The following is a 144,179-nucleotide window of genomic DNA, read 5'->3' as shown; positions in this document are numbered from 1 at the left end:
CCCAAACACTGTGAATTCGATGCTGTGACGAGCAAGTGCACTGCGTGATGCTGGGTAGCATTTGATCCCGCCTGACTCCTGCCTCTCAGACCATCAGCAGAGGTCTTGATAGCTGCCCCACACCAGCGTACTCTTTCAAGTTAGGTAATGCCGACTTAAGATGCTGACATCTGAGCTCTGAGGCTGGTCGCCATGGATGCGCCACTGCTGTCCCCTTGTTCCCTTTGTTTTTTTCCTAAGCCATCTATTCATTGAACAAACATTTTTTTTTTGGAGAAAGCTTTGTGCTAGACAATTCATGGGTCTGGAGATACAGGGGCAAATAGGAGGATTTAATCCACGTTTTTACATCTAGTCCCCAAACCAGACACTGATAATTGTGAGTGTAATAAACGGAGGATTTGCAAAGTAAGGGAGAGTGAGCTAAGCCGTTGATGGATGGATAGAAACTAGGGAGAGAGGCCGAAGAGGTGTTTGAAGGGGTGGGGGCAGTTTCAGCAAGTAAGTTCATGCTGATTGTATACAGCAAACATATGTCTGATCCCTTCAGGGGCTTTGGTATCTGTGTGTCCTTAAAATGTGAGAACAACTCAGCAGATATAAGAGGATGTGAGGCTCGAGAGACCAGCTGGTGTCTTGTCCCGTGGGTTCTGGCGTGCTGTGTTTTCTAGTTTTGACTATATCTGTAGGTAAAACTCTGAGTTGTTTAAACAGGTAAGCCAGATGGTCCTATTGTCTTTGACAGTGATCATGTGGAAAATGGAGTTGAGGGAATGGAGAAGAGACAGGACTTTGAGATGAAGTGTCTGTCACCTGCTCCATGGACGTGATCACACACGATCCTCCCGGATGGAAGGTCTGTCTGCCCGGGGGCCTCCTCCCATCTGTGCTGGTTGATACCCCATCACACTTCCGTCCAGTCCAAATTCCACTCCTTTTGTGGATCCTACATTATTCCCTCTCTCAGGAATTGCCTCTCCCTTTGAATTCTGTCCTTCTTTGTCTGCTCTTTCACTGCACACAGACTACAACCAGCCCGGAGTGTTATTTGTTGTGTTTCTCTATGAACCTCATCTCTTCCACAAAGCTCTTGAAGAACAGGGACGTGTCTATATTTCTTTAAGTCTTAGGCATCTAGAAGGTGCTGAAAGAACCTCAGAGATCATCTAATCCTTCTCATCTGATGGATGAAGAGCTTGAAGCCCAGAAAGATCAGTGCTTTTCCTAGACCTCTTCTTGGCGGTCAGTGTTTTATCTTTTCAGTTATCCAACAAGATGATTCATTTTCTGGTTGATGATGATGGCTTAGGTATTCATAATTTTATTTATAAAACATGATTCTTTGAGGATTAAAAGATGAGTCTTTTTTTTTTTTTCTGATACAGAGTGTCCCTCTGTCACCCTGGGTAGAATGCCGTGGTGTCATAGCTCACAGCCACCTCTAAATCCTGGGCTCAAGTGATCCTCTTGCCACAGCCTCCAGAGTAGCTGGAACTACAGGTGCTCACCACTACGCTACTTTTTCTATTTTTAGAGATGGCGTTTCACTCTTGCTAAAGCTGGTCTCGAACTTCTGAGCTCAAGCCATCCACCTACCTTGGCCTCCCACAGCACAAGGATTACAGGTGTGAGCCACTGTGCCCAGCCTTTGAAGGATAAGTCTTATTTATTCGTACATTTTTCATTAATAACAAAAGGCCAAGTTAATGTACTTTATTTTCCTGCCATAGGGAAGCCCAGCAAATGCTGTAGAATATGTGAACTGGAAGAGCAGGGCGTGGATTAGGCATTCCCTCCCTCCCTCCCTGCCTGCCGTCCTTCCTTCCTTGTCCCCCACCCTTCCTCTTTCCCTCCCTCCCTTTTTTTTTCTTTCTTTCTTTTTCTCTCTTCCTCCTCCTCCATCTTTAATTCATTTTCTTTCTGTGAACATAACATTGGCAGACTAGTTCTCCGTTGGAGCATAAAATAAGAACCATTCTTTCCCTCCAAGCATGGGCACTCTCTGTGAACACCCCACGTCACCCCTCCTGTTCTCTGCTCTCCCATAAACAATAATTAAGGCCAGGACGGAGCCTTCAAGAGTGGGGTAGAGAATGGAGGCCCCGCAGAACGTGCATTATCAGCCCAACCAGGGGCACCTAGGAATTTGGATATGACAAATGCTTTATAGAGATCTCAAGGCTGAAAATACATCTCCAGCTCAGGGCATGCAGAGGCCATGTACATAATACAGTTGAGAAAAGCTGGCTTGGTGGACACTGGTGACCTGGACCGTGAATGTCCTAATATGACGATTGCTTCTTAAATTCAGTCATTTGCTGCTGTGACAGAATTTGGATAAATTCTACCAGGTTTTATGATTTTCCAAGGCAGTATGGAAATTCGGATTTTTATGTCAAAGATTAAATCTGAAATAATGGCCGTGGCTTTAATATTTTAAGGCTCTTTGCACACAAATACATAAACATTTTTGCAGATGGGCCTGAAGACGTGTTAGTTTGCAATTTTCTCCTTTCAAATGTCCTAGAAACTTTCTTCTCGTTACTATCTATATGAACCAATCAATATACTATTAATAGTTTTGAGGCATTTTGCGTATGTCCAATATTATTCAGGATACTTAAGGGAACATATAAAAGTTAAAGGCATGTTTTGGCCCACAATCAACTTTCAGTCTTGTTGGGTAATGTGAAAACACATATGAAAAACATAATAAGTATCTTAAATTCAAACATAAAGTGAGGCAGCCCATAAATTAGAGTCCCTAGATCCCACCTTTTGAGGCCAATTTAGCACCAGCTATGAGTTACATTATATGCTCTGCAAACATACATATCTCTTTATAAATTCATTAAAGCTCATTATAGTACAATTAAGAATCTGCCCGAACCTCTTAAAATTCAAAACCTTGAGGTCACGATTGTCTTAATTTATATTTGTCCCTCCCACCTTTAGCATATTGGTTACACATGATGGTAAATGTTTGTGGAGTGAGCCAATAGCAAGTCAGAGTCTATGGGAGTAATTTGATCATTACGAGTGTTTCATTAAATGGGAGAGAAATGGTGCCAGAAAGACTGTGTAGAAAATGATGTTCTCAGTTGGACTGTGACATGAGTGGGTAGGATTTCCATAGGGAGAGCCCTGTGTTCCCTCATTGGAGGTGAGTAACATTGACCATGAGGTTACCGTGAGAGTAAACAGATCCATCAGTATGAGACTCCATTTTTAGAGCATGATTTTATTTGAATATGGTTTTGACGTGGCTCAAATACGGCAGCTCGATGTTACGTGTCCACACTTTTCAGGCTATTCCCCATCCTAGTTCACTAGCATGTTTGGTAATAAACCTGTAATCCTCTGAGGAGATAAGGCTGAAGCGGGGGGCGGGGGGAGGTCATGCTCCACTGTAATGATAAATCTTTCCTGCATCTACTTGGTTGAGTGGGAAATGAATACTGAGCCAGAGGAAATGTTTTCTCCGTTAGGAATGGTTTGGAATTACTTATATCCCTCCCTGTAGTGCTGGTAAGGGATAATTTTTAGAGCTACCTATTGTGGTGGGAGACCAAAAACTTTGGGGAATTGGGCTTTATTCTTTCAAGCCTTCCTCTATTTTCTGGTTAATTGGATGTGCTCCAGAGGCCCCAGTGGGGAAATCTTCCCCTCCATGCGGTTGACACCTCTCCCACAGAGCACGCCCAAGAAGAGACTGGCTTGGGAGAGCTTCCTGGTGTTTTCCAGATGCCTTGGTGATGTGTGAATCTTGCCCACAAAATTCTCTCTCCTTGAAATTCTTTTTGCCTCCTTTCTGATACCCCAGCCTTATTCTAGCAGTTCCTTGAAGTTCTTTATAATACAAACAGATAGTTACATGGCAGAGGCCAGATCACTTTTTTTGTTCTTGTGGGCCTTCTCTTAGAGGCTATGACAAAAATATTCTAAGAACCTCAAAGGTAAATTTATCAGCCAGTCTACAGCCTTACTTTTTTTAATGATAATTTTATTTATTCATGTGTATTGCAAGTGATCAATCATTCTGCCAAATGTCCTGTACTAAATGTGCTAATGAACCAGTGAATCCAATGTTTTCAAAGTATGGAAACACATAACATTGATTTTCAATATTTGAATCACATCAACAATCTGCTCAAGGAAAACAACTTTATAAGGGTGGATTTCCATATAGTGTATTAATAGTTGGCAGCAGAACACTTGTTAGATTCATCGCTGATTTTTTTTTCCCTTTAACTGTTTCCATCCTCAATCCACTGAGTCCTTAGTGATGGTTGTAGCAATAACAGAATTGTTTTATCCATTGTCTTCTGAGCCCTAGTGAAGCCTGGTTTCAGACTTCTCTGGATTTTTCCTTTAAGGAATGCAGATAATTCTCAGGTTATTTGAGGAGACAGATTGTTGGTACCAGTTGAATGTTGGGAGGTAAGTGGGAGTGGGAGCCGGAAATGGGGAAAGGAGACCGAGGGAGGAGGGATGAGTTCTGTTACGCTCCAGCTCTGAACTGGGCCAGCCACTCAAGCTCTCTGAGGCTCAGTTTCTTCATCTCTAAACCAGGGATAACAACACCTATCTGCTTGGAATGTGAACGGTTAAGTGGGTGCAGACATCTGGGAAGCCCCAGTGTGTGGTAATTTGTATCTTTACATCTTCCTGCTTCTTCTCACCCTCTGATTCCTTCCCCTTCTCTGCTTCTTTTCACCGCCCATGTTTTTTCTCAAAAAACAAAAGGTAGCTCTTGAGTTTTATATGTGGACATGGATGTATTCGTTGTGTCAAATAACATATGGTTTCAAAAGAATGAGGATGGTAACTCCATATACGAACAAGAAGGGGAGTCAGTTTTCTCTGCCGCCCCAGCTTTCTCAATTTCTGTGATAGGCAGAGGGAGGAATTCCCCGTCTGGAATGCTTACTGTGCACGTCTGATTTAAATCTCATGACAATTCTGCGGGGTTGGCAGGGTCCCCATTTTGCAGATGAAGAAGTGAGGCACCGAGATCACACAGGTGACAAGTGGTATCAATTGTCCTTCAGACCATGATGGCCTTTGATCACTAAATCAGGCTGTCTGCTTCCGTGGCTCTTAGCCGGTGACAGGAGTGCAGCTCGACCATCTGGGGGAGATGCGGGTGGTTTGAAATCTTTCCTCTAGGAATTCCCTTCTCTGGAGGGGAATCTTCACCTGGGGCCCCTGAGAGTCTCCCCTGGTGTTGCTTCTCGGCCTGGGAAGAGGAAGACGCCAATTCCACTCAGTCCCGAGAACAGCGTACAATGTTATTTCCTTCTTAATGGGTTTTAAGTCTTTTATGGCTGCTTTCTGCATAATGTTGAACAAAGAAAATGCATTAAAAATCAAAACGTGAATATGGGCTCTTTAGGGTTTATTTTAAACCAACAACAAAAAAATTAAAAATAGAGAACAATGTTTGCAATTTTAAAAAAACTGAGGACATTTCTTTCTTGCAGGTTGGCAAAAGAGACGAGGTGGTAAGCCTGGGGGCTGGTGCTGTCGCTTAGGAGCTGAGGCACCCAGGACGCCTGTCTGTCAAGACAATGTGTAAGATGTTGATCAAGTCTGGAACCTCTGACCCAGAACAACCCGCTGGGGACTGGAGATGCCACTCCGATAAGCACGCGCCTGCCTGATGGCACGTTGCGTCTGCGGGGAGGAATTTCCGTCCATCTTTCCACTGAAAAGGGGGCTCTTATTAGACCCGATAAAAGGGCTGGGGAAAATTGCCTTGGTATTCACAAGAAGATACACAATCTGAGTGTTCTATGCATCACAAACTCTTTTTGAAAGATTGTTTCATTTTGGACATTGGACACTAAAGCAGGTGTCCTCAACCTGCGGCCCACGGGCTACATGAAGTGGTGTAAATTGTATTTGTTCCCATTTTGTTTTTTACTTTAAAATAAGATATGTGCAGTGTGCATAGGAATTTGTTCATAGTTTTTTGTTTTAAACTATAGTCCGCCCCTCCAGTGGTCTGAGGGACAGTGAATTGGCCCCCTGTTTAAAAAGTTTGAGGACACCTGCACTAAAGCAACTGGTATTTTAATACAATGAAAATAACAACCCTTCACCCCAGCCACCGTTGAGGTTAGGCCTAAAAAGGAGGGTGATTGTAAATTGGTTTCATAAGATGAAGGAGGGAGGAGGGGGAGGGGGGGGGAGGGGGGAGGTCAGATGGAGGGAGAGTGAGTGGTGGGATCACACCTATGGTGCATTAATACAAGGGTCCATGTTGGATCTATTAGTATAGAAAAATAGAAATGTCATAACACGATAATTAAGTAAATGAGTATATATTTAAAAAATAAATAAAAAGGAGGGTGTTTAAATGGAGCAGAAATAGGGCTCCAGCCTTCCATGACTCACAGCATTTTTTTCTTCTTTTTCTCCCGATAGATGCTGTAAGTTCTCTCTAATATTCTATATATAGAGAGAGCAACCAGGGGACTCATAGATAAGAGATAATTTCCATTATTTTGTTGATTGATACTAGACATTGGGAAAAACACTTGGACATTAAAAAGGACACCAGCTTCCCGGGAGCTCCTGGGTCTTCCTGAGACACTTGTGCTGCTCCTGGGTATGTGTCCTACCAGGCCCAGAAACGATGACAGGAACATCACCAGCAGATAAGATCCTCTGTGTGGGTGAAGGTACGGTTTTCTTAGACACATTCTTTGTCTTTATCCTGTGTTAAAATAAAAAAAAACACTTTTCACCATTTGTTTTGGATGTGTTGTCATGGTGACAGAGATGGAAGTGCGGCATGGGCAGAGTTTGAGAAAATACGGCAAAGCGTTTCATTTCTCTGCAGCGTTCTCTGAAAGCCCTGTTTCTCTGCTAACTTTTGCCCATGATGCTGGCAGGCTTCTTAGGGACAGCAGGGAATCCTAGTCATTGGCAAACTGTATAGGTGGCCTCTGATTCCTGAATGGGTAATGCCTCCAAGGACAGGTATCGGAGCCACTGTGTCGCCAGGGCCACACATAGGAAACAGCTAGTATGTGCATTGAAAGTACAAGCTTGCAGGAGGCGAGGCTCACCAGAGGTGCAGGAGAGAGGCAAGCTTGGTGTCTCACTCACCTGGGTGCTGCAGAGCCTCGAGCAACCTCTGCAGTGGCTATTTATTGAGACAATACATAACAGGTGTGGGGAGTGCCCAGTAATCACGTACAAGGGCTATGTGCTTAAGGATTTAAGGATCGTTGAGTGCTCTTTCTCCTCATAGGCTTGACCCTGACCCTGAAGCACCACAAATGCTCAAGGGCACCTGCTTACTAACGAGCAACCCATCTCATCTCATTAGAGTGCTAAGTTACTTGAGGGCTTGTCCAGGCTGCAGAACATCTCTAGGCTAAGCCAGGAGACTGTCCTGCTCCCAGTCTTTCCCTCAAGAGCCGGGGACTGTTCTTATCAGCAGGGTGTTCATTCTCCTACAGACAGGAGCTGGGGTAGCGTCCTGAGTGTGAGAACACAAGTAAGACGGCTACTTGGTGTGTTGCACAGACCACTTTGCAATAAATTTAACGATTTACTTCCCAGCTAATTTCTTTGATATTATGGAGTTGTATCATCATTCCCGTTTTCCTGCCCCAACCTTCTCTCTCGCTTCCTCTTGACTTTCTTTGGGAGGCCCTGTGATGATCATTTGAAAGACATGCTTTAGCTTTCATCACGGGTTTGTACAAACCATTTCCTCCGTCTGCTCACTCCCTCTCCCTTTCCACCTGGTTAACGCTCATTCATACTTGACAGTCTTTCGAGCACCCTTGTTCAGGGTGGCCGTCTTTGACATTCCTCTACGTGATGTTGTATTCTTCCTTCTGAGTGCTTCTAATTGGTCACTTTCATTTATTTAAAAAACGCAGTCTTTCCTTCAATAATGTGGCTTCCACAAGGGCAAAGACTGCTGCAGTTTTGTGGCCACTGTTTAAGCAGACGACCCAGTATCTGTGTCACTGTCCGCTAGGTGGTGTCTAGGCACATTTATGGAAGGAGTCCATCAGATGCCACCGTGTACCTGCTGACCAGCGTTCACGGAGTGCTTCACAGCAAGCCCTGTACTGAGTCCTGGGCAATGCAGGGGCTGGAAAACGAACAGCAGCAGAGATCTGACTCCCAAAGAGCTCAGAACTGGTTTAAAGGTGGTTCTCCAGAAGAGCGATCTTGTGGTTTTTACAATTACATGGAGTTTTTTAAGTGCAGAGCTTCAAATATCCTAAGTTTTAATAGAATAATATTAATATTATAGAAGTACAAAAATTAAGAACAAAATTTACATTGGGTACGTAGGCAAATTTCTGAAGTTCGTGGTTTTTTATTTTGTCATATTCTGTTTCCTTCTTTGGAATTATTATGAGCACAACTGTTCGATCGTCTTCATCCCTTGGTCTCACCACCACCCCTTCCTTGAGTTTATTCTGGTTGCATTGTACACTGCTGGGACTGATGCTTTGAAAAGTTGCTAACAATTGGGAGGATATCCATGGGGTGCTTATATTTAAGATATACAAAGATAAATCCAGAGAGTGTAGAAAGACAAGTATTTAAAACAGAGGTTACACACATACGTACAACTTAAAAAAGTTGATGTCATAAAAGTAGAGTGTAGAACAGTGGTTAACAAGAGTGGGGAGGGGCTGGTTAATGAGTGCACAGTTACACGGAGGGGGATGGAGAAAGTTCTGGCTTTCCATTGTAAAGTAGGGTGACTGTAGTCAGCGATAAAATATCACATACTTCAAAAGAGCCAGAACAGAGGATTTAGATGTTCTGACCATTAGAAATGACAAATGTTTGAGGTGATGGATGTGTTAATTATCCTGATTGATCATGCATTACACATATATATCATAACATCACACTCGACCCCACAAATACGTAAAATCATATGTATTGTTACAAATAAAACTTTAAAAAGCAAAAGGAAACTAATTTAATATTTGTTAAAACTCTGAAAAAGAGATTGACTTTCCTCTGCTTTAAAGTGAGAGCAGGAGTTATAAGGAATGGACCCATAGGTTTTGCTTGATAAAATCTTCAGTACCTTTATTAGTAAAATATTAAGGATGGCTGGCATAGAGTTAACACCTCAAAATATTATTTATTATTACTGTCATTTTATTATTGTGTTGTTGTAACGAGAAAAGGACATAATATAAAAAAAATAAAAAGAGCAACTCAGAGGAAACAGAAAAACATGGAAAAATACATAAAGTTAGAGTTTTTTCTTAATTAAAAATATTTTCCTCAGTGGCTCTGTTAATACTTGTATTCAAGAAGTTAATGCTTGTATTCAATAGTCCGTACTCGTATAATAATAAATGGGCAAAAGTCTCTACATACATAATGTTCAGAGGAAAAAAATTCTAGAAAACATACACATAGAAAAATGTTCAGCTTTCTTAGGTTTATCTATTAAGTTCGGTGAAGAGGGCAATATGAGAATAACATTATAGTAAGGTTGGAAAGGAATCCAACTGTATGCACGAATGGTAAATCACTCTAGGGAATCATCTAAAATACTGAGAGTCCATATGCCCAGAAAATTCAACACAGCACTTTTTATTTATAGTGGTGAAAATGTAGCATCCGCTTAAAATCTAACAACAGAGGAATGATTACATTATTTTTATCTCTGGGTCCAATGTAATACAACTATGAAAAAAGGTAGGAGGCATGATTCTATTTTTTTAATTTTTTTTACTTATCTTTAAAATTTTTTTTTAAACTTTATTCAAGTCAATATGAGGGTGCAATATTTAGGTTACACTGCTCTCATTTTCCAGGGTAAAGTTCCATTTGTAGAAGAGCCCCTCACCCCGGGGGTGTGTTATACACCCTCACAATGTGCACGTTAGCTGAGATCCCGCCCCATGCCCTCCCTCCCCCTGCCAAACATCCTCCCTCTTCCCTGTCCCGCTTCCCTCTACCCCTGAAGGGGACTATAATAGTGTTTTTATTGTTCTTAGGAACATGTAATTGTTTACATATTGATTTCATATTAGTATGGAGTACATTGGATATCTATTTTTCCATTCTTGTGATACTTTACTAAGAAAGATGTATTTCAACTCCATCCAGGTAAATGTAAAAGGTGTAAAGTCTCCATCTTTTTTAATAACATATACCCCCATATGTTGATCCATTTATGGGTTGATGGGAACTTAGGTTGCTTCCACGACTTGGCAATTATGAATTGAGCTGCAATAAACATTTGAGAGCAAATGCCTTTGTGGTAAAATGATTTTTGTTCTTCTGAGTAGATACCTAGTAATGGGATTGCAGGGTCAAATAGTAGTTCTACATTTAGATCTTTGAGGATGCTCCATACTTCTCTCCAAAAGGGCTGTATTAGTGTGCAATCCCACCAGCAGTGCAGATGTGTGCCCTTCTCTCCACATCCACACCAGCATCTGGTGTCCTGGGACTTTGAGATGTGGGCCAATCTTCTTGGGGTTAGGTGATATCTGAGAGTGGTTTTGATTTCCATTTCTCTGAGGATTAAAGATGATGAACATTTTTTCATGTGTTTGTTGGCCATTCAGCTGTCATCTTTGGAGAAGTTTCTGTTCAAATCTCTTGCCCACTTATAGAGAAAGCTGTTCAACTTTTCATATAATGACATACATACATGTCACCTTTGGAAGGTAATGTGGCAGTATTTATCGTAACTTAAAATATCCCCATATCCACTGCTTTCACTTCTAGGCATGTGTACATAGATGTGTGTGTGATAGACACACTGCTTGTAGGAATATTGATTTTAGAGCAAAAAGTGGAAACGAACCTAAATAACAATATGGGTGTGCTTGAATTAATTTTTGATTTTTACTGTAACGGAATGTTATGTGGGCAATCCAAGGAATGATGGATCATTTTGGGAAATTTTTCAAATAATATTATGAAGTTAAAAAAATCAGGTTGCTGAATAATGTGTACAATATGACCTCATGTTATTAAGAAAAACAAGCTAGCTGTGTGTTCAAGCATATGCTTCTATATACATTCACAGAATAAGCCTTAAAGAGGCTACCAGCTCTGACCTCTGGGAAGGGAGGTGGTTTGGGAATGGGGATGGGAAGTTATGGGAAGTTTTACTTATTACTCTCTAGGCATTTCTGTATTTTTTTTTTTTAAGAAAAAGAGCTTAAAATAATGTATTCCTTGCATACTGTTAAACAGATATAAGAACAAAAGCTAAAACACAAAGAAGTAAAATAACAAAATGATAAAAACCAGTACCAGTTGTTTTAGGTCATCAGATTAAGAGTGATTTTTTTTCCCCCTCTGTTTTTTTTTTTTCTCCTCACAAATACTATAATACAATTCGACTCCTTCTGTATTTAAAATTCAGAAAGAAAGCTTGAATTAGATACAACTTTTCCCCTAGGACAACGGCTTGCAACCTCCGTTTTATAATGTGCAGTCGGAAGAAGGGAGAGAAAAGTCCTTTGTTATCCCAGCTGGAATTGTAACATTCCTCCAAACCAGAGTAGTTTCATTTTCCATAAAATGAAAGTTCACATAATTTCAAGCTTTCTGATCTCTTCCCTACTTTTTCTGGTCTGGGGAGAGAGGTTGAGGAAGGGCAGTTGTCACAGAACAGAGATTTTCAATTCTCTGATCTCTGTTGGGGTCACTGCTTTAAGGACTGAGATGACATGTGACACAGACGGTTATGAAAAAAAAAAGACAGGCAACAACTGTACACGCATTGAGAAAATGAAGTATTTACATGATGCATGAATAATATAGCTCCGTGCACATCTCCTGGGTGAACTTGTCATCTTTCTGCTATCTGCTTTGGCGTTTATTTTCAAACCATTTCTATCCGGGAAAATCTTTTTGTGCTTCTTCGGGCACTCTTAAAAGGAGGGGCTGTGACATATGCTCTCCTCCTGTCCACGCTGTGTGGGGGCTTCCCTTCTCCATAATGTTCACTTTCGGATTTGTTAGTTTAATTTCAACGAGATGCTGACTGAATACGGACGATTTCATCCACCTTCATGTTCTTTGTGTTTTCTCCTCCACATCCTGGCACCTAATAATGGCTAAATCATTTACCACCAATGCAGGAAATATTTCCTGAGACTTCATGCATCAACTGGCTTGCAGCCCCTCCTCAGTCAAATCCAAATGGTTGCATTCCCTTCAAACTCATCAAAACAAGCAAAAGAAGTAAAAAAGCAAAATACTCAAAACCAGTAAGGATTATTTTAGGTCATGAAATTAAGGGTGACTTTCCTCTCTCTTTTCCCTCACCATTCATACCAGATGGTCAGACTCCTTTTCTATTTAAAATTCAAAAAGAAAGATCCAGAAATAAAACAATCAGCAGTTATTTACTTTAAAAATTACAGTTGCCCACTGGATCAACTCCCGGAGTCTTTCCTGGTGCTGCTGGTGATTTTGTAGAAAGTGCCTGAGATTTGCGAGCTGCCTTTGTTTCCTCAGGTTACTATTTCTCTCACTGTGTGGAAATGCTAGCAAGGGTTTTCACAACGTGACACAAAGGAAGAACACTATTACAGATGAAAATTAGCCCGAGAAAGGAGAATAGAACCTTTTTTGTACAAGAGAAATAGGAAGGGCAAGAAGAAGCCAAATTAGCTGGATTTGGAGCTGCGTAATGACCTGGAGCACAAATGGGGATGTCATATAAATTGGGAACCAGCGTGTCCACCAAGAGAGCCCTGGAAGCAACAGCTTCCAAGTGCAAAATCAGGAGAGTTAAGGCAAGAAACGAGATCCTACCAGCAAGACATTCAAAAGAAATAATGTTTTGGAGGCTTCCTCTCTTTATATCTCTTTTAGGCCCAGGTAATAGGAACAGCCCCCGGCCCCTACCCCGGGCGTCTGGGCACAGTGTTCACAGCCGTTTTTCTTCATGGTTTGCAGAGGATCCCGTGTGCTGGAGACCCCTGTGTGTTCTGATTCTGGGGCCTGCTGCAGCTAACTGTGGGTATTCACAGCAGTCCCAGCCATCGAGGCCCGGCCCCTGGCCCCTGGCCCAGATCCTGGGCAGTGATGCTCCTTCCAGATCCCATCCCTGGCTCCTGTGGGAGTAAAAGCCCCATGTGCTCCTCAAGGCTGACCTCCATGCAGAACTCACCCATGTGCTCCTCAAGGCCGACCTCCACGCAGAACTCACCTCTTCCCTTTCTCCTGGTTGTCCCTGGGGCTGGCGTGCGTGATGGCTGTGGCGGGTGAGTTTCATGGCTGGAATTTCAGGCTCTGCCCTCCTTTAGAGTGTCTCTCGGCAGACGTTTCCCCACAGAACTCCAGTTTCATCTTTTCTCTCCCTTCTTAGTATTGAGGAAGTGCGTCCACAGGAAGGGATCAGGTATACTCACTACCTCTGAGGGAAATTGCTGATAAGATTCGAATTGTGACCCAACTTTGTTTGCCACTGGTTTGAAAGGAATGCAAGCCAGGGGGGTCTCACAGTGGCATTTTAGCAGCTGTTAATACAGTGATTACAAAACTGCTCACTCGAATCACTGTGTTGATGGAGATGTCCCCGTTTATAAGCCATCTGCTCTTAAAGACTGAATTTATCAAGCTGTTTCCCCACTAATGATCTCAAGGCTTGGTATAATTCTATTAATCAAAAAGCAAAAAATAAAAATAAAAATAAAACTCCATCTTTGTAGAATATGTATCTTTTATACTGGAGAAAAGGGTGATTTCTATGACAATTTTGTTATATTAATATGAGCTCTTACTTTTTCTGTACTAACTTAATGGTTTCTTTGAGATGTGCCAGGAGGTGTCTTATTCAACACACTCAGAACCCAGGTGAGTAAATGTTTGGCGGGAGATGGGTGTGTGGCAAGAGAAGTAAGCGGCAGCGATAATTTTGGTTCATTGAAATTTGACCTTTTTGCTTTCTAAGAACCAGCTTGGTTACGTGAAAGGAAATGTCTCTAAAAAATAAATGCCTCAATGGAAGATGCTTTCCTGCTAATTTCCCTTGCAAATTACACCCTATTGATCACGAAATCCTCTATAGTTGTTATCCATCAGTTGTTCGTGTGGGCCTATAGTTGTTATCCACCAGTTGTTCCTGTGGGCCTATAGTTGTTATCCACCAGTTGTTCCTGTGGGCCTATAGTTGTTATCCACCAGTTGTTCGTGTGGGCCTATAGTTGTTATCCACCAGTTGTTCGTGTGGGCCTATAGTTGTTATCCACCAGTTGTTCGTGTGGGCCTATAGTTGTTATTCCACCAGTTGTTCGTGTGGGCCTATAGTTGTTATTCCAGCAGTTGTTCGTGTGGGCCTATAGTTGTTATCCACCAGTTGTTCGTGTGGGCCTATAGTTGTTATCCACCAGTTGTTCGTGTGGGCCTATAGTTGTTATTCCACCAGTTGTTCGTGTGGGCCTATAGTTGTTATTCCACCAGTTGTTCGTGTGGGCCTATAGTTGTTATCCACCAGTTGTTCGTGTGGGCCTATAGTTGTTATCCACCAGTTGTTCGTGTGGGCCTATAGTTGTTATCCACCAGTTGTTCGTGTGGGCCTATAGTTGTTATCCACCAGTTGTTCGTGTGGGCCTATAGTTGTTATCCACCAGTTCTTCGTGTGGTCCTATAGTTGTCATTCCATCAGTTGTTCGTGTGGTCCTATAGTTGTCATTCCACCAGTTGTTCGTGTGGCCCTATAGTTGTTATTCCACCAGTTGTTCGTGTGGGCCTATAGTTGTTATCCACCAGTTGTTCGTGTGGGCCTATAGTTGTTATCCACCAGTTGTTCCTGTGGGCCTATAGTTGTTATCTGCCAGTTGTTCGTGTGGGCCTATAGTTGTTATCCACCAGTTGTTCGTGTGGGCCTAGAGTTGTTATCCGCCAGTTGTTCGTGTGGGCCTATAGTTGTTATCCACCAGTTGTTCCTGTGGGCCTATAGTTGTTATCCACCAGTTGTTCGTGTGGGCCTATAGTTGTTATCCACCAGTTGTTCGTGTGGGCCTAGAGTTGTTATCCGCCAGTTGTTCGTGAGGGCCTATAGTTGTTATTCCGCCAGTTGTTCGTGTGGGCCTATAGTTGTTATTCCATCAGTTGTTCGTGTGGGCCTATAGTTGTTATCCACCAGTTGTTCGTGTGGGCCTATAGTTGTTATTTCATCAGTTGTTCGTGTGGGCCTATAGTTGTTATCCACCAGTTGTTCGTGTGGGCCTATAGTTGTTATCCATCAGTTGTTCGTGTGGGCCTATAGTTGTTATTCCACCAGTTGTTCGTGTGGGCCTATAGTTGTTATCCACCAGTTGTTCGTGTGGGCCTATAGTTGTTATCCACCAGTTGTTCGTGTGGGCCTATAGTTGTTATCCACCAGTTGTTCGTGTGGGCCTATAGTTGTTATCCACCAGTTGTTCGTGTGGGCCTATAGTTGTTATCCACCAGTTGTTCGTGTGGGCCTATAGTTGTTATCCATCAGTTGTTCGTGTGGGCCTATAGTTGTTATCCACCAGTTGTTCGTGTGCGGCCATAGTTGTTATTCCACCAGTTGTTCGTGTGGGCCTATAGTTGTTATCCACCAGTTGTTCGTGTGCGGCCATAGTTGTTATTCCACCAGTTGTTCGTGTGGGCCTATAGTTGTTATCCACCAGTTGTTCGTGTGGGCCTCTAGTTGTTATCCGCCAGTTGTTCGTGTGGGCCTATAGTTGTTATTCCATCAGTTGTTCGTGTGGGCCTATAGTTGTTATCCGCCTGTTGTTCGTGTGGGCCTATAGTTGTTATCCGCCAGTTGTTCATGTGCGGCCATAGTTGTTATTCCGCCAGTTGTTTGTGTGGCCCTATAGTTGTTATTCCGCCAGTTGTTCGTGTGGACCTATAATTGTTATCCGCCAGTTGTTCGTGTGGGCCTATAGTTGTTATTCCACCAATTGCAACTTAGTATAAGCAGAAAGAACATTCTCCAATGGCTTTTTGATCCATTTCAGATACAATTCAAGCATCTATCAGGACACATGGAACTCCGAGCCTGCAGACTTCCTCCCTGGGCTGGCCTTCCGTTACTTCCTCCAGGTCTCCCTGGATTTCAGCTACCATGCTTGGTTTTCCTTTTCCCGGTCTCTGAAATGGGATCAGTTTATTTCTACCGCAGAGCTTTCAGTTTTGCTGTCCACTGTGCTGGGATGATGGTTCCCTGCGGTCTGCATGTGACAGCCTCCTTGGAAGTTTCAGCGTGAAGGTCCCTTCTCCAGAGAGGTCTTCTCTGACCCCCCTTCCCCATGTCTGCTACTCACTTTGTCTCATTGCTCATTTTATTTTTCAGAGCATTATTTCTATCTGGAATAGTCTGCTATTCACTTGCTTGTTTGCTTATTATTTGTCTCTTCCCATCAAAGATATACTTTATGAGAGGGGGGACCTTGTCGTTTTTGGTTATTCCTATAATCCCAGGGCCAAGAGCAGAGCCTGCCACTTAGTTGGTACCCAGTAAATATTGGTTAAATATTTGAAGAAAAATACCAGAAAACGATTCAGCTGAGTTTGCATACATATAAGTGTTAGGATAGGTCATCAGATACCATTTGCAAGCAACTAACAAAACATGTAGTTGCATCTGAAAGCAAGATGCTGAAAGCAAGGCTTAATTGGGCGGCGCCTGTGGCTCAGTGAGTAGGGTACTGGCCCCATTCAAACCTGTGGCAGGTTTGAATCTGGCCCTGGCCAAACTGCAACAAAAAGTAGCTGAGTGTTGTGGCGGGTGCCTGTAGTCCCAGTTACTTGGGAGGCTGAGGCAAGAGAATTGCATAAGCCCAGGAGTTGGAGGTTGCTGTGAACTGTGACATCACAGCACTCTACCGTGGGTGACAAAGTGAGACAGAATCTCACTAAAAAAAAAATAATAATAATAACATAACATAAAATAAAAGGATTAATCCAGATCTGATAAGGGGGATTTATTTTGGACAATCCAATCATGGCTGGTTGGGACTGGGTTGGCCATCGAGCAGCAAAATAAGCATGGTTCAAATGGGAAGTGTTAGCATGCTGTAGTCCTCTTTTATTAAAACAGTACTATTTTCAAATGACTTGAAGCTTGGCATTTTGTTACAATGAGTCTTCAACTTAAAAAATGTGTTCCTTCAGGGTGGGAGGAGAGTTTTAAATTCATAATTCATTTGCCGCAACATTCATTTATTAAAGCAAAGACGTACCTTTTTGCACTCTTTTCTTTCCAGGGCATTCTGCTTTATGTGTGTACACGCACACATATAAATAAGAAATCATGAAGCGCTGGGTGTGTTAGTAGAGAGAGCACTCTTGTGTGTTCGTGTGTAGAGTGGAGCCCATTCTCCTGTATTTCATGATAGCGTGGCGTGTGATCTTAAAGCACAGAGAATATGAACACAAAAAGCATGCACTTTTTTGCCTCCCTATTTATGCTTCTAAGCGAGACTTTTACCAAATTCGCATTTGGAAATATGACTAAACAGGGCAGGGAATAAAGCTCACAGAGATCTCTGAATTAATTGAATTATACCATTTCATACTAAACCAGACCCTGGTGGGGAAGAGGGTATAATCTCTCCATCTCTCTCCGCACACTGCCCTCCTCACCAAGGTTCTATTACACCACTGTGTCCATGAAACCCGTGTGTCAAACACCAAATTCAACAAAAAGGCTATTTTTACAGGAGGGGATGAGAGGCAAGGCAAAACATTTTTTAAAATAAAAAATGACTTTTCCTCAAAGCTCACAACAGTGGCAGAAGGCTTTAAGAACATAAACATAACCAATCTGTCTATTCCAGGGGATAAAGGCTATGTTTCTTAAACATAAAAGAACAAAATTTCCAAGTTGCAAGCAAGTTGGAAGCATTTGCATAATGGATTCTATTTACATACATTACGTTGCTTATGGCACTCGTCTGATAAGACTTGGCCACAGTGGAAGCACACGTTCAAGTGCAGTGGAGAGGAGGAGCTGAAAATGTAGTTCCAGAGGTCCTTTCTCTCCTTACTGGCTTTTCTGTGTTCTTTGAAACCTGTGTTTCTTTCAAACCATGTGTGCATTTGCCCCAAACTTTATCATCACACACATAAAGAAGTATCACGTTTGGTTGTTCCGGCACTCTCTGTGTCCCCTACCTTGTTCGGTTCTCTTCTATGGGGTAAAAATGAGGGCATCTGTCAACTATTGGAGCGTGTTAACGCTTGTATGTTGGGATTTGACAGCCACTGGCTGTGAACGTTCTCACCATAACAACCAAATGAAAATGTCAGCCGTGAATCTTTCTGCTAAGCGCCAGATCTTATCTTTCTTATACGTACCGTTTCCTTTTCATGGAATACAGAATGTTCGTGTTTTGCATAACTCCAGCAAGGGTCTTATTTCTCCTGGTATAACGTGATAGCTCACGATGAGCAGTTCCTTCAAGCATGGGCAAGGGTTGGGTGTGTTAGAGGTAGACCCGCAGGCCATCTTTACCAGAAAGACGTTCTGTTGTCTTACGTACCTGGATGTTGACAACCCACCAGTCTAAGGAGTCCATGCAGGAAGAATTTTTGACTTTTTACCCCAGTTCTTCGGGATGAGTGAAGCTTCATCTGAGGGAAGTCAGTGAGTGATGGAAGGAGATTGCTGTTCGCATTCTGTCTTTCAACTTGAGTTCCTTGATCTGATGAGAAGCAGGCTGAACAGGACTAATTTATTCCTCCCCTTCACCTTCTAGATTTTGGACTTTCTATAAGCATTGACTTACACTCATTCATCCATAGAGAAACTGGTCTTTGCATATGTGAAAACCTTTGCCCATGAATTTCATTGGGAATGTATTTGCCCGCAGCTAACGGCATACACAGCTAAGGGTGTCTTTAGCAAATAATCATTTAATTTTATACATAACAAAAAGCCTAGAACTACACAGTCTGGTATTAGTTCAACTGCTAAATGGTGCTCAGAGAAACCCAGGTTTTGCCTTTCTGTCTTTCCTCTCTATCATCTTTGATGTGTTTGCTCAATGTCCGACCTCTCTGCCTGGTGCCTGCAAGACGGCTCCCACGGCATCACACCTGGAGACATCTTTTGATGCAGGCAGAAGGGGACATGGGAGAAAGAGTCAAAACCAGGAGCCTTTGCTCTCTTTTATCATAAAACAAACCATTCTCTCACTCCCTGTCTCCCAACTGACTCTCCACCAGCGACTTTCATCTCAAGGTTATTTTGGTTTGGTTATTTGCCTGTCTTTGTTGATTGGAGCTGTGTCAAAGCACCAGTGAAGCTGAAGAAGTGAGTCTTTAGCCTTTACAGGCCTTCAATGAAGAGGCAGACAGGGAAAACGTACCCAGTGAGCCAAGGTACAAGGTCATCAGTCACCACGACCCGGGAATGAGAATACTCAGGATAGGTCATGTCCTGCACCCAAGTCAGGCACTGGTGCTATTTTGAGGGTTTCGGGGCTGGTGCTGACCTGTCCCTAATTTCCACTTGCCTCTCAGGAACACAGTGGATTGTGGATTCATCCTGTTCCCTTCTCAGAGGATAGCCCAAATTTCTCCAGAAAGTTGCAACGTGATTCTAAATACATTCCAACTAAAGGCACAAGGGGCGCAATTTTAAGTAGAAAAAGGGAAATGTTGCTTTCTGTATTAAAGAAGTTTTGGTGTCAGAATTTGGGAGTCAGTTAAGAACTGGGAGAAGAGAAATGTTCGCCCATCTGTAAATGGCCTTAAGTCATCATCTTGCCAACACAATTTGCTGTCGTTCCTCCTTCCACCTGCAGAACATCTATGCAAAATGTAGGGCAGGTTCCCTTGGACACAGTTATTTTGCTGCCCCAAAGAGTGCCTGGGAGGAAGGCCCGTACCCCAAGTTTCACCCCATGGGGTACTGCATCACACCTAGGGAAAAAGTCTTCTTGACTCACGCCTCAAAGGCACAGCAGTGCATCTTGGAGTGAAATGACAAATACTTTGTGTTCCTCCATGGTGTGAAGCAGGCAGCTGCTGAGAAAAGGTGGCTGGCAGGGTTCCCAGAGACAGGGCTTGAACCAGGGCCTGAGCTGAAGAGGGGCTGCCACCTTATTATTTCATTGTCTTATGGTTGCCGGTACACTAGCTGACATGCAGAATCAAGGTAAAAATTACTACTGTCAGGGAAGTGACTCTAATGGTGGTGACTCCGTTTAGTCCTTCAATGTTTTCTAGGGACAATCACCCGTGTCCAGCTGCCTAACCCCTTAAGGAGGCATCTGGAATTTGTTTCCCAAACTGGTGATGTGGGATGATTTGTTGCAATAATGGTTTGAGGGCCAGATAAATTATTTACTGTCATTCGAGGGGGGAGGAAGAAAGTGTGTTCAAAAGCCTCACCGTGATATGCTAGCAGGGAGAAAAAAAAAAAGTAAAGCTTAAAAGCCAGGAAAACAAAATACTCTCTTAGCGCTTTTAAAAGAGAAATATACACCTTAGGGGACCCTAATGGGAAGACATCAGAGGAGTGAAAAATTCACTCATCATGACATTTGTCAATAGGAAGCCAATTTTTCGGCTCTTGTGTTTATTAGTCCAAGCGTCCCCTCTCTAATTCTCGCTCCTTGATTTCCCTTTCATTAGGACTAATGATAATCTGAGGACATCTGAAGTCGCTGAAGTTCATAGAGACCAAATGAACAGGGATAAGCCAACAGCAGACAGCAACCTGTATCCTGCAGACCAGATTTGTGGGCCGTTGAGAGGTTTACTACATCATCCCACTTCTCCCCAGAATAACGCCATGAAAGCAGATAGTGACAGGAGGCACACCTTCCTGTCTTGGTGTGGGAATCTGCTTGCTTGAATATTATCGTATCATAAAGGGACATTGCAAAAAGAGTTTCATTATACTCTGATAAACCTTTTTTACTATATATTCACATGCCTGTACATTGTGCTTCTGTGTGCTTAACTCACCTTATTAACAACAACAACAAAAACCCTTCAAATGTGTGAGTGTCATAGGACAGAAGATAAAGTATATAAAAATGAAATCAGAAGGAAGGGAAAATAAAAGGTAGCCAAATCAATAAAGCCTCAGAAAAAGTTAGTATTCATAATAAATGATCCGGAATGCAGAATCATTCCCATGTGGTGAGTGGAAAATTTTGTTCTGAGCTTTCCAGCAGCCAAAGAAAAGGGAGAAATTCAAAGTGATTCTCGATTTTATATAATGGAAACACAGCCATTGCTGAAAAGGAGCAGAAAGCTCTGTGCTATTGTGAAATGTGAAATAGTTTCTTTCCATTCCTGTAAGTATCACATCATAACTATTCTATGTCGACAAGTATATTTCTGGTATATAAGGTCCTGAGGGATGGTGCTAACTAGGCTACCAAAAAACCCCACAACAAATAATAAAAACCAACCAACCCAGGTTTAGCCTTCTCCTCGAACTGTTGAATTGTTGTCAAGTGGATGGCTTTTTGGAGCCCTGAAGAGTGAAGTTAGCATCATTACAAGGGGAGATTTTCCCTGATCAATATGTTTTTATTTGTTATCTTTTTTTCACAGCAGATGGGTAATTTACCAATGTTGTAACAAGGTTGGCAGGAGATGTAACTCACACGTGAGTATAAAAGGATCTTCCCACCACTACTCTTTTTAGAAAAATTAGATGGCATAAAAACTGATAGGATGTTTTTATTTCAAGGAATCAGGAGGATTCAGGGAGCTGAACTGAGTCATTGAAAAATGTTAAAATGGAGAGCAATCTCTGAAAGCCAAAGAGAGTCGAACAATCGGAAGATTCCCCACTCCCCATCAGCCCAGGAATGGATCAACAAGCTGTGGGCTGTGTATACCACGGAGTACCATTCATCCAAAAAAAAAAAAAAATGATACTTTGCATCTTTTATATTTACTTGGATGGATTTGGAGAACATTTCCTAAGCAAAGTGTTTCAAGAATGGAAAAGCCAGCATCCCAGGTACTCAGAACTAATCTGAAAGGAATAGTTCAACTACTACAGGCCCTGGCAGGAGAAAAACACAATTATATTCCAGTATGGCGGGAGGGGGTCTGTGTGTTTCCACCTTTTACATTGTAGGGGCATATGGCACACTTCCTGGGTGATGGGCTCGACTACAAATTAGACTTTGGACTTTACCCTGCAAATGCAAATAATGTAACCTAATTATATGTACTCTCGTATTATCCACCCCCACCCAAGCCCACACACTCTGTAAGATGTTCAGATGACCCGAGAGTTGCTCCTGGTTGTGCTGTGGTCAGAGCCTGGGGCCAGAGTGCCCTGCCTGCTGCGGGGTGGAGGCGTGGTTATGGGCAGGAGGTCGGCTGATCGCTGTGCTGCAGTATGGCCCTCTGCTCTTATAGTCCAGCCATTCTAGAGCAATTTCTTTGTTGGAGAAATGGTGTGACATTTTCAAATGGGAAACTTTTAGCTGAGTGGTTCTCCTCCCACGTTTAGCCACAACCGAAAAGGCCTTTAACAAACAACAACCTTTGACTTTAATTATGTGGAATAATGTGACACAGAAAGAGCTAGAAAGTGAGCAAAGTTGAAAGGACAGGATGATGGGTCAGATGGGTAGAATTATATACACACATGTGTGTGTCTGGGGTGTACCTTGGTACATATATGCAGATAATACAGAGAGCAGATACTATATGGGGGTCCCACTGTCAGTACCTTTATACATATATGCAGATACTATACGGGGGTCCCCAAGTCAGTACCTTTATACATATATGCAGATACTATACGGGGGTCCCCAAGTCAGTACCTTTATACGTATATGCAGATACTATACGGGGGTCCCCAAGTCAGTACCTTTATACATATATGCAGATACTATACGGGGGTCCCCAAGTCAGTACCTTTATACATATATGCAGATACTATACGGGGGTCCCACTGTCAGTACCTTTATACATATATGCAGATACTATATGGGGGTCCCACTGTCAGTACCTTTATACATATATGCAGATACTATACGGGGTCCCCAAGTCAGTACCTTTATACATATATGCAGGTACTATACGGGGGTCCGGTCCCACTGTCAGTACCTTTATACATATATGCAGGTACTATACGGGGGTCCGGTCCCACTGTCAGTACCTTTATACATATATGCAGATACTATACGGGGGTCCCCAAGTCAGTACCTTTATACATATATGCAGGTACTATACGGGGGTCCGGTCCCACTGTCAGTACCTTTATACATATATGCAGGTACTATACGGGGGTCCGGTCCCACTGTCAGTACCTTTATACATATATGCAGATACTATACGGGGGTCCCCAAGTCAGTACCTTTATACATATATGCAGGTACTATACGGGGGTCCGGTCCCACTGTCAGTACCTTTATACATATATGCAGGTACTATACGGGGGTCCGGTCCCACTGTCAGTACCTTTATACATATATGCAGATACTATACGGGGGTCCCACTGTCAGTACCTTTATACATATATGCAGATACTATATGGGGGTCCCACTGTCAGTACCTTTATACATATATGCAGATACTATACGGGGTCCCCAAGTCAGTACCTTTATACATATATGCAGATACTATACGGGGGTCCGGTCCCACTGTCAGTACCTTTATACATATATGCAGATACTATACGGGGGTCCCCAAGTCAGTACCTTTATACATATATGCAGGTACTATACGGGGGTCCGGTCCCACTGTCAGTACCTTTATACATATATGCAGGTACTATACGGGGGTCCGGTCCCACTGTCAGTACCTTTATACATATATGCAGGTACTATACGGGGGTCCGGTCCCACTGTCAGTACCTTTATACATATATGCAGGTACTATACGGGGGTCCGGTCCCACTGTCAGTACCTTTATACATATATGCAGATACTATACGGGGGTCCCCAAGTCAGTACCTTTATACATATATGCAGGTACTATACGGGGGTCCGGTCCCACTGTCAGTACCTTTATACATATATGCAGGTACTATACGGGGGTCCGGTCCCACTGTCAGTACCTTTATACATATATGCAGGTACTATATGGGGGTCTGGTCCCACTGTCAGTACCTTTATACATATATGCAGGTACTATACGGGGGTCCCCAAGTCAGTACCTTTATACATATATGCAGATACTATACGGGGGTCCCCAAGTCAGTACCTTTATACATATATGCAGATACTATACGGGGGTCCCCAAGTCAGTACCTTTATACATATACACAGGTACTATACGGGGGTCCCACTGTCAGTACCTTTATACATATATGCAGATACTATACGGGGGTCCCCAAGTCAGTACCTTTATACATATATGCAGATACTATACGGGGGTCCCCAAGTCAGTACCTTTATACATATACACAGGTACTATACGGGGGTCCCCAAGTCAGTACCTTTATACATATATGCAGATACTATACGGGGGTCCCACTGTCAGTACCTTTATACATATATGCAGATACTATACGGGGGTCCCCAAGTCAGTACCTTTATACATATATGCAGGTACTATACGGGGGTCCGGTCCCACTGTCAGTACCTTTATACATATATGCAGGTACTATACGGGGGTCCGGTCCCACTGTCAGTACCTTTATACATATATGCAGGTACTATACGGGGGTCCGGTCCCACTGTCAGTACCTTTATACATATATGCAGGTACTATACGGGGGTCCGGTCCCACTGTCAGTACCTTTATACATATATGCAGATACTATACGGGGGTCCCCAAGTCAGTACCTTTATACATATATGCAGGTACTATACGGGGGTCCGGTCCCACTGTCAGTACCTTTATACATATATGCAGGTACTATACGGGGGTCCGGTCCCACTGTCAGTACCTTTATACATATATGCAGGTACTATACGGGGGTCCGGTCCCACTGTCAGTACCTTTATACATATATGCAGGTACTATACGGGGGTCCGGTCCCACTGTCAGTACCTTTATACATATATGCAGGTACTATACGGGGGTCCGGTCCCACTGTCAGTACCTTTATACATATATGCAGGTACTATACGGGGGTCCCCAAGTCAGTACCTTTATACATATATGCAGGTACTATACGGGGGTCCGGTCCCACTGTCAGTACCTTTATACATATATGCAGGTACTATACGGGGGTCCGGTCCCACTGTCAGTACCTTTATACATATATGCAGGTACTATACGGGGGTCCGGTCCCACTGTCAGTACCTTTATACATATATGCAGATACTATACGGGGGTCCGGTCCCACTGTCAGTACCTTTATACATATATGCAGGTACTATATGGGGGTCTGGTCCCACTGTCAGTACCTTTATACATATATGCAGGTACTATACGGGGGTCCGGTCCCACTGTCAGTACCTTTATACATATATGCAGGTACTATATGGGGGTCTGGTCCCACTGTCAGTACCTTTATACATATATGCAGGTACTATACGGGGGTCCCCAAGTCAGTACCTTTATACATATATGCAGATACTATACGGGGGTCCCCAAGTCAGTACCTTTATACATATATGCAGATACTATACGGGGGTCCCCAAGTCAGTACCTTTATACATATACACAGGTACTATACGGGGGTCCCACTGTCAGTACCTTTATACATATATGCAGATACTATACGGGGGTCCCCAAGTCAGTACCTTTATACATATATGCAGATACTATACGGGGGTCCCCAAGTCAGTACCTTTATACATATACACAGGTACTATACGGGGGTCCCCAAGTCAGTACCTTTATACATATATGCAGATACTATACGGGGGTCCCACTGTCAGTACCTTTATACATATATGCAGATACTATAAGGGGGTCCCCAAGTCAGTACCTTTATACATATATGCAGATACTATATGGGGTCCCCAAGTCAGTACCTTTATACATATACACAGGTACTATACGGGGGTCCCCAAGTCAGTACCTTTATACATATATGCAGGTACTATACGGGGGTCCCACTGTCAGTACCTTTATACATATATGCAGGTACTATACGGGGGTCCCCAAGTCAGTACCTTTATACATATATGCAGGTACTATACGTGGGTCCCACTGTCAGTACCTTTATACATATATGCAGATACTCCAGGGAGTCCCAAAAGTCATCCGTATGGGCTCTACACGCAGGGAAAATGAAAAATTGTAGCTAAATGCATCTTTATTTACTTTGGGACACCCCGTAGATTTTAAGTGATCAATCAGGAAATAAAATACTTATATGAAACATCTATTAGAGAAGGTGCATGCTTTAACTCTACCTCCGAGTCGTGGTAAAGGCAAATATTTCAGGCATAAATGAAGGAAGAAAAAAAGAGAGAAGTGCTGGGGGATTCATGGACAGCAGCATTCTCTTTTACTACTGAAAGAATAAGCACAAACAAACTGTGTGGGCCTTTGGGAACAAGCTGGCCACCCTTACAGAGATAATATTTTTTGAATGGAGGTGAAGGTGACCATGCATCTGCTGTAAAAACTGTAAGAAAATGTGTAAAGTCTGGTATTGAAGAGAGATAAAATGATGAAATGATGAAATGGAACCAGCATTAAAAAATGTCCCTTTCTGGGTCAGATGCACTTTTCTCTCCATTTCCTTCCTCCAATTGTCCCCTTTTCTCCCACTTTCCTCTTGATTTCCTGCAGCAGAGTTAGCGATCCCTAGTTACTACTGTACCGAACATTCCTTTGCTGTGTGAGTCTAAAGCAAAGGGACAGGGGACTGGACCAACTGCAGGTTAAGGTGGGTGGTGGCAGGGCAGGGTCATTTGGCTCATTAAAACATGCTTTCTGGGGAACATTTGCAAAGCTAATTACTGGGACATTATAGCAAGCAGATCATTTTTGGGAGAGGATTTAACTATATTAGGTGCATTAGACAATATTCCAAAAAATCCCATCAGTAGTAGTTGTTTGTTCCTTGGTGAATTTTGAAGTTTAGGAATCAAATATGTTTAGCTGATGATGTTCATCAAAATAACTTTGAACTGTATTAATATAAAGGAATAAAGTGTACTGATGATTCATTTACATGTATAAAACAACATCTTATTTTGGGGGGGATGTTAGAATTAAAAAATATAAAGTCTTCTCTCTGTATGTTGGTCATAAACTTTGAGTTTCAAGGAAAGGGTCTCTCAGGTAATGTGTGAGGAGGGGAGGAGTGGTCATTATCTTATAGGGTACAGGGAAAATAGACCTGGCAGGAATCTTTGTCATGCTGCAAGGGTTCACAGGGGCACAGGGAAATTTTCATAGGCCTCACACCATAGAACGAGAACACACAGAGAAGGGAAGAGGCGAAGAGTTCCCTTGGAAGTTGAACTACTTCCTGAGATTGTTACAAAGCAAAACAAAACGAAAGACAAATTACCAGCTCTAAAACCATCCTATCAACTTCTGATTGGTTTGAATCTACATTTGCGTTCTGCCCTATGACATTTCATAATCAAGGTAAGGTTGGCAGCCTTTTGTATTTCTGAGGGCTGCAATTTGTCCATCACCTAAGCTAACTGACAAGTACAAGCTTAGGGACCTAAGAACAGGCACCTCTATTCAACAACAAACCTTACCTGGACTGGCCACTACGTGTCAGCCACTGTCCTGCCTCCTGGGATGCAGAGCGCAGACTTGGGAAGGTCCTGAGTGCAACTAAGCAAATCACAGAAAGGAACCTCAAGTAAGACATGGCTTACTCTCTTGCTATGGCAATTTTCAGGGTCTCGCATTTTTACTGGTCTGTTTTGAAGGTCAAGCTACACATAGGCAGTTCTTTTTAGAGACTTTGCTTTTCTTCCCCTCCCAATGTATTATCGTTTGTTAAGTATTGTCGTTGAATGTCCTTCCAGCAGGCACCATGGATGGCTTTTCAGCTTCCAGGTATTATATTGGGTCTTTTAATTATTCACTGGTTTTGCTTTAAATTGTGGGCATCCTGTAATGAGTTTTCTTCTTCTGACCTGTAAAGAAAATTCTGATATAATTTGCTGAACTCTGATCCCATTAACTTAAAACTTTTAGTTATGAAAGGACAGGTGTTATAGTTGTCACTTTTTCAATCTTGGAAATAGGTAAGGTCAGTTGTACTCCTTGCCCTGGAAGGCATATATTAATCAAAACAGTACAAAGTTTGATTTTCAAACCACTTCCAAGGGACAAGTGGCTCAACTCTAGCATTTATTAGATTGATGTGTACGTGCCTGATCAGAGGTATTTCCGTGCAGAGTTCAGGGCTGGGTAAGGTGAAAGCCAAGAGATGAAAACCTTCTCAATCTCAGACTCCATGCGAGGCACTTGGGGGGTAATAAAGATGATTGTAACAAAATTCTTAAAAACGTTAGGTTTCCACAAAGAGCTTGGGATATATTTTTGATATCAAATACATTGAAGTAGTAGTAAGTGGCCAAGAGTTTGACTTTTGCAACTTGATACCTTATTATTATTATTATTATTATTATTATTTGCAGTTTTTGGCCGGGGCTGGGTTTGAACCTGCCACCTCAGACATATGGGGCCGGCGCCCTACTCCTTTGAGCCACAGGCACCACCCCCTTATTTATTTATTTATTTTTTGAGACAGAGTCTCACTATGCTGTGCTCAGTAGAGTGTCGTGGCGTCACAGCTGACAGCAACCACAAACACTTGGGCTTAAGTGATTCTCTTGCCTCAGCCTCCCAAGTAGCTGGGACTACAGGCGCCCAACACAATGCCCGGCTATTTTTTGGTTGTAGTTGTCATTGTTGTTTAGCTGGCCGGAGCCGGGTTTGAACCTGCCAATCCCAGTATATGTGGCCAGTGCCCTAACCACTGAGCGACAGGTGTCTAGCCTTGATACCTTATTAAAGTTTCTTTGTAGTGAGTTATGAGAGTTTGTAGGATATGGACTGTGGAATAACTATAAGGGCCCAAAGAAGAAAAAGAACTGGATAGGTGGGTCAAACAAGGAAGGGTGTATGTGAGAATTATTCCCTTCTACCAGTCTCTGGTATTAAAAAAAAAACACCTCAACCCAACAAACAATTGAAACAAACATTCACAGGTCCTATAATTTGTAGAAAACCCACATTTACATAATGCTCAATTGGAAACAAACAAGAACAAAATGGTAGGCGACTGAATTATCTTTACAGGTTAATGAGACTGCCTGACGGCAAGTACAAAAGTGCTTTCAAGAGGGCAATTATTTAACATAATGACATTTCTTTTCATGCAGACCAAATTAATTTTTGGAAGTAAGTTAGAATATACTCCCCCTTCCTCCCTTTACAAGTTTTTAAGCTAAGTTGTATTTGATCTGGAAACACCTTTAGCCCCATAGCCTATGTTCAGAAGTCTTTCAAATTAAAACGTGGATCAAAGGAGTAATAAGAGTGATGACAGCAATCAAGATCGCTAGAAAGTCTTTCTCTATCAACGACCAGGCATAAGGCTGCACTGTCAGTAATTAGCATTCATCCTGGGGGAGAAATTGCATATTAATATACTGTGTGTTCTTTTATTAGGTGGCTCATTTTTTAACAGTGACACGCCTGTGGACAGAAATGTAATTCTTTAGAGAGATTCAAAAGGTTGGGACTATATGTGATTCGCCATATTAATCATGAGCTGGATCAAATAAATGTCCATAGTGAGTTTTTTGTTTTCATCAGGAGTTTCACAGCTGCAACACATTCTGTTCTAGAACCATGAAAGAATAAAATCTGAATTAAAATCTAGGAGGAAAAATGAAGATGCTAAGAGAAACAGGGTTTTGTTTTTCTCTTATTTTATCTCCCAAATTTATCTCCTATTTCTAGAATTGAGATAAAACTTCAGACTAATCTTAGAGTCATCCATCTGGCTATTATGAGTAATTTGTTGTTATTAATTAGAGGAGAAGAGAGGATAAACCCAAACGTGTAACAGCATTGGGAAATCATTTTAAGGATTTACTGCTTTTTAATGGGTGTTGAAAGACATTTTTAGGCTGCTTCAACTCTTCTGCCCCTCTGTATTGTGTAACGCCAGGCAGGAGGAGAAACTTTTTGTTTCAGATTATATAACACATCCTAAGAGAAGCTGATGGTGCTCTAAGAGTGTGTAAAGCTAATCATCTTTAAATGCTCAAATGCATTTTCAGAGAATCAGAATGCAGAAGGGCATAGGACTCCTTTCAGTTTATCCTTTCAAAGATACCAACATTGGAAATAGATTTGAAAGCACTATTCACAAACCTACATTGCGGTATTGTTTAAAATAACATAATGTGAAGCATGAATTGCATTCATCATGGAATTGAAATCTGAATGCATTCTGTTAATGGAAGGCAAAAGTCAATTGTCATTTAGGTCACTGTGTGACTGCAGGAAATCATTTTAATAACGCTGGGCCTGCTCAGAACAGTTTGGATCTCAGTGTGTAAAAAAAGAACGTGAGTTCCCAAACAGGATTTCACTGGAGGCAAATACTATCAAGCGAGCAACTCAAGGGTACGGTAAAAGCTCCCACTAGCAAGAGGTTGAATAAGCCTGAATCAACAAAATAGATGGTTTTAAGTATTTTATTCTACACATTTTTGATGACTTTAAAAGTAGTACCCAGCTGCTTGTACCATGTGACCTTTTGGAGGCCGAATTATGCTCACCGTAACCCTGACAGCAGTGAAAGGCTGCGCATCAGTTACTTAAACCCATATTCAGAGGGGAACAAAGGAGGACCTAGAATCTTCACTGAAGGAAACACGGGCTGAGATGTGCTCACTACGCCATGATCCAGCGAATTTCTCCTTTTCTTTGCCTTCTTTCCCCTGATCAGACTTTCTCCATCCGTCTTCCATTCTGCCTTTCCTATCCCCTTCTTCCAAATTGGCTACCAGACCATAAGGAAGTAAAATCCTTGGCAAGCCTTCCCGTGAAAGGTGCTCTTTGTGGAAGATTTAATGATAATTGGGCCTGCAGGTTCCTACATTTCCAGACCTCTTCAAAAAGCAGCACATTTTGGCAAGGAGCTAGGCAAGAACAGCCCTTAGTTCAATCTGCATTTATTTGAGGCCCTGCTGTATGCCCTTGGGCAATCAAAGAGTGCAGGAATGTTTGCCAAGTGTCAAGTCACTGAGCTTGCGGCTGCCACCGTCTCTCACCCAGGAAGGCTGTGGGGGGAGCTGCTGGCCCCAGGGAAATCAAGTCAAGTTTATTCAGCGTTCAGTCTCAGGCTATTGGTTAAGGAGACAGTGGGAATTCTGGATACAGAGAGGGTTCATTTCTCATTTCTCCCTTTCTCCTCCGTAGAGGAGGCAATTGCATGGGTGTGGAGATCCTTACGGTTTCTCTTATTTTATTTCCCAAACATTTTAATTCCCAAACATAAGATGGAATAGTACGTGAAATAAAAGAGGAAAAAAGAAATTCTACCTTGTGTCTGTGTATCAAAACTTTGTAATTCTTTGTTATTACATAAATTTTGTAGATATGTGTGTGTGTGTGTTTTTTTTTGTTTTTTTTTTTTTTGGTGTAGGAATAGGGAAGAAAAATTTATCCAAATGATAGAACAAGGTAATGTGCAAAATATTCCAAATATTTAAGTATTGCTAAGAACCCCGCCCCCCCAGTTCTTCTTCTGATTTTTTTTTTGAGACAGTCTCCCTCTGTTGCCTTCTGTTGTATGTTAGAGTTAAAAACATCTAAGTGAGAAGATGTCAAGTAAAACAAAGATTAGAAAAAGAGGCAAATGAACGGTGATAGGAATGTTCTAAACGTCATCTCAGGGATGTGGTGTAAGGAGGAGATGTCTGACGTTGGCAAATCACCTTAACTCAGGTGAGTCTCAGTTTCTCCATATGTCAAATGGGCACAGTAAAATGAATCACTTTTAATTGGATGGAAAGAAACGGTGTATCTGAAGAGCTTTGCGTATTTCCTGGGTCAAATTAAATGTTGGTCATTCATGTTAAAGCTAAGAATCCACATGATTTTTAAAATCATGTTTAAAATTCCACATGACTAAATTCCTAACTTTCCCCCCCTAGGTATTTTATTGGAATTATTCACTATTTTTGCAAACAAAGAAACAAACAAACAAACAAAACTTCCAAAAAAATCTTTATTTCCTGCTGCCCAGACATTTGCATTAAGGCCTGTAACTAAAAGTAACAACTATTAAGTATTCCAATTGTTTTTAAAAATAGCAAATTTGAGGCCAGAATTAAATCTACAGAGCTTCGTAAGGGGTGCAGGAGTCCCTTATCCGATTACACCTTTCCCAGCCCATATAAAAATATTGGAGTGGAGAGAAAGAGCCTTGAGGGTCAGCCTTGGGGCAGTATTTGCACTGTGGGAAGAGCATGGGGTGCTCACCTCTGCTCAACGCAAAGTGAGGGGCGCCTTCTAGAGAAGCACTTGTGGGGTTTCAGGCTGTGGTACCTACTTAAGGGGGCTCGGCAGGGTGGCAGGGTTCCTTCAGGTCCCTTGACTGCACTTCAAATCAGGTGGTGCAATGATAATCTAGTTTCTTGGGGATCAAGTCAATCACATGGGAGACATCTGAACTTGAACCACTTGAACCACATGGAAGGGAGCTCATTAGGGTTCCTGCAGGTCCCTTGACTGCATTTCAAATTGGGTGGTGCCATGATAATCTAGTTTCTTGGGGATCAAGTCAACCACATGGGAGACATCTGAACTTGAACCACTTGAACCACATGGAAGGGAGCTCGACAGCACGTGCAGGTGGAATGGACCATACACAGAGCAGGTGAGGTCAGCTGGAGAGGGCAAGGTGGGCCCGTCTCTCCCATCGGGGAGTGTGCAGCGAGGTGGCCCTGCACACCTCAGTGACGAAGGCAGAGGTGTCCCCCAAGTGAGCCAGCACTGGGATGCATACCACATGAAGGTCTTGACTCCAGGGAACAGTGACTCCAAGGAAAGAACTAAAGAACCAGAACTGTAGGGAATTAGGTAAAGGGGGATTTGCTTTGTTCAGCAAAGTGGTTAAGGTCTCAGGTTCTGTGCCACATTTTTGGTTTAATCATTTCCTGGCTGTGGGATCTTGGGAAACTTAAGTTCTCTGAGCCTAAGATTCTTCATTGTAAAGTGAGAATGATAACAGTTAAACCGACCTCATAGGACCATCGTGTCGTTTAAAGTAAGATAATACTTGGGAAGTACTTTCACTGGAACATAATAAGCGTTCACTAAAAGTATCTAGTATTATTGCCATTGTTATTACTATCATTTTTCTCTATTACTACTAATAAAACAGTTTTCAAAATAAAAAAAGGGGGGGATTTGCTTTTAATATTCACCCTTTCTTGCTGTCCCCTACCTCCAGGAGAGATTAGACCTACAGAAAAGGAAAGAAGAATTTAGAACGTGTCGTGTCTCTGTCCTTTGAGGTATCTAGAGTTACAGAAGTGGAAGAGCAGAGAGCATTCCTTTTGAAAATTTTTGTTTAAAGTTAAGATTAACATGAGGGTCCCCTGATTAAGTGGCCTTGTTCACATTACAAGGTAGAGTTTGAGTTGTACTTGTTCCCTTCACACCTGTGCGTTGTGCCCTTTGGGTAGAGTACCAGATCCTCTCTCCTCATCTCCGCTTCCTTCCTGAATTTAATTGAGCTTTTCTCTTAAGTGAGCGAGTATTGGTTTTTTTTTTTTTTTATTGTTGGAGATTCATTGAGGGTACAATGAGCCAGGTTACACTGATTGCAATTGTTAGGTAAAGTCCCTCAGTGAGCAACTATTGTTAATCTACTAGTTTCAACTTAGTATTGAAAACAAGCCATTCTTGTTTTTTCTTTACTTTTCTTTTTTTTTTGTAGTTTTTGGCCAGGGCCAGGTTTGAATCTGCCAGCTCCTGTATATGGGGCCGGCGCCCTACTCCTTCAGCCACAGGCGCTGCCCCAATTCTTGTTTTTTCATTTCCGTGATACTTCACTTACGAGAGTGTCCTCCAGATCCATCCAGGTTGTTACAAAAGATGCAGAATCTCTATCTTTTTTAATGGTTGAATAATATTCCGTGGTGTACATACACCACAGTTTATTAATCCAGCCACATGTTGAAGGGCACTTGTTTCCACATTTTTGCAATTGTGAATTGGGCTGCTATAAACTTTCAAGTGCAAATGTCCTTGTTGTGAAATGACTTTCTTTGGGGTAGATACTTAGTAATGGGATTGCAGGATCACGAGGAATGTCTACTTTTAGTTGTTTCACGAATCTTCATACTTCTTTCCATGGAGACTGTACTAGTTTGCAGTCCCACCAACAGTGTACCAGTGTTCCATTCTTTCCGCACCCTTGCCAGATCCGTTGCTTTTGAACCTTGTAATATGAGCCCAACTCTCATTGGGTTTACATGATGTCACAAAGTGGTTTTGATTAGCATTTCTCTGCTACTTAGAGAAGATGAGCACTTTTTCATGTCTTGGCCATTCATCTGTCCTCATGAGAAAATATTCTGTTCATGTCTCCTGTCCAGTTTTTAATGGAGCCATTGCTCTTTTTTTTTTTGTTGTTGTTGTTGTTAATCTGCTTGAGTTCTTTCGAGATGTTGGTTATCAGTCCTTTGTTCGATTTGTAGCATGCAAATCTCTCCTTCCATGCTGAAGATTGTCTTCTTGCTTTGATTGTGTCCTTAGCTGTGCAGAACTTTTAACTTAATCAGGTCCTATTTATTTATTTTTACTGTAGCTGCTATTGCCTTGGGGTTCTTCATAATTCTTTACCAAAGCTGATATCATTAAGAGTTTTTCCCATCCTGTCTTCCAGAGGTTTTATCATTTTGTGTGTTAGATTTAAATCTTTTATCCATCGTGAGTTAATTTTCATAAGTGGTGAGAGGCACGGGTCCGGATTCAGTCTTCTGCCTACGACTGTACAGTTCTCCCAGCTCTTTCCTCACTTTAAGGGCCTTACATCAGGCATCTGTTCTCTCATCTGTATGAGAGGATCGTGATGGCCAGAATTTTTCACTAGGCTGTTTTCTCTGTTTCAATATATAGCTAATACCCACAAGAGGTTTGCTCTCACCTAGGAAAGTTATATCAACTAGCTGGCTCTGTGCCACAGTTTCCTTTTCAGGGACTGTCATTTTCTCAGCGTTCTGCAGAAAACCATGTTGGTGTACTGTATGGACAGTGGGTGATGGTAGGGCCTGTATAGCGGATGTCTAGATGCATTGGAAGATACATAAAAGCTAGAGGGCAGGAGATAAAGCTTTCAAAATACAGAATTATACAACTTTGATGAGATTTCTGAAGCTTTATTGGTCTGAGAATTTTCTAAAAATGTCTCCAAATTTGAAAGACAAGTTGCTAGACTTTTTCCTCTCTGGCAATAAGAGGCAATTGAAGGGCTCCTTTGCATGTTGGAATCAATATATGCCACAAAGGACTCATTTACAAAAGCTACCAGCTTTGTTGGTGGTGTTTAGAGCAAAAGAAGCTTCCCCAGCTGGTCTAAGGTACTGTACAAACAATTCTTTCAACTCTTACTAAATGGTAGACGTGATCAGTAGTGGTCGAAGTGTCTGAAACAAATTGAGATGTTCATGGTCGCTGGGAGCAGATAGGAGAATCAGAGTGGAAATAGCCAGGGTTTTGGAGTGATGTGGTGCTCTTTTTAGTAGGTTATTATTCCCTCTTTGAAAAACAGACCTTGCCTTGTTAATACACCACGATAGAGGTTGAAGTCTGACCAAAGACATGAGGTAGCCCGGCCACCCAAGCTGCTCATGATGGACTATATATTATCTACATCACAAGCCATAAATTTGGGATATCCAGGAATACTCTTGCATCATTTGAAGTGGGATATCTGAGTCTGGGCCCGAGTAGGCAGTGAAAACAAACCGAGATGCATGATCTTGTTGACCACACTTTCAGTATGTTTATTAAGCCCATCCATCTATATAGTATCGTTATGGGTTTCTTATGCTCATTGGTTGAGACAGGAAATATTTGACCTTAGTCATTGCTACACAATATGCTTCTTATGTGCACAGCTGTGATGTTCTCATGTAGTGTTGGCTTTGAAATGCGAGGAAGAAGGTAAATTCTTTAGGAAACAGAGTTTGAATAATGCAAAAGGGAAGATGCTCTGAAATAAATATGTATTTAGCTTTACCTATTTATAGGTAGTAGTCAGTGATCCAGATAGATGGTCATAGATTTGGAAGGAATGAGAGCAGAGGACTGGTGACCGGGAGGTTTGATGAAGAAGTAGGTGGATGAAACTCTGGGAATTGGTTCATACTATGTAATAGTTTTACCTATACCTGTCTGTAGCTGTATTTTTATTTATATCTATCTATATCTACTTCCATACCTATACCTATACCTAATCTATCTATATGCTTCCCATGTTAATGTCCATCAAAAAATCCTCACTGCAGAGAAAGTTCTTAATGATAAGGATGAGATGATTTAACCTGTGCCTATCTGCAGCCTTCTTTCCTAGCCACTTTGAGGTACTTTCTTAATGAGATCTTGAAAAATGTTGTGAATGATGAGGACAGTAGCTATGTTTGAAATCAACAAAATTGATTGCCCTCCACCAAATCTGACTTGACTACTATATCACCGTTAGTGTCAGAGTTCAACTCTGAGTCCCTGCTATCATGACCCAGGTGGCCCTTCTGTCATGAAGAAGACATTATCTGTCTCTCTGGAATAGACACATATTGTAGATTCATATTTTCCTTCTTATTCTGACAGATGCTTCCAACACCGATAGACTTACTCACTGCATCACACAGAATTATCACAATGAAAATCACTTCTCATGAGAAACTCTGAGTAAAGAGAAAACTCCATGCTCTTTTCAGTAATTTTTCACAGTGAATTAATTAAGACAATAGGCTGATGCTGGTGGTACTCCCCAGTCTTACTATGTTTCCCCTCTATCAAGAATGATTAAGGAGATAGTAGAGACTCAGTTACAGTACAATCTAGGAGACAACATTTTATATGTTTAAGGTACTGTTATATGGATTGTGTTTTGTTTACCAAATCAGTGGTCAATACATGTAGTCATTTCGTTAGTAGCCAGAACACCCAGGTCTAGATATAAAGAGTAAAAAAAAAGGGTATGTTTCCCTATTGTGCTTATTGATCAATGTATACACATTTTATGCCTATCCCTGTGACTCTAGGTTTTGTGAGTTTAGACATTTTCTGCCCACGCAGGGAATCTTACTACTGTCATTCAAATAATTTGGAAGCTAAGACATTTTGAGCTTTTTTTGGTAGTGTGACTAGATTTCAAAAGGGGCAGACACTGGCCATAATGATTGATCCTGATGGCCATGGTTGAAACTTGGTAGGTTCTACACAATGGGGCTAAAGGGAAGAATGGAGATGCCATGTTCTAAACATGTTCCCCAAAATGCAGGTGTTGGAAACTGAATTCCCAATGAAACAGTGTTGGAATGTGGGGCCTTTGGGGAGGTGTTTATGTCATGAATGGTTTAATGTTGTTCTAAAAGGGGTTGGCAGACAGAGTTCGTCCCTTTTTGTCCTTCATCCTTCTGCCATGTGAAGACTTAGTATTCCTCCCCTTCAAAGGACATGGCATTCAAGGCAGCATCTTGGAAGCTGAGATTAGCCCTCAACAGACAATGAACATGCCAGCACCTTGACCTTGGGCTTCTCAGCCTCCAGAACTGTGAGCATTAAATTTCTGTTTCTTTTTTTTAAAATCAATTACCCAGCATCAAGTATTCTGTTATCGTGGCATGAAACAAACTGAGGCAGGAGGGAACCCTGGATTTCCCCTGGGGGGCCTCTCGTTATTGTCGTGTGAAGCAATCCCAGCCATGGGAAGTGATGGTGGAGGGCTTGAGGGTAAAGCCATGACGAAGAGTGGGGGGAAAGAAACAATAAACAAAAACTGTGGCCTTGCTGCCATGTATGAAGATGCCCATCTCATCTTCCCTTCAGTGACCAGAATTTAAAACTGCAGGTACGGCAGATATTGCTGTACTCCCCAAGGGGAAAGAACACATATTTTTCCACCTCACTAACTTCATACTTAACTATGTTAATGTCTTTAGTTGGTGAAAAGTGAACAAAAGTGATTTAAGTGACTTAAGTAATTTAAGTCACTAAGTGGTTTTCTATGCTTTATCTTTTCTTCTTCTTTTTTTTTTTTTTTTTGAGACAGAGCCTCAAGCTGTCACCCTGGGTAGAGTGCCGTAGCATCACAGCTCAGAGCAACCTCCAACTCCTGGGCTCAAGCGATTCTCCTGCCTCCGCCTCCCAAGTAGCTGGGACCACAGGCATCCCCCACAACGCCTGGCTATTTTTTGTTGCAGCCGTCATTGTTGTTTGGCGGACCTGGGATGGATTGGAACCTGCCAGCTCAGGTGTATGTGGCTGGTGCCTTAGCTGCTTGAGCCACAGGCACCGAACCTTTTCTGTGCTTTTTTTTTTACACTATAAGATTAGCAATATTTTAAATAGAGATTACTCCATCAGCATAGGTTTCAAAGTTGACCATGTGGAGAGAGTTGCGGCTCTATAATAAACATGTTGTGCAAGGGAAAAGAAGTAAACCTTTGTTCTTGGAAGCCACTGAGGTTTGGGGGTTGCTACTGTAGCATAACACGGTCTATTTTGACTTACACAGTCTGTTTTACGAACCTTAACAAATTTTCTTATTATTCCCAACTTTCTCCCCCAATGTTTTATAAAGGGTATGTGCATACTGGGTTAACTTTAAAATTAAACTCATGGTTTATAGAATAAAACTATTGGACCAGATAACCTAGATGGAGAATGGACATCACCCGGAAATCCTGGGCTTGATACTGGGTGCAGTCACTGATCATGTTGTGTGGATAGCCGGTGAATGTGGTTTTTGGTTACATGCTAGTTGGTTATAGGTATTAGAAGAGTTGAGGAGGGTAGTACATCAGTATCAGTGTTGGGCAACCGAAAAGGTGGGTTGCAGTGGACACAGACATTTTCTTCTGCTGTCCATATCTGACCCCATTTTCTGTTTGTGATTTTCATAAATGTAATTGAGAATCAGAGCCAGTTTCTCAAAAAACTGTAAATGCCAAGATACCAGTTCTTTCAGCCTTCTTCAATTCAAACCTGGGGCATGACCGTATGACCTAGTCTCCACCAATTAAATGCACAGCTCCAAACTATTTTGTTTTTCTCTTTTTCAGGATGGAGATTTAAAGAGCCAGGATTTGTATTCACCTTTGTATGGTTCCCAAACCATGGTGGCCCTTTAACTACACCATGCCACCTAGGAATGGGAGTGAAATGGCTCCACCAGCTGCCACCTACTGGGTTTGTGATCCTGGGCAAGTCACGTCGCTTGTCAGAACTTCAGCTCTTTGTCTGCGAACTGAGGATGAGGAGTGTGCACCTCTATGGAGACTTTGTGAGGAACAAACGCAGGCAAAATGCTCTGCATGAGATAATGTATAAAGCAAGGATTAAATATTTGGGAGCTTGGGCCTGCAGAGAAGCAGAGCCATGAGGAGGACTCTTTGGGAGTGATGGTGGCAGTGGTGAGCCTGAGTTCCAGGACATCCTGGCAGTGATGCAGCTTCTAATGACCACGCCAGCTCTAGGAGTGGCTGTTCCCTCATCGAGTTCTCCCAGTGGTATGAAGAGACGCTGCTCCTGTGTGTGAAACTCCACACGGCCCTTCAGCCCTCTCATCGATTCTGTGATCCCCCCAGCAAGTCTTTTAGTAAATTCCTTGTCTGCTGACGTCTGCCAAGTCTCAGCTCTGTTGCTTGGAACTGGGAACTTTGCTGTTCAATAGTCCCGTCTTTATTCCTGGTAGCTAAAAACTGCACCACTTTCACAAATTAGGCATGTCTGGTTCAAATCTTATGGTGTCATACTAGTCCAAGTAACGTGTTCAAATTTCTAAAACTCTTTGAGATTCTTTTTCCTTAAATGGAAATCATAATACTTATTTTATAGGTAATCATAGAAATTAATTGAACTAAAAAGTTCCTATCACTGAATCTAACCTCTACTAAGCATGAAAGGTGGGTTAATTTCTTCCCCTAAAGCCGGTATGGCCGTCTTTTGTCTCTTTCATGGTAGGAATTGGGCTACACAACATTAAATAAGTTGGCCCTGATCGTGGGATCAATCAAAGAAGCTGAGAGAGGAAAAGGCCTTTGAGAGAACACAGGAAATAATTGGAAAAGGGAATTTCTCTGGCCCTACGCCGATCTTAACTGAGTAGAAGGAATGGGGAGAACACAGACCGGGGCGTGTTGAATCTTCGATTGCCTTTTCCCCGCGTTCAGCGGTAATTGAGTCTGCTTTATTTGTAATTTTCTGCATTATTTGTGTTGAGTCCATTAGGCAACTGCACCATTAGTATCATACTCACAAGTGTTATCACGCAGTCACAGCCAACAGACGCTTAATGGAAAAACCCACTTCAAATCATGTGGGTGTTTTCTTTTTCTCTTTCTTTTTCTCTTTTATCTTGCCGAGAACACACACGCACACAGTGTGAACATATTATATATGCTAAGCTCTCCTATTGACGATGAAAGATCTAGTTACTAAGTGTATCCAGGATAATAATTCAGTAAAGGCACATTAACTGACTTACTTTGGGTATTAGAAATATTTTATTTGCTATTTTATTGCTATTGTTCAAAGTATGACTTTAGAGCAGTGGATTTTAGCTGTCATTGTTGTTTGGTGGGCCTGGGCTGGATTCGAACTGACCAGCTCAGGTGTATGTGGCTGGCGCCTTAGCCGCTTGAGCCACAGGTGCTGAGCCTAGAGCAGTGGATTTTAAACTTCTATGTGCATAAAAATCATCAAGATCACCACACATGGGTGGCACCAGCCCCATATATTGGAGGTGGCGGGTTCAAACCCAGCCCCGGCCAAAAACTGCAAAAAAAAAAAAAAAAAAATAAATAAATAAATAAAGATCACCAGACATGCATATTCTGTGGCCCACTTTAACGAGGGAGGCAGTATTCTAGCTTCTCTTCTGTTGTGTGGGAAGTGAGGCACAGAGAGATTAAATGACTTGGCCACGGTCACTGGTAAAATTCAAACAGGTTTGTCCTGTCCAGACGCCACAATATAGCAAAAACAAACAAAACAAAACCAAGAAACAAGACAATAACAGAAACACCAAAGAGTGCTGTGCCTTCTGTTAGGCGACTAAGGGGAAGTTTTCTTTCTTTCTTTTTTTTTTTGGTAGAGACAGAGTCTCACTTTATGGCCCTTGGTAGAGTGCCGTGGCCTCACACAGCTCACAGCAACCTCCAACTCCTGGGCTTAAGCGATTCTCTTGCCTCAGCCTCCCGAGTAGCTGGGACTACAGGCGCCCGCCACAACGCCCGGCTATTTTTTGGTTGCAGTTCAGCCGGGCCAGGTTTGAACCCGCCACCCTCAATATATAGGGCCGGCGCCTTACCGACTGAGCCACAGGCGCCGCCTGGGAAGTTTTCTTTTAGTATATTTCTCCTACTCTGTTTACCCAGGGATAAGACTTTGCTGATGCCTTCTTGTTATCAATTAGATTTTTACCAGTTGTTGATAGGGGATGAGAATTCACATTCTCTCAATTCTATTTCTTCTATCACTATACTTTTTCTTAATTAAGTGAAAATAGCTATCGAATAAATGTAAGCCAAAGCAAACACTAGAAAAAGGAACCACTTACCAGTTACCTGCCTTAGTCTTCCACATCCGTTAAATCATTTCATGAATTTAGGATTTAAGCTTCAGAAATAGACCCTTTAGGACTATGAGAGGGTAATGAATTTAGAAAAATAATCTACAGTGAAAGATGTGTTTATATTGCTTGGATTTTCTTAAACCATCATCTGGAGAAAATTCATGATCATTTTCCCTCTTTCCCCCAGCCCCTGACTTCCAAGTATTTTATTACCGTTTGTCAAATGCATTCTCTATACAATGAATTTATTGTGTATGCTAACCTATGTAACCCGCACCATGACCTACGAGGTGGATCTCACTCTTCTATTTTAAAGATAGGAATAAGCAGCTTAGAGAGACTAACATCTCTAACATCACACAGTGAACCATCAGCAGAGCTAATTTATTATTATCTGACTCCAGTTCCATCTCATTCTAAAATCAGCGTCCTTACCTGCCAACGCTACTTAACAGCCTGCCTGGACGTTTAACAGAATCATAAGTGTTTATGTTCTCAGGATAAGCCAGTAATAAATTCAACAATAACAACAACAATGAACGAAACAAACATTTTACTTTCTCTATTCCAATATTACGGGGTTGCTCCAAGGATAAGAGGCTTACGCTTCAGCAAAATGAGAAGCTTTATGACACAGTAACTGTTCTCACGTCAATGACAAAATGGCAGTGAGCTGCATGCAGGTGACAGAAGCCGCATAGCAGTGCCCTGTTTGGGCAACTTTTATTCAATGCAGCCTTTGGCGACCATCTGTGGTTTTGTAGCTGACCTCCCACTGAACACACAGTTGATCCTCTGATTAATTAGGGGCACCTTGGCTGGAAGCCCACACACCAGCGTCTGTATTTCAAAGTGTAAACTGGGCTCCCTTAAGATGAAAGCAGAATGTTTCCAAGAGTCCTAAATCCTCGCATTATCTTCTTGGAAAAACATGACATTAACAATATTCATTTATTGATAAAATTAAAAACTTTATAAAGATCCGCTTCAACTTTTACTTTTGATTTATATTTTTATGACGAGTTTTTTTTTTTTTTATTGGAGTAAAGTGGCAGAGATCTTTTTCGAGGAGATCTTTAATTAGAACAGACTAATTCTATCCTTCCGGCAGTAAGAAGACAAGAAAATTGGACTCCCAAAGATATTATCTCTACGATGCTTGAAAGTCGACTCACATGTTTTCAGAGATGAGGCTATCACGTTCCCTTTTCTTTTTTCTTAAATGGATTGAATATTCAACAGGACAAGTAACATTTCTCCATTTAATTGCTATTCTATCCCAAAGCAGTGTCACCCAAGCTTCTTTTTTAAGAGATTCCAACTGTCTGGGTTGCTGGTTTATTTTTCCTTCCTTTGACTTCCATCCAAACATGTGTCTGTCATCTCTGTGGTGAGCAGTGAATAACCAGCAAAACCTGTCCCCTCATCTTACCCCCCTCTCTGTGCTCAGGTGAACTCAGTATGTCCTGTTTCCTCTCTCTGTGGTGGCCAACTCCTGCTGGCATGTGAGCCACCAGCGAACAAGTTTCCCATCTCCAGCCACGTAATTAACAGCAAAGATGAATAGATAGACCCAAGCTTCATTTGTGCAGACTTGGTGGCTCTCTTTGTGTTTATCAAGGACGGATGATCTATATTTTTATTTTCCTGCTCCTTTGTTTGACCTAATAGGGTGTCTTGACAAAGGGTGTAAGAGCTACCAGACATTAGCTCATCAGCTCTGAAGTATAGATCATTCTTTGTTTAAACTAGTCTGAGACCATGAGCTCCAATGGAGGTTAGTGGAAAAAAGGTGCTTAAGAATCTAATTTCAATTGTCCTTCCTACGTCACTCCTTAAAAATTGTCTTTGATCAATCTATAGATGTTTCATTTGAGAATTTTTGTTATTAGATGAGGAAAACATTTAACTTTTGTAAATGTATTCTTGTTATATAAAAGGTAAAAGGAAAATAAAAGCCTTTGTGGAGAGAAAGCTAATAACTATCTTTGCCTCCCATCTCCTTAAGTAAAAAGTCAGCCAAGGGGGTAGCACATGTGGCTCAAAGGAGTAGGGAGCCGGCCCCATATACCGGAGGTGCCGAGTGCAAACCCGGCCCTGGCCAAAACCAAACATAAAAGTCAGCCGAGGATGCAAGTTTGTACCCTCATGTCCATGGATACATACATATACATATATAGAAAATATTAAAGATATATCTGTACATCACATCTTAACATTTTTACAAAACTGAAATACTCTGTTTTCCCGAAAATAAGACAGTGTCTTATTTTAAGGTGTGCTCCCAAAGATGCACTAGGTCTTATTTTCAGGGGACGTCTTATCTTTCCTGTAAGTAGGTCTTATTTTCGGGGAATCAGGGTAGTGTGTTCTTTTACATATTCTTTTTTTTTTCTTTTACATATTCTTATACTCGATATACTACTACGTGGTTTTAAAAATGTAACAAGCAGTCATAGCATAGCCCCATGTGCCAGGCAGTGTTTTAGGCCTGGTGAATAGGACGGTTAACAAGGGAGGTCACTTCCCGCCCTCGTAAAGCTTGTATGTTAGTGAATCACAGGTAAGCCTCAGGTCAGAAGAAACAGAACCCGATCCTTTAAAAATGTCTTCATAATCTTGTGAATTTCCTTTCCTACTGACAAACATTGCTTTGTTTTCTATTTTTCTTATTGTTGCCGACGAGGCTATATTAACCATGCCTGGCAGACTCTCTCCTCTAACAGGGCTTTCTTCCGTCTTTTTCATTTTTTAATATTTTTATTAGATCATAACTGTGTACATTACTGCATTTATGGTGTAAAATGTGCCGATTTTATATATAATTTGGAACGCGTACATCAAACTTGTTTTTTTTTTTTTTTTGTATAGACAGAGTCTCACTTTATGGCCCTTGGTAGAGTGCCGTGGCATCACACAGCTCACAGCAACCTCCAGCTCCTGGGCTTAAGCGATTCTCTTGCCTCAGCCTCCCGAGTAGCTGGGACTACAGGCGCCCGCCACGGCACCCGGCTATTTTTTTGTTGCAGTTTGGCCGGGGCTGGGTTTGAACCCGCCACCCTTGGCATATGGGACCGGCGCCCTACTCACTGAGCCACAGGTGCCACCCAATATATTTTTTTTTTTTAGACAGAGTCTCAAGCTGTCACCCTGGGTAGAGGGCTGTGGTGTCATAGTTCACAGCAACCTCCAACTCAGGCTCAAGCGATTCTCTTGCCTCAGTTTTTTCTATTTTTAGTAGAGACGGGGCCTCACTTTTGCTCAGGCTGGTCTTGAACTCATGAGCTGAAGCAATCCTCCCACCTCAGCCTCCCAGAGTGCTGGGATTACAGGCGTGAGCCACCACACCCAGCTCCAAACTTGTTAACATAGCCTTCACCTCACTTATTTAATTGCTGTGTTTAGACATTTACACTCTACTGTTAGTAGATTTGACATGCACCCTTACAATATGCATGGTAGGTGAGGTCCCACGGATTACCCTCCCTCCACCTGGCCTCTCCCTCTCCTCCCCTCTCCCTTCTCTTCCCTCCCTCTTTCTGGGCTATAATTGTGATTTATCTTTCATATGAAAGTGTGAGTGATTATATATTGATTTTGTATAGTATTGAGTACATTGGGTATTCTTTTCCATTCTTGAGATACTTTACTAAGGAGAATATGATCCAGCTCCATCCATGTAAACATGAAAGAGGTAAACTTTCCATCTTTTTTATGGCTGCGGAATATTCCATGCTGTACATATACCACAATTTGTTAATCCATTCATGGGTCGCTAGGCACTTGGGCTGCTTCCATGACTTGGCAATTATGAATTGGGCTGCAATAGACATTCTTGTGCAAATGTCTTTGTTATAAAGTAATTTTTGGTCGTCTGGGTATACACCTAGTAGAGGAATTGTAGGATCGAATGGTAGGTCTACTTTTAGTTCTCTGAGTGTTCTCCAAACTTCTTTCCAGAAGGGACATATTAGTTTGCATTCCCACCAAAGAACAAGTGATCCTATTTCACTGTGGGCAAGAGACTTGGACAGAAGCTTCTCTGCAGAAGACAGGGGCACAGCCTACAGACACATGAAAATCATCATCTTTAATCATCAGAGAAGTGCAAATCAAAACCACTTTGAGATATCTTCTAACTCTAGTAAGATTAGCCCACACCACACAATCCCCAAACTATAGATGTTGGTGTGGATATGGAGAGAAGGGAACACTTCTGCTCTGTTGGTGGGAATGCAAGCTTGTGCTTTCTTCCTTAATTGTGGAATTGAAATGGAAATTTCTGGGGAAAACGAAAATATTCTTTTCATTGAAATGAACTTTGTAAGTAGTTCTGAAAAGCCTGTCATACTTCATGGTGACACTCACACTACCCACATGTCCCCCAGAAATGCTGCGAGCCCTTATCTCTCTCACCCAGGGTATAAGTAGCCCTCTTCTGCCAGCCGTTCACAAGTCCTTACCATTTGTGAAAAACGGAGGGATATTTTGAATGTCGTTTACACTTTCCTAATCACTGGGGCACTGGAGCAGTTTCCATGTTTGTTAGCCACAGAGTGTCTTCCAGGCTCGGAGTGAGTTTTTATTCTTCTCTCCGTTTCTTTTTCCTCTACATATTAGGGACTTGAACTCTGCATCTTATTTGTGTTGCAGATGTTTCTTCCAGTTCATTGATTTTTTTTTTTTTTTTTGTAGAGACAGAGTCTCACTTTATGGCCCTTGGTAGAGTGCTGTGGCATCACACAGCTCACAGCAACCTCCAACTCCTGGGCTTAAGCGATTCTCTTGCCTCAGCCTCCCGAGTAGCTGGGACTACAGGCGCCCACCACAACACCCAGCTATTCATTTATTTTTTTCCTTTTTTAAGAGATGCAGTCTTGTTCCACTGCCCAGGCTGGAGTGCAGCAGTGCGATCACAGCTCACTGTAACCTCCAACTCCTGGGCTGTAGTGATCCTGCTGCTTTAGTCTCTCCAGTAGTTGGGACTATAGACGTGCACCACCAGGCTCTACTAATTTTTAAAATGAATGAATGAATGAATGAATTTAGAGATGGGGGGTCTCACTATGTTGCCCAGGCTGCTCTCTAACTCATCTCAAGTAATCGTCTCAACTCAGCTTCCTAAGTTGTTATAATTATAGGCCTGAGTCACCGTGCTGGCTAAATTATTTTTTTTAAATTTTTATCTGTGAGACAGAGTCTCCCTCTGTCACCCTGATAGAGTGCCATGGCATCATAGCTCCCAGCAACCTCAAACTCTTGGGCTCACCCAATCCTCTTTCCCCAGCCTCCTGAGTAGCTGGGACTTACCACAACACTGTCTAGTTTTTCCGTTTGTAGTAGAAATGGGGTCTCACTCTTGCTCAGGCTGGTCTTGAACTCCTGAGCTCAAGCAATCCACCCCCCTCAGCCTCCCAGAGAGCTGGGGTTACAGGTGTGAGCCACCACACCTGGCCAGTGGCAAATTCTTTATGTAGTCGAAGGTATTTAATTTTCTGTGAGTTCTAGGTTTTCTGTATCCCTTAAGAAGTTCTTCCTTACCCCATGATTATTCAGATATCATCCTAAAGGTTCTTCCCATGTTTTTAATGTTTCATATTTAGCATTAGATACCCCCTGCATTAAAATTTTATTCATGAATATGATGTAGGGTAGGGGTTCAGCTCTGTTTTCTTCCAGATTGGTGGGTGATTATGCCAATGCCAGCCTGTTTAGACTCCCCCTAAAACAGAATTGTCACCTTGCCATATAAATTCCCATACATGAATAAAGATCTGCACCTCCTGTTAGATTCCATGGCCCTTCTAGATTTCTCTTAAGATCTGTGACACATAGCTGTGCCTATGGTCCCAGCTACTCAGGAGGCTGAGGCAAGAGAATCACTTAAGCCCAAGAGTTTGAGGTTGCTGTGAGCTGTGATGCCAGGGTGACATAGTGGGACTCTGTCTCAAAAAAAAAAAAAGTAATACAATCTAAGGAGAATAGTGAGTAATTGAGGGTCTAACAGTGAAAAGGTGAATTTATTATTATTAATTTCTCATTAATGAATGACAACTTCACTGCTATTCCTTCAAGACTACTAAATGACGATATAAATGCTGTTATCTCACTTTTCTGATGAAATTTCTGTATTAACAAACATAGTTGGGTGGCACTTGAAGCTCAGTGTGTAGGGCACCAGCCACATACACCAAGGCTGTCAAGTTCGAACCCGGCCTGGGCTAGCTAAAACAGCAATGACAACTGCAACAACAACAACAAAAATAGCTGGGCATTGTGGAGTGCGCCTGTTGTCCCAGCTACTTGGAGGCTGAGGCAAGAGAATCGCTTAAGCGCAAGTGTTTGAGGTTGCTGTGAGCTGTGATATCACAGCACTCTACTCAGGGCGACAGCTTGAGACTCTGTCTCAAAAAAAAAATAAATAAACGTAGTTCATGTAAAAAATCTCAGTTCTTTATAGTTTGTTTCAAACTGTAATAAAATATACTCACATTTTCTCATATTATAATGCTATGTTCCTTATAATCTAGTTAACATTGCTCAGTGACATTAAAAATAATGATTTATTTGTTTCTAACATGGCTTGTAACTGACTAAATCAATATTCCATTTCCTTAAGCCTATTACACCATAAATATTATGCAGAAGCTGGATACTGAAAAGCATAAAAAGCCAAAAAAAATCTTCCTTTTCCCACCACCTTTGCAAACATTGGCCAGCTCTGTATGTCAAAACCTTTACTTCAGTATTTCTCAAACTGTGCGATCTTGGTTGGATGTTGATTAGATTTAAATAGGCATGTTATTGCAGGACTTCTCAGAGCCTTTAGTATACACCCAAGTACCTATGTGTGGGTCCTGTCATATGCAATGCTTCCCAAGTGTATTTGACACTAATTACTTTGTCCCCTGGTGAGATTACAGACTTTAAGTTTCATAGAACATACTTTGGAAATACTGCTTATTCTTACTGGACATCACAAACTTCCATTTCCCACAAAAGGAAGTGCAAATATGAAAGAAAGAACATCAAAGGCATCGGAATTAAATTAATTTGGTCTCATCTATGGGATAAATTACTGATAAAAACTTTTTGCCATATTATTATCACATTTTTTATGCGATGTCTTGGTCAAAAGCTTCCAGTTTCGGGGCCTTATCCTCATACCCACTCTTCTCTCTTAGCTGTTACCAAACAGCTTTCTTAATGATGGGCCTTACATTGTTATGAACCTTCCTAAACTTTGAAAGAAAGACATCTCTGTCCTCCTAACATTATATTCCCTTCTGTTCCCTGGGGGATCTTTCTAGACACATTATGAACTTTGAGTAGTTCCTGGGGACCGATTGCTTATTAAGGTTTATATTCTGCTGTTTGAAACCTATTTGTGTTGCAGTAAGGAAAACTTCTACGGGGATCTGTACATAAAAGGTTGCTGATGCTTCTTTATTATCATAGATCAATAGAAATCAGTTCTGTTATCTTTTGAACTTTCTCTAACCCAATTCTATCGTATTGGCAATCAGTTGGTTAAAGATCAGTGCTCTTTTGGTGGAAGTAATCACCGGTTCAGCAATTCAGCACTTTTAATTTTTTTTCATCAGAGATGATGAAAAGAATACTCAAATCATTAACTTGCCTCTTCTGTCTGTGTTCTATGATGGTGACAGCAAGTTCGTAAGGAGGAGATGGGCTAACTCCTGATTTTTCCATAAAAAAATATTAAGTATGTTTTAGTGTTTCTATGCAAATAACTACTGAGGTCTAGAAGACTAGTCCACATTTCCCCTTTCTTTCTCTTCCCCCCTTTTTTTCTGTCCCCACCCCACACACCAATCTTCCTTTCTGCCTCGAACTATGTTATCCATTGACAGAACGAACACTTGACCTGCAAGTTGCCCAGAGAAACTGGGAAAAAGAGAGTTTGCAGAATTAGGGAAGCAGCAGGTTTTTCATATACAATTCTTTTAAGACACAACTGGGGTCCCTCATTTTATTTTACGAGAAAATTAACAATGGTAAAATCGTTACTGCAATTGTCAACAGATTTATGTAGAAGGGGAAATAGTTCATACGATTTTCTCCTCATGTGCTACTCAGAAAACAATTGGCTGGTTTTTAACCCGAGTGATGTCACTGAGAAACCTCTCTATGGTTTCTTTGTCTGGTGATAATGTCTGTTAGACTACTTTTCTCACTATTTTAGTTGTCTTTTTTATTTTCTGCTGTAAGAAAATTTTTAAACAAGGGAATCTATATTTCTATAGGTTCTCACATATTTCTCTCTCTCTGTATATATACATACACATACATTTCCCTACACAGGGTGGCCATAAAGTTCATGTGCAATTTAAATAGTTACATATTTAATATATATTTTCCTATATATGTCAAGCCCAATATTCCCCTCTGTTTTTTTCTTTTCTGACTTTAGGCCTGGTAGGATACAGACCTGACGGCAAAAGGGATTCTTTGTGTCAACTTATGAATTCATGGTGATAAACCAAGACTCAGGCAACTTGGGTTTTTTAATCCTGGCTCTGCTTTGTACTTGTTTTTGTTGTTTTTATGAAGTCATTGGCAATAATAATTCTTTGTCTTAGGTCTCATAAGTAAAATGTGGGATGCTGAGCAGAAAAGAAAGGACTTAAATATAAAAGCTGTAATAAGACACTTATATATATCTGATATGCATTAATTGGCTTACGGAATCATATTATTTATTCTTCTCTTATTCATTCAGGTAACTTCAGCACCTAATGTGTGTCTGTTGTGCTACCTGCGGTAGATATATACATGACGTAAATTCTTCTCCCAAGACAAATGCATTACCAGAATTAACTGAACAATCAACTTTTAATTGTTATGATTTTCCCTGAACTAATTTTGTGACTTCACCTACATTTTAATAGCTTCCTAATTGTCCAAGCCCATCGTTTATTTTGCTTTTGAGGCTGTAAAGGTTGCATAATTTAATTAATGAATTTAAGATCCAGATACTGTCTATATTTCTATGGCCCTTCCGTACTTTTCCGTATCAACTTAGGTATTCATTGAGCACTACAATTATTTCTCTGTAGTTTGCGTTTGTGTCTTGGGTTCACCCTTTTATTTTCTTTAACAGACTTTTATAGCTTTGGCTCACACAGTCTTGTAATCGCCTTTATTTTCATCTTATCACAAATTATATCTCTCCCGTCTTTAGCTTTTGTTTCCAGTAGAGACTTTATTATTTACTTACAGTCAAAGCCAAATGTTGCCTTCAGGAAACATTACATACTGTTTTTACCTGGGGGTCAAGGTGTATGGCAATGGCACACTGTGGCCTCCAGGGGTCGCTGTTCCGAGCCCCCGCGGTCGCCTGTGGCTTCTGCACGGCCTGGGGCCCGAGCTGGCGCTTCGCTTGCTGTTTCTTATAATTTATCTCTAAGGAGTAACACGGGGAAGACGGCAGCGTGAGAGAGACCAGCATTCATCTTTCCACAAAAAATAACATGGAAACAGCTATACACAAAGGAAAATAGCCCGGGGACATCTCAAGAATGCAGTTAAGGATGTTCAGCAACATAGTGGGGCAAAAAGCCGAGAGGGAGCGCACAGGGCGGGTCGCGGGTAAGACGGGCAGGCCTGAGCTGTGCGGAGACGGCTGAGAACGCGGAAAGCCGCAGCTGGTCCCATCGGGTGGCGCGTACCAGGGAGGTCGCCCGAGGCGGCTCTGCTGCCGGGAGCTCGCGGCCCCCGCGTCCAGCGGCTCCGCAGCCGAGCGCCCCCTGCTGTTGGTTCGCGTGGACACCCGCGGTTTGCTCCGCAGGGTTTGTACCGAGTTGGTTACGGAGCTGACCAACGGCCATTGCTGCCATGGACTTCGCAGAGAGGCGATGCTGCTGCTCCCCCCTCCCCCCCAAGAAGGCATCAATGTCGCGACACTCTAGAATGAGGTCCACCATGGCCCCCCGATGGTGTGTGTACCCAGGGCCTTGGATCCTCGGCTCTGTGGCTGCGCTGCACGTCCGCGCACATTGGAGCCGAAGCCACCTCCGCAGCTGCACCCGGAACCCGCCTCCTGGCGGCTCCGCAGGCGCCCGCACCTGCTGCAGGGGCCGCGCTTGCAACGCTGGGCACCGATGCCACCGCCACCCCAGGTCTCAGAGCAGTAGCCTTTCAATGATGTATTCATTTATGTATTTATTAATTATTTATTTCATCTTCGGGAACATGAGACCAAGTTTTATTTGCCCACTTCTTGCATTTCGCGTGCTCCTGGATGACAGGCTTGGCCTGAGAGTCTTTGCCACAGTCCGTAACTGCTGCACAGCTGCAACCGGCCACCTTGCGGTGTCTCCTCTCTCTGTCCGCCAGTTGCCTTGGTTTCGTGCTGTCATCAATCTTAATTAGGCTGATTTGGTGTTCAGCCCAAATTGCCTCCCACAACTTGACGTACACAGGCTTATCACAGCTGCTGCGCACACCCACAGACGGGCCGGGCTATTGTCTAAGGCTGTGGCAACTTGGCGGGTTCCAGGTTCAAGGCCCTGGTGCGCGAGTGCGGTCCTCAGCACCTCTCGTAAAGCAGTGTTAGAGTCCATGTCACCTCCAGCAGCCATGTCTTCCGCAGCCAAGGCGATGGCTTGTGGGTGAAGGTGAATCTTGAACTCACGGAGCCTCCCTCTCCCCACTGAGGGGTGGGGAGGGGCAGAGCCAAGGGCATTTTCTTGTGTCCATGCGTAAAGCATTTATGACTTAGCACTGGGCCATTCCAGGGGTGCTGCGCATCAGACAACAGTCCCCGCCACCACAGCACACCCTTGACCCAGATCTGGTGCCAAGACGCATCTCCTTGGCCGTGAGACCCAAGAGAGTTAGGGAAATTGGGAGCAATGGGAGATGGTAGTCAAAGGGTACAGATTTGAACTTATAAATAAATCCTGGATCTCTAATGCGCAGCAGGCTGATGGTAGTTAATAACATATTGTATCCTTGATAGGAGAGTAGATATTAAATATTCCCACAATACAGAAAAAGTAACCGTGTGAGATGATGGATACATTCAGTATCTTGATTGCAGCAATCACTTCACAATGTATGGGCATAAAAAAAATCACACTATATACTGAAATATATAAAATTTTTATTTGTCAGTCGTATCTCAATCCATATAACAAGGTTGAAGGATATAACATTAATTAAATGTTTACGGAACTGCATGAGAGCCCATGTGAGCCGCCGTTATTTCTCTGTGTGTGTCTGTGTGTGTGAGTTAGAGCCTCCATTCACCAATATCATCTTGTGAAAGATACTTCCTAAAGGTCTTTATTTTTCTCCATGATGTCCCTTGGAGACCCTAAGAAGATTGTTCATGAATGGTTTAAAAATGATTGCTTTTGGGAACATAGTCATTTAAGGGTTTTCTATCATTATTTCCTCCTGGGTTCCCAATGTTCTGCTGGTGTCTTTTTATTAGATTTGGGTTTCCTTAGATAATAAACCTTAGCTTGTTAAATGTCCTTGTAAAGAATTGCCACATTCATTGATAAAGACCTAAACTAGAAAGACTGACCATGAAGGTGGGGGGGACCAAATTTACCTCTTCATGGGAAGATCAAGCAGATGCTAGCATTATGTCTTATATTATTTGAGAATCTGGTTGCAAATAGCAGCAACCCAAAAGGAAGTGAATTAAACCTAGGAACGACTTATTAAAAAGATCCTGATACTAGGTGTAATTCTCAGAACCAATAGAATTGAAACACAAACATGATTTGGAAGGCAGACACTTGGGAAGCTTCCTCTGGGACTATACTAGTTAGGCATCAGTTCAGCTGTTTAGTAGCAGGGTTCAGACCAGGCAGGTGTCTTACTTCAAAAATTTTTGATTTTTGAAAATTACAATTGAGGGACAGTCCTCATACTTCCCAGGATAATTCCTGGAGAGGAGGGAGGCTGGTGAATGCATCAAAAGGTTTCTAGAAACTTCTGTTACCCTTGATTATTTATCCCTAAGCAGGTATGATGATATGTAATAACAACAGCAATAGTGAAAGTAATGCATAGCTAACATGACCCAGTGCTAAGTCATAAATGCTTTACGCAGACTCCTTACTTGCCACAACAACTCTATCATTAGTTTCATTTTATATATGAACTTATTGAGACCCATCACTGGTAAGTGACAGAACTTGAGGGATGCCAACCTAGATTCTGAGGTGCATACATATAAACACTATACTCTACTGTTTTTTATTGTCACAGGACACAGAGTGGTTTTGAGGTGTCAAAAAAGAAAGGGAATTAAATTGTGAATTAAATTCCTTAAGTTCTAACACCAAGTCTAACACCTTAACAAGACTTTTGTGTTAGTACACACAACTAATTTGGGGGATTGTATAGTATTGGCATTTCACAAAGTTGTCACTCAACCATCAACCTCATGCTGATTTCTCTTACTTTTAAACCTTACTAAGCCAGAAACTAAAGGATATATTTAAGAACCTAGATGAATGTTACATTGTTACCATGAAGGGAATTGCTACTGCTGTAATTTCAACAATCATAATTGACTTTAGTGTTGAGGAAACAGTTTGGCATATTTTTCCCCCCAGGGCCTACAAAGACCCTGCTGATGAACCAGTTAGATAATCTTCCCTGAATGAACCAGCTTGATGAAAACCATTTGAATCTTTGCACCCACTGATAATCACACCAAACATAGTTTATGAAAAAGAGATTATAGTTAAATAAGGTTAAGAAGTGCTGAAAAAGTTTTCCTCTTGGAAAATGTTCCAAAAACTCTTTATTTAAGAGAAGACATTCGGCTTTGCACTTGTTTGATCTAATACTTCCTGAACTTTTGACCAAGGGATGCCCTTTCGGAGAAGAATAAAAGGCAGACCACATTTTAACACCCTAGCTAACTAGTGGTTCGTGAAATGACTTCAAGAAACTCTGAACCATAATTTTGATGCCCCTTTCAACTTCAAAATTCCTATGGTTATAAACACTAATTATTTTCTATATGTATTTGTGGATCTGTTTGTATTGACTTCCAACATTGACCCCAAGCTGACTGTGAGTTTGATGAACCCACACACATAATGTCAAAGGTGGAAAATATACTTTATATTCTCTGCAAACAAACACAGCCCAGTAGTATCAAATTTATACTTTGAGGCCTTTCCAACTGGTTTTCTGGCACGTATTACTTATGTTTCCATCAAGCTAAAGGACTTGCCTTACCCCTAGTTTATTAGAAGGTTTAATAATAATCATTTTCTGTTGAAGTTAACTGAATTATAGTTTTACTTGCAAATGGGTGTACCTTGTAATATTACTGAAGACTTGGTGTTAATAATAGAAAGGAGTATTCACAATGTTTGTTTCACCATTCATAGAATATTCTGTAAAGATCTACCTCTAGCAGGAGAACAATTTCCTTACTTAAAAAAAAAAAAAAAACTGTTTTGGAGCTAGTTTCAAGCTTTCGCTTCAAACTCTGAATGGGTAACATGGGTGCATTTTCTACTGGGTGCATTATTTGTGAAAAAACACACAGGCAGGGATCTCCTAACTTCACTTATGCAGCTACAGTCCAAGGCCATGAAAAACAACAGAATTGCTTTTAGAACAAGTACACGGAGGGCCCTCATAACACAGAAATTGAGGGACTTGAGAACCTATTCTAATTTCCACCCACAATCAAGAAGTAAAAAATTAGACTTGGCAGAGGAGTTCTTCATGAGCATTTAAGGTGGTGAAATCGAACTTATGCAACTTATTATCCGCAAGTTTTACCCACAATCAAGAAGTAAGGAATTAGACTTGCTAAGTGAAAAGATGTCTTCCTGTAAAATTGAACAAATGGGCAATTTGACAAAGTGCCACTGTAATATGCTAAGGCCTTCAGGAATGAGATACTTCATCGTATGAATGAGTTCTAGTGGGGAAAAAAAAGGAGGAAGAAATATTTTGTGCAGAAACACTGAAAGAAGTCTGTCTCTCCTAAAAGAATTTTTAATGGTTGCAGTCAGCTTTGAAAAGAGACTTAATGGGATACGTTGGCCTCTTTCATGGAATTTTCAGCTGGCACACTCTGCCAGCTTTCAGTCAAACCTATAAGTGCTGGTGGCTTACATTGAAATTCTAGACAGGCACCTCACCAACTGCCTTCTTCCGCTCTGTTACAGAGAAAGTACAGATCTTCAGCCGACCCAAGAGTCCCTTTCCTTTCAGGAAGTGCTTTCCATTCATTACAGCTTTGCCTTGGTGATGATGATGAGCTGCCCTGTGGAAGGTTGGTATATTAAATTGGTCTGAGAAAGAGTCATCACTTATTAGTGAAATCTGAACGTAGGAAGGCACAGAAGCACCTCAGGGAAACCCACTCTCCAGGGAGCTGCTTGGCAAGCTGGTGCAATAATTGGAACTCCATAGTCTACCTCCACCACCTCCCAGTTGCTTGATCTCAGGCCAATTACTTCATTTTTCTTAGCTTCAGTTTCCTCATTTATAATATGGGGATTATGAAAATATTCCTCTGGCAGGGATGCCATTAGGATTCAAAGAGGCAGCATGCATATGAACTATTAGATGTCTAATTGTCACATATTTGGTGTGACTATCAGTGGGTGCAAAGATTCAAATGGTTTTCATCAAGCTGGTTCATTCAGGGAAGATTATCTAACTGGTTCATCAGCAGGGTCTTTGTAGGCTCTGGGGGGAAAAATGCCAAACTGTTTCCTCAACGCTAAAGTCAATATGATTGTTGAAATTACAGCAGTAGCAATTCCCTTCATGGTAGTAATGTAACATTGCATCTAGGTTCTTAAATATATCCTTTAGTTTCTGGCTTATTATGGTTTAAGAACATCAGGAAAAGGAAGAGGAATCAGCATGAGGTTGATGGTTGAGTGACAACCGTAATTTTCCATATAATAGAATCTTTGCTAATATAAAAGCTACCTTCTGGTTATGCAAAAGTTTGATGAAATATAGGCCCAAAGTGGCGTTTTCTACCCAACAAAGAACAAGTGCCGTCATAGAATTTAGCATGTTGAGTTATTCTTTCCAAAATCAACCACCCAAGGACCAAGGAATAAGATTTAAAACATAATTTCTATGCATTCTTTTTTGAGGGAACAAAACAGCTTGTATAGCTAAACTGGGTAGCCGCAGCGTAATGTGGGAATGTTTCTATTTGTTGAGGAGATGCTGAGTATTTGCAGGAATGGTAAGAAGCAAAACAGAGGCCTCATCTGTATGCAACATAGTCATAACATGAAATTATAAACTCAGAGATATGATTTCCAAAAAGATTGAATTAACATTGTGAAAATGAGAGCCCCCTCATTTGCATAAATCTGGGGAATGCCATTGCATGACAAAGCTGGGAATGTATTCAGCAGAAGTAAAGAGAGAAGTTGCAGGGTGTTTCCGCAGCTCTTGGTGGAAGTTGGGGGCTGGAGTCTGCTTTTATAGAAGGGCCTGGGAATCAGTATAATTCAGATATCACTTTCAGCTCCAAGCTCACCTGAAATCAAAAGAAGCACCTTAGAAATGTTGCTTGAAAAATGAGGAGAAAGTTCTGACATGTAGCTGTTTGTGGTGAAAATTCCTTTGGGAGAAAAGAGTGTTCTTATTTGATCAACACAAACCCTTTTCAGCTCACTGTGGTCATCCCCAGGTGACCTCTGATTTCTTGAGCTTTCAAGAAGAAGAACCCAACCTGGAGGGAATCAAAGCTTTTACTTGGAAACAGCAAACTGCTGACATGTTCCTGGGGTCAAGTGATTATTTTATATCCAGAAAGTCTTACCTGGAAAAATAAAACCACTGATATTCACGGAGCCTCAAGGCTGGTCTCTTTTCTCGGGTGGCTGACAAGTCGCTGGCCTAATAACTTTCCCTTGTTATTTCTAAATAGAAATAACATTGTATCTTATCAATTCACAATAACATTGTCTCTGATCAATTCACAATAACATTGTCTCTGATCAATTCACAATAACATTGTATCTTATCAATTCACAATAACTTTGTATCTGATCAATTCACAATAACATTGTATCTGATCAATTCACAATGACATTGTATCTTATCAATTCACATGTGAATTATGTTTTACCCATGAATTCTTCTCACCCCCCCAGGGCCCGAGGCAAGCCTGCATAACATTCCTAAAAGCTAAAGTTAAAAATAAAAGTTTAACAATTACAGTGGGTAACAGTTTTTCTTTCTCTTACCGGAAGGACACTCCCCCCCCCCATCAAGTTAACGATTAAATACACACCAAAACACAGGAATATGAAACTTTACAAAGATTCTGAAAACCACAGGATGTAGCTGGAAATGGCTGAGTTGTTCATTACCAACCAGGTAAAATGGATTCTTGCCTTCTGAAACGTTGAATAATTCATAGGTGCAAATTTTATGGAGCATGCAATTTATAACTAAGACAATAAGTACTGAAAAAAGCCTTGAGTGCTACAAGAGAAAAGAGAATCGGGCAGCTAATTTTTAGCTGGTGAAAGAGGTAACAGGGAAAGAGCTACAGAGAATGAAATACGAGAACTGGACAGTTAAGATCGGTGTTTGCAGTGGGAGAAAAGGAGTGATCGATGTTCTTAGAGAGGAACAGAGTGAATAGAGGACACGTGTTGTGAATGGACACGTGTTGTGAATGTTCATGGGTGTTCAGGGACAAGTAAGTAGATTAGTGTGGGTAGAATAGAGTACGTGAGTAGGGGAAGGGCCAGTGATGTAGCTGGAAGGTCAGTTGGAGTTACTGTTGGAAAAGATGTCTGCGAGTAAGTCATGCTGTTGGCTTTGGATTTCCTTAGAACACTCAGGGGGTTTTAATCGGGCCAGTACTGTTACCAGTTTCTGCAGAGTAACGGCTACATCTGAGATGGTGCAATCTGGAGAAAGGGCAACGGATTAAGAAGTTATTGTTTAGCCTAGAAAAAAAGAACAGGATGTTAAAGTGCAATAGGAGGATGGGTGCATTTGAACAGTACTTAGAGGGATGATCAGTAGATATGGTGATTGGCTGGCTATGGAAAGTCAAATACATGCATCCAAAATGACCTTGCACCTTCTGTCTTGGGAGATTAGGTGGGTGGGCATCCTTAGCAAAGACACGGACCTGGGGGGAGGAAACAGGGGTTTGGGAAAATGCTGAATTCAGTTTGGGGCATGATAAAGTTTGATGTTTAGGTGAAAATGTCTAGTAGGCAAATGGAAGGTGGATTTGGAACCTACAGAAGGTCAGAAGTGGAGAAACAGATTTAGAAGTTGCTTATGTAATGGACAATTGAGATAGTGTTGGGTGATAAAAACCACTCAGAGAGAAGGTGTAGGGAGGAAAGAAAAGTGCATCAAGGAGGCACCCCAAGGAGCAGCCAGTATTTACTGGACTGGCTAAGGGAAGAGGGAGTGCTCAATAGGTCAGACATGGCCAAGAAGTGATATTTGAAAAAAGCATCTTTTGGGTGGTGCCTGTGGCTCAAGGAGGAGGGCGCCAGTCCCATATGCTGGAGATGGTGGGTTCAAACCCAGCCCCAGCCAAAAACCACACACACACAAAAAAAAAGAAAGAAAAAAGCATCTTTTAATTTTTTTCCAATTGTGCTTTGACACCTGCTGGGGCCATTCTGGCTCATACTGCTCCTGTTTGGAAAACTGGCTTGGGGAGCATGAGTTACCTTGCTCAGAAGACACTGCCTATTGCTATGGTCTTCAGAGGCTCAACTAAGTAAAGTTAACTCATTTATTTTTTATTAATAAGAAGGATAGAGATAACTGATGTGGCAGCTTATTAAGGAATATTTGAAGGCAAGAGAAAAAATCACTAGGGAAAGGGGCTCTGGTGATTCTAATTAATATATGTATTCTTTTTACTGAAGTATATAAAAAGCTGGGCTGCATTGGACATTTATCTGACTTTTCTTAGGCCTCTGCTTCCATAGGTCTGGGAGTTCATGATCACACCTTTTCTTTTTTCAAGTAGAATAAGTAAGAACATAAGAGGAAGCTTGTATGAATATTTTCTGGGAAGTTCCCTAAACTCCATTTTACTCACTGATATGAGGAGACAAATATTCAGCTTTTCCCTGTAATGATTTCCCCAGTTAAAAGATAAATGGATGGAATATACCTTTTTGGGGTGGGACACAATTATAAGAGGGACTTTACTTAACAAATGCAATCAACATAACCTGGTTCTTTGTACCCTCAATGAATCCCCAACAATTAAAAAAAAATATGAATGGAATAAGAAGAATTTTAAGTTGTCACATCAACTGTGATAAACATGGTAGATTGGAGTGAATCTAATGAATGTTTTCCTTGAATCTGTGAATCTGTGAAGGAATCTATATTAATAACTTAATTGGAGGGTGGCATCTGTGGTGCCGGACCCACATGCTAGAGGTGGTGGGTTCAACCCCAGCTCTGGCCTACTATGAAGCTAATTTATAGCTTTCACATGCAGGCTATAACCCAATTATAGCATAAGACTGTGAGGAAAGGGCCAAGGAAGGGGAAGGAAGGGGGGAGGTTAGGGTGGAGGGAGGGTAATGGGTGGATCTTAGAATGGGTACAGGTGAAACCTACTAAATGCAGAATACAAATGTCTACATACAATAATTAAGAAAATGCCATGAAGGCTACGTTGAACAGTTTGATGAACCAGCACATTGTACCCCTTGATTGCACAAATGTACACAGCTATGATTTAACAATAAAAAAATTAAAAAAAATTAATAAAAATGAAAAAAAACAAAAACAAAACAAAACAAAAAACAAACACACCAAAAAACCTGCAAAAAAAAAAAATAACTTATTTGGAAAACCACTGTATGGAAACGAAAACTTCATGTCATTTGTTCAGTTGAAAGGCGTGTAGAAAGCAACTAACTGTCAACTAAAACTGTCACGTTTCAACTCAACGTCAATTTAGTGCATTTATCCATTAAGAGCCAATGTGGTAAAGAGGGGCTAATCTTGATTCAGAATGTCTGAGTTTCACCCTTGATCTACTACTGATTTTATGAGGTTGGGGAAGTCACTTAACTCTCCTGAGACTGAGTTTGTTCACCTATAAAATAGAGGTGTTGAGTTAGAACATTTGAAAGGAGACTCCCCAATATGAAAGGTCACGTTTTTCACTGAGACGAAGATTATTTTAATAATAACTTCAACTAGTTAAGCGGTATATACTTTAAGTATCCAATTCATGAAAATTAAAAAAAAATTATAACAAATTATCTTAGAAAGGCAAAATTAGGTAGATTACATGCAGGATAAATAAGCTTTAATAAGTTGGAAACCAATCTTGTGTTAGCCAGCTAGAGCCTCTGCCGCCCATATGTTCATAAAAAGACTGTGGTTGGTTCACTGTCCTCTCTGGCAGTGCCAATCATAGTTAGCACTAATTAATGAAATTCCAGGGCACTGTTTGCCAGGAGGTTCACCCAATGGGTGAAGCAAACTACAGTGGCAAACTTTCCATCATTTATATCGCCGTGACAATATTGGCTCGAGTTTCAGAAACAGTAATTCTAGTTCTCAGTCCCCGGGAGGACAAATGTAGATTGATTTATGTTCAGAGCTTCGCGAGCATATTGTCAACACGGAGCCGGCTGCCAGCCCTCGTCCCACAAAGCGCTGACATTTTCTGGGAATCCGTTTGCCTTTATGCATATTGTCTTTAGTAGCTCACATTTGCACACGCTGTTGGGGTTTTTATTTTTTTTATTTTAAGGCCTAAGGCATGAGTTACTGATAGGAAAATTAGTCTGACGTGTTAACCCAGTTTATGCCAACAGAACATCTTTTGGGCTCAAGTCACCCTCGGGAAAGACCATGAACTTCCTTTAATCTATGTTGGAATTGCCTTAAACACATCTCGTAGACTTTTCTTGAATCCTGATTCCTTTTTAGTAAACTCCCCACCTCACCTCCCCACGTCTCAGTTTCTGGCTTTATTTTCCACGCATTTCCTCGCGACCTCTCTATTCAGGTCCACTTCTCCCATCCTCACCCACGTTGTTATTGTGCTAAATCTTGGTCTTCTGGGCTCCTGGTTGCTTTCTTGTCGAAGTTCATGGTCCTAGACAGTCACTGACATAGATTATTTAAAAAAATACATCTCTGGAGAAGAAAAAGAACCAAATATTCCAACTGATTATTGTAGCGAAAGGTAGACACCCAGTTTAATAATAAAACATCTCTCAATGGGTTTAAGCAAATAGTTTGAATAATATTCTTAATTGTGTTGTGGAAGGTCAAAGGTTATGATAGTGACAATTTCTAGCACAATTTTATTTTATTTTATTTATTTATTTATTTATTTTTTGCAGTTTTTGGCCAGGGCCAGGTTTGAACCCGCCACCTCCAGTATATGGGGCCGGCGCCCTACTCCTTGAGCCACAGGTGCCACCCTCTAACACAATTTTTTTTAGAAATATACAACATTTCAGTGCTCCTTGAAACAAGTAATTGATATAAACTATTTCATATGATCCATTTTATGTTCCATGTTTCTAAATGGGAAAACATTTTTTTCCATTTTTAAAAAATTGAAACGTAATTTAGATGACGCATAATTTTATACGTACTGATTGATAGATTTTTACAACTTCACTCCCTTTTTGATCAAAATATTGAATATATCTCCCCCTTTGGAAGGATCTCATATCCCCTCTCACAGTCTCCAGACCGATCTTGTCTTTGGAGAACACTAACCAAAATAATTATTTTTTAAATGAAGATGATTGAATATTTAAAAATTCTTATTTTCCATTTTTTTCCTCCAGTTTTTGTCATTATAGATTTTCTTGCTCCTTTCAAACCCTCTTTCAGATTTTCCCTCTGTAGGAGAGGGTAGAATGTGGGTGCTGAACGCTGTGAGTTTTATTATCTATTATTTTCCACCAGATACATATCTATTGGTGGGTATTTCTTGTTGCCCCTTATTTGATTATTAGCAGAGAGGTAGGAGATTTATATTTTTATATTTTTTCAGGATTCCTAAAAGATTGCTTATCTACGTGAAAGGGTGGTGTGATTTTACATTCGTTTGTTGGTGGAGATTTTTCTCCTTCATGCACAGTTTATTTTTATTGTTCAGTTTCTGGAGAGGGGCCAAACTTTCCCAAATCCCTCTGAATCTTCATTTTGTGGCAGTCAGCAACATTGCAGTTTTAAGTGTTGCTCAGATGCAGAAAAGAGGATGAACTGAAAGAGCTGTACAGTTGGCCCCCCCTGTTAGTGCATTCTGCCTCTGAGGATTCCACCAACTGCAGACTGAAAATATTTGGGAAAAAAATTCCACAGATCCAACGAGCAAAACTGGCATTGCCGCATGCTGCATGCTACATTGAATCACCGTGAATGTAGTGACGTGTGGGTACGGTGTCAGGCACTGGGAATAATTTAGAGAGTATTTGAAGCATGTGAGAGGGTGCGTTTATGGCATTTTTTTATAAGGGACCCGAGCACTGTGCATTTTGGAATCTGCAGGAGTCCTGGAACCCATCTCCCTTGGATTCTGAAGGTCAACTGGACTGTGTCATGGGACCTTTGTAGAAGGGATTCAATCCATCTCCTTAAGTTTCCACCAAAGAATGAGACACCTTAATAGCAGGAGCAGCAGGTTTGCAGAGCCCGGAACCGACGCTTATTTACTGCCAAAGTCTGACTTGCCTCCATCCTCAATGCAGACTCCTGGCTCCCCGTACTAAATCTCAAGCCAATTCCAACCCTGGTCGCCTCTACGTATTACCAATAGCCTTGACAGTATTAATGCTGAACGTTTACATTATACTTTCATAGTTTATAAAATCCATCTCTTTTTTAACTCATAATTTGTGAGGACAGCCTCATGAAGTCTATAAGCCTGTTGTCCCTTTTTTATTGTTATGAACTGAGGTTTAAAGAGATGAAGAGTCTTTTCTGAAGAATACGTCTTCCTCAGGAGCTTGGCCCCTTACAGTCTGGCTCCACAGTTAGAACCCTAAGTGATGTCTAACTTTATTAATGACTGTGAAGTGTTTTAGACCTATAAATTCAGGGAATAAGGGAAGGAATGCACAATGGTGCCCATGACCCTTCTGTGGCTCAAAGTTCTAATAAAATGGGCTTTAGCAGGACAGCTCAGTCCAACACGGGTTCTTACCACCCATCTTTCCTATAATTAGTCTTGGATTTCTTTGCCTGTGGTTTCCAGAAAATAACTTTTCTGTGTAGCTGTTACTTTAGTTGAGCTCTTATTGCACTCCTGGCTAAGAAAAATTTTAAAACCAGGAGCTTTACAAAATCTTTAAAACCATGGATGCTGTTAAGATTTAAGACTGCCAGGACCCTAGATTAAAATAGCATCGCCTATAGTAAGTGAATGATATATTCTTATCGAATGATTGAATGGTCCTAAGTATGGGTCATTGCTATGGGTCTTGCTATTCTATAGCAAGAATAAGAGCTTTGTTAATTTTATAATGCCATTAACACAGTAGTAGAAGCTATAGATTCACAATTTTACTTGAATATTGTGGATATGGTCAGTAACTACCGCCCTGCTGAATTGTTCTGAAATTCTTGGAATAAACAAAGGCCAGTGTTGACAGCAAATAATAAAGGTGTGATATTTCCTTTGTTGGTAGATTAGCAGTATCAATAGATTATTAAAAATATTAGGAAAGAATGAATGGAAATTGTATTTAAATTCATTTTACTTTCTCCATGTTATAGAAATGGCACAGTTGATCTTTTCTCTGAGCCACTGGGTCTTTGACAACTGCAGATGGCAATCCAACCACAAAAATGACAGGGCTTGCTAAATTTAATAGTGGGTTTTGCTTTTCCTAGCAGCAGAAAATAATGTTGCTCTGGGACGGAAGCATATCGGGAGAAAGAATCATAAAAACAAAAGCGAATTTCAAAGAAATAGAAAACAAGTTAATTTTTTGCAGCCTTTTCTTTATAAAGTTCCACTGCATGTAAGTTTACAAAATGCAATTTTGGGATCATGAGTTAATCAAGAAATACTGTGAAGGCATTTCCAACTTTGGGTAGTAGAAAATCTCTGTTACCATGGAAACAAGACACTATCATGAGAACAGGCCACATCATATAGAAGATTTAATTACAATGAATGATAAATGAATAAAGGCAGTTTTTTTAAGCCTATTTGTAGCTGAAGTCCATTAGAGGTCCAGTTTCCAAGGAAACCCACATTTAACAACAGCAATAAGAAAATTATGGAATAAAACGAACTATATAGGAAAAAGATTTTGAAAAAGTAACAGCAGCCTCACCAATTAAAAATAATATTTCTAATTTTACAGTTGATCTTAGCCAAAAGGCCGAGAAGCGATAATATTTCTAATTTTAAAAGAAGCACATTGGAACGAACTTAGATTTCTTGTGAGAATCGTAAGCTTTCCTTAATAATTATAATAACACATGCCATTTCTACAGAGAATAATAATATATCTGTCTTAAAAAGTATTCAAGAATCTATTTTTTTAGAATACAATTGGAGTGGCATATTTAGACTTGTTTTTATTTTGAAATGAGTTTTGCTGTGATTTAAGAGATCAAGGGACAGCCAAGAAACACAACATGGGTATGTCCGTGGATCATCATGTTGTGTCCTATTGTCAAATTTGCTGCTGATTTATGCACATATGTGGGGGGCTGAGCCAACAAGAGACAGACCATCTGGAGGGCTCTTTTGATGTAAGAATGTGACTACAAAATATTCACTATCCAAAGTAGTCTCACTGAGGAGTGGATGTAAGTCTGGGGTGCCCAGGGGCGAGAGACAAATCTGGTGGCTTGCCCTGCAAGGCCGTCGTGTCAGGGAACGGCTGTTTGGCCACAGTAGTTCGTTTTTGCCCTTTCTATGCTGCTGTTATGACTTTAAACCTTCCCAGGAGCAGTGTCCGTTGATTTAAAGTCTTTGAAAAAATATAGTTGAAGGTCATAGGCTTTGGAGTGAGACCAACGTGAGTCTGAGTCCCAGCTCTATCATTCACTAGCTTCCTGGTCTTGGAAAAGCAACTCAAACTCTTTTACTGCAGGTTCTTCGTAAGAAATGTTACCTACTGGGTTTGTGTTAGTGTCAATATACATAAAGCAGGTTTTCTACAACTTGGCACTGTTGATGTTTGGGCCAGACAGCTTCCCTGTGCAGCTTGCTCTATGTGCTGTAGGGTGCTCAGCGGTTCCCCCAGCTTCTGAAGAGGTAACAGCAGCTGTACCTGTCAAAAGGTAAATTGTAACACCACCGATACCAGAAGCAACTCCTTCAACTCCTCCTTTCCCTGCTCACCAGTTGGGACAACTAATAACTGTCTCCAGACACACTAAGTGCCTTCTGGAAACTGAGAAGGCTGATGTGAAGTGAGAGCTAAAAGCAGATGACACATAATTGGTAGTTGGATGCTCTAAGTTTTGTGAGGTTGTACACATATAAATAGTGTAGGGCTAAATCCGGGTGTAGTCGTTTGATTTTTCTGATGGCCTATGCCTCCCCCTGCCTTTTTTCAGCTCTAAGAATGTTCTAGCCAACATTTTTCAAACATTTACTGTCGTCTGCTGTCTAATTTTTCTCTTGCCAGTATGCCAATTAAACACATATTGGAACTTCTATTTCTATCTTCTGTGGCCCCTAACTTCTCATGCCTTTTTCTCTCTGTAAGTCCCGATATGTTCTGGATGATTCCTGCAGAACTCTTTTTCTTTTAGGGATTCTTTTTTTAGGACAATCTTATATTAATCCGTCACTACTGAGGTTTTTTTTTTTTTTAATTTTAATGACTATACATTTTATTTAACATTTCTATTTGTTTTCCATATCTACCTTCCATAATACTTCATTTTCTTTTAGGTTGTATTTATTTCCCCCCTCTTTAGATATTATAAAATAACAATTATATCATTTTAAAGCCTCTTATGTATTGCTCTGATATTGATGAAATTTCTACTCAGGGTAATGTATTTTTTATGTCCTTTATAATTTTCATCAACTCGCTTTTGGTGAAACTATTTATTATTGAGGTTTCATATTTTCTTTCATTTATAGAGCTGACCCTATTAATAATTTTGTGGTTACCTCTGAGGTAGACCAACTTGTTCACTCATTCTAGGCATGCTCTCAAGTTATTATTTTTTAAAATATTTTTAATAATAATTTTTAAAAATATTTTTAAAATTTTATTCTTTTTAAAAATATTTGTAATAATAATTTTTAAATAATTTTATTTAAAAATTATTAAATTTATTAAAATTATTTAAAAAATAATTTTAAAATAATAATTTTTTAAATATTATTCTTTGCATGCCTGCGTAAGTAATGAAAGACTTTAGATATCACACACTTAAAAGATGTAGCCTGATGAATATAATTTTTTTGAAGTAGACTTTTTCCATACAAGTCTCAAGGTAGAAAGTTCATTTTTATATTATATCACTAGTGGATGGAGCTTTGTCAAAGGGATTTTCCTATCTGATGTCTGACTATTGGGAGACCCTAATTTCTTTTTTTTTTTTTTTGGTTGCAGTTCAGCCGGGGCCGGGTTTGAACCCACCATCCTTGGTATATGGGGCCAGCGCCCTACCGACCGAGCCACAGGCGCCGCCCAAGGGAGACCCCAATTTCAATTTCTTGTTTGAGTATGACTAGCTTGGACACTGTCTTAGTCTGTTTTATAACAGAATACCAAATAGTGGGTAATTTATAATAAACAAAAGTGTATTTGACTCATGGTTCTGGAGGCTGTGAAGTCCCAGAGCATGGTGCCTGCATCTGGTGAGGGCCTCTGTGCTCCGTCATCTCATGGTGGAATGTGGATGGGCAAGTGAGTACAAGAGCACAATGAAGGGCCAAACTTGCTGTTAAAACAAAACTTGCTCATGTGCTCACTTCAGCAGCCCATGTACTAAAACTGGAACGATACAGAAAATATTAGCGTGGCCCCTGAGCAAGGATGACATGCAAATTCATGAAGCGTTCCATATTTAAAAGAAAAAAAAAAAAACTTGCTCATGATAACTAACCTATTGCTGTGATAATGGCATTAGTCTATTTAATCTCCCTTTGTTAGGCCCCAACTCCCAACATTGTTGCATCAGGAATTAAGTTTATAATACATGAGTTTGGGGGGACTTGTTCAAATCATAGCAGCTACCAATAGTTTCATTACACTCATTTGATTTCAATATCCTGGTCTAACTATGCTAGAACATAGAACATAATACAACTATTCCCTTTTCATTACTGGCACCTACAGAATTATATTAATATAATTCTGATTATATAATAATTCTGACTATATATAATTTTGATATTTGCTATAATTTTAAATATACAAATCTTTAGTTTTGGCCTTTGGCCATAGTATATGAAATTTTAGTACAACAGGAGGAACAAGTCCAAGAGATCTATTATACATTATAGTGAGTATTGTTAATAACTTGAAAATACTTGAAACAACTTGAAAATATTGGTCATATTGGAAAATTGCTAAGTGAGTAGGTTTTTAAGTGTTCTCACCGCAAACAAGGTAAGTGTGTGAGGTAATAGGAAAATTAGCATGATTTATCCATTCTACGATGTATACATATATCAAAACATTAAGCTATACACCACAAATATATATAATTTTTGTCAATTGAATAAATAAAAATACCACATTTCTCCCCCAATCTAGCATTTTTATGTTTTTGTAGTAATATAGGTATTGGTGTTTTATGTCAGTTGGGTCTACTATTTTGACTAGAAGTTCCCATTTAATCCTACTAAACTTCAAAGTTTCTTATCTGTAACACTAGGATGGAGATGGCATGTGCATTATAGACTTGCTGTGAGGATTAAATGAGATGATGAGTGTAAAAAATTTATTTACTTGGCGGGCGCCTGTAGTCCCAGCTACTGGGGAGGCTGAGGCAAGAGAATTGCTTAAGCCCAGGAGTTGGAGGTTGCTGTGAGCTGTGTGAGGCCACGGCACTCTACTGAGGGCCATAAAGTGAGACTCGTCTCTACAAAAAAAAAAAAAAAAAAAAAAATTTATTTACTGAACACATGGTAATTGCTCAGTGCATGTTACTATCATGTAAATCAGCTACTACTTGCCAAATTTCAAATGTCAATAATTTATCACTATAATCTATAATGATGGTTATTAGTATGAATCCTCATCTCAGATCCAGTCATGATGGGAACCATATCAAAAATTGAAAAGTCCCAGGAAGTAGTGCCAAAACTATTTACGTATCTCTACAATCTACAAGTCACAGCCATTTTGAGAATTCCTGCTTTGAGTAGAAGAGTGATTTCCAAGTGGGGATAATTTTGCCTCCAACGGGACATTTGACAATGTCTGGAGACATATTGATCATCTCAGCTTGTGGGGCTGGAAGCTACTGGCATCTGGGAGTAGGAGTTAGAGGTGCTGATAAACACCCTATAATGCACGGGGAAGGCTCCCCCAGAAAAGGATTCCCTGGCCCAAAATTGCAATGGTGCTGACACTGAGAAACCATGAACTACATTATTAAACCCCTTCATGGTTCAAATTCAATTTATTTTTAAACTATTTGTTTAGAAAAAAAGAATTGCGAATTGTCCACTGAATTAATAATAAGATATTGATTTTGTATGTGGGTGACCAAGGACATCAGTCTGATTCAGGGAGAATCTTTCACACAACCCAGGGTTTACACAGTGATGAGCTCATGCCAAATTTACAAATCCACGGAGTAACGAGTAAAAAGGAAAATGTTAACAAAACAATCTCAGTAATGCAATGACAACAACTCACATAAAGACACATAAATACATAGTCACACACACAAAAGCCAGGGGAGTGGGGCTGAGGCTTTCAGAAAGAACATTTAATCAGCTGGGGAGGTCTAGAACCTGAAGCGGAGGAGATCTAACATTTATACTGATGCAATTTCTAATTTGTTATGAATACAAAATTGAGCTTCTCCAGAAACCTGTACCTCTTCCCTAACTCTCTGAAGCCACTATTTATTTATTTATTTTATTGTTGGGGATTCATTGAGGGTACAATAAACCAGATTACACTGATTGCATTTATTAGGCAAAGTCCCTCTTGCAAACATGTCTTGCTCCCAAAAGGTGTGGCACACACCAAGGCCCCACCCCCCTCCCTCCCTCTCTCTGTTCTTCCTTTCCCCACCCCCCCTCCTTCTTTCTCTCTCTGCTCTCCCCTCCCCCACCCCCACCATGTCCTTAATTGTCATTAATTGTCCTCATATCAAAATTGAGTACATAGGATTCATGTAAAGCCACTTTAAAAAAAAAGTCTTTCTTTATTGTACTTTAATTTTCTATTTCTATTTGTCTCATTTCTTTTTCTTTCTTTCTTTCTTTTTTTTTTTTGCAGTTTTTGGCCGGGGCTGGGTTTGAACCCACCACCTCCGGCATATGGGGCCGGCGCCCTGCTCCTTTAAGCCACAGGCACTTCCCTATTTGTCTCATTTCATAGAAGTGGTTGAGGGCATCTTGTTTCACTTATTTATGGAACTTACTACATAGAAGACATTCAATAAACATTTGAATTGAAGAATGAATGGGTGAATAATTAACACCTGCAAGGTTTATGAATATTTATAGTTCTATTTGAGGACACACCCTCTCCACTAAGCAAGGCTTCAGAGAATTCAGGGAGTAGCTTAAAGCAAAGGGAATGTGTGAGGACAAAGGGAAGCCCAGCCTCAAAGGGCATGAGAGAGTCCTGTGGGGCTGGGAAACAATGTCAGAAAACTAAAAAACTTCACGTACAGCAATCTGAAATGAAATCTGAACAAAGACTGGAGTAATTCCTGTTGTCTCAGAATCAGACAAACATCACTAGTCTCTGCAAATAGCAATGGCAGCCTCAAAGCCAGAGCACACTGGGCTCCTGTGTGTGTGCTGCTCGTTGTGTGAGCCAAGATCCAGGATTTTCTCAGGTGGAGATTAGCACAACACCTAGCATATTTTTTTTCTATAAAATTGATATATTCAAATGACAGTATCAAATCTCAAGTGAACAAATCATCTATTGCCACTGTTTGTACGCTCAGTTTAGGAAAAGCTGCAATGCCAACTCAGATCTAGAGAAATATACGTTTTAGGGGAAACATATTTATCTGTTTGAACATTTAAACCTTTTTCAGTGATTTCTAAAATGCTGATATTTTGTGTTCTCTTTAATGACATACACTTAATATATTCTCACCTGGAAATCTTTTCTTCACCTTATAAATGAAGCAACTGAGCCTTTGAAGGATGAATCAAGGAACCCAAGACCTCACAACCAGAAATGACAGAAGTGAGACCCCAGGGCAGGTGTTTCTGCACCCTCACAGCCAGTATATATCAGATTTCACTCCTTTGACAAACTTTTCCATATGTGGACATTGTATTTTCTATTTTCAGTTATTTTTCTGTGGAACATGTATGAATGCAAAAGTTTCCATTTTAACTTAGAATAATTCAGAAATTTCTTTCTGCTACATAGAACCCTGTGCTGTGTCCTACGCAGTGTAGAAGGTAATGGTGTCTTTCCTAAGAAATAATTGTTTTCCTTTCATGAATGTTTAGACGGATATAAAGATAGTTCATTTTATGATCAACCTAAACCTTTTTTATTTTATTTTGAAATTTTGAATAAAATGTGGGTATATTCTTTTCCTTTTGTTTTGTTTTTGCAGTTTTTGGCCAGGGCCGGGTTTGAACCCGCCACCTCTGGTATACAGGGCGGACCCTACTCCTATGAGATTCAAATGACATAGAAAAAAGCGAAATCGTCCCTCATGTTTGGTCCTGGCCAGATTCCTCAGCAATCGCGCCTTCTTCTTTACTCTGCCTGTGATGGGGCAGCAGCGTCTGCCAGTATCTGTCTCACCAGGGGCCTTGTGCCCCAGCCACCATGCTTTTGGGGCAAGCCCAGACCCACCCTGGAGGAGTCCCCAGCAGAGACCCATGGGCTGCTCTGTGGGTGCTGGGCACACCTGTCCTTTCCCGTCCAGATTGTGCCAACCTTGCATTTTGCCTTTTGTCTTCCCAGATCTAGGGATGGTATTTCTTCGCTGCAGTTTCTGTCAATGATTTCCCTCCGTGCTTCTTCCTGTATTCTCTTATCCTTCTAATTCTTGTGCTAAATCCCCTTTGATTGCAAGGTCATAAATTGTTTTCCTGTTTTCCCAACTGAGCTCTAACAGTTACAACACCATGATCAGATGGGTCTGTAGATAGTTTCCTTCCTATTTTTTATTCTCAATTGAATGTTTTTATCAATGATGATTTACATATAAAAAGAAAGCGAACGGCGATACTATAAAAAAAAGGGTGGCAAGCAGCCACCTAGCCATGAGGGAGAGGACAATACTGCCTCGGCAGATGCTGCCTTTCCGGGGAAGGAAGCTGAATGGTGTTTCCCGTCCTTCTGGCCCAGCTTATAGACACTCCTGGGAGGGTCAGGGGGCAGGACCATGAATTAGTCTCCGGGATGCAGGGCTCACCACAGTGGTGTCTGCAGGTTGAATGGATCCAGATACTGGCCATTTAATAGGGATATGGTCAGGGGTTACAAGCTGCACTGCATTTTTTCTGATTGCAAGTTCACCTGCGTCAGCTTCCAGGTCTCAGAAGGGTGCCAAAGAAAAAATGCCTTTGAGGGGCAGCGCCTGTGGCTCAAGGAGTAGGCCACCAGCCGCATATACCAAGGGTGGCGGGTTCAAGCCTGGCCTCAGCCAAAAACTGCAAAAAAAAAAAAGGGTTTTTGAGGGTTCCATGAGGGTCTTCAAGGGAGTGGAGAGAAGGCCTGGAGCTCCCCCAGCACGTGGCCCATCACATCATCCTGGTGATGACTGTGCAAGTTACACTTTTGCACACACTCCTCGGACCTGGCCCTGACCCTCTGCAGCACAACTGACTCCCTATGAACGGCCCCCACCATCACCCTGGATTCCCTCCGCTTCCCTCTTGTGTTGAATTTCTGTCCCATGTCCCACACATTCCTTTTCCTTGATTATCTCTCTGTTTGGCAGGGCATCCCTTAGTCGAGAAACGGGGCGTGAGAAATAAGTATTTTTCAGATCTTGGATATCTAGAAATACTTTAATTATACTCTCACATTTGATTGGTAGTTTGTCTGCATTTAGAACTACAGAGTGTAAATAATTTTCTTTCAAAATTCTGAAGCCGTTTCCCTATTATCTTGTTTCTCGCATTGCTGTGAGGGGTCTGAAACCATTCCGATTTCTGTCCTTTTCATACGAGCTAGTTTTTCCTCCAGAAAGCTTGTAGAATCTTCTCCTTTTCTCCCATGTTCTGGAATCGCATGCATGCCCCACTGGGAGCCTCTCTGTATATAGCACAGGCTTTTTTATTTGGAGACTCACGTCTTGAGTTCTGAGACATGTTCTTGAATTATTTATTCAGCCATCTCCTCCTCTCCATTTTCATCCAATTTCCTTTTCAGTTTACTTATTCTCTGATTTCTTAATATGTACTATTTTCTACTTTTGTTTTTACTTAAATTCTGTGATTTTTTCCCCTGTCTTTTGAGTCATTCTTCCTTTTCTGTCTGTTCTTGGCTATTTCTGAAGAACACGCCATCTTTGGTGTCTCCATAACATTCTCCGCTTGCTTATTGTTTCTAGAAACTTGAGGGCCTTGAGGTCTTTCTGTGTCTTGAACAGGCTCCCTTGCTTTTAGTCTAGGGTATGGCACTCGTGCGAATTCTGCCATCATAAACACTCAATTGGATGTTGTCTGTGTTACATTCCGTTTTATTCTGCATGACGAATATTATACTCACAATTATCTTGAAGACCTGTCTGTCCCTCTAGACTAATTACCGGTGCTGGCATGTCAGGTGCAAGAGGGGCCATCGCCTTAAGGTTCACTGTCTTTGGACTTGGAGTGTTGTTTATAAGCGCTCTAAAGCCATTGCTATTCCTGACTCTGCACAGGACTTTTCCTCTTTTTTTTCTCCAGCAGTTTGTGGAATTTCTCCTTTGTCTCCTGAGGTCTACAGATTTGCATTTATAACTCTCTGCTGAGGATCAAAACTAGCTTTTCTGTGGGCCTTATCTGGAGGTTCTGCAGGCAGGTTAAACACCACGTACCAACATGCAGCTTCTTCCTTCTCCCCTCGCCCCCACCCTGTTCCTCTGCTGCGTTCGGGATGCCCTTGGTTTCTTCTGCTGCCCACCTGTGTGTCTGGGGAGCACTCAGCCCTCGCTCCCACTTCCTCTCTGCCCTCCTCTGCCTACAAATCTGTTGAATTTATGTTTCCTACTGTTTATGCTGCTACAAACTGGGAACATGGCTGTAAGATATCTTTCAAACCCTAACTCTGACCTTGGCCTCTGCTTACTGCCTTCAGAGGTCTGACCGCCTGCAGAGTGAATAGGAGCTTCTCCACAAGACACGTGGAGCCTCCTGTGAACTGATCCCGGCCTGCCTGTCTCAGTCTACTTAGGCTATAACGAAATCCCATAGATGGACGGTGTGGAGTAAATGACAAACATTTATTTCTCAACATCCCGGAGACTGGAAGTTGAGGTGATAGTTTGTGGAGGGCTGTCCTCTAACGGTCTCTTCACATGTCAGAGAGAGAAAGTTCTGGTGTCTGTTCCTGTGTTCATGGGGCACTGATCTCACTGTGCACCTGCACAACCTCCTCTAACCCTAACTGCCTCCCCAAGCTCCCCCCGCCCCCACCTTAGCACTGATGACTACTGGAAGGACGCACGTGTTCAGTCTGTAAATAACAGCTAGGAAATTTGCAACGGTGCGTTGGTCTCATCCTCCTGGCTCTGTTTTGTATTTCTGTGTTCATATTTTTCCTTGAATGCTCATTCTGTCTTCTGTCACACAGATATACTTATGCTATTTTTGGAGCTTAGCTCTGGTGTTATAATCTTTCAGAAGCCTATGCTTAACTTCCAAACTGGATCAATTTTCCTCTCCCGTTGATCCTCCAGTATGCTGAGTATACCTATTGCTTAGCAAATACCCGATTACATTGCCACTTGGTGTACGATGTTCTTCAAATATTAAACTCCTCAAGTACAAAGATGATATCATTTGTATTTTTACACCTAGTAACAGGCACAGGGTCTAACCCATGGCAAATACTCTCTTCATAGAACATTGATTACTAAACTAAATGTATCGTTTTACTGATGTTGTTAATCTGTGTTAACTACCCGAAACTTCCTGCATGTTTTGCTGGCCTCCATGCCTGTAGCTTTATTTTAATCATTTTCTGTGTCGAGATACTTCATGTCCACAATAAATTCAAAACAGTTTTGACATTGACACTTTTTTTTTGTAGTTTCAGCTTCCCATTTATGACATATATGGATTTATATAGTAAGACTAATGGGTCCCCTCTTAGATAGTAGAAAATTGTACTTAAACTTTACCAGTAGGACATTGCCCCAGTGGACTCTCAAATGTCTACAGCTCATCCAGTGAGAAGAGCTTCACAGGTGTGAAGGTGGAGTATGGAGTCAAAGGGTAGTTGCTGACATCAGGGCTAACTTATAAGGCTTCTGGAGCGTGTGTGAGAGGTGATGTTGGAGAAGTAAAACTTTGCGCATCAATCCTTCTGGGAATAGATCTCTGAAGAGATGACAGCAAATGAGAAGGCGTCTTCTGGCGAGAGTGAAAGGAAAGTGGATCATTTTTATAAGAAAATGCTGTGTGGGAAATGCTTTTTCAACAGTAAAATGGTGTGCAATTGTTTACTCTTGAAATTGCTGTGATTGTTCTTAAGGCCAGTTTGAAAGTTAATTGCCTGGCTCAACCCAATTATTAGGACTGCCATATTGCCCGTGAGTCAAGACCAGAAAATTCCATATGGCATTTATGGGGGATTCTAAGAGCTCCTATTTCTGACTAAAAGGTAACATTTTCTCTTATTCTTCTTCTCTTACCTTTTCTTAAACAGACCCCACTATCCGGCCTTAAATGTAACCAGGACCAGGCCAAACTTAATTCTCTATTCTTCTAATCAGAATAATTTTTCACAGAAGGGTCCAAGGACAGCCAGTCAGAATCTTCCCTGGGATATACACATGGATTGTGGAGAGAGACATTGTCTTGTCAGTAGGTGTCTGAGATAGGGTGCCACAGACATTAAATGGGCTTTGTGAGTTGCCCCTGTCCCATTTTCTTTGCTGCTTTGAGCAAATCTGTGGGTCATTTTGTAATAACATAGAATAGGAGCAATACTCACACAAAAGTCAAGGCTGAGAGAGAGAGCAGGTGTGGCTGAATCATTCCTCTTTTTAATTGACCTGTTTTTGGTTGGTTCTCTTCCCTTTAGCCTGAGCATGTACTCATGAGCACACACTCTTATCTAGGGCGTTTTGTCCGTCAATCCCTGTTCCTTCATTCTTTTCTCCTGGGGCTCTATTCACTTCTTAGTTGCAAGATGATTAAATATAATTAAATATAAAGGCATTGAAGCCGAACGACTTGAGTTTGAATCTCAGTCCTTCCACTTCCTAGCTATTTCATCTTGGGCAAGTTAGTTAACCAGTCTAAGCTTATTTCCATGTTAGGAAAATGGTCCCACTTTGGGGTGATTTTGTGGGGTTTAAATAAGTTAATACATTTAGAGTGCTTAGAACAGGGCCCAACATGTGGAGCTTGCATAGGAGGTGTCGGCGATTTTGATACTGTGCTCTGAAAAAAGATCAAAATACTCGTGTTTATGTTTTTCTTAATTAAATTAATTTAATCAATCGCTGTTTTCTTTAGAGAGATAAGGAATTTACCTTTGTGACTTGCGTGGATTATGGCATGCCTCAAGCTCCTGGTCAGCATTTCCCTGACTCACCTGTCTCCCGACCACATTGTTCACAGGACCCCCGCCCCCTCCAGCCTCTTTGCCATCTTGCCTCGATCCATTGCTTGGTGCACTTAACTTCTCTTTTAACATCATTCTTTTGTGTTTGCCTCAACTCTTTCATTTGACAGCCCCTTTTCTCTTTTCGACTATGATTTTTATTCTACTTCTTATGAGGCTGTTTCAATTCACCATCTCTCTCAGCAAAACCCTTGATGAGAAGGCTTCTCCCAGTTTTACTCAAGCCCTGAGACCAGAGTCAGAGCCACATGCAGTAAATATTTGCGATTGAGATATTGCAGTCCCCACTTTGAAGAGGAATATTCTCAGCCCATGGTGCGGGAGAACTAACTGCAAACTGATTCTGTGACCTGACACACCATCCTGTCAGTCTCTTGCTTCTCAAACTTGGCTATTCTCTGCCTGATGTCTTCCTCAACCAATAATTTTCCTTTGTGCCAAGTAATGTGGGAACATTTTTATATTAAAACAAACAAGACGGCTGGGTGTGGTGGTTCATGCCTGTAATCCCAGCACTCTGGGAGGCCAAGGAGGGTGGATTTCTTCAGCTCAGGAGTTTGAGACCAGCCTGAGCAACAGCAAGACCCCATTTCTACTAAAAATAGAAAAACTAGCCAGATTTAGAGGTAGGCAACTATAATCCCAGCTATTCAGGAGGCTGAGGCAGGAGGATCACTTGAGCCTAGAAGTTTGAGGTTGCTGTGAGCTACAATGACACCATGACATTCTACCCAGGTGACAGAGTGAGAATCTGTGTGAATAAATAAATACATAAACAAACAAACAAATAATAAATAAATGGATAAATGAAGCAAACAAGCATACATTCTGGAATATATAAGAAATTTACATGGCACTTGCTTTGGGTCTATGGACTCACATTCCTTGGAATCTGTGTGAATAAATAAATACATAAACAAACAAGCAAATAATAAATAAATGGATAAATGAAGCAAACAAGCATACCTTCTGGAATATATAAGAAATTTACATGGCACTTGAATGCTTTGGGTCTATGGACTCACATTCCTTGGAAAGTGTAACAGGTGGGATCTAAGTTACTGTTCTCTGTCGTTAAGCATACCTCTGCGAAAACCTCTGAGAAGACCATAGAACGGTGTGTTCTCTTTGTCAATGCTAGTTGTGGTTAATGTTTATAACAGCCCAAACTTAAGACTAGCTACCATTTTTGAACATTTATTAAATGTTCAGAACTCTGGTGCATACTTTACAATAACATATATAATTTAATATTCATAGCAAGTGCCTTTAGCTCAAGAGTAAAATGAAATCTTAAGAAGTTAAATAACTTGAACAAACTCTCAAAACTATTCTGTTTTAGGGCTCAAGTCCGGATTCGTAAATCTCTAAAGTGTTTAACTGTTTCAGGGCACAGCATATGCATAATCATTCAGGGAAACCTCACTCAAGATGAGAATTTTAGGAATAGTTATTAAGAGCAGTTGGCATTGATATCCTCTGGCTTAAAGTCTTATAGGAACTGCAGGCTAAAAAAAGGAAGGGAGAAAATGACAGTAGAACACATGTGTATGTGGGTGTGGGCACATGGGTGCGTACATATATGTCTATATATTCATGTTTATCAATGCATACCAATTACATATCATACATAAATAATATACATATAAAACAACTTGCTTGGGTGCGTTGTAAACTATCCCCATATCTCAAAATTGTAGTTGTCATTGTACCTTCTGCCAATTTAGTTTAAAAACCAGCCAGCTTCTGTTCCAGGAAGGGCTGCCATGAGATCTTCTTTGTATAGGTGATGAGCTGTTCAGGTCCCAAGCACATATTGGTGAGTATAATAAATACCAACAACTTGATGGATCATTTGCTCGAAATGTTATCCCCTTAGGATTATAGTTCTTCAACTAAAATCTTTGAAGAAGGTCAAATAATCTGCTTGGTTGCACATTATTTATAATAGAAAATTTATTAAATTCTTTTCTTTTTATTTATTTATTTATTTATTTTATTAAATCATAGCTGGGTACATTGATATGATCATGGGGCATCATTCACTAGCTTCACAGACCGTTTACCAAGTTTCACATATACCCTTGTAAGATGCACCGCTGGTGTAATCCCACCAATCCCCCTCCCTCTACCCACCTCTTCCCTCCCTCCCCTCCCTTCCCCCTTCCCCCTATTGTTAGGTTGTAACTGGGTTATAGCTTTCATGTGAAAACCCTAAATTAGTTTCATAGTAGGGCTGAGTACATTGGGTACTTTTTCTTCCATTCTTGAGATACTTTACTAAGAAGAATATGTTCCAGCTCCATTCATGTAAACATGAAAGAGGTAAAGTCTCCATCTTTCTTTAAGGCTGCATAATATTCCATGGTGTACATGTACCACAATTTATTAATCCATTCATGGATCGATGGGCACTTGGGCTTCTTCCATGACTTAGCAATTATGAATTGAGCTGCAATAAACATTCTGGTACAAATATCTTTGTTATGATGTGCTTTTTGGTCTTCTGGGTATATGCCCAGTAGAGGAATTACAGGATTGAATGGCAGATCTATTTTTAGATCTCTAAGTGTTCTCCATCTATCTTTCCAAAAGGAATGTATTAATTTGCATTCCCACCAGCAGCGCAAAAGTGTTCCCTTTTCTCCATTAAATTCTTTTCTTAAAAGCTCATTGACAGAGCTAGCTAGTTACCACCATCACATTTCCTTTTTTTTTTCTTTTTGCAAAAGTTGACTTGGCAAGAACTTTATTTCACCTTCGTATGCTATGAACCCTTGTTGTAAATTCTCATTTATTTTGCAAGCGAAATATTTTGGGTGTTTGGCTTAAAGTAGTTCAGTCAAGGGTGCAATAGACTGTAAGAAGGTGGCCTAACATGTTCCTCCTGATGCACTTGAACCTCATATATTTACATATACAAAGTGTAATATAAACTTGTAATCATACAAGCTCACCCACACTTTAATCTTAATATTGACTTTATTTGTAGGTACCAGTGTGGTTAGGCTATTTCTCAAAGAATGTTCCATAGGGGCAGTGCCTGTGGCTCAGTGAGTAGGGTGCTGGCCCCATATACTGAAGGTGGCGGATTCAAACCTAGCCCTGGCCAAACCGCAACAAAACAATAGCCAGGTGTTGTGGCAAGTGCCTATAGTCCCAGCTACTCGGGAGGCTGAGGCAAGAGAATCACCTAAGCCCAGGAGTTGGAGGTTGCTGCGAGCTGTGACACCATGGCACTCTACCGAGGGTGATGAAGTGAGACTCTGTCTCTACAAAAAAAATAAAATAAAATAAAATAAAATAAAAGAATGTTCCATAGAAGACTGCCCATGAGTCTGTGTAGAAATAGTCTGAGGGCACAAAGTGCTCACCTTATTCTTGTTGTTTTCATTGTTTTTTTAACTGTTTGATTTTGTATGTAGGTGCTGACTTCACCTTGGCAAGGCCTTGCTTCCAGGCTGTCCTGGGAGGGAGAGACACTTCTCACCTAGCAGACTTAGATTTTTTGATTTTAATAGAACGGCACATGTATGAGATGAATGACTCTCCTCTCACTGAATTTTACTGTCTTTCAAAGCATTACTTTGTTTTTATTTTTTTATTATTAAATCATAGCTGTGAACATTAATGCAATCATGGGGCACCATACACTGCAAAGCATTACTTTGAAGTGTTATTCTGCTAAAAGCCCCTTATCTGCCACCAAGGAGAGAAGCAGTAAAAAGAGTGAGAGGGGAGTGGATCTACTCACCCTTCCTGCTCCTGTGCATCCTGCCCTGTTTATCCCGTCGCCCATGAGTCACTTTGACTCACTCAGACAAGAGTCCTCTTCAATAGAGATAAAAGTCAAGGACTGGGACAAGCTTATGGTGACATGTGGGAGCTGTGGTGCTGAATAGTGTCAGTCCGTTTTGCGGCACTGTAAGAGAATATGTGCAGTGGGGTAATTTATTAAGAAAAGGGGTGTATTTGGCTCACAGCTCTTCTGTCTGGGAAGTTCTAGGGCATAGCTCTGGCTTTCCAGCTGCATCATGACACGGCAGAAGGTCACTGGGGAAGTGGACACACGTGAAGAGGCCAAACATGAAGGGTGTCTTGGCTTTATCACAAGCTGCTCTCAGGGGAACTAATCCACTCTTACAAGAACCAATCCAGTCTCCCAAGAGTGAATAGCACCAGATACCCACTAGGGTGGAGACCCTATGATCCAAACACTTCCTGCTAGGCCCCACTTCCCAACACTGCCACACAAATAATTAAACCTCAACATGAGTGAAAAGAACTACATCTGAACCACGGCATTCCACTCCTGGCTTCCCAAATCCATCTCCTTCTCATGTACAAAATACATTCATTCCATCCTAATAGTCCCCAAAGTCTTAAATTGCTCTAGCACCAACTTAAAAGTCTAAGGTCTCATCTGAGACTCAAGGCAAGCTCCTTCCAGATATAATCCTGCAAAATCAAAACCAAGTTATTTATTTCCACAATGGTGGAACTGTCATGGGCTAGACATTTTCATTCCAAAAGGGCCAAAGGGGATATTTGGAGAATACTTAGAGACCTAAAGATAGATCTGCCATTCGATCCTCTAATTCCTTTACTAGGTTTATACCCAGAAGACCAAAAGTCACAATATAACAAAGACATCTGTACCAGAATGTTTATTGCAGCCCAATTCATAATTGCTAAGTCATGGAAGAAGCCCAAGTGTCCATTGACCCACGAATGGACTAGCAAATTGTGGTACATGTATACCATGGAATATTATGCAGCCTTAAAGAAAGATGAAGACTTTACCTCTTTCATGTTTACATGGATGGAGCTGGAACATATTCTTCTTAGCAAAGTATCTCAGGAGTGGAAGAAAAAGTATCCAATGTACTCAGCCCTACTATGAAGCTAAATTATAGCTTTCACATGAAGGCTATAACCCAACTATAGCACAAGACTATGGGGAAAGGTCTAAGGAAGGGGAAGGGAGGGGGGACGTTTTGGTGGAGGGAGGGTAATGGGTGGGGCCACATCTATGGTGCATCTTAGAATAGGTACAGGGGAAACTTACTAAAGGCAGAATACAAATGTCTACATACAGTAACTAAGAAAATGCCATGAAGGCTACGTTGAACAGTTTGATGAGAATATTTCAGATTGTATATGAAACCCGCACATTGTACCCCTTGATTGCACTAATGTACACAGCTATGATTTAACAATTAAAAAAAAAAAAAAGGGTCAAAGGAAGAAAGAGTAACAGGTCCTCAGCAAGTCCCACTCAGTAGGGCAGACGTTCAATCTTAAAGCTTTAGAATAATGTCTTTGGCCTCCATGTCTTACATCCTGGGCACACTGTGTGAGGTGGACACTCAAGGACTTGGGCAGATACATCTCCATGACTTCACTGGACATAGCTCACGTGGCTACTCTCACAGGATAGCATCTGATACCTGTGACTTTTCAGGCTGATTTGCATGCTGCTGGTGACTATGCAATTCTGTGGTCTGGGTGGCAACCTCAGCCCTGACACTACTGGGTATTACCCTGGTGGCGACCCTCAGTGACAGCTCTGATCTAACATTTTTATTTGGTATTGCTCCAGGAGAGACTGTCAGCTGTGTCCCCATCTCTATGACAAGTCTCTGCCTAGGCCTGCACACTTTTTCATCTATCTTTTGCCATCTTGGTGGAGAAAATCACCCCTCCATGGTGCTTGTATTCTGTGAGCCCGCAGATTTAACACCCGTGGCTGCAGTGTTCCCTGCAGAGGTGGTGTGAGCCTCACTGGGGCTGCCTGGGGCAGGGCTGCCGTGGCTGCAGTGGCTGCGATGTAGGCAGCAGAATCCACAGCCCCCGACAGGGGTTGTGCCCTGGGCCTGTCTTCTAAACCCAATCTGTCCTGCTAGGCCTCTGGGCCTGTGATTGGAGGGGCAGCCTTGAAAATCTTCAAGATGTCTTTTTTTTTAATTAAATCATAACTATGTACATTAATGCAATCATGGGGTACCATGCACTGGTTTTATATACAACTTGAAATATTTTCATCACACTGGTTAACATAGCCTTTCTGGCTTTTTCTTAGTTATAGTGTTAAAACATTTATATTCTACATTTAGTAAGTTTCACATATACCCTTGTAAGATGCCCCGTAGGTGTGATCCCACCAATTAACTTCCCTCCACCCATCCTCCCCTTTCCCCTCTCCTCTCCTCTCCCTCTCCCCCTTCCCCATATTCTTAAGCTATAATTGGGTTATAGCTTTCATATGAAAGCTATAAATTAGTTTCAGAGTAGGGCTGAGTACATTGGATACTTTTTCTTCCATTCTTGAGATACTTTGCTAAGAAGAATATGTTCCAGCTCCATCCATGTAAACGTGAAAGAGGTAAAGTCTCCATCTTTCTTTAAGGCTGCATAATATTCCATAGTGTACATATACCACAATTTCCATTCCTCTACTAGAGATATACCCCAAGACCAAAAATCACATTATAACAAAGATATTTATATTAGAATGTTTATTGCAGCCCAATTCATAATTGCTAAATCATGGAAGAAGCCCAAGTGCTTCGAGATCTCTTTCAGGAGGCCTTTATTCCACTGCTTTGACTTTTAGCACCTGGCTTGCTTTTATCCGCGCTCATCACTTTAGCAAGTGATTCCTCCCTCCACTTTTGGATTCCTCTCTTAAAAATGCTCATTTATACCGACTCGGTGCCTGTGGCTCAAGTGGCTAAGGTGCCAGCCACATACATCTGAGCTGGCGGGTTCGAATCCAGCCCGGGCCCGCCAAACAACAATGATGACTGCAACCAAAAAAATAGCCAGGCGTTGTGGCGGGTTCGAATCCAGCCCGGGCCCGCCAAACAACAATGATGACTGCAACCAAAAAAATAGCCAGGCGTTGTGGCGGGCGCCTGTAGTCCCAGCTACTTGGGAGGCGGAAGCAGGAGACCTGCTTGAGTCCAGGAGTTGGAGGTTGCTGTGAGCTGTGATGCCATGGCACTCTACCCAGGGTGACAGCTTGAGGCTCTGTCTCAAAAAAAAAAAAAAAAAAAAAAAAGCAAAAATGCTCAATCATTCTTTCCCACATTGCCAGGCTGAAAATTCCCCAAATCCTTATGCTCTGCTTCCCTTTATAAATTCTACCTTTAGATCCTTTGTTTTCTGCCACAACTCAGAATAAGCTGTTAAAAGTAGCCACATAGATTCTTGAGACCTTTGCTGCTTAAAAATTTCTTCCGCCAGATAAGCTAGTTCATCATTCCTGTGTTCTACCTTCTGTGAAGCCCCGGGGCATGGACCCCAGGCAGCCAACGTCCTTGCTATGGTGTACCAAGGACGGCCTTTCCTCCGGTTCCCCGAGCCTTTCCCTCCTTTCATCTGAGACCTTATCAAACGGTCTTGATTGTCCGTATTTCTATCAGCCTTTGGTCATGGTCACTTAGCCAGTTTCTACCAAGTTCTAAACTTCCTCTTGTCTTTTTGTCTTTTTCTGAGCCCTCACCAGAATCACCCTTATTGCTTCATTCATGTCAAAACAGACATTTTCTGCTCTGCTCCTTCACATTCTTCTAACTATTGCCCATAACCCTGTTCCAAAGCTGTGCACACGTGTTTTCAGGTATCCACATAGCAATACCCCAATCTCAGTACCAATTTTCTGTCTTCATCCACTTTGTGTTGTTATAACGGAATGCCCGAGGCTGGTGATTTAATTAAAAGAAGAGGTTTATTTGGCTCGTGGTTCTTCAGGCTGGCATCTCATGAGGGCTTTCCTGCTGTGTCATAACACAGAAGGTCAGAGGGGAAGCAGGCCTGTGAGAAGGAGCCAATGCCAAGGGCATCCTTGCTTTGTAACAACCCACTCTTGTGGGCACTGATACATTCCCATAAACCGAATCCTATCTCCCGAGAGTGAGAACTGACTCACTGCTGTAAAAATAGCACCAAGACACTCACCAGGCGGGGAGAGGCCACGACCCAACACCTCCCACTAATCCTCACCTGTCAACACTGCCACACAGGCAACCAGACTTCAACGTGAGTTTTGGCAGGGACAATAGCACCCAAATCATAGCAGATGGCCAACAGTGTTGGCTTTGGATTCAGGCGCACCTTGATTGGAGCACGACTCTACCACCCACTAGATAGGTCACCTTGCTCTTTGAGATTTGCTTTTCTCTGATTGTATACAGACACCTTACAGGTGTAGTGGACGCTGTGCTTGCTTCACTTCTTGAGGGTGGGCTTGACATCACCCCAACTCCATGCACATGTTCTCTTTGACATGAAACAATCATAGTCCTTGCCATGGAGAATATAGGGATCATCAATGGCCGGGGCCTAAGCCGGTCAGGGCATAGTGTTTGGACTGTCTTCTGTGATGGGTTAAGGGAAGGCTGGTCCAATGAGAGTGGAGTTCAATTCCTTCCAACAAGATACAGACTGTCTCTTGCTCTGAATGGTGTGGTGGAAAGCTGAAAAGTGTAGGAATCTGTAGCAGTTTTTACTCCCATAAAAGATGGGGGGCAGTGTGCAGAGAAACCTAATATACAAAAGAGGTGGAAAAAGTAAAGTGAATGACAGGAAATAGAAACTGCACTTGACTGTTTCCTCCCAAAGCTTGCCTTACTTTTGGAATTTCTAGATACCTGAGTAAATAGATTCCTTTTCGTGTAATCCAATTTGAGTTGTGCTTTCATTATTTGCAAAATAAGGGAATCCTAACCACTAAGTACATCGTACGTAAATCATATCTGACTTATATGTCAGATACTGATAAGCAATCCAGGGGAAATTTTAAAAACTAGTGGGGAGACTATTGCCATGAAAGCAATAAATAAATAACTACAACTGAAGTCAGGAAACACGGACTGAGGGTGACCTTTAAGCCATGACTTGAAATAGTCAAGGGAGCAAGGCACAAAGTCGTCAGGGTGAAGTGTTTTGGCGGAAGTGGGAGTGAATGTGGGGGGAGGACTCTGCTGGGCCCTTTCTGAGGACAAGAAGAAGACTAGGATGACGAGACTTTGGAGAACAGATGGAGGGTAGGAGACAGGTTAGAGGAGGAATGTGAGGTGTGTAGACATGAAGGATCTTGAGGCCACTGGAGGGATTTTGGCTTTTCTCTAAGTTATAGGGAAGACCCCTGCAAGATGAAGTGTGGAGAAGTGACATCACCTGCCTTCAGGTGAGCAGAAGCTGGAAAGCTGTTTGGAAGCTGTTATGATAATCCAGGGAAGAGGAGATGGTTTCTCAGACTGGGGTGGTGTAGAGGAGGTTTTGAGAAGTAGATAAAATCTGCCTGTATTTTAGAAGTAAAATCTGGTTGATTCAAAGAAAGGAAACCTTTCTTCAAGATGGAATTTTGACAAGAGTTTTCCTATAAAAGTGAAAATATAAATCTCTCTCCTTTCACTTCAGAGTGTCCTTGACTCAGAGGCATGAGCTGACAGAACAATGTTTAATGAGATTTCATTATAGTTTCCAGCAGTATTTTCTTTTCTCTTTTCTTTTCTTTTCTCCTCTCCCCACCCCGTGACTTGCAACAGAGGAGAAAAAAAACTATAATTTTCTATTAAGTGAAATACTGCAAACAAAAAATATCTTTTGGGTATCCCTAGGCTACCAAAGTCCTCTTTCTATTTTATTCCTCAGTGGACATTTCAGCAAGAAGCAATAACAACCTCAGGAAGCTTGATTTCATCAAACTCCAGGGTCTGTTGAAAAATTTAGATATTCTTTTCTTTTCTTTGCTCCTCTCATGGTCTTTGCTGGGCCTAACATGGTTTCTCATGCTTAGGAGGCACTTACGTAACCATGATTAAATTGAACTCTGTTTCTGATTCCAAGATGTCACAACAATATCCAGCTTCTAGTCCATGACCCATCAGGAAGTTGCTACAGGACCTGACATGACTTAGATCACCTCTTTGAGCCTCAATGTCTTTATCTGCAAAATTATGACAAGTACAAAAATCACGAGGAGCCTTTGTAACTCTGTCCTTTGATGGGTAAAAAGAGTGAAGCTTGTCACCTATGTTTCATGTAGTAAGATGATATTTGAGATTTTAAATTATGTTTTCTGCCCACATTTACCTTTCCCCTCCAGCTTTCCTCTGGAAGCCCAGGTCCAGGAGAGATGGGCCTCAGGGTTGAGAACAAAGGTTAGGAGGAGCTGTGTGGGTAAAGGCTGACCAGGAATCAGACTGCCCAAGTCTTAATCTTGCATCAATTTGACAGAATTCCCATAGAAATGAAAGGAGGGGAGAATCTCTGAAGTGATTATATTGGTTCCTCTGCCACCAGACAGCAATGAAAACAATAATAATAGAGGAAAATATATTTATACCTTGAAATAGTGTTTCCTCTGCTTGGTATGTAATTCAAAAGGTCCAGTTCAACACCGTTCTTCCTGATGTCAGCTAGCTCCACAAAGACGGACTGGGATGACGTTATGAAATAAACCTAAGGTTTCTGTTACATAAAGTGCTAGCACTGCTAAGTTGTACGCTCTTCTGGATTTAAGTGTGAATCCCTAATTCCCTAATGTGACTATATTTGGAGATAGGGACTTTGAAGTGGTAATAAAGTTTAAATGAAGTCATAAGGAGGTAATCCTAAACCTCCAGGGCCGATGCCATTGTAAGAAGGATACAAGTTCTACTATAATTTATATTGTTTAAACCATGTAGTCTGTGGTCTCTTGTTACGGCATCCTCAATGGACTAATGTAGATTTGGGGATGAAGAAGTGGGGTTCTGCTGTAAAAAGACATAAAAACGTGGGAGCAGCTTTGGAACTGAACAGTGGGAAAGACTAAAGAAGTTTTGGTGTGCATGGTAGAAAAACCCAACACGGTTGAGAAAGGAGGGTTGGTAGCAATATGGAAATTAAAGGTGATTCTGTGAGCCCTCCTAAAGAAAAGCAAATAGCTAGGAAGAAAGCCTCCTGTTTCCCAGAGAATACACAAATAATGGCGAATGGAATGGTGAAGATGTGGATGTTAGGGCTGTTCCTGATGAGGCCTGAGATGGGCACTGTGGCACAGGTGGTGGAAACTGGTTGCTCATTATAAAGGAGCAGAGAATGGGGCTCACCTGTGTTACAGCATCTTGAGGAAGGTAGAACTTGTGAATCACGAAATTGAATATTTTGCTAAGGAGATTTCTAAGCAAAAGTGCTGCGGCTGGGTTCCCGCCAGCTGCTTATTGTAAATTGTGAAAGGGGAGAGATAAGTTCAAAGAAATTGCTAAACAAAAAGGAACTAGAAATGGAAGATTTTGGAAATTCTCAGCCTTATCTGCACGGCGAACAATGAGAACATGTTCGGAAGAAAACACCAAAGTTGTGGCTAGGCTATCACTGGGCAAAGAGTTTATGGGATGTGTGAGCTAAAGGGGATGGAGATGGGATAAAATGAAGGGAGTTGTTGGTCTTCTTGATTTGACAAGACAGCACGACAGAGTTATTTTTCTATGAATGTGTGTTGTTCTTTCTAAAGAAGGAAAAAGGACTCCAAAAATGATTCAGAGATCATCAGGGTCACCACCTTGGTTTCAAACAAGGTAGACAGGCTTCACTAGAAGTCACAGGGTGAGATCACCCAGCAGAGCCAGGGGAGGGGGGGCAGGTCCCTGCTGAGTGCTGTTGGGGTGTTGCTTCTTCCGTGAGCCTTGGAAGCAGAATATCAAACCAGCGAGGATTATTCCCAAGCCTGAAGACCTGATGAAATCTGTCTTTCTGTGTGTACTCACTTGGAACCCTACACCCCACTCAGTTTTCCTCCTTAGCTTCTCCCATTTGAATGAGAACGTCTACCCTGTGTTTGTCCCATCACTATATTTTGGGAGAACATAACTTTTCTGGTTTCAGAGGTTCAAAGTTAGAAAAATTTGGCTTCAAGATAAATCATACTTTGAGTCTGATTTAACGGATATTTAGATAAGACTTTGGATTTTACAGTCAATAGTGAAATGAATTCAGACTTTGGGAGCTGTTGGGACAGAATTAATATATTTTGCATATGAGGAGACATAAATATGGGGAGGAACCAGGGACAGAATACAGTGATCTGATTATGTCCTCTCCAAATTTATATGTTGAAGCTCTAACCCCCAATGTGACCGTATTTGAGGATAAGTCCTGGGAGGAGTTGGAAAGGTTAAATGAGGTCATAAGGGTGGCTGGGGATCATAACCGTGAGGGCTGGTGCCATTACAAGATGTTTCATGCAAAGAGCAGGTTGGTGTGGGCAAGCCAGGAAGACAGCATTCACCAGAAACTGATCCTGGTGGCTTCCTAGGCCCTACAACTGTGAGAAAATAAAATTCTGTCATTTAAGCCGCCCATCTGCGATAGTTTGTTACTTTAGACAAATACATAGAGTTTCAACACAGGCGTTAGTTGACAGGAGAATCAATGCAGACCGGTCTCTAGTGAACTCTGTTGCCATCGGAATGTCCTCAGAGGTAAGAGACAGTCGGGTGAGAAATTCTCCTCCCAATCATTTAAAATAACGACAGATAAAATTCAAGCTATGGTCAGCATTCCCCAAGTGACCGGAATCAGAGTAGCAAACTTCTAGGAGAGTTGATAATTATATCTAATGGAGTGTAAGCAAAATTGTCCGTGTTCAGTGCCTCTCATTCTATTATTAGTTTCCTTCGTCTTATTTAGAACCTATGAGTTTGAGTAGTGGAGAGGTTAGGCAGCTAGATCAGAAGGGCCAGACTGAAGGACAAAGGGAGTCAGGGCAGCTCATGGAGCAATTTTGTGGGGGGCACGTCTTGCCCAGTTACTAAACAAAGAACACTCTCTTGATTTCTTTCTAGGCCACAGACATTTCTCCATTAAAATGTCTCCATTTAACCTCTGCCAGCAGCACACAGACTATCTTATCATAAGCAGACATCTAGAAAAATCTATGAGATTTTAAAGAAAGAGGCTTACTTTTATCCATGGTTGCCTTCATTATTTATGGCTGTGGCTAAGCATACCGTAGAATTTTGAAAAATTGCTTCTGTTTTGCTTGAATTATTGGGACAGTGGTTTACTGTTTTTATTATTGGTACCAGATATATCTCTCTCATCCAGTTTTGTTTAGATTATATTAAAATGCTCTGTCTTGCCTTGAACATACCCAGGGTAGGGGGGAAAAAACCCCCCAGCTGTCCAGTAATTGAAGCTGACCTGTTGTGATTAAAAGTCAGCCTAGGACAAACCTCCGTGAGTTTAATTTGCACGTAGAAAATTAGTTCTATCTAAAGCTTGTAGCTACTTGAGATGTAATTTTTTCCTTTTGTCTTGACCCAATAAGCCATGATTAAGCCTCAGTTTGGTTTTCTGCCCCCTGTGACTTGTCTGTGAAATGACCATCATGTCCTCTCTCGTTCTGGTCATCAGGAAACCCCAGTGTGTGACAGGGTCTTCTTGTTTGGGGGACCTTTGTCCATGCCCCCCTTCTGTGTAATACCACAGCTCAGTGCCTGTAAATATTTAAATTGAAGGCTTTAGAAAGATACCCAATTTCTTTGCCTCACTCTGGGGGATGATTTTCGTGGCTTTAGCTCTTTGTGTGACCTCCACGCCCTGATATTTTAAAGAGAGATTGGATGGTGTAGTATTGGCCGGGATGATGAAGGTCACTAAAAATCACAAATAACTGACCCTTTAATAAGATTTAAAACAGGTTTATTGAGCTGTGAGGTTGTCAGCAGTACTGAGATTTCATTCTCACATCTCTTTTAATTTACAGCAGGGTTGGAAAAAAATTACTTTCAGGGGCCACCAAAAATATGATTCATGGCTTTTGCTCATGAATATCTTCAGCTCATTAGAAAATTATGAAGATGCATAATGCCCAGGGTAAACTAAAGGCTCATAGAACATTTCGCTTAAGGTAAAATTGATTTCAAATGGGCAGGGGAAAGTGAATATTATCTAGCCTTAGATTAATTTCGCTTTAGCTTCAAGACTAGATTGCGTGGGGGCAAGGTAGTTCTTTACACTAAAGATGGCATAATTAAAAGTGCAATAAATTGAGAGAATTACTTTATTTGATATCATTTCTGAGCAGTCTGGCCTCACCGTCTGATTCTGTATGGCACTGTCAATGAGTGGTGATGACCAGGTACTGATTTTCAACTATGTTATTCTTACTATAATCACCTGTTAGTGTAATTCTTATCTGCAAGGGTACATCGATCTGACAATGCCCATTAATAACCCTGCTAATGGTCAGTAAGTGAGAGGACTGTGCAGGAATGAATAGGAAACGAGTTGTGAGCACCTCTGGGTACTCAGTGCCTCTGCAGCAGAGCTAGTGTGGGCAGCGCGGAATCAGTAGACGAGGCCGGCAGGCTGCAGCCAGCAGGTAGCACCCGTTATTGAACTTTCATTTACTTGGAAAACGGCAGGAGCCTGAAGCCTAACAGTAACTAGTGATACTTAGAGAATCTCTGGATGGCACAGAATGGGTGTGTGGGCCCCGGACCACGTAAAGAAATGACGATGTTTCCAAATGACACAGTTTGATTCTGCTTTGGGTTTTGGAACGTTTCCTTTTCCTCTGAAAAAAAGAATAAAATTGGAAATGTGAGTGGAAAGCACTTTATTCTGAATGTAAAATATGTCAAGAAATAATTCGTTTCAGGTAAATTGTTCTGCAAACAATGTATCTAGCAGGTTAGTGGGGGCATTTAACTAGCATACTTTTGTGTTGAATTTTTCCACTAATACCCATATCCTTAAAATTATGGTGATGCTTCCTTGTTTTTATTGTTACTTTCTCATATGTCTGAAGCATGCAGCTTGAGCTTACAAAGGATTTTAACTTTGTTTTAGGTAAGATTTTGCTCTTTAGTTTCTTTATTTTTTTTTTTTGCAGTTTTGGCCGGTGCCCGGCTTGAACCCGCCACCACCAGTATATGGGGCCGGCGCCCTACTCCTTGAGCCACAGGTGCCGCCCTATCTGTCTTTTCTTAAATTTTAATTTAATCTTTCCATCAGTTGTCTGGTGTAAGAGATCTCTAATGATTTTTTAATTTAGGAATCTCATCTACCAAGCCATCTTTTGGCTATTGATAATTAGGATATTTTAAAATTTCAAATTAATATGAAGGTACACATTTTTAGGTTATAATGTTCTCACTTCCAAGGTAAAGTTCAAGTTGTAGACGAGCCTTTTGCTCAAGGGGTGTGCTGAACACCCTCACACTGTGCACATTAGGTGTGATCCCACCACATCCTCCACCCTCCCTGCCCCTCTTCCCTCACCCCTCCCCCTTGCTAGACTATTTTTGAGTTTTATTGTTCGTATAAGCATGTAATTATTTATATTTTGGTTTCATATTAGTATTCAGTACATTGGATACATTTTTTTCCATTCTTGAGATACTTTACTAAGAAGAATGTGTTTCAACTCCATCCAGGTAAACGTAACAGATGTAAAGTCTCCATCTTTTCTTATGGCTGAATAGTGCTCCATGGTGTACAGGTATCATAATTTGTTAATCCATTCATGGGTTGATAGGCACTTGGGCTGCTTCCACGACTTGGAGATTATGAATTGAGCTGCAGTAGACATTCTGGTGCAAATGTCTTTGTGGTAAAATGCTTTTTATTCTTCTGGGTAGATGCCTAGTAATGGGATTGCGGGATCAAATGGAATATCAACTTTTAGTTATTTGAGAATTCTCCATACTTCTTTCCATAGAGGTTGTATTAATCTACACTGCAATCTCACCAGCAGTGTAGAAGGGTTCCCTTTTCTCCACATACTAACAATTAAGATTTTTAATGGTGTGTTTAATTCCAACAGTGACTCATTCCAATAACCTCTTCAGACCAGAAGTAATCCCAAATATTACACCCCCTCTCCTTAATTTTCTAAGAAATAAGCCAAGATAACAAAAGACTTGTTGACAAAGGTAGTTACACATGGTGTTTGCCTCTGGTTATCCATAAACTTGGGGCAGGGCAAGTCACAGACTAGTTAACCTGTGACACCAGGTAGGCTCTCCTGGTACTGACTTTCTCAGCACTAACTAGGCAACAGAGGTTGACAAACCTTCCCAAGAGCTTGGCACATTTGGAACCAAAATCGCTTTGGGTTCCCAGCCATTCTCAGTCTGGCCCCTGGTGTGACCTGAAAATCATGTCCCAAGCGTGGCAGAGACCAAGAGAAAAGGCTCCCGCTTGGTAGGAAATCAACTTTGGAGAACATAAAACAAGGTCAGACAGAAATTTATCCAGTACCCTTGTGTAGGACAGAGCTAAGTAAAGGAAAAGGGGAAAGGAACTGTATGACAGTGTAGGGGAACCCTGACATAAAAATCAGGAAGCAGCCCTGATGGAAATAAATAGGTGGTGCCTGTGGCTCAAGGAGTAGGGCGCCGGTCCCATATGCCAGAGGTGGCGGGTTCAAACCCAGCCCTGGCCAAAAAAAAAAAAAAAACTAACAGAACAAGGGGCGGCGCCTGTGGCTCAAAGGAGTAGGGCGCTGGCCCCATATGCCAGAGGTGGCGGGTTCAAGCCCAGCCCCGGCCAGAAACTGTAAAAGAAAAAAACAAAACAAAACTAACAGAACAAGATTCAGAGCTGACAGCAAGAGAACTGGTATTTCAACATAGGGAAGAACTTACCTAAGAATGGAGACAAGTGGACAGAGCCACAGGTCAGTGGCACTAGCAACGACCTCCCACTACAAAAAGTAATTAAGATGGAAAGTAGAGATTAAGTCAGGATGTTACAACAGAGGCTAAAAATAGGCGTAACTTACAGGATATATAAGAAGTAAGAGTTTGTGCCAGAGGTGGTGAGCTGTTTCCGAAAGTGCTCTACTGCTGAGCTTTGCCTTAACTTTGTAGAGCTTTTCTTTGTCTTTCAATAAACTCTGAGTGTTTTAAGGCAATGTGTGTGTTCTGTTTCATCTTGGTTGTCCAGTCTGCTCACAAGAGAGGTTCCAATTGAGAGATTTGCCATGGTCCCTCCCACCCCACCCGCCACTTGTGTCCAGCTGGTCAACAGTCAGTCAGGGCTTTTTCCTACCAGCAGCGACTTATTCCCGCCCACCCTCATCTGTTTTGGTGTTTGTTGTTTGTTGGTCGTTTGTCTCGTTTGTCTTTCAATTCTTTGTCTGACCACACAAAAACCTGGGGTTTAAAGTTCCAGCACACTTTCAGTATCACCACAAAGTACCAGAAAGTGCACCAGAGTTGCTGCACCTCAAGACTCGTTCTTTTCTCTCATTCATTAGAACCTTGCAGAGAAGACAGATTTCTACCATCTGTTTAGCAGAATTGTGCAGACAGAGAGGTTAGGAGCCTGACTGCTAGGAAATTCTGACCGTTTTGCCAGCAGATCAGGCTCCTGGGCTCCCTTTACCATGGCTTCCTGAAGAACAGAGTGGCTTTGGTGCTCACAGCACCGTAACGGTGGCACCATAATCCCTGACCCATTTGATCCTTGACCTAAGGTTTGCTTAGGTCCAACAAGGAATGAACAGATGTGTAGAAATGTGACTGGACAAGCATCTGCTCTAATGCTGAGTGAGTGAGGAAACCCGAGTGGGCCTGTCTGTCCAGGCTCCTCTGGGCCTTTCCTTGTAGCTATGGAGCGGGGAGGGATGTCTTATAATCGTCAAGCAGAGTAGGTCAGATCATTTCTTTATGGCCAGTTTTTGCACAGAACGTATTTAAGTCTTATGGCTCACTTCCAAGTAAAGGGGTTCAGATTTCTCTGGACCTACTTTGGGGAATAGGGATCCCCGTTTTATGGCCAGTCTCAGGAACAATGGGGCAAAAGGCAGATGCACTACATGTGAAGGTCATAGAGCCTTAAGCCAGCAGCATTTAACCTAGAACCTGACTGCTATCGAAATTACATTCCTATTCATTTAAAGCTACACTAAGTTATTTAGAAAAATCACAAATTTCTCAAATTTCATCTTAGACTGTGGCATGGGGTATATTTTTGGTATAGTTTTAAGTGCCATTTAGTTTGAAAGTTGCAGAAAATGAGATGGTTTTGAACGTACCTCAATAGAGACGTGGGTAGTACAAAAATCATGCAATGAGAGAAAGAAGAAAATGGATGGCTGTGGACTGTTCAGTGAAGAAATTAGGGTCTGAGTCGATTATCATGTTTGAACTAAAGGGTAAAAGAGAGAAAGATAGAGAGAGAGGTAAAAACAGGTTTAAAAAGTAGTGGAAAGATTGTTTCTCTATATCCAAACTTACTGCCAGCATAGAAGAGTCAGAATATTTTCGGAATATTCTTGACATCAGTTAGAAGCAGAGTCCTCCAGAAAGGAGCAACACAACAAAATAAACAGACAAAGAGAGAAATAAGACACTAACGTGCATACACACCATTGCTCTTCACTAGTCTCTTTACTGAAATGCAGGGAAAACTAAAAATAATCACTCTAGGCTGTATTTTTTTTTTTTAATTCATCCCTTTGTATTCCCTGCCATACGACTTTGATTTTATTGTATTTTTCAAGTTGTATGAGTGTACTGCGTCTGCAGGAGACAAAAGACAAAGCAAAACATGGGACAAAGCAATATTCAATATACCTACGATGTGGGAATTAAAATGCTATTACATTTTTTTCTGAATGATTTCCTTTATTAGAAAGATAAATTTAATAAGGCATTCGAAAATGAAGTGTTCCTTGAAATGTGGAGGTAATTTTATTATTTCCATAATTCTCTTGCCAAATTAATTAGCTATTGTGAGCCAAATGTGTAGCTTAAAATCATCAGATTAATGCAAATGACATCTTGACTATAAAATCAAATAGGAGACTTTTAGGGATTTCTGAATTTGATCTGTAAGGCAATTGTAAAAATGGTTCTCTGTACCAAAATTAAAGATGTTACTTAAAATTAATTCTTAAGCTAAAGGACAAACATTATTTCATATTAAATGCTAGAGGACAAAGATTAATGGTGAAAAATCTTTAATTAGTAGGAAGGAATTGAGTGGAAAATTATTAACTTGTCTCTTCATAAATCTTTAATACTAATTGATTAGTGCTTTATATTTAAAGATATAATCACCAGAGTGTAAATAAGCAGTGTAACCTTTTTTAATAGTGGGCTAAAATATCTCATCAGACATTTGAAAGACACATCCTTTTGGAATAGTTGGACTTTATTATTCAAAGGCTATTAGAACTATTTTATCAGGAAAAGCAAACTTTGTATCTCTGTTTCTCTCTCTCCCACAAACATCACACTGGCTATTTCAGAATAAGTCAATTTACTGTTATCATTTTAAAAAATGTGACTTCTAAGACTCTCATCTGACAGTCACTTAAAGGCATACTTAAGAATTATTTTTAATCTTTTAACAACTACATTTCATAGAATTGTCATTATCTGTTCATGTTACGCCAGTCAAAAGAGGGTATTTGTGAGACTAAGTGTTTATTAAACACAAATTGGATATAATTTTCTCATTTTTAATGGTGACAGAGAAGGCCAAATAGTAAGGACAAAGCAAAAACTCAAATATATTTTTTTTAGCATGCATGGATTTTGGCAATTTTATTTATTAGAATTTCTCCTGGAGGGAGCATTGTCTGAGAGAAGTATTTTGACAAAAAAATTCTGGTAGATGGTGACACCACTAGGGCATATACAAGTAATAAAAAAATTGTTCTTCATCTCCTGGGAATGAGATAAGAAGAATAATCTGCATTTCTTCCTGAAGAGAGTTAGTGTGGGAGAATACTAACAAGACAAGGATAAGTTGTCAGATGCTGTGTGTGTCGCTCGGTCTGGCTGGTCCTGTGATCTCCCATAAATGCTTCCTGTCAGTGCATTTTCTATGGAAGATTCAGAAGGTGCTGAATTTTTCAACACCTTTTGATATAAGGTGAGATAGAGATAGCATGTCCCAAAATAGAAGCCAAGGGAAGGTTCTGGATCCAGAGCTGAGATCTGTGTTATGTGAAATTAAACAAAAGCGTCATATCAACACACTCGTGAAAAACATCCAGACTTCAGGACGAGATTGAAGAAGAAAGTTTTCTTCAGTCCACTTAGGCTGCCATAACAAATACCGTAGAACAGGTGCTTAGGCAAGAAATTGTATTTCTCATAGTCCTAGATCCTGGCAAGTCAAGGTCAGGGTGCCAGCTGATTCACTTCTTGGTGAGGGCTCTCCTGTATGGGGCCATCTTCACAGCATATCCTCACACAGCCTAGGGAGAGATCACTTCTTTTGTATTTTATCTTTTAAGGGCACTCATTGCATTCTTGAGGATTGTACCTTCATGGCATGAGATAAGGAAAGAGCCTTCTTAGTGTATTTAGCTATATGGATTTGACATATGGAGGTCCTTGGAGGCTTTGCTAGAGCAGTTCCTGCGGAACGAGGGGAAGAAACATTCCATAAAAGACTTCACTATCCAGAAGAGGTGAGCAGGTGAAGAAGTAGAAAACGCTGGGAAGATGACCCTTTCAGAGAATTGAACCATAGAGGAGAACAAAAATTGAGGCCATATTTAAATCAATAAATGGGTTCAAGGGATGGGATTTCTTTAATTATTTATTATACATTGTTTGCTTTCTTTTAAATTGTGGTAGCTACCATAACATATTTGGAAATAATGACAGCACTACAGTAGAAGGAAAAGATTGATGATTCAGGAGGTTGGGGGTTAAGTGATGAATAAAGATTTTTGAACAGAAAAGAAGGGGTTGACACAAAAGCACAATGAAATGTGAGAAGGGACAGAGAAGGGTCTTGAAAAGGGATGGGAGGAAAGCCTGGCCCTCTGAATCAGGACATCTGGATGACCTGTAGGAATATTCAACAGTTAGATCAATGCTCAGCAACTCTTATCAGAAAAAGGAAAGAGAAAGTAGGTATGAGGTAACCTAGGTAAGCAATGATTAACAGAAAAGGACAGAGGTGCCCTAAGGGGCAGAGAGACCAGTGAGAGAGCTACAGACAATTTCAAATGGAGAGAAAGAGGATATTTACACCTCCACACAGCCCTGTGTGTGTCTCTCTTTTCACTCGTGAGAGGAACCCACTTTCAACTCTCTGGAAATGCTCTCAACTTTCTCTTCCTTTTCAAATAAAATTTCTTTGTTATACTAAAGCCTGTGCAAGGTTACTTTTGCTTTGCATTCACTGTGCTGCTCCAATTTCACTTTCACTTTCTACACACTTTTGCTTCCGATTCACCCACGCCTCTCATGAAATTTCCAGTTCCACTGAGTAATTGAACTAGCTCAGCTGGTTTCAAGGGACCAGGACCCTCAACCCACAACAGAATGGGTTGACCTTTCACAGGGAGAGGGACAACATAATGCCAGAGAAGAAGGGTCAAGTTTAATCTAATTTTAGGAGAAGGAGTATATGTCTGATATCCTCAATTTCCTAGTTCTAGTGAGAGGCAGGTTCTCTAGGAGAGTTAGTGTGGAGTACAGAGGAAGAATTATGTGAGAAGGGTGAAAAAATGTGGGCAGTATCAATGCCCATTGGTAAAGTAAAACCAATCAGCTCATTTCCCCTCCAGCAACTTCTAAAACAGATGATATGAATGTTATTAATATTAGGAATATGTGCAAAGATCTTAGGTAGTTTACAGTAAATTCTGGAGAGAGGATAAACCTTACATTCTGGGTTCAAATTCTGCTTTTACTTCTTCCTAGCCACACGACTTTTGGGCAAGTAATTTTATTACCATGGCCGTCAATTTTCTTCACTGTAACATCTATGTTGGTGCCTAACAAAAAGTAAATGTCAGTGTATACAGCCCTTTGCAGAAATCAAATTAAGTCTTTAAATGGTTGCTATTGAAATTATACATGGATATGTCCCTTATAAAAGCCTCCATGATTAAGAGAGCTTTGTTTGTGTTGAGATTCAGGCGGATTTCTGCCTTATGGTAACCCAGGTCTGTTCATGTACAGGCAGGTTCATTGGATCTGTATAAACCCTCTGGTCCTGAAAGGACCCTGCTAAATAGGCACAGACAGAGTCCCTCTTTCCTTATTCCTGTATACAAGTTTATTCCAAGTGAGTGAGCCAGGCACTAGATGGCTTAGTGTGGGCAAAGCCAGGGAGAAAACTCTATTTAGCCTTAATATGGGAAGGGAGGTAAGAACCCTATCAGATCTGAAAGAAAAGTACATTGAATACTTTTCTTTAAAACCAACATGAATCCCTGAACCAGAGGAGCTACAGCTCAGAGCCCTCTTCTCTAGGGTGAACCAAAATGACAGACTTCTCTCCTACCAGGAGGCACACATCCCCCAACCTCCTTACCCCACACCCAGGTTCAGCTGAGAACACACCCACACAGTCTGAGAAATTGTGAGAGTGCAAACATGAAAGCAAGCTCAGTGCAACAAGGGAAGACCTGAACCAAGAGCGTTTTTATGGAAAAGGTGAGCTAGCTTACCTGGGAGAATCACCTGAGCCACGGCACCTAAATGTTGGGGTCCAGGCAGCTGAGTTCTTGGTTCTTGGTGTGCTCTTGGCCAAAGGATGACCAGACACCCCAAAGCAAAGCAAGTATAGAATACAGTTTATTAAAGACCAGAAAGGTGGGCCACAGAGCAAGAACATGATTTAGGTTATAGAGCAAGGTACATTTGCCATAGACAAAGGGCCTCTTTTTTGCAATAAAAAAGACCTTGGTTATGATCTGGTTATACTGTCTAGATTAGGTCCACTTTGTGGTTTCATGGAACTGCTACTTCTTACTATGCACTCAGACCTCACATGAGCCTCTCTGAAAATCCATGGGGGACCACAGCACAGATTTAAGCTAATGACATGATAATTAGCCTTAAAGTTGTTCTGTGTCATCTTCCAAATGATGCTATGCTGCTTGGCCCATGGGCTGGAGAGTCCTCTGCAACCTTTTGTAGCTGGCACGCTACGTTCTGACTGGTAGATTGCTAGAGTGTTCTCTCCTTCCCTAGGTTTGGGCAATTGCTTATGACAAGATGCAGGTGGGCAGCCCCAGCCAAGCTCCTACTCTTTGTCCTGTAGGAGGGGTCCTCACTGTCTACCTACCTTTGGCACTTTTCATCATTTTCTTATCTGAAAGACATTTTCTTTGTTCTTAACTTAGAGCAAACTATTTGTAAAGTTTGGCACCTAAACTACACACATTCTTCTGAATCTCTTTATTTATCTACATTCTAAGCCTCAATAACCCCAGAGGACTGGCCTGATTTAAGGGGATAAAAGGCAAAACAAATCCCACATTTGATTGCAATTAATTAAGAAGGAATTTATGAAGAGATGGGTGACAAGTAGAATTTCGAAGAGAAGCAAAATATTGATGAAAAGAGCAAAAAATGAATTTGTAGGTCAGTGGGTGGGTGAGAGTTTGCAGGAGGAAATATACAGAGGTGAAAATGAGCCCATCGCCTGTGGGACATGGCAGGCAGGTCCTGCTGGTGGTAATGAAGAGGCTGCAGTGAGAGGTCATGAGAAATGAAGGTAGGGTGGGCTCCTGGGGGGTGCCCTATTAGTGGAAAGCCCTGAAGATCAGATGAGGCTTGGGATATGCCTAATCAGGAGTGTGAAAGTCTTGGAGATTGCCAAACAGGCAATACACCCCCCCAAAAAATGAACTTAGAGGAAAAATCATTAGAGCATCAGTCAGCAGGTGGGATCAGATGAACACCGTGGGAGACAGAGATGTTAGCTGATGAGGACCCCAGACTGGACGGCTAGAGGAGAGGAGAGGAAAGGCTGGATTAACACAGCATAATCTAGTGTTTATGGGAAGTTATGGAAGGAGGTAAAATGGCACTGCGGGGACTTGGAGATTGCAGTGACGTAGTATATTGAGGGAGGTTGGCAAAGGTGGTAATATGAAAAGAGAACGGAAACATTTAATTGGGTGAAGTCTAATAAGACTACCGTAGTAGTAGGTTAAAATTACATTTTAATTACAGTAATGGGAAATTAGAACTGGATAATACATTACTGACTCAAAAAAAAATAATAGAAGGGATATTTTGGAACACTCTTCAGAAACTGTAATCTTGAGCAATCTCGGGTCACATCATGTTTTGTTTGGATGTAAAACAGTGTGCGGAAGAGAGACACATGTGAGTGTGGAGTCCCTGGGTCCGCCTGTTTAACTCACAGTCTTTGCTCAGATGCTTCACCTGTGCACCAGCATCTCGGGATTCAGAATGTGATGATGGAGTTTGTCATGAACTTGGCCCTCGGTGAGATACCTCGGGGGTTCCAGCAGCCTCCCTGCAGCCTGGGAGGAAGAGGCAGCAGGATTTTCACCAGAGCTGGAATGTACTGCAGACTTGGCTCAGGTGCCCCTGGATCAGTCTCTAATCCGATGAGCAGCTCTGCCCGCGTGATTGCCCTGCACAGGCCTGGTGTGGACCCACTGCCTTTGCCGTCCACACCAATGATGCCAGCCATGTTGGAAGGGAAATCTTTTTCTTATAAAAAGCTCCTGTGACTATCTTAGTTTGAATCTTTCTCCACTTTCTCTGTGAATAAAGAGAGGAGAGACAGTGCACTTTCCAGTTGGATCGGATCACAGAGTTACTGTTATCTTTAACACTTTTAAGGTACCTTTAACTGTGAAGTAAAGTGTAAATTAGCAGGAAAAACATGTTTGGTTTCCTGACGCAGATGTGGAGATTTCAACAGTTGACATCCGGCTGCTTTTTAGTTTGGGCTTGTGTTTTGTGTTTTTAATAGTGCTGAAAAACTTTAAAAAAGTGAGGAATATGTGGTGAAGATAAGGTTCAAGCTTCTGTGTTAAAGAATGCTGTATGATTTCATACAGAAGATTCGTACCCTGTATTTATGTATAATTTACTAAATGGTATACATCTATGTATTGTTTGCATATTATAGAGATACATACATAGCTTTATGCCTGCAGCTTTTCTAAGGTTAATCTCTCTAATTTAGTGGAATTTAATATTTGTACACACTATTTTTAGTTAAAATATGGCAAATTGTGGTTATTTCACTTGATTTTTAAAGTTATTTTCATCTGACCTGAAGATTTAAATTAAATATACACATTATGTTGGTCCTTGAGATTTCTACCACTAATGTTTTATTTTCTTTAGAAATCATTTTATACTTCATAAGTTACAGCTTAATGAAACAGTATATATGTAGGCATATTGTGGGAAATGAAGGAGTTGATCTATTTTGAATTCGTAAACATTGCTTCTTTAAAAAACTAAACTCAACAGCATAAGAGCATGAATACATTTGGTTGAAGAAAAACTGGTTTAAAAATGAACAAGTCAAAGTATTCTTAAAGTGAAATGTTTCACGTATTTGAACCTCTGTCTGTAGAATTAGGCAGAGCGTGGGGTGCAGGGCTGATGTGTGGGCCAAAGAAGAGCTTTCAACCACATGGGATCACCAGAAAGTGTTTTCCATCTTCTATTTTGTTCATTCAGTGGCCCTGTAGGCAGAAAAGTGCTTTTCAAATTACATTCCATAGTTTTCTGAAGCATCTTGGAATGTAGTAGCTCTTTGAAATGAAGCGTGATTTTGACAGGCAGGCTTCTGTAAAGCAGGGTGAGAACTTCTTAAGACCTGAATTGGAATTAGGCTTCCCTCCCTCAGATCACCTGGTGACGGTTCTGGGTTTGTGCTGACAGTACAATAGGAACAACTCCTCTTTTAGCTGGTCTCTCAGCTGGCCGCTAGTGTTGTCCCTTGGGGATTGTGGCATCCTCAGCCCTGGACTTTTCCCTCTGCTGAGAGCCTCATTGAGACTCGTCGAATGCAGAATGCTCTCCATTAACTTTGCTTCAGCACACACATTCCTGAACCCTAACTTAAAAACGCCTCTGTGAGATTATAAGAAAAAGTAAGGGTAGGGCGCCGGCCCCATATGCCAGAGGTGGTGGGTTCAAACCCAGCCCCAGCCAAAAACTGCAAAAAAATAAAAAAATAAAAAAAAAAATGGCGGCGCCTGTGGCTCCAAGAGATTATAAGAATGTTTCTCCTTCCCCAAATGTTGGAGAACATCCAAAGTTAAGATTCAGGGCTTGAGATCATCACATTTAGGAGTTAAAGTTCATGAAACACAGGAAACAAGATGATGTTTTTTAGTAGAGTTGAATTTTTCTGAAGCGGGGATAAGGGTGGCTGGCAGTGAAGCTGGATAAGGAAGGAATAAACACAGAAAGATCAGGGGAATGGTGGAGCTGGGATTTGATATGATTGACCCATGGCTTTTGCCTCTGAATTATAATCTCTAAATCCATTCTTAGATATTCCTTAATTCTACAGCAGAAATGGAAACATTTCAGACTTGTTCGTTAAAAAGCAACCCACCTTTTGAGTTATTTGGGGTTTTTTTTGTGTTATTTTTTAAAAGACTAATTTCTTTCATTTACGACATTTTCCAAAGTCTGCTCACCATGCCTGGACCAGTCCAGTGCTTCTTACTCATAGCTGTTCTGTTTAATATTTGGGGTAACTGGGCGGATTCTGCCACCCTCACCTTATGCATGGAAATTCACCGACTCCTTTAGAAATCGAGCACCAAGCTGTTGCTCCTCCCACACTAACAACAGAGGTCACAAATCCACATGTGAGGAATCACTGAACATTAATTCCCAGCCACTCTTCCAGGAGATTCTTTCATTTTATTTACTTATTTTTTATTAAATCATAGCTGTGTACATTAGTATGATCGTGGGGCACCATACACTTGGTTCATAGACCGCTTGACACATTTTCATCACACTAGTTAACATAGCTTTCATGGCATTGTCTTAGTTATTTTGCTAAGACCTTTACATTCCACATTTACTAGGATTCACATATACCCTTGTAAGATGCACCGCAGGTGCAATCCCATGAATCCCCTTCCCTCCACCTCCCTCCCCCCTCACTCCCCTCCCTTTCCCCTTTCTCCCTATTCTTAGGTTGTAACTGGGTTATAGCTTTCATGTGAAGGTCCTACATTAGTTTCATAATAAGGGTGAGTACACTGGGTACTTTTTCTTCCATTCTTGAGACACTTTACTAAGAAGAATACGTTCCAGCTCCATCCATCACAAAATCCCAAGACCAGAGATTCTTTCATTTTAGTGTCTTCTCACAAGTTACTGCTCCTCCCATACAATAGCTGATCACAAAAAATTTGAATGTAAGCCTTTTGAGAGCACCAGTAACGTTCTGTATGTCTTCCTAAAGGAAAGTGGAGGAAAAAACTAGTCCAAGAGACTTCAGAATGGAGATCTCTGCTTTAATCTGTGTTCCTAGAAATGTTCCAGACTATGAGAATAGAAACTTAATATTCCTGGGTAGAGGTGTAAAAAAATCACTAGTAACTGGAAAAAGCAAGAATGCCTAATTTAATATTACTACTGTTTCTGTAGATTTAGGGGGCACAAGTGTTGGTTATGTGCAAGTGTTATACGTGGGGAAGCCAGTGCTTTCAGTGTACCTGTCACCAGCATAGTAAGAGTGCTTAGTTTTTGTATCAGAACTTTCTAAATAGCAAGTAAAGGACTTAAAGGATCTTTTTTTAGCTCATAAAACTGAAAAGACTGGGCACACAGTTTCTTTGGGCAGCATGGGGTATAAATGATTTTCACCAGGACAAGATAGTCCCTCTTCGTTTCTTCACACAACCTTTTTGGCATTGAGCGTATTCTCCATTCTGGTGCAGCACCAGCCTCATACTTGGTCAGATTAAGTTTGCCATCCCGAAGCTAAGGCCAGAAAGCCAGCACTGCTCGACCATGACTGACCCAATTTGAACCATATATATTTACTTTAAATAGTACAAGTTAAGTATGTAATTAATAGCATAGATCAAAGGCAAACAAGTATTTCCTTTTTTTTTTTTTTTGCAGTTTTTGGCTGGGGCTGGATTTGAACCCGCCACCTCTGGTATATGGGGCCAACGCCCTACTTCTTGAGCCCCAGGCATGGCCCAACAAATATTTTCTTAAAGGGCCAGTTAGTAAGCGTTTTAGGTTTGTGGGCCATATGGTCTCTGTTGTAACTATTTAACTTTTGGAGCATAAAAGCAGCTCTATTAACTATATGGTGATGATGTTCTAATAAACCTTTATTTGTAGACAATGGAAGTTTGAAATTTGTATCTTGTTCATGAGTCATGACATTTTTCCTTATCTGATTTTTTTTCAACCATTTAACAATGTAAAACCCATTCTCAGCTTGCAGACTTTCAAAAGCAGCAAAGGGTCAGGTTTAGCCTATGGGGCCTCGTTTTTTTGACACATGGTCCACATAGTAAGCGTTTTGGTTAGTAGGGATTCAAATATGTAACAGATTTTTGCTGATGCTTCTCATCTCAGAGGGAAGTTGAATATACAAAACAATGCCCTTGATTTTAAGATAACTCCGTCTAGTCTTCACTTTGTTTGCAGTTAACTAATTGATATTAGTTATTTCCAGTGGCAGTGTTCCTGGTTAGGGCTGCAGCTCAGAGGTATTTATTTGTGTGTGACGCTGGGATGAGTGTGGTCTGGCTGCGTGTAAAGGGCATCTGTGTGGACGCGGTGAGAGCCCAGGGAAAGACTGGATGGCAGCCAGAGATGTGAATTCTGGGCTGAGTGGGTCAGATTTCAGGAAGGAGCTGTCCTGGAGGTGATGGACCAGGAGAACAATCTGATCAGAGTTGCACTTCAGGTGGTTGAGAGGTTAGACCAGAAATAGGAAAGAATGGCCCACAGGACACAGTCCCAAAGCTGCAGATGCTGGCGTGGATGTGAAGAGAAGGGAAACTTTCACACTGCCGGTAGGACTGCAAACTCATACAAACTTTTTGGACGGAAGTATGAAGAATTCCCTCAAAGAAGTCCAATGAGACTTCTCATTTGATTCCATAATCTCATTACTGAACATCTACTCAGAAGAAAAATAATCCTTTTATCATAAGGACATTTGCACTAGACTGTTTATCGCAGCTGAATTTACCATTGCCAAAATGTGCAAACAGCTTAAATGCCCACCAAGCCAGGACTGGATTAACAAGCTGTGGTATATATGTACTGTGGAATACCATTCAGCCACTAAAAAGGATGGAAACTTTACATCTTTTGTATTAACCTGGATGGAGGTGGAACACTTTCTTCTTAGTAAAGCATCACAAGAATGGAGAAGCAAGACTCCGATGTACTCAACTCTAATATGAAGGCAGGAGGTGAGCTCATACAAGGGGTGGGCAGGGGAATGAGGGGGCTGGGAGAGGGGAGGAGGGAGGGGGATGGGGGTCACAGTGTAGGGAACCCTTTCTTGTGGGCAGGACACAGTCGTAAGAGGGACCCCATCTAACAAATGCAATCCGTGTAATCTAATTCTTTGTACCTACCCTCAAACAACAATAATAATAAAAAAGAAAAGCGGGGTAAGGCAACTCACACGACCACACTTATCTGTCACACACTTCATAGAGGGGTATGTGTGACATCATTTTTCCACGTAGTGGCATGAAGGGAAGGGAGATCAGGTTGTGAAGTGCTGTAGGGATAAGAAGAGAAGGGAACAGTGCTAGAAAAACCCCACATTCTTTTGCTTGCTATTGAATGAATAAAGGCGAGGAAAGAAACAACGATAATTCAATGTCGCCCAGCCCAGATGCCTGAAAGAATGGAAATAGGGGGGCAGGAGGTAGTGGGCTTTTGGAAGGAAGCTTGAGTTCAATAATAGGCACACAGCCGAGCACCCGAGTGCAGGCCATGGGCGTGAATTCCAGGACACTGAGCCGAAAATTCACGGCTCTTTTAGTCAATGTTCTCTGAAGACAATTCTAAAAACTTACTGCAGGGTTTCAGTTAGGGATCCCGTGCTTTTTCACTGACAATAGTGGATGTGAGAGAGACTTGGGTAGGTAAAAAGGTTCAGATCGTTGAAACTATTTTAAGATGTCATGGAAAAAATTATATGTGGCCATGTAGACAATTGCACTCACACACACACACACACACACAACCTCAGACGCTGTCACACTGAAGTTAGTCATTCCAGAATTTGGATGCATTCCAAGGGAAAATTCTTTCAGTTTAGATCTAAATAAGTCAAAATCCATACGTTTAACACCTTTGTTTAACGTAAAATGTCTCAGACGTATTTTTTTTATTCCCCTAGCGTTTGGTTGGTGGATGCTTACATAAAGAAGTTATGTATTTGATTCGCAGAAACCTCATCGTTCTAGTTTGCTGGCTTGTAGCACATCTTCTTCAGAAGAAAAAACATTCTTGAAAAGAACAAACGGTTTTTGACTGATCCCTGCCATTCCCCTGAAGTTCCTCCTGTGATTAGCGGCCCTCCCCGCTCTACCAGTCTTCTCCGAGTGGCCCAATCATCCTGTCAGCTTTGATTATTAATCTGCCAACATGTTCACATTTTCTAATTTAGAGAATTAGTCACAATTTCTAGCGATGCCCGTCTTTCATGATTTGCTTATTGGTGTCCGTGAATGGCGAGGAAGACTGGTTGTAAGTCACAGTCGCTGGTATTTTAATATTTCCAAAGCGCAGAAGGGATTATGTTGCTTTTCTGAGGATGCAGAATGCACAGAGAATTCAAAAGGAGACGCAACCCTGGCTCTGGTTAGCTGTGCCAAATCAAGAGGCTATTTCTCGCCTCTCTTCATTTTTCTCCTTTTTGCTTCCTTCCTTCCTTCTTTTTTATTTTCTTTCTTCCTTTTCCTTTGCACTGGAGCGCTCCTTTCAGCCAGGCTTAGATGAGGCAAGCAGAAGCCGCTTTAAATTTCCCAACTGGAAAGAGTTTTAAGCCAAGAAATTAGAGGTTTTCATAGTCATTGGATGAACTGAAGAAGTAAAAGTCAGGGGAGCACTGCCCCTGGTGTCTGCACCATAGTGGAGGGGTCTCAAGCACCTGCCTGGAATCCCCATCTCCCAGAACGATGGTGTCTCCTCCTTAGTTTGAGCCACAGTTTGGAAATCTGACCCTCCAAATTTTCTGTGGAAATTTGATCCCTGATTTTGGAGGTGGGGACTGTTGCGAGGTGTTTGCTTCTGGGGGTATATCTATCATGAAGGCTGGGTGCCCTAGGAGTGTTAATGAAGCCATCCTCCCCTTCTCATTCTATTGATTCCTGTGATGTTAAGAAAAGCCTGGCACCTCCCTTCTTCCTCTGGTATCGGCTCTTGCTAGTGATCTCTGCAGGCCGCTCCTCTTCACCTTCAGGCCCGAGTAGGGGCAGCATCAGGTCCTAACAGAAGCCCAGCAGATGCTGGGGCCCTGCTACCTGTACAGCCCAGACCCTTGAGCCAAATAGGCCTCTTTTCTTTCTGAATTACCCAGTCTCAGATTCCTACAACACCAATGGTCTAAGACCGTTTGGAGCAATGTGAGTGAAGGAATCCTGCAAAACATAGTTCCAGTCTTCCCTCTTGCAATGCCGGAGATGATATAAACTGGAATGGTAGTGACATTGAACTGATACCACTCGGATACATTTGCTGAGCTTGTTTCAAGCCAAACAAAGATGACTATGGTGATTTCTATCCTTAAGATGCTGACAGTCTGGTTAAGTTGATCGCATGTTTATTTTCTAAGATGGTAAATTTTGCTGAACAGCTAAATGAATCCTTGCCTTAAGCCCTGTTGCAAATAGACTATTAATACTTAACATCACTTAGATCCTTGCTCATTATTATTAAGTCCTCAGTTCTTAGCTTCTTATCGTAAAAGCTTAACATACAGAAATTACTAGAAATAAAAACACTGTCCTTCAACATCAGGTATGTGTCACTAAATTTTTAAGGCGCTTTTAAAAGTATTAATATTATTATTACATTTTCTCAGGTAACGATTGGGGAATAAACTATTCTTGGATTAAAATCTTCCCTTTGGACAGGCAAAATCTCCCATTTATGAGGAAGGTAAAATCTCCCATTTATGAGTAAGGTAAAATCTTAAGTGAGAATAACTTTATGAAACTTCAGAGCAGCTCTGCTCATTGAAGCACCAGGTATTATGTTACAGAGGAGTTTTCAGAGGGAATTTGGTGCCTAGAGGTTACTGAATATTCAGGGAAATTAAGTATCAGGTTTTAATTCTGTCTAGTGTGGACGCCTTTGCCATAGAGGCACGTGGTATGTTGAGGGGCAGGCAGCAGGTGCACCGAGAAATCAGCCGTGTAAATTTAAGCTAGTCATTTCCCTGAGCTCTACAGTGCCTCTTCCACACTTAGTTTTTTTTGTCAAGACTCCAGTGAAACTTAGGGAAAGAGAATTCCGTATTGGAAAGTTGTGTGCTTGTGGCAACAACAAATGGTCCCATCTCTACTCAGCCTCCCTCACTGGCTCCTGCTTTAGCCAATGGGCCTGACATAACAAATTACCGTAGACCGAGTGGCTTAAACAACAGAAAGGTATTTCCTCTGAGTTCTAGAGGCTGGAAAGTGCAAGATCAAAGTTCCAGTAGAAATACTGGTTTGTGGAAAGGGTATTCTTGGCGTGCAGATAATGGCTTTCCCACCTGTCCCCATAGGACAGACATGGGGGGAGGAGAGAAAGAGAGAGAGAGAGAGAGAGAGAGAGAGACACTATCTTATAAGGCCACAGTCCTAACAGATTATGTGCCCACCCTTATGACCTCATGTAACCTTACCCCTCATTACTTGGGAGTTAGGGTTTCAATATAAGAATTTGGGAGGCAGAAACAGCTCAGTCCCTAAAAGCTCTCATTGCCCACTTGCAGGATAAAATCTTAGCTCTGTAATATGGCCCAATGCTGGCCTCCCCAACCTCAAAACCCAGGGCTTCTTCATACCAGCCTTTTTCCCCCTAGTTCTTCCTTAGTCTTCTGTCTGGCTCCCTCACACGTGGGTGTCTCTGTGCAGACTATGCACTCAAGCTGAAACCAGAGCTGCCCCTTCTGCTCCCCTTCATCTGCCATGATATCCCAATCCCAGCTGATTTCTATTCATTTTTTCAGTACTCTGAATCTTACCAAGTAATGTGCCCTCTGTGCTCCCTTGGGACCCAGGGCTTGCCTCTATTTTTCTACCCAAATTTTTATCTCAATGACTTGATTTTAAGTTTTCTGCACAGAATTAAAAGCTTCTCAAAGGCTGTTCAAGGGAAGCCCGCATCCTCAGAGTCAGACAGAACTCCCAATCCATAGTAAATGTTCCTTAACTGGGAAATGAATGAATGAACAAGGCGTGGGAGCAGGGAACTCCTAATCACAGTGATAAAATGAATAAAACAGAACCAACCCTACATTTATCCCCATTTAATTGCTTTATAACTATAGCAGTATTATAACATTTTTATCATAATTCTACAAAAAGGATAGGAATTATAGATCTTTCATAATGGTTTTCCCGATGCCAACTATTCTACTGGGGCCCACTGTATAGTCCACAATGCTTATAATAATGAACTAGGCCAGCCAATATATATATATATTTTCCTCCCTATTAATTCACTTTCTTTGGTTTACTTTGCACACCCAGCTGCTGGGAGAAGCTCTGATGGTTATGGGGTTAAAGAGGAAATGGTCATAATTTTTATTTAGTATTTTCCATATAAATGCACCTCATTATCTGCTGTACCTCATTATATATGAGCTATTTTATGACCATTTAGTTCTCCTTAGCAGCCCCATTTTTATTCTGTTATGTTGGCTGTCTAAACTCTCAACTTTATGATTCCATTAGCCCCACTGTCCGCTGCCTGCTGTCCCTCTCCCACTGCTGAGGTGGGCAGTGCAGCTTGGCTGTTGCCAGGCCAGCATTTCCAATAAATTCCTCACACGCAGACAGGCAGCAAAGGCTCCGGGCCGAGCAGGGGCTGAGCATCATGCTTTCCTATCACATTGCTGGGCCCTCGTTAGATACTCGTGAGCGAAATTACCAGCGAGGCCTCTTCAGGCACAGTCGCATTAATGAAGTTAGAAAATGACTCCCACAGATGTTTGACACCCAATCAATCCTGCTTAATTTAATTACACTCCTGACTGAAAGACAAAAGAGACGCTCAGGTGGGCCAGCCCTTGCTTTTCACTCCCTCACGCACGTCTCCTCCCTTCTGACTTCCTTAATCCTTGCTGAGAAATGTCAATGTAATTAACCGAAGTTATAATTATTTAAAAGTGGACTTCGTTATAATACCTTGTATTGTTTTCCACTTCTCTTCACCTGCCCAACCGGAGTGCATGAGAACTCTCTATGTCAGTGGAGTGGGGACAAACTGTGCTCCTGTAACCTTGACAATGAACTCATCCCCTCTCATGTCTCTGCAATTCAGGATGCCGATGATCCTGGTGTGTCCAACTTTACGCCTTGAAATTTGGTTCACCGAGATATTTTCGAGGGCTTCTGCTGAAGGTGAGTAGAGTCTGGGGGATTTTCCTTTTACCAGTCTCCCAATGGTAGGATCAGCTTCTGAAGCACCAACATTAAAATCACAACTGACACTACTTGGTATGTTATTTGTTACAAAGGCTGTTCAGACACGTAACCTCCTTTGATTCTCATAGGGGCTTGGGAGAATGGGTATTGTTGCCATTTTAAGAAAAGGGACTTGAGGCAAAGAATGGTTAAGTGATTACCTATCCGAGATTTTATAGTCAGTGAACAGTGATCCTAAAACATTGACTTTCGTGCCAAAAAAAAAATAGTAAGTAATTATGGTCACCAAACATGGGCCAAGTACTATTCCTGGCACTGAAGAAGGTGGCAAATAAAGAGATGGCCCCCAAACTGTGTGGCCCTGCATGGAGGGTGCTTTGGGAAAGACGGAAGAGAAACAGCCAGACTGTTGTGGTCGGTGGCAGAGCAAGCAGAGCCAACAGATGCTGAGGCGTCTGGAATGTATGCTGAAGTCAAAGAGGACCAGGAAAGAATTCTCCCCACTATGAGCTGTGTCATCAGTTTGAATGTTAGAAAGACTTCAGCCAGCTTTAGTACAGGTCATGTCCATCAGGCCTCCCGGGGCTGACCTGGCTGCCTCACGCCGGCCTCGTAAACACTGGGAGAGAAGCAGGATTGGGGAGGGCAGGTTGTAATTTCCATGTTGAACTTTTCTTGCCTGTGGGGATCCAGTGGATGTATTCGTCTGTAGCTGCGTAGGAACAGCTGAGCTGGAGACACACGTGTACTTGGAGAGATTAGTGTAGAGATGAGGGTTGAGGAGAATGGAGTGGGAGGCAAAGAGGGCTGAAGTCAAGATCAATATATCAATAGTAATATTGCTGGGAGTGATAACAGTGAATGACTCTGACCCCTTGAGAGGAGAAATGCCATGAAGGTCACCCCTGTGTGCATTGACTCTGCGCCCGTGGGGAAGTAGCAGGATGACGTAGAAAGTGTGCTGGCTTGTTGTCAAAACACTGAGGGCTTGCTCAGCCAATGGCCTTCCTGAGGGGCTCAGGTGAGCAAATCCTGTCGTGTTCTGGGTTTCAGTCGTCCTGTCTTTGGAGGTAAGGGGCCGTAGCAGGATCCTCTCTGAACCTTCCCACCTCTACTATTGTGTGTGACAGAGTCACAGTGACCAAGGCATTAACATGACAGGTAGAGATTGGGGTAGACAGGAGCACCGTGAGTCCATCACATCAGCCTCCTGTGGGGTGGCTTATAAGAACCAGCCTTCCCATGTGTAATTCTGAGATTCATTTTCTTTCTTTTTTTTCCCCTTAAACTTCCAGATTAATATGAGGTTACAAACAAGTAGGTTATATTTTTGGCATTTGTCAGGTAACGTCCCTGTTGTAGCTGTGCCTAACACCCAGGAGTGTGCCGTAGGCCCAACGTTGTGCCTGTTAGGTGGGACCTCATCAACCCTCCTCCCTCCTTCCCTCTCCTCCCTCATCTTCCCCTTGCCCCAACTTCTAAATTGAGTTTTTCTCTTATGTGAGTGTGTATTAGTTTGTCTATTGGCTTCATATTGGTATTGAACACATTGGATACTTGCTTTTCCAATCTTGTGATATTTTACTTAGGAGAGTGTTCTCCAAATCCTTCCAGATTGTCACAAAAGATACAAAGTCTCCACCTTTTTATGGCTGAATAGTATCCCATGATATACAAACCACAGTTTATTAATCTATTCATGGGTTGGTGGGCACTTGGGTTGATTCTGCATCTTGATAATTGTGAATTGAGATTCAGTAAACATTCTTGTGCACGTGTCCTTATGATAAAATGCTTTTTTTTTTTCTGGGCAGATGCCTACTGATGGGATTGCGGGATTTTCTAAGGAGACCGTTTGAGCTCTGCTCATTTCCTTTCTCCTATGTCTCATCTAAGACTCTTCCTGGATTGATCCCTGCATTGTTCACCTTCTTTGATGGTAAGTGAAGCAGACAATATGACCAACAACTGCCCTTTATGAAATTATCAAGTATATGTAAATATTGCATATCCACGTGAAATATCAAATACATGATATTTCATTATAATATTACAGAATATAATATTATACATGATTTAATATATAATAATATGAGAGAAAAGAGCACCATCATTTACTGAGTGCTCATTATTATATTTGCTAATGCATCTATAGCGTGCCTGTAGGATCTCATTTATCCATCAAAATAACCATATGAGTTAGGAATGATTTGATCCAAGTTTAAAGCCAACTCTGAAAAGGTTTGATAACTTTCTAAAAATGTGGTGAGTACATGGAAACATGGCAGAATCAGGTAAAAAAATCAAGTTTGACTCCAAAGTCTTTGCTCTTAACCATTCTATTCTAGTGCCTTTAATAGTGATTGTATTAATAGTACCTTCATTGCACTTTAAGATAATAAACTTTAAGATAATAAGTTTAAATTTCCTTAAATTTCAATTTAAGGAAATCAAATTAAGTTGTCTAAAACTGGGTATCTGAATTTTATGGAAAATGGTAATAATAATAATAATAATGATGATACGTAGCTTATCGGAAGACTTTTGACTTTTTGCTTAAGAAAAGTTCATATAATCCTTCATTTGATGTTACCTTTCATCTTTTGATTATTTACTTCCCTAAGGAGGATACGACTTTGATTTGAAACTCTTCTTAGGGTTTGTTACATATTTAAGATACTTGTTTTCGGCTTTTTGAAAAGAGAATATCATGGCGGCTCTAAATCATTCCTCCCACCTGCTCATCTGCAGTTACTATCTGTTTCTTTTCCTATATTCTGTCTCCATCTGTGAAGGAACAAAAGACTCCACAGGGGAATCATTTTTCTATAACAGAGTCCATTCTAGATGTGCAACTTCTATTGTATAAGGAGTAGCTTTCCCTTAAAAATTTGCATAGAAACTAAGGTTGCCAGGGAAAAGACAGGAAGCTCAGTTAAATTCAAATTTCAGATAAACAACAAGATTTTGGTTTTGAATTCTAATTAGGTCCCGAGTGTTTTGCAGGTGTGGAAGGTGCATGGGACCATGATGGTGGAAGGCTGAGGCCTCAGATTTCTGGTGATCCCCTGGGGTCTTTGGCTTCTGATGCATAGTGGCAGGTGTCACAGTCCCTCCCATCCCATCCGCCCAGCGGGATGTCCCAGCAGGATCTCTTTGGCTCTGCTGATGCACAAGAGAGACTCTATCTCTGGCTGGGCTGTTTGCCGGAAGCTTCCTTCTACAGTTCCTTGACTCATCACCACACCAGCTGGGCTGCCTACCTCCTCCCCTCTCCCCAGAGGGCATGTGGGATTTAGGATTCCCGTCACACGCAGAGCAGGAACCCAGGCCTCCTGTGGCCTGCCCCGCACCCTTAGCCGTTTCTACTCTGCCCAGTGAGTCTTACCCGGCAGCTCAGATGGTGCAGAGTGAGCCCCTCCGCCTTCTGCCTCCATCTCAAACACCTTTCCTGCCAACCCCACCCTGGGGTTTCCCCTCCCACCCGTCTCCCCCTTCCTCCATTCCTACTCCCCTCCCCTCTGCCCTATAAGGAATTTGTCCTTTTCCAGGAGGCTGCTCACCCTTTCCACTTTCCTGGCATCTGACGGCCAGATGTCTGTAGTAGGAAGATGAAAAATGCGTGGCCTGGTACTTTAAAAATAGTTTCCATTTTAAACCTCAGCTGACTAAATTCTAACCATGGGACGAATTCTACGCTAAGAATTTCAGCGACATCATCTAATTTGAGAGGTAAATTGAAAATTGAGAGGTAATTAAAGAATGTAGGCTTTAAGATCAGACTGTGTTCAAATCCTGGCTGTGCCGCCTACAGGCCATGTGACATTGGGCAAGTTACTTAATTCACTTTACCTCAGTTTTCTCATCTGTAAAATGGGGCTATTTGGTGTATTTTTCTAAAGATTAAATGGGGTAATACAAGTCATGTACCAAAAAACTCTATACCATTTAACTAATACACAGTTAAATTTTCAAAAACATTCTATGAATTTATAATTATTTCTCCTTATTACTAATAGATTTGAAAGCTGAGGTTTAAAAAGTGTCCCTCTTGCAAAGTGTGTATCTAGTAACTGGTAGAACCCATACAGTGAATTACTGAGGGATCTTTCCAGACTGCAATGGGAGCTGAGAGTTAATTATTCACTGCTCTTCCATTCTCCACAACTTCCCTAAGACTTGTCTTATGTCACTAGGAAAGTTGTGACAGAGACTGTGTTATGTACATACATTATGCCACTTCCAGGAAACACAGTCGACAGCATCCTTTCTGATTCACCTGTGCAAGTTTCAACTTGCTCAGCTAACCAGTGTCGCTGGGAGGGCTTCTGTTGTTTCCATCTGCATGGATTTAACGTTTCTTGATTTTTGTGTATCTAGAAACTTCCGTAATGACCCACGTATTACCAAGAGAGCTACAGAATTTGCAATATTGGCAGGTCAGATTTTTAAAGTTCCCCCACCCACCATGCAGATGACAAGGGCACGGTCACACATTTGTTCCCGGGGGATATTTAATCAGGGGCATTGTCATTTGTTTAGATGTCTTTTCTATTTGGAGTCTGAACCCTAGACGCATACCACTGTCTTCCTCAACTTCAACTTACAGCAGGTGTTGTGGAATGTGTTTCTTGAAGTTTCTTTTAAAATTCCCCAATAGTCCCTGATTTCAAATTCTACTAGTCTCATGACGTCTGTATATAAGCTCAGGCTGGTTCTATCTTCCAAGGTTCTCTAGAGCATCACAAAGGAGAAGGGGAATGGAGGATACGTGTTCGTGTTGACTGAAACTGGCAGGTGCTCCCTCTGCGACCTGCAGACGGACAGAACAGGGTGCAAACCTGATTTAGCCATTTGCAAGCTCTCTGGTCTTCCAAAGGTTGCTTCATTGCCCTTAAATTTCCTTTCTATAATGCACGAATAATCATCTTTGTTACAGCACTTTTCATGAAATAAACAAACATTTACTGGATACCTCTTATATGTTAGACACCATAGTGGGAGGTAGATTCAAAATATGTCTCATTCAGTCCCTGGGGATCTCCAAAGGCCTGATTGCCAGTTGGTACCTACTAGGTGGAGCTTTCCTTTTGGTAAAGGTGGACAACTTGCGACAGTGAGCTCTTGATTAATATGGGGAGACTGACAAAGTCATTTATGCCCCCATACATTTCTTTAATCAACTGTCCTGTTTCACTTTCACCATCATTACCTTGTGAAATGAGGCAAAAGTCTTGATGGAGAATTTTGAACCACCTCCTAAGAGCACTGGAGAGGCTGTGCGGTATTGTAGGCCAGGAAGAAAAATGCTCAGATTTACTTTTCAACAAGACCCCATAGCCTCTAAAATGGAGAATGCATTAGAGAAGGATGAGATTTAGTGCGAAGGAATAAAATAGAAGCTACTGTAGCATCCCAGGGAAAGTTCGCAGTGGATTGGACAAACGTGACAGCCCCGACGGAGACAAAAGGTGATCTGGTAACATGATACTTGGAGGATGGGAGGAATCAAACCTACTCGAGGATTTTTTGGATATCAGGAGGGTTAAGGGAAAGGGAATCATTCAAAGATGCTACTCTTGAGCAACTGGGGGCTGTAGGGTGATTTATTAAAACAGACAACACAGAAAGAAGACCAGGTTGATCGGGAAGATCAGAGTTGGGTTTGGATGCAATCACATGTGTGTGGCTGAGATTTGTGGTCGTGGAGATGTTAAATCAGCAATATTGACCACCTGGGTTACCTCTGTAATGTTCCAGGTTGCTGTTGCTGTGGAAACAGGACTGTTGTTGAGACAGTTTGATAAAATGATGAAGCGGAAGAAGAAACAGCTGTCCAAGAAGAGGGCTGAAGCCTCGCAGGTTCCTGATTTCAGTCCTTCCCTTGCTCTTACTTGGGATGGAGGGCAGCTGTGGTCCCAGCGGAGGGCCTCGCTGCTCACAGGGACCGCTAGACGGGGGATGGGACTCACCACTGTGGGTTTTCAACTTCAGAGTGCAAGGTAACAGGTGAGAATTTTAACTTGGTTAATCCAGAATCTCAATGGCAGAATAAGGCCCAGATCAGGAAAGAAATAAGTTTGGTCTTATCAGTCCTGAATCCAATTAATATTCAGATTAATATTCATTACTATTAATTAATTAATAATTAATTGATATTAATAATTGTCACACCCATAATTATGTGGCTTAGCTATGCTTACTGGTCTCTACAAAAGGGAGTTCTTGTGATTTTTCTGCTCCTTTTCATTGTTACATATTACAAATCTCCTGTATTTAATAATGAAACATTGCAGATGAAACACTCCATTTCTTATGTGTTTGATTATTATGCTCTATTCCAGCTATCGCCAATCATCTCATTCGTTAAAAATGACTCATTTGTGAAGGAAAAATACACCACCAAAGCTTTAAAATGGTGATAATTACTCCTCTTGTGTAGGAATAAAGTATTACCTCCTCTGAAAATTGAGTGAGGTGACACAGAGTATCAGGGGACACATCTGTTTTATTTATGGATCTAAAGTTGATAGGTAGGCATTTAGCACCTGCAACTGAATATTATTAATAAGTATGGGTTTGCGTATGAGTGGTAGGTGAGGATTTTATTGCCGTGTTTGCTGGCACCAGCAGAGCCACTTTTAGGTTGGGTGAAATAAAGCACATCTGTGAAATTCGGTATTCATAAAAAGATTGGAAGTATTGACAGTTTGAATGGGGCAGATCGTCCACCATGGCCTTAGCTCTCCCCCTTCTTGTGATCATGCCTCTTTGCCATGTGACTTCGCAGTTTCTTCCTGGAGTTTTTTTTTTTTCATTAAAATTTAAAACTTCTTTTTTTTTTTTTATTGTTGGGGATTCATTGAGGGTACAATAAGCCAGGTTACACTGATTGCAATTGTTAGGCAATGCCCCTCTTGCAATCATGTCTTGCCCCCATAAAGTGTGACACACACCAAGGCCCCACCCCCCTCCCTCCATCCCTCTTTCTGCTTCCCCCCCATAACCTTAATTGTCATTAATTGTCCTCATATCAAAATTGAGTACATAGGATTCATGCTTCTCCATTGTTGTGATGCTTTACTAAGAATAATGTCTTCCACTTCCATCCAGGTTAATACGAAGGATGTAAAGTCTCCATTTTTTTTTAATGGCTGAATAGTATTCCATGGTATACATATACCACAGCTTGTTAATCCATTCCTGGGTTGGTGGGCATTTAGGCTGTTTCCACATTTTGGCGATTGTAAATTGAGCTGCAATAAACAGTCTAGTACAAGTGTCCTTATGATAAAAGGATTTTTTTCCTTCTGGGTAGATGCCCAGTAATGGGATTGCAGGATCAAATGGGAGGTCTAGCTTGAGTGCTTTGAGGTTTCTCCATACTTCCTTCCAGAAAGGTTGTACTAGTTTGCAGTCCCACCAGCAGTGTAAAAGCGTTCCCTTCTCTGAAAGTTTGTCCATAGGATTTGCTTTGCTCAAGGTCACGTTAGCAGGTGCGACATGATCCAGGTGGGCTTGCTCTACTCTGCTCTCACCACACGAAGGACATGTCCAGGTTAGTCTTGTCATCCCAGGGGGATTAGAGACAAGTGGGGCAGAGACAGTCCCCACCGGACAAGCCCGGTTTGGAGCAGCCAGCCCAGCACTGAGTTCTGGAGCAGTTTATGATGCAGTGATGAAGTGACATTCGGTAACTAACAGGGGGAATTGCAGAGTCAAGAGAAAGACTGAGGCTCATGTTGGTAATCTGATGGGAAGTGAGTGAGAGATGGAGAGAAAGAGGAGAAGGACAGGAAGACAGGTGCATACACACAGGGAAAGGGAGGAGGAGAGGACAGGAAGGAGAGTGAGAGGGAGAAAAGGGGAAGACGGAGGGGGAGGAGGGGAGGGAGGAGGAGAGACACTGGCATCGGATGAGCAAAGAATTCAGTGCAAGAGAACACAACTGCTTTGAGGTCAAAGTGAAACAGCGAGGAAAGTCAAATGCTTGGTACCTGAGGAATGAAAACATGAATGCATCTAGAAAAAGAGATTCAAGAGGGGCGGCGCCTGTGGCTCAGTGAGTAGGGCGCCGGCCCCATATACCAAAGGTGGTAGGTTCAAACCCAGCCCCGGCTGAACTGCAACCAAAAAATAGCCGGGTGTTGTGGCAGGCACCTGTGGTCCCAGCTGCTCGGGAGGCTGAGGCAAGAGAATCGCCTAAGCCCAAGACTTGGAGGTTGCTGTGAGCTGCGATACAACGGCACTCTACCCAGGGTGACAAAGTGAGACTCTGTCTCTAAAAAAAAAAAAAAAAAAGAGATTCACGAGGATTTGAGGCCAAGCAAAACAACACGTCACCAACTTGTGCATGGTCTGAATATAAAAACAGCAGGAGTCGCCGCAGGAGGACGCCATCCCTCCTAGGTGAATCTTCATCTCTTTCCCTGCCCCCTTCTTACTCCAGCCCCTGAGAAAGTTATTTTCCTGGAGTAATTTTGCCCCATGGGACACATGCCAGTGACAGCAACGACTGGAGATGGTTTTGATTGTCCTGACTTGGGGAGTTCAGTGCCACTGACATCTACTGGGTAGAGGCCGGAGGTGCTACTAAACCTGGGCAGGACTTCCCTGTCCCCAACAGGGAAGTTTCTCATATAAAGTGTCAGCACTGCCAAGCTCAAGAATTCTTGCCTTATTATATAACTGGTGTGGCCTGACCTGTAAAATCCCAGGAGCTTAGCTACGGCCAAGACAGAGAACTGAGCAGAAGTCAGACAGCACCGGGGAAACAAAGACGAGGGAACGGAAGGGTGAATTGGGATGGAGCGGGTAAGAACAGGTGGGAGACGGGTTCCTTAGCTTTGCTCACTGTAAACAGGTTCCTCGTTTACAATGAGGAACAGCAGGTGCAAAGGCACCGTAGTGAGAAGACACATGGGGAGCTGGAGGCAAAGCAGAGTGGCTGAGCTGCCTGGAGCAAGAGCAGGTGGCCTGGGGGTGATGGGCGAGGATTACCAGGGCTTCAGAGGCCTTCTGAGGATTTTTATCCCTGTTGGGAGAGGGATAACAGTCCAATGCAGGATTTAAACAGGGAGAGATGTGAGATTCGCTTTGTGTGTTTCAAAGATGGGTGTGATCACCCAGTGGATTAAGGTTTGGCATAGCAGATGGGGAACAAGCTGGCAGTGAAGGATTAGTCCTTCACAGGGACGGTCCATTGTACCCTTCACCTTGGTGTTTTGCTCACAGTGGAGGGAACATATTAGAGGTGACTGGAAGAAAGTTGGAAGCTGGGGAAGGGCTGACAGGTGCAGGCAAGTCCATCAGAACTTCCCAGGGACCCAGCAGGCACTGGACAGGACTCGGGTTGCTATGGGTTCCTGAGCTGGGACAATTCTGCTCACTCAGCAGGGAGCCACCAAGGGCTGGCTGCTTCCAGCCTGTAAGTAGTAGCCAGATAACTGGGGCAAGGGAGTCACCCCAGGCCACCCAGCTGTGCCGACCACCCTCATACTTAGAGACTGGTAGAAGCTTTCCTTGCACCTAACATCTTCTCCCTCACCCCCTTTCTTCTCTGTTAGGACCTCTGAGCACTAACAATGCTTCCTCATCTCCTTTCCTTCATTGCTTTAGTTACCACATGTTTTAAGAGCCTACTGTGTGCCTAAGGCAGTCTCTTTCAACTCAACTTTATCTCACCACACTTGAACCTATAGTCAAACTTCCACAGCATTCTTAAATTATGTCGATCGAAAAGGGTTAATAAAAAGTGCTTTGAACTTCTGAAAATCATTCGATGAATGATCTTTAACAATTTTTGCGCGCACACCTCTCACGACACAGTAATTGAAAATCCCTGGCCTCAGGTAACAAAGTGTTTTGGAACATGGGCTATTATTGCTCACACTGTCCATGGTCAGCATCTACCTTACCTGCAGCCAACACTTGGCAAATGTATTCACTGACTCTCAGCCTCAGTTTCTTTATCTGTAATATGGGGGTGATAAGAGGGTTGTTGGGATTACATCAATTTACGTATGAATGAATAGTGCCTGGTACGTAATCAGCTCTCAATCAGACTCAGCTACCATAGTAAGTGCTTATTAGGCACTGGCGATAGAAAGAGGAATGTAAATTATCTCTGTTCCCAAAGAAGGCCTTCTCTAGTGGAGGAGGCAGAGACAAAAATAGATAGGGCCACACTCTAGAAATGCAAAAGAAACGCGTCTTCCATGGAGGTCTGTATCTCCACCCAGGCTGTTCTGCCGAGCGCGTTCTGTGTGTCAGTCTGCTTTGTAGCTTTCACCACTGAGGTTTACAGGAAATTCAGCCACCATTTTTTATCCTGTTGCTGGAGAGAAAAGTCAGAGTGTCATTCTGGTAAGTGCACCTCCTTGCTGTCCAATCAGCCACCGAGTCTGGCAGCTTCTGGCTCCTGACCACCTCTCACAGACAGCCCCTTCCTCACTGCCATGGACTTTGCTCAGAATGACTTCATCTTCCCCTACATTATTGCGGTCACCCTCCACCCAGCCCCGGTTGCTTTTCCGTCCTTTGCTATTATTCCTTCTACTTTGTTGTCTCCACTGCGGCTGAGGAATCTTTCCAGAGCACAGAAGCAGTAGTCTTATTCCTCAGATGAACATTTAAGTATCTCCCGATTGCTTCAGTATGAAGTTCAAGCTCCCGAGGCAGCAGAGATGCTCTTTGCACAGGCGGCTTCTCCGTGAGACGGGGGACTGAGCAGACCTTCCCTCCCTCCCCGCAGCCCAGCATTCCATGAGCGGCTCTAGTGTGCCATGTTCTCACCTCTGGACCTTTGCAATGTGCCTCTGATCTTTTACTTCATGTCTTGACAGAGAATTAATAGCAACTTTTCATTTGGAACCTGCAAACCTGATAAAAAAGTTTCAATACATTTCATTTATAATGCAAATCCTCAATCCATTTCAATCACATGCAAATTGCAATAATTCCCTCGTGGCATTTTTGTTTTTAAAGAGCATACAGGACATATCATTTCTTTCTTATGCTTTCTTCTTGACTTGATTTACTCTTTTCCGTTTAGTGTGGATGTGGGGACCCGATCACTTGAAGTAATAACATTTGAAATGTACAACTGTTAATCATTTCTTAAGTAAATATGAAAGATCTACACAAATTCAGAAATTTAGTTTATTGATTTTTTTTAACTCATAGGAAAGATATGAGACACAGTTCAAGTCTGTACTTTTTATTGCGAAAATAGTGTGCTGAAAAATCCTAAAGCTGGCAGCGCCAGTAGCTCTGTTGGATAGGGCGCTGACCACAGACAGGTCAGCCTGGTGGGTTCGAGCCTGGCCAGGGCCAGCTAAACAACGACAACTGCAAACAAAAATTAACTGGGTATTGTGGCAGGCTCCCATTGTCCCAGCTACTTGGGAGGCTGAGGCAGGAGAATCTCTTGAGCCCAAGAGTTTGTGGTTACACTCTACAGAGGGTAACATAATGAGACTCTGTTTCAAAAAAAGAAAAAAGAATCCTAAAGCTGCACTCTTAAGGGTTTGGGCAAAACTGCAATTACTGTGTAGAAAGGGGTATGTCAATGTCAGTCATTCCTTATTAATCCACACTTCCATGATCTCAGATATGATGCCCTTGGTTCCACTATCTGGGGTAAATGACACTTAAGGTACCAGGGTTCTCCTTCCCGTTGGGTTATTAGCAATCCCCATGGCAGCTCATATGACTTCAACTGACTTAGAAACTGGAATGATTATTGGCAATTTTTGTCTTAATTTCAAAGTAAACCTCCTTTACACAGCATCTCAATGTATTTATTTTAATATATATTTTAAGGAATAGCTATGTTGATTGTAAATTTTTTTGGACTCAAAGCAAGGACCTTTCACAAAAATAATGTTAAAACACACTATTACTTTAAATTTTGTTGTGCTTAATAGAGAAAAAAATAAATCACCTGAAAATAAATGCTAAAACTCCTCTGTGGGTCAGAGATCTAGTTAATGAGAATCAGAGTCCTTTATCTAAAGGACAGTTACCCTTAAGTAGCTTAGCTAAGTAATGCTCATGGGAGTAATACGCTGGCCTATGCAGAAGGAGCTAATTGGATTTTCTCACCTTCAACTGAGCAGGTACACATACCGTAAAATCCACTACTGTTCTTTTTCCAGTGTTTAAGGAAGGACCTTGGTTAAAAACTCTGTATGATCCATGTTTAGATAATGCCCCACGTGTGATTACGAGGATTACTGTGATAGGTGTGTCATCACACAGTTATTTGGAATAGCTTCCGTTGGTGTTTTATATGCCATGATTATACTTCGGGCATATTTAAAAAATAAAAGCCTCACAAAATTTTAGTAAAGCTTATGTGTTTAGTAAAGCTTAGGTGGTGTGTGATGTGGGGAAGGAAGATGTACTACCTCTGTCTAATAGCTCTGGAGGATGGAGCATCTGGGACATGAGAAATGGGCTTTCTGACCTGCAGCTGGAAGTTGGTGTGTAAATGGCTGGGCCTCAACACTGGGCTTTATTTAGTTCCCTCCTGAATTGGTGGGAAATTTTTTATTTTTTTCTCAAACACCATTCTCTCTCATCTACATGAATAATCTGTGTTCTTCTGATTACCTGACAGAGGCCATTTTTCTTATTAAGCAATATCCCTGGCCCACGAACAGTGTGTTTGGTCCCGCTTGGTCTGTGTTGCAATACAAGCTCACACACCTTACGTTAACAACACACGCTACTCTGCCCAAGTAACTTTTCCTTTGCCTCAAATTTCTCTGCGGCCCTTATAAATGAAAATTTCCCTACCACAATGACAATAAATGCAGAAGAGTCAATATCACAGGAAGAGTTCCTCCTTCCCCAGGAAGCTTGTGTCTGTCCTCCTTAGCTCTGTTAATTACATTTTCATTCACGTTTGCCATTATAACCTCAATCCATTTCAATTATAATTATCATCACCCTAAATACTGTATTTTGCCAATTTTTGAACGTCCAGTGTTTGGCATAGCCACTTTTACTATGTATTAGTAATCAATAAATTTTTGACTGAATGACCCAAATATTGCTGGCAACAGAAATATCATTGTTACACAGGAAATACTTTTAAAATATAATAAGAACAATAGCTATTTTTTTTTCAGTTCTTACCATGTATCAAGCACAGTGCTAAATATATTATATGAACTCCCTCTTTTAAGTCTCATTAACAGTTCTACGCATTAGGTAGCATCTTATCCTCATTGTGAGATAAGGAAAATGAAGCATGCAAAGCTAAGGAAAATTTCTCCAAGTCATTCAGCCTATAATTGGTTGAAATTGGAGCCCTCGTGCCCACACTCTTAATCTCTATTCTAGGTAAATGGAGAGGGATGTAAAGAATTGTAATACTATGACTAATTAAAATGATGGATCTAGGCACTTGGCCCAATGGTAGCATAAAAGATAAACAATCAGATTTACTTGAACAGTCAGGAAAAGCTTCCCAGAAATGATGAAAAATATTGATAGGTGTCATGGTGAGACTATTTGAGCTAGTTCCCTTTTTGGTGTTGTCGCCAAGTTTTAATACATTAGGCTGACCTTGTGCAAAACATCATTAAACTCACTTATTTTTATTTCTTTATCTGTATAAGAAGTGGGTTTGATTAGATGGCATCTCATCTTAAATATTTTGATTCAAAATGAATTATTTCCCTGGAGCATGTGCCTTGTACAAAGTGTAGACTTATGAACATCTACTGAATTGAATTACTTTGAAACAGAATGCTGCAACTAAAATCATCATCTGCCTAGATGGTTATTTTTTCATTATCTTATGTAGTTCTTGAACATTACTGGCCTGTAATATTTCTATCTTTGAAATTACCAAATACAGGGACATCATGATTTATTGTTGCTGAATTCCAAATTTAGTTGTTTGAGATTTACTACTTTTCTTTCCTTTCCAAGGTGTGCCTTACACTGGAGATTTGATTTGATCATAATCTATTACTGTTTCACTTTGTAAACTCTGGAGACTCTCTAAGAAAGCTGACTAAACTGTATATCATTGATACGCATTAATGATGTATGAGTATATCCTCACAGGAGAATATGTATCAGTACATTTTCATAGGAGAGAATAAACTATGAACCACCGTTTCAATGCCAGGAATTGAATTTTCAGGGGGGAATAATCCATCCTTTTACCTATGGGAAATGAGGCCAATCTCTCATCTATATCATCTTGGTGAGAGGAAATATTATCATCTCTTAAACTGCTTTTAGAGAAAAGCCATGATCTCCTTCAGATACCAGTAGAAAAAAATTGTATCTGAGATATGCTGGATGACCATACACCATTTTCACTGAGAATTATGTTTAGGAGTGGATGTAGAAGTTTAGCACATTTTTTGAGGTTTAATTTATTTTCTCTATTTTTTAATTTTCAATGTTAGTGACTTCTGTTCTTTACTATTTATTTCCTTCTGCATGCTTTGGGTTTTATTCATTTCTGTTTTTTTCAATTAGAAGCTTAACCTATTGATTTAAACTCTTTCATTGTTTCTGATATAAGCATTGAATGCTATAAATTTTCCTTTATGCTCCCTTTAGCTAAATCACAAGTATTTGGATGTTGTGTGCTTTTATATTTACTCAATATAAAATATTATTTCCCTTGTGGAAACTCCATGGCAGTTGAGTTATTTAGTAGTGTCTTATTTAATTTCCAAATTGGTGGACATTTTCCAGAGACTTTTCTATTACTGATTATGAGTTTAATTCTGTTATGATCAGAGAATATACTCTGTTGTTTTTGAATTCTTTTTTTTTTTTTTTTTTTTTTGTAGAGACAGAGTCTCACTGTACCACCCTCCGGTAGAGAGCCGTGGCATCACACGGCTCACAGCAACCTCTAACTATTGGGCTTACGCGATTCTCTTGCCTCAACCTCCCGAGCAGCTGGGACTACAGGCGCCCGCCACAACGCCTGGCTATTTTTTTGTTGCAGTTTGGCCGGGGCTGGGTTTGAACCCGCCACCCTCAGCATATGGGCCTGGTGCCCTACTCACTGAGCCACAGGCGCCGCCCTGTTTTTGAATTCTTAAAACTGGTTGTGGATTGTTTTATTGCCCAGATATGATCAGTCTGATGTGAGATGAGCTCCTTAGGATGCAACTTGGGAAAAGCAGCAATGGCTGAGAGCCAATGTGGGAAGAATTTACTGCCTTCGTTCCTGATGTATGTTGTATTCTTACTCCATCTCTGCCTCTTCCATGAGACCACAAACTCCATTATGGTACAAAATGAGACAAGAATGCTCACGTGGTATCCTGAGGACCTTGCAAAATGCCGGGCATTCAGTAGGCACTCAAAATACTTGTGAATAAATGAATAAATCTTACATTGGAAGTAGCTTGTTATTATTAGTTATTTTGGTACTGTATTAAATTAATAGAATTTGTTCTGTTGAATAATGTTAGCTCTTATAACTTTTCATTACATACAGCTTTCCAATTTTTATTTTACAAATGCGTGGCTCCCAGCAACATGCACACTTTTAAACTGGACTGGGCTACAGTGAGAGGTAGATAGCTTGTGCTTGAACTTTAGGAACCTATGCGCATGTTCATGTATCTATTTTTATAAGGAATAAGAATCTATAAAGAGTCTTAGATTTTTATAAAATATTCAAAGAGGTCACTAACCACCTCTCCTCCAAGTATTATGAACAATAAGATTAGCTAGTGCTGGTGTTGACAGAATTTCTTTCTGCAAGAGGTCCTTGGTCTTGGAGATTTGAAGAATGAACCCACAAATCTCAGAGATCAGTGATAAGATAGGATTTATTAGGTAGAAAGGAATAGAAGGAATGAAAAGCACCATGGCCTTTGCCAGAAGGGGGGAAACCCAAGTGAAAAAACCCACGTGGGTTTTTTTGTCTAGGGGTTATATACTGTCATATAAGTAGGGAGATCCTGAGAATTATATTTGGCCAGACTTGGCAGAGTTCAATGTTGATTAGCAAATGGATAAGTATATTAACAAATGAATGTAGTTCTTCCAGCTCTGGTAAAAGTGGCAGGAAGTCCACTCCAAAAGAGGCCTGGCTTACATGAAAGCTGGAAAAACTGCTTTTCTTCTGTCTCGCTTATATTCAGAGAGTGCAGTTTGGACAGAAAAAATTTGCTTAGGTCTAGAAACAGGGACTTTTATCAAACTCTAAGTGTGTGTGGGAGGAATCCTGTATCCCAGGGAATATTTGAAATGTAACTTTCAGTTCTATAGCTTGGTGCAGAGTAAAGAATGCTTAATTGTGATTGAGGAAATAAAGATACTGTTGCCTTGTTTAAGTTTCTAGTCTGATTTGGCTCCATTTTTATCATATAGAAAATGAAAAAAGTAAAGATAGTGATAGACAATTTCTATGAGGCCTTGTAACTTGGATGTTTTTATGTTTTATGACCCAAGTCAGTGGTTTCCCAATAATTTGTTGAATCTTGTGTTTGCTGATCCAAAGCAAGTCTACACCATAGAGTCCAACTTTTGGTCTTCTAAGAGCCCAGATCTTTAACTGCCATACAATGGGTGGGGCCACACCTACGGTGCATCTTAGAATGGTTATAGGCAAAACTTAGTAAAGGCAGAATACAAATGTCTACATACAATAACTAGGAAAATGCCATGAAGGCTACGTTGAACAGTTTGATGAGAATATTTCAGATTATATATGAAACCAGCACATTGTACCCCTTGATTGCACTAATGTACACAGCTATGATTTAACAATTAAAAAAAAAAGCAAGTTCTAAGTTATTTGTAAACTTGTATTTCTGTAGGTACTTAAAAAAATTTTTTTTCCCTATGTACCTTTCAACAAAAAAGATAGTTTATTTCCTTGTTCTGTTACAGGAATTATGAATTTTTAAGTTTATTTCCATGGTACTGAATTTATACAGAGCAGTGGTTCTCAAAGTGTGGTACAGGGACCCTTTAAAGTCCCAGAGATCCCTCCGAGGAGGGGTCTGTGAGGTCAAAACTAGTTTTCTCATAATATTCACATATTACTTGCCTTTTATTCTCTCATTTTTTCACAAGTTTATGGTAGTGTTTGATATCACAACAGGTAGAGTGCAAAAGCAGATGTGAGGATCCAGCTGTCTTTTATTAAGTCATACATGAAAAAGATGGAGACAAATGTAAACTGATAGCTACTCTTCTGTTTTTTAAAGATATGTTATTATCATGCAAATATATAATTTATATTAATATAAGAAGGGTTTATTGTATCCTTTCAATGAATTAATAAATATTTTTAAATATTCTTACTTTTAGGTTTGGATATAGTAAATATCAACAGATATAACACACATGAACAATAACTCTTTTGAGTTCTTGATAATTTTTAAAAGTTTGAAGAGGGCTTGAAACCAAAAAGACAACATAGAGGAATTTCATCTTACTTGTGCTGTTATTTAGTGGAAAAATATCACACCATGGCCTTCTTGCTCTTAATCTCCCCATTGGGTTTTAACAAGGTAGTTTAAGTCATCTTGGTTTTCACAGTCAGGCCGGAAGAGCAGGGCTCCAGTTGGAGAACCAGCTCGAAACTCACCTTGTAACTTTTGAACATGTAATTGGGAGAATAACCCAACTCTCCCTTGTCTCAATGAGCAGGCTCAGTTTAATTTTTTTTTTTTTGCAGTTTTTGGCTGGGGCTGGGTTTGAACCTGCCACCTCCGACATATGGGTCTGGTGCCCTACTCCTTTGAGCCACAGGCACCGCCTCGCGGGCTCAGTTTAAAAGCCTTGTATTGAAACAAAATTATCAGGTAGCTGAGCTGTAGTATTCAGCATACTACCATGAAATAAGCCTAAGGTTAACTACCTTTTTAGGACAGTTACTAGCCTGAAAGAATTTGCATCATGAACTTCTACTGACTTCCTGAAATAGTATCTTGTCTTCTGAAGTATTTTCTCTGAACCAGACCTATACTGACATTTTCACAAATGTTCCTTGGAGGGGATATTTAAAACAGTCTATGGTTTGAACCATTATTTAAGAGGAGGAAAAAAGTTCTAGAAGATTTTCTGTCAGACGAGCTGCATCTATAAGCAATTGCTTTTAAGTTCTGAGTATTAGTGATACTCCAGGGATTGCTGGAAGCAACATTTCTATTATTGTTAATGATGAAAATGTTTGGCTAGGGAGTATAGCCATTTTCCTCTTTGTCATTTATAATCGATTACTCCCAGTAACCCTAGGTGGAAGTATATTTTTATGACAGTTGTGCTTCCAGAAAGAGAAGAGAAATTCTGAGTTATTGGTTATTAAAGTTTGCCTATCTATAACATTCCCATTTGCAGGGCAACTGGGAAAAGTAGAAGTTATTTTTTTTTAAAAATCATTGAGTTTCTCTGTCAAATTATTTTTATTGTATCTTAAAATAAATGGAAAAAAAATCTGGCAAAAAAAGTGTTCATACTAGAATTTAGGAGCACAAAACCATACTATGTTTGATGAATGCATAATATACATGCATGTTTTTATTATCTATAGCATATCAAATTGTGACAGGTTGATTCTGAATATTACACAAATTTTAGATGACGTTTCTTTTTGAGCTCTGCTTAAGGAAAGTAAAGAAACTTAAAACTACTCTTTTCTGTATTTTTCAAATCAAAGAGAAATGATTTGAAGAATGAATATTTATTAGTTGCTTTATTAGTTTGATATCTCAAGTCTTTAACTTAAGATATCATTAGAGTTTTTTTTTTTTTAATTTGTGGAGAAAGGATAAGCACTAACACATGTGAATGAGACTGACTATCAGAAAGAAGTAAAGTATTAACAAAAAGAGGTAAACAAAAACAAATATAAGAAGCAAAACCCTGGCAATATAGGACCTAGGGATGAAAATGTTTTAAGTGATTTGATCAAGGAGATAAAAGAGATGGAAATATATATTTTTGGAGCACTAAGGCTTTTTTTTTTAGAATTTTTGTGTATAAAAGCTGATTAACAAAGTAACTTTAGCAATTGAGTGTTGAATTAGTGTGGCAAAAGTTGACTTTATTTGAAATGAAATTGAAATCTGAGGGCAGATGTCCTTGTTAATACCATGAAAGAGGGTAGAATACTAATTTCAATATGGGTTCTGCTTAAAAAAAAAAAACAACAAAAAACTTTATTATGTAGAAAGAAAGACTCCTGGAAGAGTCTTTGATAAATGAGAGTCATGATAAATGTTTGAATTATTCTGATTAATGATGCTGCTGGTTTTGAAAAGTCAGTCCTATTTCTGTGAGGACTTCGCTTTTTAATTTTGTGCATACATATATATGTGTGCTGTGTTTTTTGTACAAGTATTAGTACATGGTTGACAAATTATTACCACATCTGATGATAGGTTGTTAAGGCAAACATAAGCCCCTGTAGGAGCCCATAATAAAGTAAAATAACAAATAAAAGAAATCTTTGTATAATTAATGAAGCTTATAGAAATATAATCCTGCCAAGAGTTGACAAGATGTTGCATGATTCAACAATTGGTTAATGAGACTAAAGAATATTCTGGGTGTGGTGGTTCATACCTGTAATCCTAGCACTCTAGGAGGGCAAGGCAGGTGGATTGCTTGAGCTCAGGAGTTGAAGACCAGCCTGAGCAAGAGTGAGACCCCAGCTAGAAAAACTAGCCTTGTGTTCTGGTGGATGCCTAGAGGCCCAGCTACTCGGGAAGCTGAAGCAAGAATATCACTCAAACTCAGAAGTCTGAGGTTGGTGTGAGCTATGATGTTACAGCACTCTAGCCTGGGTGACAGAGTGAGACTCTGTCATAGAAAAAGAAAAAAACGAAACAAAACATTGAATATTACCCCCGTAAGTTTGGGAAAGCAGTTTCCAAAATGTTAAAGCAAATATTGGTAGATATAATACATCAGAATGAAGGGTTCTAAAACAAGATTTTTTGACTGCACAATCACAAAGGATCTCAGGAAGGAAGGTGAAGAAAGATCGAAGATCAGCGTGTCTACCCAGAGAGCTCTTTGAGCTCAGACATGAAAAGATCATGCACAAAAGAGGGCCATGCCCAAGGACAAAGACAAAAGATTGGCTCAAAGCTAAAGAGGAGGGTCAAGAAGACTAAAGTCCAGGAAATGCTAACAACCACAGAAGTCCTGAAAACTAAGTTTAGAGTGAGTTGAAAAACAAGAAAGTGAGTCAAAATCAGGAAAAATAATGTTCTGTTAAGAGATGGCAGAGAAAAGGCAAAACTCATTCCTTCTGCACCTTTATGTTTTCTATCAAAGACTAAAATTTGTTTGTTTGGCACTAACTTAAGGAGCACAGATCGTTATTTCAAAGATCAAGTAAAATGATTTATGTAATTTATGTAATGATCCTATAAATTCACGATGGAAATAGGAACTGCTATGAATATTAGTATTAACTAAATAACTCTACCTGAAGATTTTTGCATGTGCTAATGCTTAGACTTGTCTCACCTACTGGAGAGTAATAAGTTAATAGTTGTTCTTCCCATGCAGAATTCTTTCTTCACCATAGCACAAACATCACACCTCTCCTCTACTCCTTAAGCAAGTCCTTTAAGCTTTTTTTCAACCTTGTTGAATGTGAGTTCAACCTTGACTCACATTTGGACTATTTTGCAACATGCCCATTTTTCTCTTTGTTAACACTGTAGTCCCAAATACCATGATCTTTCACCTGAACCATCTTGCTGCTGCTTATTTTTTTCACCCTTGCCCATTTCTATCTCTCTTTTCTTTATTTTTTATCTTCTATCTCCCTCTCTTTTCACTCCCTCCAATTCTCTTAATCTCCATACTGCAGCCAGAAAAGTAATTTCAAAACAAAAATAGTATCATGTCTCTTCACCATCGGAACCCTCAAGAACTTCCAGGGGCTCATCTAGACTGACACACAGAATAAAAATGTCACCAATCATTGTGTTCTCTCTAGTGCTCCCATGGCTAGTCCTTGGTGCTATGTCCCTTTAGAGGTCTTCTTTAGTGTCCCTGCCATTTTCTTTTCCCCTTTCATGCTAATATTGATGCCAGTGACTCACCACAAAGTCAAGGGGCCTTATCAAACTGCAGTTTCCTGATTTTATCTTGTCATAAAGGTACAGTGAATTTTGACATGGTTTTGTTCATTCAAAAATGGCGTGTACTAGACAATAACTATTATTATGATATATCACTATAACTTAAGTTTTATTGTTTCAGTAGCTCAGGATTAATATTCCCTTAGTAATGCTGTGTGCAATCAGTTTGATGAAAAGGCATAACTTAAGCAATATGATCAAAGTAAGACTTAATTTTTGTCTCTGATTACTCCCTTACGTTGTGTTATTGATAAAAATTTGGTCAATCTTCCAGGATTTTCTTGTCTTTGAGAGTAATAGATAGCTTCATCATCTCTTTAAGCTGTACTTACTTTAGAAAAGAATGTTCTGCCATTTCTAATAATGTCCTGAATTTGATTTCAGGTCAAATTGTTTATACTTTCTTAATCAAGGCCACATGTGCAGGCCATTTACAATGAGAAAGAAAGATAGGTTTTTTTTTCTCTGATTCTCTCTCTCTCTAGCTCCTTTGACCCTACCTGGGGAAATAAAATTCTTATTCCCCTCTGGGATGGGAACATGGGGAGATGGAAGAGGAAAGGAGGAAGAGGTGGTTTTAAAACACAATCATAAATCCTTTGCTGGTCTTCCCATGCAGAAGCAGAGTGTGTATCCAGTATCTTAGGGTCTTTGTGGGCTTGTGACTGTTTTGACTAGGAGAGTGCAGAGGAAGTTATGTCATAGGACTCATGAGGTCATAAGAGGCTGTGCCATTTATGCCAAGTATTTGTGAGATACATTATTCTCTTGGAACACTCACTCTCAGAACATAGTAACCATGCTGAGAAAAATCCAAGTCATATAGATGGTGTGGTTGTGTCACTTTGCTGTCGCAGCTAAACCCAGCTGTTGATACTAGCCACGGGACAAGGAAATCAAGGTGCAAAATTTACTCTGAAAACCTCTACACATACAACAAACACAGAAAATGAAAAACCTAGAAAATCTGGAGGAAATGGACAAAGTTTTAGAAAACAGAACCTCTCAAGCTTAAATCAGGAAGAAACAGAAATCCTGAACAGACCAATAACAAGTAGAAAGACTAAAGCAGTAATAAAAACAAAAATCACCCAATTAAAAAAACAACCCCGCTTGGCACCCGTAGCACGGTGGTTATGGCGCCAGACACACACACACACACACACACACACACACACACACACACAACAGAAAAGAAAGCTTTCACTTTCAGAATCTTCAAAGAGCAGGGTAGATACTTGCATAAGAGTGAGAGTATCTCCTTAAATTTGCATCCTAGTCACCCTACTTGCTTCACACTAGTCTGACTAGCCCAGCCTCTCGTTGTTTGAAATACCCCAGCCATTAAAGTCTTCTGATGGAGGGTCCAGACTTCATGGAGCAGAAACAAATCATCCACACTTTTAGGTTGGACCTTGGAGCTTGGGAAGAGAAAGAATTCTCCACACAAAGATAAGGATAAGTTTTAAAGAAAGAAAGTTTACTTCCCATGGGAGGGACCAGCATGGCACAAAAAGAAAGGAGAAGCTCTAGCACTGAGGGTAAGGAGTTTGGGGGTTATATTGGGGTAAAGAGCATGAACAATTATAAGTTATAAGCTGCGAGCTCTCTCTCTCTTTTTTTCTTTCTGATTGTTTATTTTTTCTCTTTTAGATAGTTTAGTAGCAATGCTTTCCTTTCATTCTCCCCTCTTTGGTTAGAATTGATACTCTTATTGAAGGACTCAAGATTGGGGAGTTTGGGCGAAGATCTGTTCCCTTTCTTTAAGTGGATTAATTAGGGCCCTTTTACATATTTTGATAGTAAAACATCGCACATACATGACAAAAAAACGTATAGAGATACCAAACAGAAGTAGATGATTTTAGGTGAAACAAGGTGGAAAATTTTTACAGTAGAGCCTCTGTAAGCTGACCACCCAAGGGATTGTAACAAACTCACCAACATACATATGTGGTCAACAAAAGGAACTAGGCCTGCTGTACTGATTCATATATATGGTGCATGTCCAGTCTATGAAAATTAGGTCAGCCTAAGGAGGTGGTCAATGAAGGGAGGTGTGGAGGTGTTAATGTATTTTGAAAGCTTAGAGCTAGGTCTTTAGGCCTAGATAAAAGGAAAAGAGTTCCTTTCTTGCATGGTAAGTCCTAGTTAAGTCTTTCCCAAGAGTCCAAGAAAGGAAGGTTGCAGTGATAAAAGAAATTAGGTATCTAAATTAACCATAAGATCTTATCAATGTGTGTGTGGGTATAGGGAAATTGGTAAGTACTTTAAAGAGAGTGAGCAAAAACCTTACTCCTCCAGTAAGTAGAGGAGCTGTAGAGTACAAAAGAGGCTTTATATTTTACTGTTCACTCCAATAATGGAGAAAAAAGAGAGAAGTAGTGGTCCTGAAAATTCAGGAAGAGTAGAATAAGTGGCTATAGTGTCTATTAAAAAATAAATTTTCTTGCCTGCAACAGAGAGCGTTATCCAAGGCTTGGCCATCTCTATGATGTCAGGTGGAGCTGGTTCCCAAATCTTGGTCCATCAGTTAGACTGAAGCAATCCCAGAAGAGCCATAGATATGGAGGATGGTGGCTCAAGGAGCCCACCAGCTCTGAAGGTGAGTGCAGTACTTTATCTCAAGGAGAGGGCACTGCTGCTTTTAGTGGCCCTCCGTCTTGAGGAGAGGACATGGTTCCAGTGAAGCTCACTTCCTGGGGCATTTTTACTCCAGCTACCCGGAGTTGGTTATAGATGAAGCAGAGCTTGGATTCCAGAGAAGGGCATTGACTTGGTGTCTTCTTGTCTGGTCCCCCAGGGTAACTCTGTCTTTCATAAGCTCCTCCAATAGCAGCAGCCACCATTTGGAAAATTTTATGCTCTCAGACCTTCTGCCAGTCCTGTACTACTTTTTCTCTCTCCTCGCCTCATCCTAGTTGTTAAAGATCTTGATTGCCAGGTATAAAAGTTCTGCTTGTGGAGTCTGAGTCCTCTTTTCAAGTATTTGGAGTTTGTGCTGAATATCGAGGGATAACTGAGAGATAAAGTGCATTGTTAAGATGGTTTGTCCCTCCCTGGTGTCAGGATGTAAATTAGTAAAAAGGTGAATGACTTCAGTCATGAAAGAAAAATGATTTGATTTTTTTTATTCTGGCTCTGAGTAATTTATCATGTCTACTGACCCAGCAACCTCCCAGAGAGAGAGCTGGTGCACAGTTGGGGAGGGCTTTTGGAACAGCCAGATGAAGTGAGTGTGGATGGGTGAGAGCAGTGGATCCCCAGAGACAGAGAAGAAGATGATGGGAGAGAAGCAGGTCAATGTACACCAAGGGAGGGAGGTGTCATGGAGGGTCATAGGGGAAGCTGAAAGAGAAACATCATCTGGAAGGTTCAGACAGAGAGAGAGACATAGTGGTAAGAAGTAACATGTAGCAGGCAGAGTGAAGATTAGGATGTCTAGCAAGTTCAGATGCTAGGTAGGGGAACTATAGACCACTTGCTGAGCCAGCAGCAATAAAGGTCTAGTTACAAAGTAGTTATAATTAGGACAGCCATTCTTGGGTCAGATCTCTTGGTCATCTGATTTATGTTGTGGTCAGTCTGTATTACAATGACTAAAGGTTTGGGGTGGAGGTCAATAAGTTCCAAAATTGTCAAATTCTTAAGGAGACATCCCAGCCTGTGGGTGGGCCTGACTGAATGTTGCCCATGGTGATAACTAGGAGAAAAAAAAGAAAAGACTTTTTAGAATCAAACCACTGTGCGTCTGAGAAAGGTATCCCCCACTAGATAATCTTTGGGATGATGATCAGGCATCAGCCATCCTTGACTCTGAGTCAGTCTCAAACCTAGGGTGCTGGTTAGAAAGCTGGCATCTCTGAGTTCAAAACCAAGTATCCCAGGGTCTGAGTAAATTCTGGGAAGGGGTGGTTAGAAGGCATCTCTTCAAGGAACCCCTCTGAGAGTTGAAGATCCAGCATGAGAGTTTCCATAGCCGTAACGCTGCAGCTCTTTCTTGCGTACATGACCATTTCCCAAGCCCTAGAGACTGAGTTCCAAATAGCATTGAGAGCACTGAGAAGGAGGTTCTGGGAGCTGTGCAACACGAGGAAGCAGTCTGTAGACAGAAGCAGAAAAGTTAATTCCCTATCCAGAGTTAGAATAGTGAGTTCATGGAGGCTGAGGTAGAAAAGTGAAGTCCCTGTAAGGAGGTCGAGAAGTGAACTTCCCATATGGGTTGCCAAATTGTTGGATTGGAACTCTATGTGAGCTGGGAAATCATTCTCATCACAAAGATAGGATAGGTTTTAAAAAAAGTTTATTTTACTTCTCAAGGGAGAAAAAGGCATGACACAAAAGAAACAAAAAGTGCCAGCACCGAAGGTAAGGGGCTTAGGGTTTATACTGGGATAAAGAGAAAGAAAACAAGAATAGTTGTCACCGCCAGCTGACAGCAGAAGGCAGCTATGAAATGGCTCTGTTGGGCGGTACCTGTGGCTGAAGGAGTAGAGCGCCGGCCCCGTGTACCACGGGTTTAAGCCTGGCCCCGGCCAAAACTACAAAAAAACCAACAAACAAAATGGCTCTGTTTGTTTTTATTTCTTTTTTTTTTTATTGTTGGGGATTCATTGAGGGTAGAATAAGCCAGTTACACTGATTGCAATTGTTAGGTAAAGTCCCTCTTGCAATCATGTCTTGCCCCCATAAAGTGTGACATGTTTTTATTTCTTTTCTCTCTTTTTTTTTTTAGTTCTCTTTGAGGCTGAATTTATTACGTCTCCCTGGAACGTGGTCTGGTGAGAGCAAGAGCTAGGGGAGGTCATACTCTTCCTATGTTCTCAGTTCCCTTCAAGTGCTGTGAAAACAAACTCTTAGAGACCATGAGTTAATCCCCAGGTAGTTAAATCAAAGGGGTACTTGTGTGCTGTGATCTTTCGCTCCTTTTTCTTTCTGATAGTTTTTTTTTTTATGGTAGATAGTTTGTTAGCAATGTTGTCCTTTCACATGCTGTGCCCTGTCAGAATTTCTGACCCACAAAATCCATGAGTGTAATAAAATGGATGTTGTGTTAAGCTGCCCAAATTCAAAGTGTTGCTGTTGCTGCACAGTAGTTGATAATTAGAGGGAAGGAATTTTCTTATTTATAGTGAACTTGAACTTATTAAAGTATTTTTATGGTCTTTGGGCCTGGTGTATGGTTTAGAGTGACTCTTTCCCCAAGACATTTTTAGAGGTTTCCTTTTGAGCCTTTCCAGGGGCACCTCCTATGACTCAAGAAGCAGCTGGGACTCACAACACAGTCATCTCCAGGGAAGTCACCATATAAAAGTCCCACTTCCCTGCTTCCCTCTCCTGACTTTTTCCTGAAATGGGTGAAGGGCTCCTGTGTGAAGAGCACAAGAGTCAAGAAACACACTGCAAATCTTTCCCTGTACATTACATGTGGGAGGGTCTGCTCACTCTGTGCTGCCCAATTGCTGGCACTTCTGTTGAAACCGAGAGTCTCACTTTAACAGGATATGATTTTTTTTTAAATTTTACTTATTTCTTTTTCATTTTAGGAATTTATTTCACATCCTAATAATTAGTAATCTTGTATTTATAGAATTGGTATTGATCTGAAGGAATCATGTAGAATGTTAAATTATATTTGATTCAATGGAATTTGTTTCCATAGTTATATCGACCATTTGAGGACCTATGAAGAACTTGGGTGGTGTTTCTTGCAAATCTCAAGGCTCTCCTTGTATCTGGGACCAGGTAAGAAAACAATGATAGCGAAGCCACTGATGTATCTTCTATTTAGGGCTTGAATTGCTGAGCGGTGCCATTCCAGGGTAGAGTGTCAAGGTCAAGATGGGCTAATTTTGAATGTGCTGAGTGTTTTAGAGTACATTCCTCTACCCTCTATTTCTAACTGATGATAGCTTGCCGAAGTAGCTATTAGGAGTAGTGTCTGGCCAAGTGCCTGTAACAGAACAAGTGCTCAATACCTATTATTTTAATGGGTATGAATGAGGGTTTCAGAGTAGAGGTTGGCTAACTTTTTCCATAAAGACTAGATTATAAAGATTTGGTCTTTGTTATAACTATTTAGCTCTGCTGAGGTAGTGTGAAAACAGACAATATGTAAATGAATGGGGATGGTTTTACAGGGGGCGTCCCCTATAAACCTTATTTACCAAGACAGATGGTAGGCCAGATTTGGATCAGGGCCCACATCTTGATTTGAAGTCACACAAATCTGGGTTTTGAAATCCTGCTCTATTAAATGCCACCCCTATGACTTTTAGCAAGTGGTGTACTTTGCCTGTACATGAGTTTCCTCATCTGTAAAATGAGGATCATAATTTCTTCTTCACTGCTGCTGTAAGGATTGCATGAGATATGGACTTTCAGCAGTTGGATAGTGTCTAGGACATCCTAAGCATTCTGGGAAGTGGTTGATTTCTGGTCTACCTGAGTTATGCCTATTTATGCCTAAATCTATCCTGATTTTCCAGGATGGACTATCCTCTTCAACTTTCACCAGAGACTCTCACCCTTCTATGAATGTGTCTCAAATTCTCTATCACTCACTGTCATTGATGAAGGTTAGCTGTTTATAGTACAAGCTTTCTTATTTTGCTCTCATGAAAGTCTTTAGTTCCCAATACATTCTCTACATTTCCACCTAAATTGCATTTTTTAAGCACAATATGACCTTACTCTATTCATTAATAAACATCTGAGTATTCCTAGATGACTGAAGAATAAAGTGTACATTTCAAAGGCTGGCATTCAAGATGCTACATCTTATCCCAGTCCTTTTAAGGGCTGATTTTTTAATTTATATTCCTGATGTAATCTATATTCTGGAGTATAGACTTTTTGCCCTTTCTTCTTGAAAAGTGTCATAGTTTTACTTTGTGCTCTTATAATTATTTATATTCATAATTTCACTACAATTAGTTGTGTAATAATTTTTCTCTAAATTGTGAGGCTCTTAAGGGTAGAAATGCTCCTAAATGTTTAAATTAATAGAACAAACCATATTTTGCACGGTCAAAATTATAAAATGAATGGTCATTTACAGTAATATCCTCAGAAGGTATCTGAGGCTCTACAATTGTTGTTATAATCTTTTTTCCTAGTATTAATAGTTTTCCAAAGTCAGAGTGAATCCTGAAGTTTCTTGTAAAAAACACAGAATATTTTTATAACATGAAAATGGCAGCATACATGGATTGATTGTTTCATGTGTAAAATTTTTAACCCCTTTCCCATATGGGTAGAATTTTCGGTACTATTTATTCTTCCATGTGCAAATCTCTATTATAATACTTCTTAGAATTCATTGTAATTATTACTTGTATTTTGTGCTACTAGATTTGGAAATCCATAATAACTTTTTTAGTATATTACCTAATAAGCACTCAGAATAATTGTTGAATAGATAAATGAATGAATAGGAAGTGAAGAGTTAAGTCCTTATGCAACATCTCTTTTAATTAAATGTATTAAAGTCATAGTATTTCAGTAATAAGTTATTTTTTTCTGCTTCTAAGTATTAAGTGGAAAAAAAGCTATTTAACATGACAGACATCTTCAAACATTGCTTCATACTATACATAGCTTTAAAAAGTCTTGGAAACTAAGCAAAAAAGTCATTAAGAAAAGCAAATTGACATGAAGGTTTGAATTACTCAGAAAATAATGGGACCATTATTTTATATGTGTAGATGTTTAAGGCAGAAATGTCGGCCCAAGTAGCTTGTCACCACTCTGTTCAACTTAAGAGTACTTTTGATGTTCAGAAGTACAAAATGTTGGAGAAACAGAAGACAGATGAACTACTGATCTGCTGTTTCAGAATGATGTTCTCAGATTAGTCAAATGTGAAACTCTAATTATGATTAGCCCTGTTCACTTCACATTTGACAGAAGTAACATGTGCTTTGAAATGTGGAAATGTCAGTTCAAATCTATTTGTTTGTTTGTTTGTTTCTTTTTTTTTTTTTTTACAACAATGCTGAATACTAATATCCTATCCTTTAAAATTCATAAAGTATTGTTTTTGGCTACAAATGCTATTAAAAATGGGACTTGTTTTGCTTTGAATATATTCTGGCCTTCAATCCATGTTTTCAGTCTCATAAGTCTTTTTTCCTCCCTTTATGTAACTCATAGGCACACTGTGCTTAAAATGTTCTCAATTAAATAATTTTGCTATGATTTTTTTCTAGTATTGGTATATAAATGAATGTGATTTTATAGCATTTGTATTAAAGATTTTTTTATAATTCTTCAGTATGTATTTATTTATTTTTATTTTTATTTATTCATTTATTTTTTTATTGTTAAATCATAGCTGTGTACATTTGTGCAATCAAGGGGTACAATGTGCTGGTTTCATATACAATCTGAAATATTCTCATCAAACTGTTCAACGTAGCCTTCATGGCATTTTCTTAGTTATTGTATGTAGACATTCGTATTATTAAAGAAGTTGATAATAAAACATTTTGCTATCTCTCCTTTGTTCTTCCAGGGGATTGTTTTTGCCTATATTTAGAACGTTGGTCTTTCTAAGTTAGATATTTTTAGCAGTTCCTGAGGCTTTAGGAGCTCTGTACTATTTATCTAAGGCCATATATGACATAAAAATACTTCAAAAGAATGACAGAAAAAATCGTGGTAATTTTGGACATTAAATGGTATTCACTAAGGAGAAAAAAAAACAATGACTAAAAAACTCCTATAATGCATGGGGCGGAGCCTGTGGCTCAAAGGAGTAGGGTGTCAGTCCCATATACCGGAGGTGGCAGGTTCAAACCCAGCCCCAGCCAAAAACTGCAAAAACAAACAAACAAAAACACAAAAAACTCCCACAATGCATAAAAGCTAAAATTCTTTGAGGAGCATGCGGGAGAAATTTCAATAATTTTTTTAAGGACCTGGTTGTATGATTATTACCATGGTAAAGAAAGCGGACGTGCACAAATTGGATTTTGCATGGAAACTCAGTGCACTTACAGGCAGGGGCTCTGCTGAACTGTGCGTGCTTGTCTCGTGATGAAGACACATCAAGAGCATGGGCACACTATCGACTCTCTCAAAACTGAACAAACCTCAGTTGTGGCCTCCGAGGTAGAGGGATGTGATTGTCAGTGTGATCAAGGAACTGAAATCTCAAGGCAAGGGCTGAGGTTGACATAATTACCATGTAGGAGAGAGAGAGTGATGTTGGAGGTCAGGACTTCTAGTCCTGACACCGTGCTTTTCTTTGTCAAAATACCGTACGGACCCTAACTATTTGATCTTCTCTATCTTTAAAAACTAGTTATGATTTTTCTTTTTAAGAATGGTGAGTGGTGAAAAGTGTACAAACTAACTTATTTTCCAGGGCTTCTTCAGGAGTCAATCACGTGCTTGGAACTTCTGGTGTAAGGTTCAAGTGCTTTCTTTTAAAAAGTCTCTATGAGTACAACAAAAACCAACCTATTTTTCAGTGAGATGGCAGAGGTTTTTCTCAAATTGCCTTAGATTCAACTGTTTTAGGAGAAGTTGTGATAAAAACGTTGGCGCATACGTGTTGATGAAATGATGTTTCGTTGCAAATAAGGAGTTGCAGATAGATTATATGTGAACTTGAAAAAAATCATAAATTTTAAGTCTGGCTCAGGACAAAGTTGTGAGAAGTGTAATTTTCTTCAGAGTCTTCCCACATCTCTGTCTTCTCCTCTGGGATTCTGTCCCTAAGCTGGGTCAATATCTCCACTCCAGGGACTCCCGACCTTATGCGAAGGTTGGGAGCTTTTAGTGCTGAGCTGTGTAATGATTAAGAGCTTGGGTCAAGGAGTAGATATTTCTTTTTCTTTCTTTCCTTTTTTTTATTGTTGGGGATTCATTGAGGGTACAATGAGCCAGGTTACACTGATTGCAATTATTAGGTAAAGTCCCTCTTGCAATCATGTCTTGCCCCCATAAAGTGTGACACACACCAAGCCCCCACTCCCCTCCCTCCGTCCCTCTTTCTGTTTCCCCCCCCAATAACCTTAACTGTCATTAATTGTCCTCATATCAAAATTGAGTACATAGGATTCATGCTTCTCCATTCTTGTGATGCTTTACTAAGAATAATGTCTTCCACTTCCATCCAGGTTAATACGAAGGATGTAAAGTCTCCATTTTTTTTTAATAGCTGAATACTATTCCATGGTATACATATACCACAGCTTGTTAATCCATTCCTGGGTTGGTGGGCATTTAGGCTGTTTCCACATTTTGGCGATTGTAAATTGAGCTGCAATAAACAGTCTAGTACAAGTGTCCTTATGATAAAAGGATCTTTTTCCTTCTGGGTAGATGCCCAGTAATGGGATTGCAGGATCAAATGGGAGGTCTAGCTTGAGTGCTTTGAGGTTTCTCCACACTTCCTTCCAGAAAGGTTGTACTAGTTTGCAGTCCCACCAGCAGTGTAAAAGCATTCCCTTCTCTGAAAGTTTGTCCATAGGATTTATTTTTTTTATTGTTGGGGATTCATTGAGGGTACAATAAGCCAGGTTACGCTGATTGCAATTGTTAGGTAAAGTCCCTCTTGCAATCATGACTTGCCCCCATAAAGTGTGACACACACCAAGGCCCCACCCACCTCCCTCGTTCCCTCTTTCTGCTTCCCCCCCATAACCTTAATTGTCATTAATTGTCCTCATATCAAAATTGAGTACATAGGATTCATGCTTCTCCATTCTTGTGATGCTTTACTAAGAATAATGTCTTCCACTTCCATCCAGGTTAATACAAAGGATGTAAAGTCTCCATTTTTTTTAATGGCTGAATAGTATTCCATGGTATACATATACCACAGATTGTTGATCCATTCCTGGGTTGGTGGGCTGTTTCCACATTTTGGCGATTGTAAATTGAGCTGCAATAAACAGTCTAGTACAAGTGTCCTTAGGATAAAAGGATTTTTTTCCTTCTGGGTAGATGCCCAGTAATGGGATTGCAGGATCAAATGGGAGGTCTAGCTTGAGTGCTTTGAGGTTTCTCCACACTTCCTTCCAGAAAGGTTGTACTAGTTTGCAGTCCCACCAGCAGTGTAAAAGTGTTCCCTTCTCTCCACATCCATGCCAGCATCTGCAGTTTTGAGATTTTGTGATGTGGGCCATTCTCACTGGGGTTAGATGATATCTCAGGGTTGTTTTGGTTTGCATTTCTCTAATATATAGAGATGATGAACATTTTTTCATGTGTTTGTTAGCCATTCGTCTGTCATCTTTAGAGAAGGTTCTATTCATGTCTCTTGCCCATTGATAAAAGGGATTGTTGGCTTTTTTCATGTGGATTAATTTGAGTTCTCTATAGATCCTAGTTATCAAGCTTTTGTCTGACTGAAAATATGCAAATATCCTTTCCCATTGTGTAGGTTGTCTCTTTGCTTTGGTTATTGTCTCCTTAGCTGTACAGAAGCTTTTCAGTTTAATGAAGTTCCATTTGTTTATTTTTGTTGTTGTTGCAATTGCCATGGCAGTCTTCTTCATGAAGTCTTTCCCCAGGCCAATATCTTCCAGTGTTTTTCCTATGCTTTCTTGGAGGATTTTTATTGTTTTATACCTTAAATTTAAGTCCTTTATCCATCTTGAATCAATTTTTGTGAGTGGGGAAAGGTGTGGGTTCAGTTTCAGTCTTTTACATGTAGACATCCAGTTCTCCCAACACCATTTATTGAATAGGCGGTCTTTCCCTCAAGGTATGTTCTTGTTTGGTTTATCGAAGATTAGGTGGTTGTAAGATGTTAGTTTCATTTCTTGGTGTTCAATTCGATTCCAAGTGTCTATGTCTCTGTTTTTGTGCCAGTACCATGCTGTCTTGAGCACTATGGCTTTGTAGTACAGACTAAAATCTGGTATGCTGATGCCCCCAGCTTTATTTTTATTACTAAGAACTGCCTTAGCTATACGGGGTTTTTTCCGGTTCCATACAAAACGCAGTATCATTTTTTCCAAATCTTGAAAGTACGATATTGGTATTTTGATAGGAATGGCATTGAATAGGTAGATTGCTTTGGGAAGTATAGACATTTTAACAATGTTAATTGTTCCCATCCATGAGCATGGTATGTTCTTCCATTTGTTAATGTCCTCTGCTATTTCCTTTCTGAGGATTTCATAGTTTTCTTTATAGAGGTCCTTCACCTCCTT

At 41.0% G+C, this 144,179-nt stretch overlaps 1 long non-coding RNA gene and 1 other non-coding gene across 2 annotated transcripts; both read left to right on the top strand.

Moving 5' to 3' along the window:
* The first annotated feature begins 57,969 nt into the window (after positions 1–57,969).
* On the top strand, positions 57,970–116,971 carry LOC128597439 (uncharacterized). Its single transcript, XR_008383258.1, has 4 exons — positions 57,970–58,018; positions 110,802–110,881; positions 112,720–112,844; positions 116,666–116,971. It is a non-coding gene; the product is annotated as an uncharacterized LOC128597439 (long non-coding RNA).
* LOC128597887 (U6 spliceosomal RNA) lies at positions 67,564–67,670 on the top strand. Its single transcript, XR_008383441.1, has one exon. It is a non-coding gene; the product is annotated as a U6 spliceosomal RNA (small nuclear RNA).
* Positions 116,972–144,179: the final 27,208 nt, after the last annotated feature.

The sequence above is a fragment of the Nycticebus coucang genome, chromosome 10, assembly GCF_027406575.1.
Source record: "Nycticebus coucang isolate mNycCou1 chromosome 10, mNycCou1.pri, whole genome shotgun sequence".
NCBI classification, from domain to species: Eukaryota; Metazoa; Chordata; class Mammalia; order Primates; family Lorisidae; genus Nycticebus; species Nycticebus coucang.
The sequence above is the reverse complement of the archived record's forward strand: the minus strand, read 5'-3'. Positions and strand labels throughout refer to the sequence as shown.